The sequence below is a fragment of the Dendrobates tinctorius genome, unplaced genomic scaffold (genome assembly GCF_039654945.1).
Source record: "Dendrobates tinctorius isolate UK_male_01 unplaced genomic scaffold, ASM3965494v1 ptg000344l, whole genome shotgun sequence".
NCBI classification, from domain to species: domain Eukaryota; kingdom Metazoa; phylum Chordata; class Amphibia; order Anura; family Dendrobatidae; genus Dendrobates; species Dendrobates tinctorius.
Window position 1 is genome coordinate 359,566 of NW_027362010.1, and position 144,179 is coordinate 503,744.

Here is a 144,179-nt window from a genome sequence, read left to right on the forward strand (position 1 = left end):
ACCTCACTAAGCAGAGGCTACCCCAAACAGTCAACTGGACAGATGACTGTGAGGCGGCTTTCCAAGCTTTGAAAGCAGCCCTGTGCAACTCTCCAGTGTTGAGAGCAGTCGACAGCAGTCGCCCGTTTCTGGTACAGACCGATGCCAGCGAGTTTGGCCTTGGTGCTGTGCTTAGCCAGGTCGACTCGGGGGACCAAGAGCACCCCGTGTTGTACCTGAGCCGGAAACTTTTGCCGAGGGAAGTGGCATACTCGACCATCGAGAAGGAGTGTCTGGCCATGGTGTGGGCACTGCAGCGTTTGCAGCCCTACCTGTACGGGCGCGCCTTCACGGTGGTAACTGACCACAACCCTCTGAGCTGGTTGCACACAGTGTCCGGAACCAATGGAAGATTGCTCCGCTGGAGCCTTGCCCTTCAACAGTACGATTTTACTGTAAAACACAGGAAGGGCAGTGAAAACGGCAATGCCGATGGGTTGTCCCGCCGGGGCGAACCCGCTGAGGTGCGCATGGCCGATTACCGAGAGGTAATGCCTCCTTAGCGCCCTCTTAAGGGGGAGGTGTGATGTACAATGTCTGCAAGATATGTTTTCTGTTGCAATGTGCTAACAAACCCTCCATTTTCTTTGAGAAGCTGCCTGCCAGTGTCTCAGTTACATTGCACACTACAGCAGCTTCCCTTCCCCCGAGTGCCATAAACCAATTTCCTGTAACCCCATTTGGCTTCTCTCAGCCTCAGCTGAAAGAGGAAAAAAAAGTGCGGGAAAGGAAAACTCTTTGTTTGAAATAAAGGTTAGAGGTAACCCTTTAAGTACCTGCCCTGCGAATACCGTACCAAGTAGAGATATGGAAATCATATTTTTGTAACCTGAGCGGTCCCAGCTTCGATACCGCGTATCTTTCGAAGTTCTACCCTGTCCAGAACATGAGATAGGATTTCCGCCCAAATGGACGGTCATATCGCATAGATGTTTGATGTTTTCTTGATAGGCTTATTACGCTGGGAAACATGATACCACTGATGAGTCCATACCAGCTTCTCCCATAAAGTTATAGCTAATCTAAGTTTTGTAGCCAAAACATAACTTGGATAAGAGAGGTGGGATCAACCCAGAATGCACCTCTCTGTGATGTCACATAGGAAAGTCTATAAGGCATTCCCTGGCAGAACCAGCTCAGAACAGCTGCAGAGTCTGGGCTGACAAGAACTCAGATGAGTGGAGACGCGCAGCTCCGCCTCCACCCCCCATAAAGCCACATGGGATGCCTAACAACAATATGGAACTGTGAGTGTAATCTCTTTGTTTTCTCCACTTTTATTTTATATCTGTACTGTACATATTTTATGTCTCAATTTTATAGCAACTTTTATCTGTAATCACTGTCCTCTTTCGGAAAATAAATGAAATAATTATTTAGATCTGTCTCCATGCTCTAAGAATCGAACTCTAACCGTGACTGGTGGCAGCGCGTTGTGCACGGCTATTGCGGCTTGCTGGCAGTCCAGAAGGGTCTTATATTGCTGAATAAGGGTCTGCGGCCACAGCATTGATAATTCCCTTACTGCAGAAGCCTAATTGCCGGTTCACAACAGGCAGCCCGTCCGGCGACCAATTATCCTAGGTGCAGTTCCCTGACTGACCTGAGGGTAAGGGGGGCGCCGGAGAGCTGCGAGTTCCAAAGTGGAACTGAGAAAGTGGGATATACATAAATCCCCGCAGTACTTGGAAGATTGATAGCAGTAGTGGGGCATCCAAATTAAACTCCCCCTGCGGCAAATTGTAGAGCGAGAGTAGCTTGCTGGATATTTTGGTCACATGGTGCCAGTGGTGGGATAACTAAGATAAGCCCCAACTGTGCCTGTGATAGCCGTATGCCGGCATTTTGTCTCGTCCCTCCGTCCGCTGATACACCCGTGTCAGTGGTGGGACTGTGACATGCTGGTGACACAGGGTCCGCTGTCCGTCGCGTTTTGGTGGCAGCGGGACCCCCGTTAGTCGCCTCCGTAAGTGGACGAACGGCCGTGGGCTGTTCATCACAGGGGGCGCTGCAGGGGGGTTCTCGGAGCGTGAGGATGGGGTCGGTGCATGGGGGGGCGTGGCAGCTCGGGAAAGCGGGACAGGCAGTCAAAAGCGGGAATGTCCCGCCATATCCGGGACGCTTGGGAGCTATGTGTTCATTATTTCTGCGGACTCGTGGTGATTCCGCTGCCATAGGATTGCATTGAGACGCTGACATGTGGCTGTGCCCACCATGCGTAAAGTGAGCGCTCCATGTGCGGATGGTGCCCAGAGTCCGGAGGAGGGGAGACTGTCCGCCAGGCCCCTGGGTGCCATATACCTGTAAAAAGCAGACTTAAAATAAAGAATCGGGCTATACTCACCCTCTGACGGCCCGCGAAGCCCTCCCACCTGTCCGCCACGCTGCCGGCATCTTCCGGTCCCAGGGATGCATTGGGCGAGTCACCGGCGCCTGACCGCGACGTCATCTCAGGTGATTCTCGCAATGCATCCCTGGGACCGGAGCTTGCCGGCAGCGTGGCTGAGGGCCGGGGGCGGCCGGGAGCTGAGTATATCCCTATTTGTTTAATTATTTGTAACATTCTATCTGTTACTATGAATGTCGCACAGGCCGCCTCAGTAGTAAGAAGCTGCTCGCACTCGTCCAGCGCTGCGCTTGTGACCAACCTGTCAGTCACTTTTCTAAGCGAGGCTTCAAATCGCAAACTAAAAGCGCTATCAAAACGCTTGTGTTTTGCGGGATAACGCATGCGAATTCCACATGCGTTTAACCCTTGGCAGGGACTTGCGGACATTTCTGCAGCATTTCTGTGACGTGGGTACATAGCCTAAATATTTCTACCCAGAAAATAGAGGCTTCCTGTCTCCAGTCCTATTGTGTATTATTAAATTCGATCTGAAATAAACAAAGGAACATGTGGCTGGAAAACTCTGCTTCCTGCATGAGCCGCAGACCATGATCTCACATTACACAAAGCTGAAGGGAGGGGCAAGTGGATAGTCCAACAGGCGAAAGGGGGGTGGGGGGGCCGCAGCTCCAAGCGGAGAATGCACCATGTCATGCTTGCCATGCCTCTTATGTCCACCATGTCTGTTTTGCCTCATGACCCTGGAGCAGTGTGCACACTCACCTCATGTCTGCTATCCTGCTTGTTCCCTAGAGCAGTGTGCACACTCACCTCATGTCTGCTGAGCTGCGGGATGCCTGCGTTTCTGCTTTGCCTTCTGTGATCTTCTCGTCATGTCTGAAACCTTGATCATGTGACCTTTCCTAGGATCCTGCACTGTCTGGTTCTGCAATCATCTCATCATGTCTGAAACCTTGATCATGTGATGTTTCCTAGGATCCTGCACTGTCTGGTTCTGCAATCATATCGTCATGTCTGAAGCCCTGATCATGTGACCGCGCTCTGTGATCCTGGAGCATCTGAACTAGGAAGTTCTCCCCTGGTCCTGACCCGGAAGAGGAGGTGCTGTGCCCTATATTAGACCGCTCCTTCCTTTGCTCAGGGCCTGAGTATTGTGTTGCTTCCCTGCATGGCTGCTTGGTCTGTGGGGCACTCCCTCTATTCTGTGCCCTTGCACTCTGCCCTGTTGTGCGTCTCTGCACACGCTCCGTGCTCGTACTCCATCTCTTGTCCCGTGCCTTGTCTTATGTTTGTCTGTTGTGCCATGTTCGTCCTTATCCTGCTTGGACTTGTAGTCCTTCTGTTATTCTCTGCCTTGCCTGTTTTCGCTATGCCTTGTTCCGTACCTTGCCTTGCTCTGCCTTGTTCCTCCCTATGGTCTTTGCTTGCTCTGCCTTGTTCCTCCCTATGGTCTTTGCTTGCTCTGCCTCGCTCTCTCCTATGGTGCTCTGTAGTACTCCCTGGCACACGCACTGTGAAGATCTAGAGTTGTGGGTGTTAGTAATCACCTAGGCAGGTTAACGATGCAACAAATTTAATTTGTATCCATACAAGCATTTCGGTAAGTCCAGATAGATGACCCCAATGTAATGCCCCCAGTCCACGGGATCAGCAACAAGTCAGTAAAAATAGTCCATGGGATAATTCCTAGGGGAATATAGATCTCACGACCAAAGCCCGAGAAAACTTAGTTCCAAGTTCGATAGTCCATTCATGGGTTCCAGGAGCGGCCTTAACTCTGCTCCTTTCGCTTCAGATCCCCAGACACAACTGCTCTCCCCCATCAAGTCTCTCAACTCTTCTCCCAACCCCCTAACCAATGTACATTGAATTCACAGCCAGTGAAGTCTCCGGCCAGTCTGGAGTGGTGTGAACCCAAGTGGCCCCCCTGCCGAGAGAAAGAAAGGCACATATTCCCCCACCAGATAAGGTCATTGCATGTAAATACAACATAAACTGAGGTAACTAGTCATCTGTGCTGGGAAAGTATATTAGATCCTCACACGCACCATCCCTCCTTTCTTTCCTTTCGTGCTCTTTTCCATGTCTAGTCCCAAGGTTCTCCCTTGGCCCGGCTCTGGGCTCCGGCCTACGCTCCACTGCTAGCTCTGTTCTTGCTCTGTTCTTGATTCCGTGTTTCTGCCTTTGCTTCCGTTCCTTGTTCTGTACTCTGCTTAAGCTCTGCCTTGTTTCTCGTCTTGTCTTCCATTGCTCTGTTTCTTCGTATGCTCTTTGCATGCGCCTGACCTTCCTAGCCTCCTGTTTGTGCCTCAGCCGTGCCCGCCCTAGCCGTGCCCGCCTGCTTGTGCCTCAGCCGTGCTCATCGGTCAGTGACAGCTGTGTCGCCTGCCATGCCTCAGTCGCGTTTGCTGGAGTCTTGCCCGTCTGTCAGTGCCGAAGCCCGATCAGCTAGCCAGTGCCCCAGCCGTGCTCCCTTGCACTTCACGCTGTTTCCGCACTGTGCTCTGCGTGCTCTCTAAAGCACGCGCAGGCCCTCGCCTGCCCATGGCATACCTCCCAGTGCTTCTGTAAAAGTACGCGCAGGCTTTGCCATGTCCCCTGTCATGCCCTCTTGCACGCACAGGCCCTAACCCTGTCCTGGAACCCTGTCCCTGGCGTGCCTCTCTGCACGCGCAGGACTCTGCCTCGCCTGTCCCTGGCGTGCCTCTCTGCACGCGCAGGACTCTGCCTCGCCTGTCCCTGGCGTGCCTCTCTGCACGCGCAGGACTCTGCCTCGCCTGTCCCTGGCGAGCCTCTCTGCACGCGCAGGACTCTGCCTCGCCTGACCCTGGAGTGCCTCTCTGCACGCGCAGGACTCTGCCTCGCCTGACCCTGGAGTGCCTCTCTGCACGCGCAGGACTCTGCCTCGCCTGACCCTGACGTGCCTCTCTGCACACGCAGGACTCTGCCTCGCCTGACCCTGGCGTGCCTCTCTGCACGCGCAGGACTCTGCTTCGCCTGACCCTGGTGTGCCTCTCTGCACGCACAGGACTCTGCCTCGCCTGACCCTGGTGTGCCTCTTTGCACGCGCAGGACTCTGCTTTGTTACCTTGTGCCTTGGCGTGTCTCTACACACGCACTCTGTCTTACCTTGTGCTTTGGCGTGTCTCTACACACGCACCCTGTCTTACCTTGTGCCTTGGCGTGTCTCTACACACGCACCCTGTCTCGTTTTGTGAACCCTGGCATGTCCCCTACACACGCACCTTGCCTTGAACTCTGGCGTGTCCCCTACACACGCACCTAGCCTTGGACCTTGGCGTGTTCCCTAACACGCACCATGCCTGGATATCTGACGTGCCTCTTTGCCTGCCGGATGCCTGGAACCTGCCGATCGTTGCCAGAGATCGTAAGATGGATGACTGCGGCCTGATGTCCGGAGCTGATGTCCGCAGCCTGATGCCTTGATCATGTCGATCGTTGCCAGCGGTCCGGAGTCCGATGCCATTGTGCCTTTACCTGTACCTAGGCGTGCCACCTGGCACGTACTATGCTATGAACCTTGGCGTGCCCACGCGTGCACCTTGCACGTTTTGCTTGTTTTCATGTTTGCACTGAATGTGATCCTGAAGATCTTAATGAAGATACCTTGCACTTACCTCTTGTCTTGTTTCCTGCCTGTCCCTGGTCGTCAGACACTCCCATAGTGTCCCCCTGAGCCGGCCGTCTGGTCCCAGCAGTCGTGGTGGCTCACCCCCTTGGTCTTGCCCCTGTCACTTCCTGTACAGGGGGTGGGTTCTCACTAGGTCAGCTCGCCCTAGGTGGGTGGGTGCCACGACCCAGAGGGTCCACTCTAAAAAGGAAAATGGGCTCAGCAGAAGCTGAGTCCGTCACACAGCATGAGAAGCTCAGTGTTACACTGCAAAAACCTAATGGGGGTGAGGAAACATGACATTCACAAACCAAGGAGATGTAGCAGGCAGCTCTGGACAGATGCTTCAGTTATTTACACAGTATCTCATATTTTCCTGATATCTCCCCCTTTTGGACTGTGCTACCGAGGAAGGACTTTTCGGTACTCCTCCATGCACACCTCTGCGGGCTCGCCCCGCCGGGATAACCCGTCAGCATTGCCATTCTCGCTGCCCTTTTTGTGTTTAACGGTAAAGTTGTACTGCTGGAGGGCAAGGCTCCAGTGTAGCAACCGTTCCTTGGCACCACACACTGTTTGCAGCCAACCCAGGGGGTTGTGGTCGGTCACCATGGTGAAGGTGCGCCCGTATAGGTAGGGCTGCAAACGTTGCAGGGCCGAAACCATAGCAAGGCACTCCTCTATGGTGGAATAGGCCACTTCCTTCGGCAGAAGCTTCTGGCTCAGGTACAACATGGGATGATTTTGGTTCCCCTAGTCAACTTGGCTGAGCACATCACCGAGGCCAAACTCGCTGTCATCGGTCTGCACTAAGAACAGCCGACTGCTGTCGACTGCCTTTAGCACAGGAGAGATGCTCAGGGCTGTTTTCACAGCCCTAAAGCAACCTCACAGTCATTTGGACAATCAACTGTTTGGGGTAGCTTTTTCCTTTTAAGGTCCGTCAAGGGCTTTGCCAGGCTACTATAGCTTTGTACAAAGCGCCTATAGTACCCTGCAGTGCCCAAGAAATACATCACCTGCTTCTTGGTCCTGGGGGTGGGCCAGGACGCGATAGCGCCACTTTCCCTGGCTCTTGGCTCATAGAACCCCTGCCTACCCGGTGCCCCAGGTAATGGACCTCGCCAGCGTTGGACTGGCCCACCGGAGAACCGGAGGATTCTCCGGTGGGCCCTGGCATTTGGTGGGCCCTGGCACCTGCTGGCATAAAGGGCCAGCAGTTGCCTAGGGCCCCCCACTGTTCCAGGGGCCCCAGCCAGTGATGTGTGGGCCCTGTGCCAGCAGAGCAGCAGCGGGTGACAGGATGCAGGAGCCCCTGTCCCCGCTACTAAAGAGAAATGAATATTCACTGCTTCCCACACCCACATGGGCGTGGGAAACAGTGAATATCATTTCATGGTCTCCACTCCCCCAGAGGCCCGGCCCCCCCAGCACAGGAAGCTGCTATGCGGCCGTAAATCAGGGCGCCGCCCTCAACTGACCCAGAGCCCATGCCAGGGAGGATGATGAGCACGGCATGACGGCACAATGATCCCTGCCAGCTGGGCATCCACAGCCTCTACTTGTAAGTTTCCAGCTCCTACAGCTGCGCACTTACCCAGGAGATGGTGCGCGCGGAGTGCTGAAGTCCTTGCCTCCCACCAGCCTGAACCCTCGGGGAGAGGGGCCATTGAGAGTGACAGTGTGTGCCGTGGTCTTGTGCACCGGACCTGCCTGCTCACCGCTCAGTGCCTGCTGCCCGGAGTGCTGCTCACCCGCCGCTGGCGTCACGTGGGAGGGTCCGGAGCCCGAATGCAGACTTGGGCCGTTGCTAGGTGACGGCGGCCGCGTTCCCTTCTTGCAGAGGTGGTCGGGATGTGGGGTCCCTATGTGACTCACCACCCCATGCTGACGCGTGAGTCACTTACGGCCCAGACTGATCCCCACCATTGTTAGCAAGTGCATATGATCCAGCCATAAATCAAATATGGGACCCAGGGGCCACATTTAGGCACCATTTTAAGCTACTTTTTGGTGTTACCCTGAGAATGTAAAAGATTGGCACTAAAATGTACAAATCATCATCACCATCTATCTATCTCTATCTATCTATCTCTATATCTATCTATCTATCTATCCCATATCTATCTCTATCTATCTATCTCTATATCTATCTATCCCATATCTATCTCTATCTATCTATCTCTATATCTATCTATCCCATATCTATCTATCTCTATATCTACCTCCATCTATCTATCTATTTATCTCTCTATCTATCTATCTATCTATCCCATATCTACCTCTATATCTGTTTATCTATCTCTATATCTATCTATCTATCTCTCTATATCTATATATCTATCTATCCCATATCTATTCCATATCTATCTATCTATCTATTATCTCTATATCTATCTCTCTATATACATCTCTCTATCTGTCTATCTCTCTATCTATCTCTATTCTATCTATCTATCTATCTCTATATCTATCTCTCTATATCTGTCTCTATCTCTATATCTATCTATCATTCTCTTTCTATCTATCTATCTCTATATCTATCTATCTATCTCTATATCTATCTATCTATCTATCTATCTATCTATCTATCTCTATATCTATCTATCTATCTATCTATCTATCTATCTATCTATCTCTATATCTATCTATCTATCTCTATATCTATCTATCTATCTCTATATCTATCTATCTATCTATCTATCTATCTCTATATCTATCTATCTATCTATCTCTATATCTATCTATCTCTATATCTATCTATCTATCTATCTATCTATCTATCTCTATATCTCTCTCTATATCTCTATCTTTCTGTATATCTATCTATCTATCTATCTATCTATCTATATATATATCTATATATATAGCATTATACCCTATGAGGGGGCTGCATTATATTCTATGAGGGGTCTACATTATATTCTATGAGGGGGCTGCTTTATATTCTATGAGGGGGCTACCCCAACTCCTGCTACATAATTAAGACGTGTACTACCTTATATTATACCCTGATATTAGAGTGTTTTACCGCACAGTTGGTGGTCTTGTATTTATCTCTGTGTAGCTACATAGTGGGCCCCAAGAATGATTTTCTCTGGTGGGCCCAAGGTGTTCCAGTCCAACGCTGGACCTCGCTCATGCCCATCTGGCACTTTCCTGGCTTGATGGTCAGGCCCGCCTAGTGGATGCGCCCAAGCACCTGATGGAGATGCTGAAGGTGATCCTCCCAGGTGGAACTTAAGATGGCAATGTCATCCAGGTATGCCACAGCGCACCTCTTCAGTCCCTGGAGCAGGTGGTTGACCATCCGCTGGAATGTGGCAGAGGCATTCTTCATGCCAAAAGGCATGACTGTGGACTCATATAGTCCAAAGGGGGTGATAGAGGGAGACTTCTCCTGGACCTCGGGGCTCGGGAATCTGCCAATATCCCCAACTCAGATCCATAATGGATAGATGTGCGCGCCAGGTAACCGCTCAAGCAGTTCCTAGATGCGTGGCATTGGGTGCGCATCAGATGCTGTTATGGCGTTGAGCCCCCTTGTAGTCCACACAGAAGCGGGTGGTCCGATTCTTCTTTGGCACCAGGACTACAGGTGAGGCCCACGCACTCTTGGACCGCTTAATCATCCCCAGATGCAACATCTCGTTGATCTCCTGGCACATGATGTGCTGCACCTCGTCTGAGATCCGATAGTGTGTCCGCCGTAGTGGGGCATGATTCACGGTGTCCACCTCGTGTACCGCTACCTCAGTCCTTCCAGATCTGTTGGTAAACATGGACCGGAAGGGTTCCAGCGTGGCTCGCAACTGCAACCGCTGGTGTGCAGATAGCAAGGCGCTTACCTCCACGTCCTCTCTGGACCCGCCAGCCGTAGCTTGGGCCAGCATGTTCAAGAGGGGATCTTCCTCCTCGTCCTCGGGCAGGTTGCAGACAGGTAGGATGCAAGCTCCACGTTCTTGATGAGCTTTCATCATATTGATGTGAAAGGCCTTCCGCCTACCCCGAGCGTGGTCAAGAGTGACCATGTAGGTGACTGGGTTGAGCTGTTGATGTACGATGTATAGGCCTTCCCAAGCCGCATGAAGATTATCCTTTGGTACGGGGACCAGCACCCACACCTTCTGACCCACCTGGTAGGTCCGCTCCCGGGCGTTCTGGTCATACCAGTGCTCCTGGTCCGACTGAGCCTGCGCCATGTTGTCATGCACTATCTGCGTCAAGGTCTGCATCTTGTCACGGAAGCGAATGACATACTCCACGATGGACACTTCTGAAGGGCTCAGCTCTTCTTCCCAGGATTCCCTTACCAACCCAAGGAGTCCCCGGACTCGCCTGCCGTACAGGAGCTCGAAGGGGGAAAACACCGTGGAGGCCTGTGGAACCTCTCGGTAAGCGAACAGCAGGTTTAGTCGGTGCTCATTTTGGTGGAGTCGGTATAAAATGGACCGACACCTAAAATATATAATAAATTAGGTACAGTAATTCAATGCAGGATGTGCTGAATATTTTTTCATAGGAATTTGGGAAAGTTATGAAATGTCCTATAAATGGCTGTTCTATTCCTGATCTAAGGCGACATTCACACACAGCGTTTTTCCTGTGTTTTTGAGGATATGTTTTTCAGCTGCAAAAGCCGATCAGTTTTTTAATAAACCGCATCACCTGAAAGGTTTTTGAGCTCATAGATAATGTTTTCAATATCAAAAGCAGATTAGAAATCTGCTCTATCTATCCATTTATCCATATCTGTCTATCCATATCTTATCTGTACCAAAAAGAAAGAAAGCCGGATAGCACACAGACTGACACTTCCTGCCAGGCAAAGGAGGAGGAAAGAGCGTCTCAGACATCATTAATAAGATATTTTGTGTAACAATGACAGCAGATATGTCTAACAGACGGCTCCTCCAGCTTGTTGTGAAGGACGGTGTACCATTATCACTATTGGCACGACCAGCTTTTACAGCTCTTAATGGAGAAATGGCCGCAAACTTGGTGTTTCTCTGGAAAGAGAAAGTATTAGAAAATTAGTGATTGAAGAAGCCCTTAACCAAAAGGAAGATCTTAAAAATACTCTCAAGAGACGCTTCATGTTTCTTACACTGGACGCCTGCACACGTCACAGAGTGAACGATTTTGCCATCAATGTTCGATATGTTTGTGACAACAAAAATTGTTACCGAGACACTGGCAGTAAAAGATACTAAAGCTCCTCACAGCAGCCGGTTTCTCCAGGCCTTAGTGGAAAAAGTTCCGCAAGATTACGAACTCAAAAAAGAACAGGTTCTTGCTATTGTAACGGACAATGCTTCACACATAAGTACAATTACACTGATGAGTGAGAATAATGAACAACAGCTAGAGGAACATTCAGGATTCAGTATGAGATGGAAGGCCACAGTGCTGTTCATGTAACTGAGGAACAAACAGATATTACTACAGAAGAACAGAACATTATACTGTAGAAATAGATGATCTTGTTGAAGCTGCTTCAAACCTCTTTCCTATTCATCACATGCGCTGTGTTGTGCACACGCTGCAGCTGGCAATAAGAGATAGTCTACAAGAGGGACATGCTGGAACTCTGATTGGAAAAGTGAGGAAATTGGTTATTGCCACCAGAACCCCTAAAATTGATTCCATCTTGAAGAGACGTGCTGGGAAAGGGCAATAGTTGATCAACTAAAACGTTTCTTATAGATATGGCGAACCCTCAGGGAACCCTAAATGAAGGTCAATGGACACAGGTGGCTGAATTGAAGGAATTGCTTAATCACCCATTTACTGTGACTAAAAAATTACAAGCTGAGGATTTAACTCCTGGCATTTTCATAAGGGAGTGGAAGAACTTGCTATTTTGCTGTTTAATCGCAGATGGCATTTCTGCTTCAATGAAACGGAGAGAGACACAGCTATTGGAAAATAAAATTTTTCTGGCAGCTGTTTATGTGGACCCAAGTCATCGTATATTGCTTGATGATCAACAGCTTACTAAAGGAAAATAAGCTCTGACTGAGGTAGCAGTTAGGATGAGTGGCCTACAGGAGGACTGCCAGGTGCAAGAGGACTTGGATCCTGACAGCGCTACTGCTGCCATATCTTCATCCTCATCAGATGAGGAGTTTGACTTTGACAAGTATTTGGATGACATGGAGAAGGCAAAGCGTTGCCGCAAGGAAAAAGACTTCACTCCGTCTCCTATAGCAGCAGATTGACCATATTTCAGCAAAATGTTTCACTTGCTCTCAAAGAAAAAGAAAAATTCAACCGTTCATCAAAACTGACTGTGCAGGAGGCAATTCCTTTATACCCGGAAATTGCTAGAGATGTTCCCATGTGGTTACGGCTTTGCCTCCAACCCAAGTTAGTGTAGAGGGGTTGTTCTCTGGCCTTAAAATTATTAGGTCAGATGTGAGGTCATCTATGAAGGAGGATCTGATTGAGGCGATACTATTCCTCAGAACAAATTCATAAACTGCACAAATGTTATTTAGTATGTTTTTGTTGAAAACTGTTTTTTGCCACTTACATAGTTCATTACATAGTGTTATATATACAGTCATGGCCAAAAGTTTTGAGAATGACACAAATATTAATTTTTACAAAGTCTACTGCTTCATTTTTTCTAATGGCAATTTGCATATACTCCAGAATGTTATAAAGAGTGATCAGCTTAACAGCAATTACTTGCAAAGTCAATATTTGCCTAGAAAATGAACTTTATCCCCCAAAACACATTTCAACATCATTGCAGCCCTGCCTTAAAAGGACCAGCTAACATCGTTTCAGTGATTGCTCCATTAACACAGGTGTGGGTGTTGATGAGGACAGGGCTGGAGATCAATCTGTCATGATTAAGTAAGAATGACACCACTGGACACTTTAAAAGGAGGCTGGTGCTTGGCATCATTGTTTCTCTTCTGTTAACCATGGTTATCTCTAAAGAAACACGTGCAGCCATCATTGCACTGCACAAAAATGGCCTAACAGGGAAGAGTATCGCAGCTAGAAAGATTGCACCTTAGTCAACAATCTATCGCATCATCAAGAACTTCAAGGAGAGAGGTTCCCTTGTTGCCAAAATGGCTCCAGGGCGCCCAAGAAAGACCAGCAAGCGCCAGGACCATCTCTTAAAAGTGTTTCATCTGCGGGATCGGGCTACCAGCAGTGCAGAGCTTGCTCAGGAATGGCAGCAGGCAGGTGTGAGTGCATCTGCACGCACTGTGAGGCGGAGACTCTTGGAGCAAGGCCTGGTCTCAAGGAGGGCAGCAAAGAAGCTACTTCTCTCCAGGAAAAACATCATGGACAGACTGATATTCTGCAAGAGGTACAGGGAGTGGACTGCTGAGGACTGGGGTAAAGTCATTTTCTCTGATGAATCCCCTTTTCGATTGTTTGGGACATCTGGAAAACGGCTTATTCGGAGAAGACCAGGTGAGCGCTACCACCAGTCTTGTCTCATGCCAACTGTCAAGCATCCTGAAACCATTCATGTGTGGGGTTGCTTCTCAGCCAAGGGAATGGGCTCTCTCTCAGTATTGCCTAAAAACACAGCCATGAATAAAGAATGGTACCAGAATGTCCTCCAAGAGCAACTTCTCCCAACCGTCCAAGAGCAGTTTGGCGATCAACAATGCCTTTTTCAACACGATGGAGCACCTTGCCATAAAGCAAAGGTGATAACTAAATGGCTCAGGGAACAAAACAGAGATTTTGGGACAATGGCCTGGAAACTCCCCAGATCTTAATCCCATTGAGAACTTGTGGTCAATCATCAAGAGACGGGTGGACAAACAAAAACCTTCAAATTCAGACAAAATGAAAGCATTGATTTTGCAAGAATGGACTGCTATCAGTCAGGATTTGATCCAGAAGTTGATTGAGAGCATGCCAGGGAGAATTGCTGAGGTCCTGAAGAAGAACGGTCAACACTGCAAATATTGACTTGCTGCATTAACTCATTCTGTCAATATAACCTTCTGTTACTCATAATATGATTGCAATTATATTTCTGTATGTGATAAAAACATCTGACAAACAAATAAAAACCAGAGGGCAGCAGATCATGTGAAAATATAATATTTGTGTCATTCTCAAAACTTTTGGCCATGACTGTATATACACTCACTGGCCACTTTATTAGGTACACCATGCTAGTAAGGGGTTGGACCCCCTTTTGCCTTCAGAACTGCCTCAATTCTTCGTGGCAGAGATTCAACAAGGTGCTGGAAGCATTCCTCAGAGATTTTGGACCATATTGACATGATGGCATCACACAGTTGGCGCAGATTTGTCAGCTGCACATCCCTGATGCGAATCTCCCGTTCCACCACATCCCAAAGATGCTCTATTGGATTGAGATCTGGTGACTGAGGAGGCCATTTGAGTACAGTGAACTCATTGTCATGTTCAAGAAACCAATCTGAGATGATTCGAGCTTTATGACATGGCGCATTATCCTGCTGAAAGTAGCCATCAGATGTTGGGTACATTGTGGTCATAAAGGGATGGACATGGTCAGCAACAATACTCAGGTAGGCTGTGGCGTTGCAACGATGCTCAATTGGTACCAAGGGGCCCAAAGAGTGCCCAGAAAAAATTCCCCACACCATGACACCACCACCACCAGCCTGAACCGTTGATACAAGGCAGGATGGATCCATGCTTTCATGTTGTTTACGCCAAATTCTGACCCTACCATACGAATGTCGCAGCAGAAATCGAGACTCATCAGACCAGGCAACGTTTTTCCAATCTTCTACTGTCCAATTTCGATGAGCTTGTGCAAATTGTAGCCTCAGTTTCCTGTTCTTAGCTGAGAGGAGTGGTACCCGGTGTGGTCTTCTGCTGCTGTAGCCCATCTGCCTCAAAGTTCGACGCACTGTGCGTTCAGAGATGCTCTTCTGCCTACCTTGGTTGTAACGGGTGGCAATTTGAGTCACTGTTGCCTTTCTATCAGCTCGAACCAGTCTGCCCATTCTCCTCTGACCTCTGGCATCAACATGGCATTTCCGGCCACAGAACTGCCGCTCACTGGATTTTTTTTCTTTTTCGGACCATTCTCTGTAAACCCTAGAGATGGTTGTGCGTGAAAATCCCAGTAGATCAGCAGTTTCTGAAATTCTCAGACCAGCCCTTCTGGCACCAACAATCATGCCACGTTCAAAGGCACTCAAATCACCTTTCTTCCCCATACTGATGCTCGGTTTGAACTGCAGGAGATTGTCTTGACCATGTCTACATGCCTAAATGCACTGAGTTGCCGCCATGTGATTGGCTGATTAGAAATTAAGTCTTAACACACAGTTGGACAGGTGTACCTAATAAAGTGGCCAGTGAGTGTATATGTGATCGATATTACATAGTGTATTACATATTTACAATTTATTACAGTTTTTTGTGTTCTAAAGTTGTATTCCAATAGATATTCTGTTCTATTTAAATATCTTGATTATTGGATCATAAAAATGATTTAATGTCTGTTGTTCACATTTTACTACAATACATTTTTTACTTAAATATAAGCAATGTATGTGGGAGTCGGAGTCGATGTAAGGGAAATTGAGGAGTCGGAGTCGCAGGTTTGGCTTACCGACTCCACAGCCCTGCCGCTCCTAGTCGCGTCCTTGGGTCTCAACCAGCATTTTTAGCATCTGTTTGAGGGTACCGTTGAAGCACTCACACAAACCATTGGTTTGGGAGTGATACGTGCTCAATACCAGAGGCTTCACCTCCATTTTCTTACAGAGAGCCTCCATTAGGCGGGACATAAATTGAGTCCCCTGGTCAGTAAGCATCTCCCTTGAAAATCCTACTCGTGAAAATATGGCCAACAGGGCTTTGGCCACCTTATCTGTCCTAGTTGAGGACAGAGCCACTGCCTCCGGGTACCGGGTAGCATAGTCTACCCACATTAAGGATGAAACACTTTCCAGAGCTTCTGGGTGTGGCCAGTGGTCCCACAATTTCCACTGCAATCCTCTGGAAAGATTCCTCTATCACTGATAAAGAGATCAGGGGAGACAGGTGATACAGAGCGGCAGAAGTTTGTTACATCTGTCCCCATCTTGGGCCAATAGAAGTGTTGAGACAGCCGGGCCTTAATTTTATTGATCCCCAAGTGTCCAGCGAGTGGAATCTCATGGACCATCCGCAACAACTCACCCTTAAATTGGTACGGGACGACCAGCTGTCTTTCCCTCAACCACTCCTTTTGGGATTTACCGGGAACTGTCTCCCGGTACAACCTTCCTCGTTCCCAGAACATCCTCTCCTTATCAGTCACGGAGGTGGGTGTCTCTGTGAGGTTTCTCAAGGTCTCTAGGCTAGCATTTGAGTGCAGAGCAGTCTGGAACTCTTGGCTGGATTAAGGGACCTGCTCTGGGTCCGTCTCTGGTTCAGTCATCCCTCTGACTGAGGAGGGTACAGAAGGCAGGGCGTTACCTGCATTCTGGGCACTCCGACTGCGGGTAACAGTGGCTACGTAGGCTGCCTCCCCGGGGATTACCACAGTCCCATTAGCCTGCCCAGCTATGGGTTCTACCTCCCTATCCACCCAGAACACCTCAGGAGCAGTGCTAAATATGGGGCAGCTACCTTCCTCTGTGGCACTGGTCAGTTGCACGGCATCACCTTCTTCATGGTTCCTGTGCCTTTCCCTATTTCCCTTAGCACTGTTGCTTGCTCCTGTTATGGTTTCCTCAGCCATCTCAAACTGCCCTAAGGTCACCAATGACCTATTAACCGCCAACGTTAAGAGACACTACTCTGTCCTCCTCCTCCTGGACCTGTCCTCTGCCTTCTACACTACTCTGTCCTCCTCCTCCTGAACCTGCCCTCTGCCTTTATCACCGTGGACCATTCCCTATTACTACAGACCCTGTCATCTCTTGGCATGACTGACTTGGCACTATCTTGGATCGCGTCATACCTAACAGACCAGACATTCCTCGTCTCCCACTCGCACACCACCACCTCACCCCCAATCTGTTGGAGTCCCGCAAGGTTCAGTCCTAGGACCCCTGCTCGTCTCCCTCTACACCTTCGGCCTGGGACAGCTCATAGAATCTCACGGCTTTCAGTATCACCTTTATGCTGATGACAGATCTACATCTCTGGACGAGATATCACCTCCCTACTAACCAGAGTCCCTCAATGTCTGTCTGCTATTTCATCCTTCTTCTCCGCTAGATTTCTAAAACTTAATATGGACAAAACAGAATTCATCATCTTTTCCCCATCTCACTCGACCCTCCCAACAGACCTATCAATTAAAGTAAATGGCTGCCCACTCTCCCCAGTCCCACAAGCTCTCTGCCTCAGGCTAATCCTTGACAATGATCTCTGCTATAAACCACATATCCAAGCCCTTTCCACTTCCTGCTGACTTCAACTCATAAACATTTCACGGATTTGTACATTCCTTAAACAAGAATCTGCAAAAACCCTAGTCCATGCCCTCATCATCTCCCGCCTTGACTACTGCAAACTCCTGCTCTGTGGCCTCTCCTCTAACACTCTCGCACCCATCCAATCTATTCTAAACTCTGTTGCCTGACTAATCCAACTGTCCCCCTGCTATTCCCCGGCCTCTCCCCTCTGCCAATCCCTGCACTGGCTCCCCATTACCCAAAGACTCCAGTTCAAAAACCTAACCATGGCATACAAAGCCATCCACAACCTGAGTCCTCCGTACACCTGTGACCTCGTCTCCCGTTACTTACCTCCACACAACCTCACCAGATCTCCTTCTCTACTCCCCTCTCCTCTTCCCACAATCACGTACAAGATTTCTCCTGCGCTTCCCTCTACTCTGGAACTCTCTACCACAACATATCAGACTCTCGCCTACCATGGAAACCTTCAAAAAGAACCTGAAAACTGACCTCTTCTGACAAGCCTACAACCTGCAGTAACCACCAGTCGTGATTTGCATGTAAGATTACTGAACTCGTTTTTCATTATGTACACCCCTCCTCACACGTAAAGCGCCATGGAATAAGTGGCGCTATAATAATAAATAATAATAATAATAATAACCCTTTGTTCCGCCACTACCAGGGTCTCCCAAATCCCCCAGAACACTTTGCTGCCACTCCCTTCCTTGGCCGCTGCAAACCTGGGTTGCCCAGGGAGATCCCCGAAATGTGGACGAACTGGTGGACCTAGTGGAAGGGTTCCAGGTGGTTGAGAAGTCTGTAAGAAAGCCAGGGGGTGGTGCATCCCCATACTGGGTTACCTAGAGAGAACCTGAGCCCCAAAAGAGGAGTGGTAAAGCCACCACTGTTTGCAGTCCTAGATCCCAAGGGGTCACTGAGGGGTTGTCAAAGGCCACGGATAAAGATTTGCTTTGCTGGAGATGTGGTCCTGGACATATAGCTGCCTTGTCCTCCAAAGAGACGGACTGTAGCCTAGGGAGGCGCTGCTCCCACTATGCCTACCCCACCTGCAGTGTGGACTATCAGCCCGGTATGGTACAGTAAAGGGTGTTTTACTGGATGGAAGATATGTTTCTCCTAGCAGATTAATGTTTGGCCGGGTTTTTCCTTAAAGACGGGACCTGTGATGATGTCAGGGTCACGTGATCAGCCCATGTGATGTCTACCTCACTGCTGGGAGGGGTTAGGCCCTATGTAATGGAGGTTGGTGATTGCCACAGGGAGTGTGTTTCTGGAAGCTTCAGGAAGCTTGTATATAGGATTCCTGTGCTGCAGGACTGTAGCAGCAAGACTCGGAAGAACCCCGGGAATGGCACCTGGCGAATGCCGCAGGACCTGGCAGCCGCTTAGTTACGCCCGTCCCGTGTAAGGTGCGAGTCTGGGACCAGTGGTTCTCCAAGCTGGAGTATGGGTTTGATTTCCCTCATGTTTTGTTAAGCTGCTGGTTACTGAGTGACATTAAAACCTCTGAAATTGGACTTTAAGCCTGTGTGTTGCCTCGTTACTGCCGCCCAGCTATCGCCTACCAGAGCGAATCCCTACAATTGGTGGAGAATGCGGGCACAAGCAGTGAGGCCAGGCTGTTTTGATTTTTGATCGGTACCCCAGCCTATGTCCTGGGTGAAATGAGTGGCAGAGACCCAGGCGGGGAACTTTCCAGAAATGGAGGCCACGGTAAAAACGCTCATAGAGGCCATGCGACAGCAACAGGAGGCCATGCGGCAGCAGCAACAGGAGGCCATGCGACAGCAGGCTATGCAGCAGCAGCAGGAAACCAATCAGCTGTTGATACAACATATCACCACAGCACAAGCAAAAGGAGCTGACCGTGGAATCCAGGATATTCGGAAAGCGGTTTGTACAGCGATTCCTAAAATGGAAGAACCGGACGATGTGGAGGTGTATCTGGAGATGTTCGAAGGAGTCGCTGAGAGAGAGAGAAGCTCCCCCAGGACCATTGGGCAGGTGTCATCGCTCCGTTTCTGACCCCAGGACCGTTGAAAGCATATCTCGACCTACCCCCAGAGCAAAGGGCGGGCTACGCGGTCGTCAAGGGTGAGATACTGGCACGCCTTGGGGTAAATGTGTTAGTTCGGGCCCAGCGGGTACACCAGTGGGAGTTTACCCACTCCAAGCCAGCCCGGTCCCAGTATTACGATCTTTTGCACCTGTTACAAAAGTGGTAGCAGCTTGAGGTGTTGTCCCCCACGGCCATTCTGGACCGCATAGTGACTGATAGATTTTGGAGGGCTTTGCCCCACTCCCTCCAGACCTGGGACGGACAGGCATCCCCTACTGATGCCATGCAGATGATAGACCTCATAGAAAGGTATGGGGCTACCAAGGAGTTACAGGGAGGGACCCCCCGAAAGGTAACAGGAAGGTTCCCTAAGTCCCCGCCCCTGGGTCGGCGAGCGAAGCCCAGGAAGGCTGCTCAGGACTTATCTGGGGAAGTAAGGAGCCCCATAATCTGCTGGCGGTGCCAGGAACCAGGTCATATGAGAGCTGAATGCCCCCACCTGTGGCCCTATTGGACTCAGGGAATCTGGTAACCCTGGTACGAGCCAGCTGGATACACACAAGCGAGTATACGGGTCGGAAAATTGGGGTGTTGTGTATACATGGAGACTTAAAAGACTAACCCACCGCACTAGTCGTAATCAGCACGCCAGCAGGGAGGCGGTGTCACGAGGTGGGGGTGGTGACTAATTTACATTATGAAGTGATAATTGGAAGAGACTTTCCGTTGTTTTTTGTTCTGTGGCCGTCTGTGGTACCATTCACTGAGAAACTGCTGGTACCAGAGGCAACCAGGTTACATTCTCCAGAAGGGGGCCCTGAACCTGGTGGCCCAGAGGAAGAAGTGCTGGCGGTAGGAATAACCTTCCCTTTAGGGGAGGAAGGGGAGAATTCTCCCCTAGAAGGATTAGCTGGAGAGGTGGACAACTTGCCGCCGGGACCTGAGTTGTCAGACTTGAATGTATCAGGTTACAATTTTGGTACAGCGCAACTCCGAGACCTTACTTTAGCCCGGGCCAGAGAAAATGTACTGTTTGTCAATGGGGAACCCCAACAACCTGGGGTAGATACGGTGTTTCCACGCTTTGAGTTGAACCAGGAATTTCTGTACCGAGTGGAGAAATTACGGGGGGAAATGGTAGAACAATTACTAGTACCTCAGACGTATCGCAGGCTGGTAATGGATTTAGTGCATGCGCATGTACTTGGGGGGCATTTGGGCCAAAAGAAGACCCTCGACCGAATCTTGCAACGATTTTACTGGCCAGGGGTTCATGAAGAAGTTAAACAGTACTGTAGCTCCTGTCCAGTATGCCAGGTAACCAGTCCCCAGCCTCACTTTCGGAGCCCTTTGGTGCCTTTGCCAATTATAGAGGTGCCCTTCGAGAGAGTGGCCATGGACCTGGTGGAGCCTCTCAATAAGTCGGCAAGGGGACACCAACACATTCTGGTAGTTCTAGATTATGCTACCCGATATCCTGAGGCCATTCCTCTGCGCCACACATCAGTTAAGCTTATAGCAAAGGAACTCATGGGTATGTTTTCACGGGTGGGAATTCCGCCAGAGATTTTAACAGACCAGGGATCCCCCTTTATGTCAAAAATTATGAAGGAACTCTGCCGGTTGTTAAATGTTAAACAGTTGCGTACCTCGGTCTATCATCCCCAAACAGATGGTCTCGTAGAAAGGTTCAATAAGACCCTGAAGAGCATGTTAAAAAAGGCAGTTTCCAAAGATGGGAAGGACTGGGATCTGTTATTGCCATATTTGTTATTTGCAGTGCGGGAGGTACCTCAGGCATCTACGGGGTTCTCGCTCTTTGAACTATTGTACGGCAGACATCCACGGGGCTTACTAGATATAGCCAAAGAGGCCTGGGAGAACCAACCTACTCCCCACAAAAGTGTGATAGAACATGTTGCAAAAATGCAAGAGAGAATGGAGACAGTCCTACCCTTGGTCCGGGAACATATGGAGGCAGCACAACGGTCAGAGTCGGGTCTATAACCGGGAGGCTCGGGTAAGAACCTTTAGCCCTGGGGATCGGGTGTTGGTGCTTGTGCCTACCGTAGATAGCAAATTTCTCGCGAGGTGGCAGGGACCCTACGAGATCATGGACCAGGTGGGGCCAATAGACTACAAGGTACACCAGCCAGGACGGAGAAAGCCAGAACAAGTTTACCATATTAATTTGCTTAAACCCTGGAAAGATAGAGAGCACCTTGGTGGGGATAGTCCGCTGCCAGCATTTCAGATGGAAAAGGCTCCCTTACCTCGGGGCGAGGCAGGAGAAGCCCAACCCGCGGTCAAAATTGCAGATCCTTTGTCTCCTAAACAGGTTCAGGCGGTCCGGGAGTTCATCAGCCGAAATACAGATGTTTTTTCGAAGCTCCCGGGATGCACCTCCCTAATCCAACATTACATTGTCACAGAGCCACAGGCCAAGGTCCAACTAAAGCCATATCGAGTGCCTGAGACCCGGCGACAAGCCATCTCGGAAGAGGTAAAAATGATACTACAGTTAGGGGTCATAGAAGAGTCTCAGAGTGAGTGGGCCAGCCCAATAGTCCTAATACCCAAGCCTGATGGGTCTCTAAGATTCTGTAATGATTTTAGAAAACTCAATGACAATTCAAAGTTTGACGCCTACCCCATGCCCCGGGTTGACGAGTTGATAGAGCGCTTTGGGCAAGCACGGTATTTTACAACTCTGGACCTCACAAAAGGTTATTGGCAGGTACCCTTAACAGAGGCGGCGAAGGGAAAAACGGCGTTTATAACACCTGAGGGGCTGTTCCAGTATAAGGTGTTGCCCTTTGGGTTGCATGGCGCACCAGCAACGTTCCAGCGGTTAATGGATATTGTTCTCTGTCCCCATCGCCGCTATGCCTCAGCCTATCTAGACGATATCATTGTGTACAGCACCGACTGGGAAAGCCACTTAGCAAAAGTACAGGCAGTGATAGACTCTCTGCGACAAGCAGGGCTAACTGCCAACCAAAAGAAGTGTTCCATAGGGTTGGAGGAAGCCCGGTACTTGGGTTATGTCATTGGGAGGGGAGTTCTCAAGCCCCAAGTGAACAAGGTCGAGGCAATTCAGAACTGGCCCCGTCCCCTCAAAACAAAGCAGGTAAAGGCCTTTTTGGGTTTGGTAAATATTACAGGCGATTCATTCCCAACTTTGCAACCCTGTCCGCGCCTTTAACAGATTGTTTAAAAGGGAAAAAAATCTGTGATGGTCCACTGGAATGATCAGTTAGTGGAGGCCTTTACAAAATTAAAAGGGGCACTGTGTGGTACACCAGTCCTGATCACTCCAAATTTCAAAAAAGAGTTTGTGGTGCAGACTGATGCCTCTGAGATAGGCCTCGGTGCCGTGCTGTCTCAGGAAGTTAACGGGGAAGAGCATCCCGTTAGTTTCCTAAGCCGGAAACTTACCCCAGCTGAAACCCGGTACAGTATTGTGGAGAGAGAGTGCCTGGCCATCAAGTGGGCACCTGAATCGTGGCGCTACTATTTGCTGGGGAGAACATTTCGGTTGGTGACAGATCATTCCCCTCTTACGTGGATGAGTCATGCTAAAGAGAGGAATGCCCGAGTCACCGGGTGGTTCCTGTCCCTGCAAAACATAGCGCAGGCAGACTACAGGGGAATGCAGATGCCCTGTCCAGAGGTCACTATGTCATGTGCCCACCCCCCTAGGGATGAACATAGCGGGGAGGTATGTGGTACAGTAAAGGGTGTTTTACTGGATGGGAGATATGTTTCTCCTAGCAGATTAATGTTTGGCCGGGTTTTTCCTTAAAGACCGGACCTGCGATGATGTCAGGGTCACGTGATCAGCCCATGTGATGTCAAACCTCACTGCTGGGAGGGGTTAGGCCCTATGTAATGGAGGTTGGTGATTGCCACAGGGAGTGTGTTTCTGGAAGCTACAGGAAACTTGTATATAGGATTCCCGTGCTGCAGGACTGTAGCAGCAAGACTCGGAAGAACCCCGGGAATGGCACCTGGCGGATGCCGCAGGACCTGGCAGCCGCTTAGTTACGCCCGTCCCGTGCAAGGGGTGAGTCTGGGACCAGTGGTTCTCCAAGCTGGAGTATGAGTTTTATTTCCCTTATGTTTTGTTAAGCTCCTGGTTACTGAGTGACATTAAAACCTCTGAAATTGGATTTTATGCCTGTGTGTTGCCTCGTTACTGCCACCCAGCTATTGCCTACCAGAGCGAATCCCTACACCGGCCACACTTCCCCATCAGTTGATCCCGGGGAAACACGTGGGTGTACGTTGTTTCCAAAGGGATGAAAAAAGCCTATCCCGTCGCCAGAGTGTCGGTTAAAACAAGTCGGGAAATGGAGTTCCATGAGGTTGGGGTGGTCAAAGGTTTGCTGCACTCTGTGATAATCGTGAGGGACTTCAGCCTTATCTGGGACTTGTGGGGAAAGGCGGAGATATCAAAGGACGCAAACAGGAGCCAGCCCATCCCTGTCGAATCCCCATCATAGTTGGAGATGCATAAGCTCCCCTTGTGTGTCCTGGCTGGTGACGAGGATGAGATGATGACCAGTGAGACCGAAATTCCTGTACTGGGGGTTTCTGGGGTGAATTTTTAAGACTGCCCAAATGCAGGACTTGACTTTGAAAAATGTACTGAAAAAACATTACTGTGATAAATGGAGTTGCCCAAGACCTGGGGGCTGACACCAGGTTCCCGTACTTTGCGGTCAATGGGGAGTTGCTATATCGGATCACTAAGCAGAGAGGGAAAGTTTTAGAGCACCTGTTAGTCTCGGGACCCTATAGACGAAGGGTACTAGATCTGGCTCATGTCTTGGGGGGCACCTAGGTGTAGATAAGACCCAAGAACGGGTCCTTCACAGAGGTTTTACTGGCCTGGGTGTCACAGGGAGATTGTTAATTTCTGCTGATCTTGCCCTACCTGTCAGCTAACTACCCCCCCGTATCCCACTTCCATAGTCGCCTAGTTTCGTTACCCATAATCAAGGTCCCGTTTGACCAGATTGCCATGGACCTGGTCAGGCCCGTTGTTAATTCCGGCAGGGGTCTTCTGCCCGGCGTATAGCACAAGAGCTAGTCCATAGTTTCTCCCAGATGCATCTGCTGAAGGAGATCCTGACGGACCAGGGGACACCGTTTATGTACAACGTTGTGAGGAACTGAAATACTTTCCCAGCACAGATGACTAGTTACCTCAAGTTATGTTGTATTTACATGCAATGACCTTATCTGGTGGGGGAATATGTGCCTTTCTTTCTCTCGGCAGGGGGGCCACTTGGGTTCACACCACTGCAGACTGGCCGGAGACTTCACTGGCTGTGAATTCATTGTACATTGGTTAAGGGGTTGGGCGTAGAGTTGAGAGACTTGATGGGGGAGAGCAGTTGTGTCTGGGGATCTGAAGCGAAAAGAGCAGAGTTAAGGCCGCTCCTGGAACCCATGAATGGACTATCGAACTTGGAACTAAGTTCTCGGGCTTCGGTCGTGAGATCTATATTCCCCTAGGAATTATCCCATGGACTATTTTTACTGACTTGTTGCTGATCCCGTGGACTGGGGGCATTACATTGGGGTCATCTACCCGGACTTACTGAAATGCTTGTATGGATACAAATAAAACTTGTTGCATCGTTAACCTGCCTAGGTGATTACTAACACCCACAACTCTAGATCTTCACAAGTGGTGGCAGCAGTGGGATCACCTATCTCTGAACAGCGTAACAGAGAAAGTTACTGATGGTGACTTGGCAGAAGAGATGGCAGACTCCATCTACAAGAGACTCAAGTAGGAGCAGCTGAGAGCCCTGTGCTCTGGGAGAGAGCTGGAGTGGTCGATGGCGGACAACCGGATGGCCCTAATTCAACGCTTGGATGAGTGGGATCGAGAACACCCACAGGAGGAGATCAGTCCAGATGTAGAAGATGACAGCCCAGTGGAGGGACAACAGCCGCGGGCAATCATTCCGATGGCAGAGGATCGATTGACCGAGTTGGGGCGGGTGCTGGCTGCACTAGGAGAGCGGGCCACAGAAAGAGAACGGGCGGCTGTGATAAGCAAATATCTGGATGTCCATGTAGCCGTAACCCCACCACCCTCTACGCAGATGACAGTGGATAACGGGAGAGAGGGACCCGCATCTTTGAGGTACCGGGACATACCACAGTTTAATGAAGACACCACGGGTATTGATGACCATCTTCGATTATTTGCGATCCTCTGCCTGCTTCATGAGGTGTCCATTGAGTACTGGCCAAGATTTTTGAGTGTTGGCCTGACCGGGAAAGCCAGAGAAGCTTTTAATAACTTGTCTTCTGGGGATCAGAGGTGTTACGCTACCATTCGCAGTGCATTACTGGAGAGGTATGCCGTCACACCTGAAACCTACCGGAGGAAGTTTCGGGAGACTGAAAAGCCCAATGCACATACGCACCGGGAGTTTGCCAACACATTACGTACAGCATGTGCTCGGTGGATCGAAGGACTGGGAGCTCGGGAAACTGAACATGTCTTGGATATATTCATGCGGGAGCAATTTATGTCCAAGCTCCCACGTGACATAAAGGAATGGGTGGCAGATAGAAAACCACGGAGTCTGGAGGAGGCTGCAAGATTGGCTGATGATTGGTCTGCCAATCGTCCAGGGTGGTGTGGGAGAACAGCTCCGGCAAGTCGGGAACAGGGGCTTCCCGAGAGGCCAGTGAGACCCATGGTCCAGCGAGAGGAGGAACTGCGAGGATTTCATACTCTACAAAGAGGGGGAGGTCTCCAAAAACCCCAAGTACGGCCAGCATCAGGGCGAGGGGGATTAAGCTGCCATAGCTGTGGACGCATGGGACACTTCGCCAGGGAATGCCGGGCCCATTCGGGTCCACATCATCAGCATTTCCAACCTGTGAACAGTGTACTGCAATGGGACTGGAATGCTGTGAGCGAGAAAAGGGGGGGAGGTCCCCCAAAACCCCAAGTACGGCCCACATCAGGGCGAGGTGTATTAAGCTGCCATAACTGCGGACGCAGGGGACACTTCGCCAGGGAATGCCGGGCACATTCGAGTCCACGTAGCTGGAGGAGAATCTCTGAACATTCGGACAGCCCGACTACATTTAGACTGGGGACACAGCAAGGGAATGGTGGATGTGGGGGTAGTGCGACACCTACCTGTGGATGTGTTGCTGGGCAACAACTTAGGGGCAGGGTTGGTGTGCCACTGGACCAGTGTCGCAACCCGAAGCCAAGGACTCATTCCCGCTGCATCAGAAGACCTCGACATGCCGAATAACCTCCCACCAGTGTGGGAGAGACCACGGCAATGCTGATAGACTATCGAGACAGACTGAGGAAGCCACGAACTCTGGTAATTGTCGTCAGAAGAAGGATAGTCAATTTCATGAATTGGAGCCCAATACTTGCCGTGCTGGAAAAGTGGGGGAGGAATGTGAGGAACTGAAATACTTTCCCAGCACAGATGACTAGTTACCTCAAGTTATGTTGTATTTACATGCAATGACCTTATCTGGTGGGGGAATATGTGCCTTTCTTTCTCTCGGCAGGGGGGCCACTTGGGTTCACACCACTGCAGACTGGCCGGAGACTTCACTGGCTGTGAATTCATTGTACATTGGTTAAGGGGTTGGGCGTAGAGTTGACAGACTTGATGGGGGAGAGCAGTTGTGTCTGGGGATCTGAAGCGAAAAGAGCAGAGTTAAGGCCGCTCCTGGAACCCATGAATGGACTATCGAACTTGGAACTAAGTTCTCGGGCTTCGGTCGTGAGATCTATATTCCCCTAGGAATTATCCCATGGACTATTTTTACTGACTTGTTGCTGATCCCGTGGACTGGGGGCATTACATTGGGGTCATCTACCCGGACTTACTGAAATGCTTGTATGGATACAAATAAAACTTGTTGCATCGTTAACCTGCCTAGGTGATTACTAACACCCACAACTCTAGATCTTCACAAACGTAATGAGGGAATTGTGCAAGGCCCTCCAGATTACCCAACTTAGGACATTGTTGTACCATCCGCAGACAGAAGGCCTGGTGGAGAGGTCCAATAAGACCTTGAAGTCCATGCTGAAGAAAGTCGTGGAGAAAGCTGGCCGAGATTGAGATTGCCTCATACCATACCTACTGTTCTTCATCAGGGAAGTCCCACAGACCTCAATGGGGTTCTCACCATTCAAGCTGTTATCGAGACTTCTAATGTTACAAAGGAGACTTGGGAAGCAGAAGTTACACCCCACCGAAGCGTCATCGAGCATGTGACGCAAATGCAGGACCGAATCGCAAGGGTGATGCCAATTGTGAAGGAGAGTCTCCTCCAAGCACAAGAAGCCCAGGCGAGGTCTACAACCAGGCCGCAAGGCTGAGACAGTTTAGCCCTGGGGACCGGGTGCTTGTGTTGATCCCCACAGTGAAAAGGAAATTCCTGGCCAAGTGGCAAGGGTCATACGAGGTGGTCGAGAAGATGAGTGATGTCAACTCTATGGTCCGCCAACCAGGGAGAAGGAAGCCATACCAAGTGTACCACATCAACCTGCTGAAACCGTGGCAAGACAGGGATCCGGTATAAGCAACGTACCTAGAGGCCCATCCTAAAGCCAAACTCGAGGATGTCACAGTGGCACAGACACTCAAACAAAATAGGAAGCACACTGTAGCGCCATAGCATGCAAGCATGAACTATGAAAAATGAATTGCATTACTGCATTAGAAATATGAAAAATTGAGAAAGCTTAGCACATAAAATGGCCAATAAATGTGTATCTGGAAGCCACGGTAAGGCATTTCTCGTTTTCCAGGACCCCTGTTGAGCCTGTGTGTCATCAAGGAGTCAAAGAACGGTTGGTCCAGCCCTATTGTCCTGGTGCGGAAGCCAAATGGAGAGTGGCGCTTCTGTAACGATTACAGGAAGTTCAAGGAGGTGTCCAAGTTCAATGCTTATCCAGTGCCCCGGGTGGATGAGCTCAGTGAGAGGCTGGGGTCAGCCAGGTGCATCACCAACCTGGACACAGCTAGCGAAAGGGTACTGGCATATTCTCATGCCTCCAAATGCCAAGGACAAGATGGCCTTCTCTACACTGTTCGGACTACAAGGAGCCTCAACTACCTTCCAGAGGGCTATGGACTGGATACTAGTCCCACGCAAGAAGTACGCCGCCGCTTACTTGGACGACATCGTGATCTTCAGCTCAGACTGCTCCGAATGTGAGACTACCGTACATTCCTCATGTGTCACGTACATCCTCCGAGTGTCACGTACATCCTCCGTGTGTCACGTACATCCCTCGTGTGTCACGTACATCCCTCGTGTGTCACGTACATCCCTCATGTGTCACGTACATCCTCCGTGTGTCACGTACATCCTCCATGTGTCACGTACATCCTCCATGTGTCACGTACATCCCTCATGTGTCACGTACATCCTCCGTGTGTCACGTACATCCTCCATGTGTCACGTACATCCTCCGTGTGTCACGTACATATCCTGTGTGTCACGTACATCCCTCGTGTGTCACGTACATCCTCCGTGTGTCACGTACATCCTCCATGTGTCACGTACATCCTCCATGTGTCACGTACATCCTCCGTGTGTCACGTACATCCTCCATGTGTCACGTACATCCTCCGTGTGTCACGTACATCCTCCGTGTGTCACATACATCCTCCGTGTGTCACGTAATCCACGCACATCCCCCGTGCGTCACGCACATCCCCCGTGCGTCACGTACATCCTCTGTGTGTCACGTACATCCTCCGTGTGTCACGTACATCCTCCGTGTATCACGTACATCCTCCATGTGTCACGTACATCCTCCGTGTATCACGTACATCCTCCATGTGTCATGTACATCCTCCGTGTGTCACGTACATCCTCCGTGTGTCACGTACATCCTCCGTGTCACGTACATCCTACGTGTGTCACGTACATCCTCCGTGTGACACGTACATCCCTCATGTGTCACGTACATCCTCCGTGTGTCACGTACATATCCTGTGTGTCACATACATCCTCCATGTGTCACGTACATCCTCCATGTGTCACGTACATCCTCCGTGTGTTGTGTACATCCCCCGTGTCACGTACATCCTCCATGTGTCACGTACATCCTCCGTGTGTCACATACATCCTCCGTGTGTCACGTACATCCTCCGTGTGTCATGTACATCCTCTGTGTGTGTTGTGTACATCCTCCGTGTGTCACGTACATCCCCCGTGTCACGTACATCCTCCATGTGTCACGTACATCCTCCATGTGTCACGTACATCCTCCGTGTGTCACGTACATCCTCCGTAAGTCACGTAATCCTCCGTATGTCACGTACATCCCTCATGTGTCACGTACATCCTCCGTGTGTCACGTACATCCTCCATGTGTCACGTACATCCTCCATGTGTCACGTACATCCTCCATGTGTCACGTACATCCTCCATGTGTCACGTACATCCTCCGTGTGTCACGTACATCCTCCGTGTGTCATGTACATCCTCTGTGTGTGTTGTGTACATCCTCTGTGTGTCACGTACATCCCCCGTGTCACGTACATCCTCCATGTGTCACGTACATCCTCCATGTGTCACGTACATCCTCCGTGTGTCACGTACATCCTCCGTAAGTCACGTAATCCTCCGTATGTCACGTACATCCCTCATGTGTCACGTACATCCTCCGTGTGTCACGTACATCCTCCATGTGTCACGTACATCCTCCGTGTGTCACGTACATAGCCTGTGTGTCACGTACATCCCTCGTGTGTCACGTACATCCTCCGTGTGTCACGTACATCCTCCATGTGTCACGTACATCCTCCATGTGTCACGTACATCCTCCGTGTGTCACGTACATCCTCCATGTGTCACGTACATCCTCCATGTGTCACGTACATCCTCCGTGTGTCACGTACATCCTCCGTGTGTCACGTACATCCTCCGTGTGTCACGTACATCCTCCATGTGTCACGTACATCCCTCGTGTGTCACATACATATCCTGTGTGTCACTTACATCTCCTGTGTACTCTCTGGGATCTTTGTTGCCCTTAGTGACCAATCACAGATCAGCTTTCATGTCACCAGAGCTGTGGAGATAATGATATCTATGCTGTGATTGGTTGCTGTGAGGACAGTGCCTCCATGGAAGGTGCTGATAAAGGCCTCTGCCCGGGGTGCAGACAGCGAAGCTGCCTCCTACTGAGCATGTGCGACCGAAATGGAACACACATATCCATAGCAACTAGAAGGGCCGAAGCCTCTGATGTCCTTCAGGAGAGATGTCCAGAGCAGCGGGGTCTGTAGCCGGCCACGTGTGGGGTCGTACTCCGTGTCATACACGCATGTGTCTGTAGTCGGCCGCGTGTGGGGTCGTACCCGTGTCACGCGCACGTGTCTGTAGCCGGCCACGAGTGGGGTCGTGCTCCGTGTCACACGCATGTGTCTGTAGCCGGCCACGTGTGGGGTCGTACTCCGTGTCATACACGCACGTGTCTGTAGTCGGCCGCGTGTGGGGTCGTACTCCGTGTCACACGCACGTGTCTGTAGCCGGCCACGTGTGGGGTCGTGCTCCGTGTCACACGCATGTGTCTGTAGCCGGCCACGTGTGGGGTCGTACACCGTGTCATACACGCACGTGTCTGTAGTCGGCCGCGTGTGGGGTTGTACTCCGTGTCACACGCACGTGTCTGTAGCCGGCCACGTGTGGGGTCGTACTCCGTGTCACACGCATGTGTCTGTAGCCGGCCACGTGTGGGGTCGTACTCCGTGTCATACACGCACGTGTCTGTAGTCGGCCGCGTGTGGGGTCGTACTCCGTGTCACACGCACGTGTCTGTAGCCGGCCGCGTGTGGGGTCGTACTCCGTGTCACACGCATGTGTCTGTAGCCGGCCACGTGTGGGGTCGTGCTCCGTGTCACACGCATGTGTCTGTAGCCGGCCACATGTGGGGTCGTACTCCGTGTCATACACGCACGTGTCTGTAGTCGGCCGCGTGTGGGGTCGTACTCCGTGTCACACGCATGTGTCTGTAGCCGGCCACGTGTGGGGTCGTGCTCCGTGTCACACGCACGTGTCTGTAGCCGGCCACGTGTGGGGTCGTGCTCCGTGTCACACGCATGTGTCTGTAGCCGGCCACGTGTGGGGTCGTACTCCGTGTCATACACGCACGTGTCTGTAGTCGACCGCGTGTGGGGTCGTACTCCGTGTCACACGCACGTGTCTGTAGCCGGCCACGTGTGGGGTCATACTCCGTGTCATACGCATGTGTCTGTAGCCGACCACGTGTGGGGTTGTGCTCCGTGTCACACATGTGTCTGTAGTCGGCCGCGTGTGGGGTCGTACTCCGTGTCACACGCATGTGTCTGTAGCCGGCCACGTGTGGGGTCGTGCTCCGTGTCACACGCACGTGTCTGTAGCCGGCCACGTGTGGGGTCGTGCTCCGTGTCACACGCATGTGTCTGTAGCCGGCCACGTGTGGGGTCGTACTCCGTGTCATACACGCACGTGTCTGTAGTCGGCCGCGTGTGGGGTCGTACTCCGTGTCACACGCACGTGTCTGTAACCGGCCACGTGTGGGGTCGTACTCCGTGTCACACGCATGTGTCTGTAGCTGGCCACGTGTGGGGTCGTACTCCGTGTCATACACGCACGTGTCTGTAGTCGGCCGCGTGTGGGGTCGTACTCCGTGTCACACGCACGTGTCTGTAGCCGGCCGCATGTGGGGTCGTACTCCGTGTCACACGCATGTGTCTGTAGCCGGCCACGTGTGGGGTCGTGCTCCGTGTCACATGCATGTGTCTGTAGCCGGCCACGTGTGGGGTCGTGCTCCGTGTCATACACGCACGTGTCTGTAGTCGGCCGCGTGTGGGGTCGTACTCCGTGTCACACGCATGTGTCTGTAGCCGGCCACGTGTGGGGTCGTGCTCCGTGTCACACGCACGTGTCTGTAGCCGGCCACATGTGGGGTCGTGCTCTGTGTCACACGCATGTGTCTGTAGCCGGCCACGTGTGGGGTCGTACTCCGTGTCATACACGCACGTGTCTGTAGTCGGCCGCGTGTGGGGTCGTACTCCGTGTCACACGCACGTGTCTGTAGCCGGCCACGTGTGGGGTCATACTCCGTGTCACACGCATGTGTCTGTAGCCGACCACGTGTGGGGTTGTGCTCCGTGTCACACATGTGTCTGTAGTCGGCCGCGTGTGGGGTCGTACTCCGTGTCACACGCATGTGTCTGTAGCCGGCCACGTGTGGGGTCGTGCTCCGTGTCACACGCACGTGTCTGTAGCCGGCCACGTGTGGGGTCGTGCTCCGTGTCACACGCATGTGTCTGTAGCCGGCCACGTGTGGGGTCGTACTCCGTGTCATACACGCACGTGTCTGTAGTCGGCCGCGTGTGGGGTCGTACTCCGTGTCACACGCACGTGTCTGTAGCTGGCCACCTGTGGGGTCATACTCCGTGTCACACGCATGTGTCTGTAGCTGACCACGTGTGGGGTTGTGCTCCGTGTCACACATGTGTCTGCAGTCGGCCACGTGTGGGGTCGAACTCCGTGTCACACGCACGTGTCTGTAGCCGGCCACGTGTGGGGTCGTACTCCGTGTCACACGCACGTGTCTGTAGCTGGCCACGTGTGGGGTCGTACTCCGTGTCATACACGCCCGTGTCTGTAGTCGGCCGCGTGTGGGGTCGTACTCCGTGTCACACGCATGTGTCTGTAGATGGCCACGTGTGGGGTCGTGCTCCGTGTCACACCCATGTGTCTGTAGCCGACCACGTGTGGGGTCGTACTCCGTGTCACACGCATGTGTCTGTAGTCGGCCACGTGTAAGGTCATGCTCCGTGTCATGCACACGTGTATGTAGCCAGCCACGTGTGGGGTCATACTCCGTGTCTGTAGTCGGCCACGTGTGGGGTCTAACTCCGTGTCACGCGCATGTGTCTGTAGTCTGCCACGTGTGGGGTCATACTCCGTGTCTCACGCATGTGTCTGTAGCCGACCACGTGTGGGGTTGTGCTCCGTGTCACACATGTGTCTGCAGTCGGTCACGTGTGGGGTCGAACTCCGTGTCACGCGCACGTGTCTGTAGCTGGCCACGTGTGGGGTCGTACTCCGTGTCATACACACACGTGTCTGTAGCCGGCCGCGTGTGGGGTCATACTCCGTGTCACACGTATGTGTCTGTAGCCGGCCACGTGTGGGGTCGTACTCCGTGTCACACGTATGTGTCTGTAGCCGGCCACGTGTGGGGTCGTACTCCGTGTCACACGTATGTGTCTGTAGCCGGCCACGTGTGGGGTCGTACTCCGTGTCACACGTATGTGTCTGTAGCCGGCCACGTGTGGGGTCGTACTCCGTGTCACACGTATGTGTCTGTAGCCGGCCACGTGTGGGCTCGTGCTCCGTGTCACACGCACGTGTCTGTAGCCGGCCACGTGTGGGGTCGTGCTCCGTGTCACACGCATGTGTCTGTAGCCGGCCACGTGTGGGGTCGTACTCCGTGTCATACACGCACGTGTCTGTAGTCGGCCGCGTGTGGGGTCGTACTCCGTGTCACACGCACGTGTCTGTAGCCGGCCACGTGTGGGGTCATACTCCGTGTCACACGCATGTGTCTGTAGCCAACCACGTGTGAGGTTGTGCTCCATGTCACACATGTGTCTGCAGTCGGCCACGTGTGGGGTCGAACTCCATGTCACGCGCACGTGTCTGTAGCCGGCCACGTGTGGGGTCATACTCCGTGTCACACGCATGTGTCTGTAGCCGGCCACGTGTGAGGTCGTACTCCGTGTCATACACGCACGTGTCTGTAGTCGGCCGCGTGTGGGGTCGTACTCAGTGTCACACGCATGTGTCTGTAGCCGGCCACGTGTGGGGTCGTTCTCCGTGTCACACCCATGTGTCTGTAGCCGGCCACGTGTGGGGTCGTAGTCCGTGTCACACGCATGTGTCTGTAGTCGGCCACGTGTAAGGTCATGCTCCGTGTCATGCACACGTGTATGTAGCCAGCCACGTGTGGGGTCATACTCCGTGTCTGTAGTCGGCCACGTGTGGGGTCTAACTCCGTGTCACGCGCATGTGTCTGTAGTCTGCCACGTGTGGGGTCATACTCCGTGTCACACGCATGTGTCTGTAGCCGACCACATGTGGGGTTGTGCTCCGTGTCACACATGTGTCTGCAGTCGGTCTCGTGTGGGGTCAAACTCCGTGTCACGCGCACGTGTCTGTAGCCGGCCACGTGTGGGGTCGTACTCCGTGTCATACACGCACGTGTCTGTAGCCGGCCGCGTGTGGGGTCGTACTCCGTGTCACACGTATGTGTCTGTAGCCGGCCACGTGTGGGGTCGTACTCCGTGTCACACGTATGTGTCTGTAGCCGGCCACGTGTGGGGTCGTACTCCGTGTCACACGCACGTGTCTGTAGCCGGCCACGTGTGGGGTCATACTCCGTGTCACACGCATCTGTCTGTAGCCGGCCACGTGTGGGGTCGTACTCCATGTCACACGCATGTGTCTGTAGCCGGCCACGTGTGGGGTCGTACTCCGTGTCACACGCATGTGTCTGTAGCCGGCCACGTGTGGGGTCATACTCCGTGTCACACGTATGTGTCTGTAGCCGGCCACGTGTGGGGTCGTACTCCGTGTCACACGCACGTGTCTGTAGCCGGCCACGTGTGGGGTCATACTCCGTGTCACGCGCACGTGTCTGTAGCCGGCCACGAGTGGGGTCGTACTCCGTGTCACACGCACGTGTCTGTAGCCGGCCACGTGTGGGGTCGTACCCGTGTCACGCGCACGTGTCTGTAGCCGGCCACGAGTGGGGTCGTACTCCGTGTCACACGCACGTGTCTGTAGCCGGCCACGTGTGGGGTCGTACCCGTGTCACGCGCACGTGTCTGTAGCCGGCCACGTGTGGGGTCGTACTCCGTGTCATACACGCACGTGTCTGTAGTCGGCCGCGTGTGGGGTCGTACCCGTGTCACGCGCACGTGTCTGTAGCCGGCCACGAGTGGGGTCGTACTCCGTGTCACACGCACGTGTCTGTAGCCGGCCACGTGTGGGGTCGTGCTCCGTGTCACACGCATGTGTCACACGCGTGTGTCACGTACTCCGTGTCACACGCATGTGTCTGTAGTCGGCCACGTGTAAGGTCATGCTCCATGTCATGCACACGTGTATGTAGCCAGCCACGTGTGGGGTCATACTCCGTGTCATGCACACGTGTATGTAGCCAGCCACGTGTGGGGTCATACTCCGTGTCTGTAGTCGGCCACGTGTGGGGTCTAACTCCGTGTCACGCGCATGTGTCTGTAGTCTGCCACGTGTGGGGTCATACTCCGTGTCACACGCATGTGTCTGTAGCCAACCACGTGTGGGGTTGTGCTCCATGTCACACGCACGTGTCTGTAGCCGGCCACGTGTGGGGTCGTACTCCGTGTCACACGCACGTGTCTGTAGCCGGCCACGTGTGGGGTCGTACTCCGTGTCACACGTATGTGTCTGTAGCCGGCCACGTGTGGGGTCTAACTCCGTGTCACGCGCATGTGTCTGTAGTCTGCCACGTGTGGGGTTGTGCTCCGTGTCACACATGTGTCTGTAGTCGGCCACGTGTGGGGTCGAACTCCGTGTCACGCGCACGTGTCTGTAGCCGACCACGTGTGGGGTTGTGCTCCGTGTCACGCGCATGTGTCTGTAGTCGGTCACGTGTGGGGTCATGCTCCGTGTCACATTCATGTGTCTGTAGCCGGCCACGTGTGGAGTTGTGCTCCGTGTCACACACATGTGTCTGTAGCCGACCACGTGTGGGGTTGTGCTCCGTGTCACACGCATGTGTCTGTAGTCGGCCACGTGTGGGGTTGTGCGCCATGTCACACGTATGTGTCTGTAGTCGGCCACGTGTGGGGTTGTGCGCCATGTCACACGTATGTGTCTGTATCCGGCCACGTGTGGGGTCTGTGGTGTAATGACCACTGTGTCCACTAGGGGGCGCTGTGTGGATGTCCCAAGGGAGAGGATGAGTGGCAGAATCCTGAAGGATAGTTATGTATCTCAAAGTGGGTGGCTTTGAGATGGAGACTTGTGTATGTGTGATCAGCAAGGACATTGCTGAGGTGTTTCTAAGTATAAGGGAGAAGCCTTCAGGCAGCTGGAGAGATGGGCGGGTTCTGGTTACCTACAAACCCACCCAGGGGTGTGTCTGATAACACCTATAGTAAAAGGCTATGTGAGTGTGTGAGGGACCTGTGATGAGGTCATAGCCATGTGACCCGGTGGGTGTGGCCACGGACCATATAAGGTGGCCAGGGTAGGTCACAAGGTGTGAATGCTGGGACCTGATTGGTCCAGTTTGGAAGGTCCCGTGAGGAGAAGGATCTCCTGGCTGACAGCCTGTGTGTGTAATGGCGGCCAGCGTCTGAGAGCTCCCTGAGGAGTGAGTGGATGTCTGCAGTCTGGAGAAACAGCCATATGGGAACCCTGACGTGGGTGAGATAACCCTGGGGCTGAATAGCCTGTGTAATGGTCGCTATGCTGTAATGTGAAGCTATATAATGGACGCTGCGCTGTTGTATATGGCTGCTGTGGTTTATGATGGGGAATAAACCTCCCGGACTGATATGGTTTTATGGAAATCCTGTACTGGATGTGATTTATTTGCTGCCTCTACCTTGTGCCAGTCATTACACTGGCTACTAGAGTTGAGCAATACCGTCCGATACTTCAAAGTATCGGATCGGAATGGATCGGCCGATCTTTAAAAAAAGTATCAGTATCGCCGATTCCGATACCGGAAGTCCCATTCAAGTCTATGGGACTTCCGGTATCGGAATAAGAAAAACCCTGTTTTTGCCTTGTACAGCCTCTCTGGGGTCTGTACGGGCCTTTCGGGGGGCTGTGCCGGCCTGCCAGGGGGTCTGTGCAGGCTCCGGGGGGCTGTGCCGGCCTGCCGGTGGTCTGTGCAGGCTCCGGTGGGCTGTGCCGGCCTGCCGGGGGGCTGTGCCGGCCTGCCGGGGGGCTGTGCCGGCCTGCCGGTGGTCTGTGCAGGCATCGTCCGATGGGACTACAAGTCCCATCGGGCGATGCCTGCTACCATGACAGTGATTGACACATTAGCCAATGATGGGACAGTAGTAGTCCCATCATCCGGCTAATGTGTTGAATGTAAAAAAAAAAAAAAAAAAATTACATGCTACATACATGCTACATACATACAACATGCATACTACATACATACTACATGCTACATACATACCACATATATACTACATACATACAATACATTCATACAATACATACATAGACATACAGTACATATAACATAGAGTAACATACTTACCAATACTTGTCACATTGTTCCCCGAAGCCATTGTCTTTTCCGGAATAAATATTAACATAACAAACCACAAAAATACTCACCCACGATCCGAAGCAGTCCACGAGTGTGTCCCACGATGATCTTGGGTAGAGAACTGCAGCATCAGCTGATGCTGCCGTTCTCTACGGGCTGTAGGAATCCAATGACGGAAGGTAGGTATCCTTCCGCACTGTATTCCTCCGCCACTTAAAAAAAAAAAAGTCCCTAGTCTCACTTTATGCCATTGCTGCGTGGGAAATTCCCACACAGCAATGGCATAAAGTGAGACTAGGGACTTTTTTTTTTTTAAGTGGCGGAGGAATACAATGCGGAAGGATACCTACCTTCCGTCATTGGATTCCTACAGCCCGTAGAGAACGGCAGCATCAGCTGATGCTGCAGTTCTCTACCCAAGATCATCGTGGGACACACTCGTGGACTGCTTCGGATCGTGGGTGAGTATTTTTGTGGTTTGTTATGTTAATATTTATTCCGGAAAAGACAATGGCTTCGGGGAACAATGTGACAAGTATTGGTAAGTATGTTACTCTATGTTATATGTACTGTATGTCTATGTATGTATTGTATGAATGTATTGTATGTATGTAGTATATATGTGGTATGTATGTAGTATGTATGTAGCATGCAGTATGTATGTAGTATGTATGTATGTAGCATGTAGTATGTATGTAGTATATATGTGGTATGTATGTAGCATGCATGTAGTATGTATGTAGCATGCATGTAGCATATATGTAGTATGTAGCATGCATGTAGTATGTATGTAGTATTTTTTTTTTTTTTTTTTTTTAACATTTAACACATTAGCCGGATGATGGGACTACTACTGTCCCATCATTGGCTAATGTGTCAATCACTGTCATGGTAGCAGGCATCGCCAGATGGGACTTGTAGTCCCATCGGACGATGCTTGCACAGACCCCCGGACATCAGCACAGCCCCCCGGCAGGCCGGTACAGACCCCCACAGGGTGCACAGACCACCGGCAGGCCGGCACAGCCCCCCGGCAGGCCGGTACAGACCCCCACAGGGTGCACAGACCACCGGCAGGCCGGCACAGCCCCCCGGCAGGCCGGTACAGACCCCCACAGGGTGCACAGACCACCGGCAGGCCGGCACAGCCCCCCGGCAGGCCGGTACAGACCCCGGGCAGTCCACACAGCCCCCGACAGGCCGGCAGAGACCCCCGGAAGGCCCGAAATGACGGCGCATCATGATGCGCACACACTGCGCATCATGATGACGTCAGGCTGTCAATCAACTTTGAACTTCCGATGCCGACTTCCGATATTGAAAAAATATCGGAAGTCGGTATCGGAATTCCGATACAGCAAGTATCGGCCGACACCCGATACTTGCGGTATCGGAATGCTCAACACTACTGGCTACCCATCCACTCCAGAATCCAGTATAAACTTATTACCCTCACCCACAAAGCCCTCCATGGCTCAGCACCACCCTACATCTCCTCCCTTGTTTCAGTATACCACCCTACCCGCGCCCTCCGCTCTGCTGATGACCTGAGGTTAGTATCCTCAATAGTCAGAACCTCCCACTCCCGTCTCCAAGACTTTACACGTGCCGCGCCAATTCTTTGGAATGCACTTCCCAGGTCAATACGATTAGTCCCCAATCCCCACAATTTTAAGCGTGTCCTGAAAACGCATTTATTCAGACTGGCCTATCGCCTCAACACATTAACCTAACCTATCCCTGTGTGGCAGAGCCAAAAGTTTTACCATAACCAGGTTCCCCGCATCATGTTCCCACATGCTTTATGCCTCCATTAGCCCTCTGTGTCTGTACTGTTACACACTTAACACTATGGCTGGTCCATACAATCAGCGCAACTGTTACCACCCACCTTTCGTGTCTCCCTCTTTCCTCATAGACTGTAAGCTTGCGAGCAGGGCCCTCATTCCTCTTGGTATCTGTTATGATCTATGTGATTATTGTTATGCTGTAATGTCTATTGTCTGTACAAATCCCCTCTGAAATGTAAAGTGCTGCGGAATATGTCGGCGCTATAGAAATAAAATTATTATTACTATTATTATTGCTGTCAAGCGAGTGTCCCCCAACCATGAATGACAGAGCTACCTCACAGGTCGTACTCCGTGTCACGCGCACGTGTCTGCATATGAGGAGGGGCAGCAGTAGCGTCAGTATGACATCCAGCAGCAGCTCCTCCGTCCTCAGCGATGGCAGCAGTGGCTGATAACAGCGAGAGTTGCTGTAATCAGTGATGGGCGGCTGATGGAGGCCGGTGCTGGGAAATGTCTCCAAGTCACCTTATAATTGGCTGCGGGAATATTACTCTCAGTGCTCATCTATGGCAGCATTAACCTCCGCAGTCTCTGGGTCCCGGCGATACCAGACGCCTTCCCCTACAATCAGTATCAGCACAATCCTTCCCCATAATCAGAGGAGGCGACAGAGATAATGACATGTCAGAGGAAGGGGATCTGATCTAGTATCATCATCATGGGGTCAGACATGGCAGAGGGGTGGTCGGGGATCTGCGGGGGCTCCGCTGGGTGTAAATGCATGGAAAGACCCCACAAAGACAGAGTCTGAACCGAGCTCTGTGCACTGTGTATATACCGCTATTACCGTCAATGCTGTATACTGCTGTATGGGTGCTGGATAGTAAACTATATAGCGGTGTGATCTCTGTGTAGTACACTATATAGCGGTGTGATCTCTGTGTAGTACACTATATAGCGGTGTGATCTCTGTGTAGTACACTATATAGCGGTGTGTTCTCTGTGTAGTACACTATATAGCGGTGTGATCTCTGTGTAGTACACTATATAGCGGTGTGTTCTCTGTGTAGTACACTATATAGCGGTGTGTTCTCTGTGTAGTACACTATATAGCGGTGTGTTCTCTGTGTAGTACACTATATAGCGGTGTGTTCTCTGTGTAGCACACTATATAGCGGTGTGTTCTCTGTGTAGCACACTATATAGCGGTGTGTTCTCTGTGTAGTACACTATATAGCGGTGTGTTCTCTGTGTAGTACACTATATAGCGGTGTGATCTCTGTGTAGTACACTATATAGCGGTGTGTTCTCTGTGTAGTACACTATATAGCGGTGTGTTCTCTGTGTAGTACACTATATAGCGGTGTGTTCTCTGTGTAGTACACTATATAGCGGTGTGTTCTCTGTGTAGCACACTATATAGCGGTGTGTTCTCTGTGTAGCACACTATATAGCGGTGTGTTCTCTGTGTAGTACACTATATAGCGGTGTGTTGTCTGTGTAGTACACTATATAGAGGTGTGTTCTCTGTGTAGTACACTATATAGCGTTGTGATCTCTGTGTAGTACACTATATAGCGGTGTGATCTCTGTGTAGTACACTATATAGCGGTGTGATCTCTGTGTAGTACACTATATAGCGGTGTGATCTCTGTGTAGTACACTATATAGCGGTGTGATCTCTGTGTAGTACACTATATAGCGGTGTGATCTCTGTGTAGTACACTATATAGCGGTGTGATCTCTGTGTAGTACACTATATAGCGGTGTGTTCTCTGTGTAGTACACTATATAGCGGTGTGTTCTCTGTGTAGTACACTATATAGCGGTGTGATCTCTGTGTAGTACACTATACAGCGGTGTGTTCTCTGTGTAGTACACTATATAGCGGTGTGTTCTCTGTGTAGCACACTATATAGCGGTGTGTTCTCTGTGTAGCACACTATATAGCGGTGTGTTCTCTGTGTAGTACACTATATAGCGGTGTGTTCTCTGTGTAGTACACTATATAGCGGTGTGTTCTCTGTGTAGTACACTATATAGCGGTGTGTTCTCTGTGTAGTACACTATATAGCGGTGTGTTCTCTGTGTAGCACACTATATAGCGGTGTGATCTCTGTGTAGTACACTATATAGCGGTGTGTTGTCTGTGTAGTACACTATATAGCGGTGTGTTCTCTGTGTAGTACACTATATAGCGGTGTGTTCTCTGTGTAGTACACTATATAGCGGTGTGTTCTCTGTGTAGTACACTATATAGCGGTGTGTTCTCTGTGTAGTACACTATATAGCGGTGTGTTCTCTGTGTAGTACACTATATAGCGGTGTGTTCTCTGTGTAGTACACTATATAGCGGTGTGTTCTCTGTGTAGTACACTATATAGCGGTGTGTTCTCTGTGTAGTACACTATATAGCGGTGTGATCTCTGTGTAGTACACTATATAGCGGTGTGATCTCTGTGTAGTACACTATATAGCGGTGTGATCTCTGTGTAGTACACTATATAGCGGTGTGTTCTCTGTGTAGTACACTATATAGCGGTGTGTTCTCTGTGTAGTACACTATATAGCGGTGTGTTCTCTGTGTAGCACACTATATAGCGGTGTGTTCTCTGTGTAGTACACTATATAGCGGTGTGTTCTCTGTGTAGTACACTATATAGCGGTGTGTTCTCTGTGTAGTACACTATATAGCGGTGTGATCTCTGTGTAGTACACTATATAGCGGTGTGTTCTCTGTGTAGTACACTATATAGCGGTGTGATCTCTGTGTAGCACACTATATAGCGGTGTGTTGTCTGTGTAGTACACTATATAGCGGTGTGTTGTCTGTGTAGTACACTATATAGCGGTGTGTTCTCTGTGTAGTACACTATATAGCGGTGTGTTCTCTGTGTAGCACACTATATAGCGGTGTGTTCTCTGTGTAGCACACTATATAGCGGTGTGTTCTCTGTGTAGTACACTATATAGCGGTGTGTTCTCTGTGTAGCACACTATATAGCGGTGTGTTCTCTGTGTAGCACACTATATAGCGGTGTGTTCTCTGTGTAGTACACTATATAGCGGTGTGTTCTCTGTGTAGTACACTATATAGCGGTGTGTTCTCTGTGTAGTACACTATATAGCGGTGTGTTCTCTGTGTAGCACACTATATAGCGGTGTGATCTCTGTGTAGTACACTATATAGCGGTGTGTTCTCTGTGTAGTACACTATATAGCGGTGTGTTCTCTGTGTAGTACACTATATAGCGGTGTGTTCTCTGTGTAGTACACTATATAGCGGTATGTTCTCTGTGTAGTACACTATATAGCGGTGTGATCTCTGTGTAGTACACTATATAGCGGTGTGTTCTCTGTGTAGTACACTATATAGCGGTGTGATCTCTGTGTAGCACACTATATAGCGGTGTGTTCTCTGTGTAGTACACTATATAGCGGTGTGTTGTCTGTGTAGTACACTATATAGCGGTGTGTTCTCTGTGTAGTACACTATATAGCGGTGTGTTCTCTGTGTAGTACACTATATAGCGGTGTGTTCTCTGTGTAGCACACTATATAGCGGTATGTTCTCTGTGTAGTACACTATATAGCGGTGTGTTCTCTGTGTAGTACACTATATAGCGGTGTGATCTTTGTGTAGTACACTATATAGCGGTGTGTTCTCTGTGTAGTACACTATATAGCGGTGTGATCTCTGTGTAGCACACTATATAGCGGTGTGTTCTCTGTGTAGTACACTATATAGCGGTGTGATCTCTGTGTAGTACACTATATAGCGGTGTGTTCTCTGTGTAGTACACTATATAGCGGTGTGATCTCTGTGTAGCACACTATATAGCGGTGTGTTCTCTGTGTAGCACACTATATAGCGGTGTGTTGTCTGTGTAGTACACTATATAGCGGTGTGATCTCTGTGTAGTACACTATATAGCGGTGTGTTGTCTGTGTAGTACACTATATAGCGGTGTGATCTCTGTGTAGCACACTATATAGCGGTGTGATCTCTGTGTAGCACACTATATAGCGGTGTGATCTCTGTGTAGCACACTATATAGCGGTGTGTTCTCTGTGTAGTACACTATATAGCGGTGTGTTGTCTGTGTAGTACACTATATAGCGGTGTGTTCTCTGTGTAGTACACTATATAGCGGTGTGTTCTCTGTGTAGTACACTATATAGCGGTGTGTTCTCTGTGTAGTACACTATATAGCGGTGTGTTCTCTGTGTAGTACACTATATAGCGGTGTGATCTTTGTGTAGTACACTATATAGCGGTGTGTTCTCTGTGTAGTACACTATATAGCGGTGTGATCTCTGTGTAGCACACTATATAGCGGTGTGTTCTCTGTGTAGTACACTATATAGCGGTGTGATCTCTGTGTAGTACACTATATAGCGGTGTGTTCTCTGTGTAGTACACTATATAGCGGTGTGATCTCTGTGTAGCACACTATATAGCGGTGTGTTCTCTGTGAAGCACACTATATAGCGGTGTGTTGTCTGTGTAGTACACTATATAGCGGTGTGATCTCTGTGTAGTACACTATATAGCGGTGTGTTGTCTGTGTAGTACACTATATAGCGGTGTGATCTCTGTGTAGCACACTATATAGCGGTGTGATCTCTGTGTAGCACACTATATAGCGGTGTGATCTCTGTGTAGTACACTATATAGCGGTGTGTTCTCTGTGTAGTACACTATATAGCGGTGTGTTGTCTGTGTAGTACACTATATAGCGGTGTGTTCTCTGTGTAGTACACTATATAGCGGTGTGTTGTCTGTGTAGCACACTATATAGCGGTGTGTTCTCTGTGTAGCACACTATATAGCGGTGTGATCTCTGTGTAGTACACTATATAGCGGTGTGATCTCTGTGTAGCACACTATATAGCGGTGTGATCTCTGTGTAGTACACTATATAGCGGTGTGTTCTCTGTGTAGTACACTATATAGCGGTGTGATCTCTGTGTAGTACACTATATAGCGGTGTGTTCTCTGTGTAGTACACTATATAGCGGTGTGTTGTCTGTGTAGTACACTATATAGCGGTGTGTTGTCTGTGTAGTACACTATATAGCGGTGTGTTCTCTGTGTAGTACACTATATAGCGGTGTGTTGTCTGTGTAGTACACTATATAGCGGTGTGATCTCTGTGTAGTACACTATATAGCGGTGTGTTGTCTGTGTAGCACACTATATAGCGGTGTGTTGTCTGTGTAGTACACTATATAGCGGTGTGTTCTCTGTGTAGTACACTATATAGCGGTGTGTTCTCTGTGTAGTACACTATATAGTGGTGTGTTGTCTGTGTAGTACACTATATAGCGGTGTGTTCTCTGTGTAGTACACTATATAGCGGTGTGTTGTCTGTGTAGTACACTATATAGCGGTGTGATCTCTGTGTAGTACACTATATAGCGGTGTGTTCTCTGTGTAGCACACTATATAGCGGTGTGTTGTCTGTGTAGTACACTATATAGCGGTGTGATCTCTGTGTAGCACACTATATAGCGGTGTGTTGTCTGTGTAGCACACTATATAGCGGTGTGTTCTCTGTGTAGTACACTATATAGCGGTGTGTTCTCTGTGTAGCACACTATATAGCGGTGTGTTCTCTGTGTAGTACACTATATAGCGGTGTGTTGTCTGTGTAGTACACTATATAGCGGTGTGTTCTCTGTGTAGCACACTATATAGCGGTGTGTTGTCTGTGTAGCACACTATATAGCGGTGTGTTGTCTGTGTAGTACACTATATAGCGGTGTGTTGTCTGTGTAGTACACTATATAGCGGTGTGATCTCTGTGTAGTACACTATATAGCGGTGTGTTCTCTGTGTAGCACACTATATAGCGGTGTGTTGTCTGTGTAGTACACTATATAGCGGTGTGATCTCTGTGTAGCACACTATATAGCGGTGTGTTGTCTGTGTAGTACACTATATAGCGGTGTGTTCTCTGTGTAGCACACTATATAGCGGTGTGATCTCTGTGTAGCACACTATATAGCGGTGTGTTCTCTGTGTAGTACACTATATAGCGGTGTGTTCTCTGTGTAGCACACTATATAGCGGTGTGTTGTCTGTGTAGTACACTATATAGCGGTGTGATCTCTGTGTAGTACACTATATAGCGGTGTGTTGTCTGTGTAGTACACTATATAGCGGTGTGATCTCTGTGTAGCACACTATATAGCGGTGTGTTGTCTGTGTAGTACACTATATAGCGGTGTGTTCTCTGTGTAGCACACTATATAGCGGTGTGATCTCTGTGTAGCACACTATATAGCGGTGTGTTCTCTGTGTAGTACACTATATAGCGGTGTGTTCTCTGTGTAGCACACTATATAGCGGTGTGTTGTCTGTGTAGTACACTATATAGCGGTGTGATCTCTGTGTAGTACACTATATAGCGGTGTGTTGTCTGTGTAGTACACTATATAGCGGTGTGATCTCTGTGTAGCACACTATATAGCGGTGTGTTCTCTGTGTAGTACACTATATAGCGGTGTGTTCTCTGTGTAGCACACTATATAGCGGTGTGTTGTCTGTGTAGCACACTATATAGCGGTGTGTTGTCTGTGTAGTACACTATATAGCGGTGTGTTGTCTGTGTAGCACACTATATAGCGGTGTGTTGTCTGTGTAGTACACTATATAGCGGTGTGTTCTCTGTGTAGTACACTATATAGCGGTGTGTTCTCTGTGTAGCACACTATATAGCGGTGTGTTCTCTGTGTAGCACACTATATAGCGGTGTGTTGTCTGTGTAGCACACTATATAGCGGTGTGTTGTCTGTGTAGCACACTATATAGCGGTGTGTTGTCTGTGTAGCACACTATATAGCGGTGTGTTCTCTGTGTAGTACACTATATAGCGGTGTGTTCTCTGTGTAGTACACTATATAGCGGTGTGTTGTCTGTGTAGCACACTATATAGCGGTGTGTTGTCTGTGTAGTACACTATATAGCGGTGTGTTGTCTGTGTAGCACACTATATAGCGGTGTGTTGTCTGTGTAGCACACTATATAGCGGTGTGTTCTCTGTGTAGTACACTATATAGCGGTGTGTTCTCTGTGTAGCACACTATATAGCGGTGTGTTGTCTGTGTAGCACACTATATAGCGGTGTGTTGTCTGTGTAGCACACTATATAGCGGTGTGTTGTCTGTGTAGCACACTATATAGCGGTGTGTTGTCTGTGTAGTACACTATATAGCGGTGTGTTGTCTGTGTAGCACACTATATAGCGGTGTGTTGTCTGTGTAGCACACTATATAGCGGTGTGTTCTCTGTGTAGTACACTATATAGCGGTGTGTTCTCTGTGTAGCACACTATATAGCGGTGTGTTGTCTGTGTAGCACACTATATAGCGGTGTGTTGTCTGTGTAGCACACTATATAGCGGTGTGTTGTCTGTGTAGCACACTATATAGCGGTGTGTTGTCTGTGTAGCACACTATATAGCGGTGTGTTGTCTGTGTAGCACACTATATAGCGGTGTGTTGTCTGTGTAGCACACTATATAGCGGTGTGTTGTCTGTGTAGCACACTATATAGCGGTGTGTTCTCTGTGTAGTACACTATATAGCGGTGTGTTCTCTGTGTAGCACACTATATAGCGGTGTGTTGTCTGTGTAGCACACTATATAGCGGTGTGTTGTCTGTGTAGCACACTATATAGCGGTGTGTTGTCTGTGTAGCACACTATATAGCGGTGTGTTGTCTGTGTAGTACACTATATAGCGGTGTGTTCTCTGTGTAGTACACTATATAGCGGTGTGATCTCTGTGTAGTACACTATATAGCGGTGTGTTGTCTGTGTAGCACACTATATAGCGGTGTGTTGTCTGTGTAGCACACTATATAGCGGTGTGTTGTCTGTGTAGCACACTATATAGCGGTGTGTTGTCTGTGTAGCACACTATATAGCGGTGTGATCTCTGTGTAGCACACTATATAGCGGTGTGTTCTCTGTGTAGTACACTATATAGCGGTGTGTTGTCTGTGTAGCACACTATATAGCGGTGTTTTGTCTGTGTAGCACGCTATATAGCGGTGTGTTGCGCACTTGGTGTCCTGTTCGCACCCACAGCGGTAGCAGTCGCACGGTCCCACTACAGACATGATAGGGTCTGGTGCGGTGAGGAGACAGGACTGGCGACCCCCTTCTACGCTTCTTCCGTCTTCTCACGTGTCTCCTAATAAATGTTAATGAGCGCGGTGATTGTGGCCGCTCCGGGCGCTGGTGGGCTCGCTATGGATGTGCTCGGCGGCGCTGCTGCCGCAGGTGGAGGTCAGTCTCGTGGTCGTCACAGTTTTGCACGCTCCATTATGTGTCATTTTCTTCTGGGAAAAAACATTCATCGCCGTAAATTACATCCAATTTACTGCACATATTACAGGCGGTCACCGAGCGCCGGAGATGTCAGCGCGGCTCCCACCGGAGGATCAGCGGCGAGTGGCGGCTATTTATCCCAGTAATTGTGTTGTGCATTATGTGTGCGCCAGAACGAGCAGAAATAATGAGATCTGTGACTATGAAATGATCCCGGAGGACGGAGCCATCCACATCATCTGCCTGCTCCCCATCTCATGTATTATCAGTCTATTATCCATTTATCCCGCTCTCTCTTCCTGCGCGCTCACATACTGCGCCGCTCTCTCGTCCTGCGCGCTCACATACTGCGCCGCTCTCTCGTCCTGCGCGCTCACATACTGCGCCGCTCTCTCGTCCTGCGCGCTCACATACTGCGCCGCTCTCTCGTCCGGCGCGCTCACATACTGCGCCGCTCTCTCTTCCTGCGTGCTCACATACTGCGCCGCTCTCTCGTCCTGCGCGCTCACATACTGCGCCGCTCTCTCGTCCTGCGCGCTCACATACTGCGCCGCTCTCTCGTCCTGCGCGCTCTCGTCCTGCGCGCTCTCACATACTGCGCCGCTCTCTCATCCTGCGCGCTCACATACTGCGCCGCTCTCTCATCCTGCGCGCTCACATACTGCGCCGCTCTCTCGTCCTGCGCGCTCTCACATACTGCGCCGCTCTCTCGTCCTGCGCGCGCTCACATACTGCGCCGCTCTCTCGTCCTGCGCGCGCTCACATACTGCGCCGCTCTCTCGTCCTGCGCGCGCTCACATACTGCGCCGCTCTCTCGTCCTGCGCGCTCTCTCGCCCTGCGCGCTCTCTCGCCCTGCGCGCTCTCACATACTGCGCCGCTCTCTCGTCCTGCGCGCGCTCACATACTGCGCCGCTCTCTTGCACTCTCGCATGCTCACTCTTGCTCTCATACTGCGCCACTCTCTCTGAAGAGATGTGAGTCTCCTGAAGTGAGTGTCCCTCACTGCTGAGTACTTGGAGCAGTGTAGCAGGAAGTGGGTCTCATCCTCCAGGGCCTCCTGGTCACAGTGTTGGCACAGTCTTTCCTCCCTGGGCTTGTAGCTCTGCCTGTGTCGGCCGGATTCGATGGCCAGACTGTGGGCACTGAGTCTATACCGGCTCAGGATCTTGCGGTCTCTGGGGTCCGGGAGTTTCTCCAGGTATGGGGCCAGTCTGTAGTCTCTGTAGACTCTGGTACATGGTCAGTTTCTGTGAGCTGATGATGTCGTTCTTCCAGTCACTTACGTACCTCTCCTGGCCTTCGTCTACCATCTTCCTGATTCCGGGTTTTGTCAGGTTGCTGTGATTGGTGTTCTGGTCAGGTTGGGTTTGGGTGGGCTGTTCCGAGGGTCCTGGTTTATTCGGAGATCAGACTGCTACTATGTAGGTGAGCCCGGAATGACAGTGCCCTCTTCATGAAGCGATAAGATCGCGGTCTCCAGGGAGCACTGAGGGTACGGTCACAGGAGGTTGTGTGATTTAAGATTAGAATAGATAACTCTCCGGGTCCGGATGGCATACACCCACGAGCACTAAGAGAACTAAGTCATGTAACAGACAAGCCATTATTTCTTATATTTATGGGCTCTATAGCGACGGGGTCTGTTCCACAGGACTGGCGCATAGCAAATGTGGTACCAGTATTCAAAAAGGCTCTAAAAGTGACCTGGAGATTATAGGCCAGTAAGGCTATGTGCACACGTAGTTGGAAGTGCTGCAGATTTTTCCGCGTGGATTTTGAAAAATCCGCAGGTCAAAATACCTGCTGTTAGCCTGCAGTTTAGCCCTGCGGTTTCACACCTCATATGGAGAAGGTGTGAAACCGCAGCGGAATCCGCACAAAGAATTGACATGCTGCGGATTGTAACCCGCAGCAAAGCCACGCGAAAAAATCTGCAGCATGTGCACAGCGTTTTTCAGTTTACCATTGAAAACAATGGTACTGGACCCGCAGAGCCTGAAACACTGCGGATCCATAGCAGAATCCGCACCGTGTGCACATGGCCTAAGTCTAACCTCTATTGTTGCTGAGATATGTGAAGGGTATCTGAGGGATGTTATTCTGGATGATCTGAGAATAAGGCTACTTTCACACATCAGATTTTCGGCGTCAGGCGCGATCCGGCGTCGTGCCGGAACGCCGGATCCGGCAAATGTTTCGTAAAACCGGATGTGACGGATCCGGTTTTCTGCCGGATCCGTCTTTTTCTTGACAGACAAAACCGGATCCGTCTCATCCGGTTCATCCGCTTTTCTATCCGTTTTTCGACGGATTACGCCGGATCCGGTTTTTAAAATTGACCCTTGTGGCCTTCCGAACGGGATTGGCTACTGGAAAACTATATATAGCATGTTCCTACAGCCCTTCTTTGACAGGTTGTAGAGGAGAAAGTGCAGGTTGGAGAGAAGAGCAAGTTACTGGCGAAGATGGATGTTGTCATTGGAAATATTTTGAAGAATTTGGCGGATTTTACAGCGGAGGCAAATCGTTTGAGGGTGATTGTTCTGGAGAAGGAGAGAGCGAGACAGCAGCGCATCAGGCATCGTAGACGACGTTTGTGGATCCACCCCATCACAGCCAAGAGAATGACGCGTGGGGTCTATTCTACACTCTGCATGGACCTTCGACGAAACCCGGATAAATTTTTTGGATATGTTAGGATGAAAATGGATAATTTTGATTACTTGGTGGAGCGCATTGCACACCTCATAAGAAAAGCGGACACCTATTGCCGCTTCTCTGTTTCACCCGCAGAGCGTCTGATGGTGACTTTAAGGTAAGCCACATTTACTGGATGTGATCGCATCAGAGCACACTTTCACTGCAATCTTGTTGGTAGTAGTTTGTATCTCCAAGTGTTATAGCTGAGTTTTGGTATGTAATGCTGTGATTTTAAACTAATTTATTGTTTTTTAATTCCCCACAGATTTCTTGCAACTGGAGAATCCCTTTCGTCACTGCATTTCCAGTACAGACTCGGGATTTCCACCATATCTGGAATGGTGAAGTACACATGCCGTGCACTGTGGGACTCCTTAGCTGAAGAGTTTTTACCAGAGCCCACAACAGAGAGGTGGATTGAAATTGCTGACAAGTTTCAACAGATATGTCAGTTTCCCAACTGCTTGGGCGCTGTGGACGGGAAACATATCCGCATTGTAAAGCCAGCTGGATCGGGATCGGAATATTTCAATTACAAGAAATATTTTTCCATTGTCCTCATGGCCATCGCTGACGCGGAATACAAATTTATTGCGGTTGATATTGGGGCCTATGGCCGCTCCAATGACTCTCAAGTTTTCAAACTGTCTGCCATGGGGCGTAAACTGTATGGAAACACCTTCCAGTTCCCACCACCTAGACCGCCGCCGCCAACATCTGGTCCACCTATGCCATTTGTCTGTGTAGGGGATGAAGCCTTCCAGCTGTCAGAACACCTTTTGAAACCGTACTCTAGCAGAGGATTGACAAGACCAAAACGCATTTTTAATTACCGCCTCACAAGAGCAAGAAGAATGGTTGAATGTACCTTTGGTATTCTGACAGCCAAATGGCGGGTCCTATTGACTGCGATCAACCTCAAGACAGAAACTGTGGACGAGGTGATCAAAGCGTGCGTGGTACTCCACAATTTTGTTATCTGCAAGGAACCCATTTCCATTGAGGACACCTCTGAAGAAACCACCTTGCAAGATTACCAGGACATTACCACTAGAAGTTCTGTGACAGTTTCAGTAATGAGGGACAATTTTGCCCTATACTTTATGTCACCTCAAGGCAGAGTACACTGGCAGGATGACAGAGTGTGAAAGATTTGTGCCCTAAACTTGTGTACCTTCTGGACCAACAGTATATACCTTTGCCAACCAAAGTTGGCTATCTTGTCATGGTCTTACTATTTTTACCTTTAGGCCACAGGTGTGTACCTGGTTGTGTTTTATGCACTTGCTGGAGAGCAGCGTGGCATGAATGCATTACATGCATCTGCTGGGCAGGAGAGAGCGTTTCCATGCGCTCCACAACAGACCTGAAAAAGGTGTGGTTTGGCGAAGATCTTGCTTCTGAATGCATGGTTTGCAGAAGTGTCTTCACCTCCAGAATGCTGGAGTTGATCTGCTGATAGCCTGCGGAGATTTGCTCTGACAAGACTTTTAGATAGTTCTGGAAAGATGCATTCAGATGCAAGAACTCTTGCGCATAAGTCTTTTCCTGACCCCTCTGCCGCTGCCGCCCAGTACCCGCAGGTGTACTAGAGGTGGCAGGGGCAGAAGGGTGGGGTAAAGGGAAAGCGATCTCCTCACCAGCAGCTTCATGTAATGTAGGCGGCCACGATGCTCCTGTGCTGGTGGATGGGACAGATGGGTCGAATGTGTGGGAAGGCTGGGAAGGTGCAGATGTACCGGGGCGGTCGGAGTGTCCCTCGGTGCCGGTCTCCTCAGGGATCGCCTCAGAAGGGTCCAATCGTGCAGGCTCCCGAGTGCTGCTCACCGTGCTGTGGAATAAAGAGAAAAAAAAACAATTAAAATACTGACATGGTATGGCCCTGGCTGAAAAAAAAATTTACATATAACATTTTTTTTTTCACATGTGGTGTGTAATATTTACCTTCTGGTGAGCATTGTTTCCCGGAGGAACGACAGGGCTTGTGCGTACTTGTACTTGCTCCTGCGTCCTCCAGATCCACTCGGGGCCCGCATCTCTTTATTGAACTCCTTCTTGAAACGATCCCTCACAGACCGCCACCGATTCACAATTCTGTCCCCTGAAACGAGAAAGGAGTGGTTAGTATACAACATCAGTGTTTCCCAAACTCCAGTCCTCATGGTCCCCAGGGGTCATGTTTTCAGGATTTCCAAAGTAAATAGAAATCCTGAACACATGATCCGTGGGGACCACGAGGACTGGAGTTCGGGAAACACTGGTTTAAATCAAGCAACCGGTACTGTATATACTTACGCTCTTTAATCTGGGCCCGAGCTTCGAGGTCCTCCCAGCGGCCCACAAGGAGCGAACAGATTTCCTCCCAGAGTCGTCGGGTAACGATCAGGTCAGCGTGGCGGCGGTCAGCCATATTCCAGAGCGGCTCCCTTTCTCTGACGAGATCGATGAGGTGGTCCACATCAATCCCTCCATCCTCACCGTCAGAGTCGGGAGCACGCTGTGAAGGCTGTTAAAGAAAAAGACAAAAATAACATAATTAGCCTCCACAAAAGAAATGAAATAAAAAGTGCAAAAAAACAAAGCAAAAATATTTATACTTACACGCTGGTGACCGCCGCGTTGCTGTCGCCGACGACCCTGGGAGGCACTGCGAGGACCTCTTGGCCGAGCACCAGATTGGGAAGACTAGAGAAGAAAACAAAAAATGTTCTGTCTTTGGATGTAGGCATTTGTTTGCTGTGTGTGGTCTGCAGAACATTGTTTTCTATGTGTTGTGTGTAGTGTGATGTTGTGTTTCTGCGTTTGATGCCAAAAACTTACCAATTGTGAGCCCACTCCAGGTGTCTGTCCACCCCTTCCTTCTTCTTCTGGGAGCTCCTCTTCAGCTTGTGATTCCTGTTTTGAAATAAAAGGCAATGAATAGACATATATTACAGAGATGATGGATTTTGGAAATAAAAACTTACCGTCAAACGCTGACGATGCGAGGGAGGGCTCCCAGAAGAAGATGTGCTGTCCTCCTGGTGGCCACACTCCATGGCTGTGGGTGGTGTTCCAGCTGCTGCCATTGCTGCTGCTGCTGCATCTATTGGGCGGCTGTTGAATAAAGAGAAACAAAGGGCCAATGAATATCTTGATATTCCATGGCCCTAGTTTGGAGGAATGGGTTATTTGATAATTACCGTCTCTCATCTGCTGCTGGCCTCCCCTCCTCAGCATGTTCCATTTGCTGCTCCATTTGGGGTGGTGCTGATAGTGCTGCAGATGTCTGCTGCCTTCTCCTGCTCCTGGTTCTTGGCTTGGGTGGCATGTTGGGTGTGGCTGAGGGTCCCACTGTCTTGCTTTTATATATGTCTTGTGGGCAGAGCTACTGAGCATGCTCAGACCAAAAAAACGGATCCGGCCGCCGGATACGGCTTTCGCCGGATCCGGCGCATTGCGGCGCTCATAGGCTTTCATTGTGTGAAAAAGCCGGACGCGCCGGATCCGGCGTGTCCGGCTTTTTCGCCGGAGACAAAAAACGTTACAGTAGCCGTTTTTTCCAGACGCCGGATCGCGACACATTGCCGGATCCGGCGAAAACCGGATGAAACGCATGGCCATCCGGCGCAAATGCAAGTCAATGGGGGGGAAACCGGATCCGGCATTGCATTTCGCCGGATCCGGTTTCTGTCAAAAGCGCCGGATCGCGCCTGACGGCGAAAACCTGATGTGTGAAAGAGGCCTAACTGTTTAACGCCATATCAGCATGGGTTTATGAGGAATCGCTCCTGTCACACCAATCTAATCAGCTTTTATGAAGAGGTAAGCTATAGACTGGGCCAAGGTGAGTCATTGGACGTGGTAGATCTGGATTTTTCCAAAGCGTTTGATCCCGTGCCACACAAGAGGTTGGTACACAGAATGAGAATGCTGGGTCTGGGGAAATGTGTGTAAATGGGTAAGTAACTGGCTGAGTGTTAGAAAGCAGAGGGGGGTTATAAATGGTATATTCTCTAACTGGGTCGCTGTGACCAGTGGGTACCGCAGGGGTCGGTGTTGGGACCTCTTCTCTTCAACATATTTATTAACGATCTGGTAGAAGGTTTGCACAGTAAAATATCGATATTTGCAGGTGATACAAAACTATGTAAAGCAGTCAATACAAGAGAAGATAGTATTCTGCTACAGATGGATCTGGATAAGTTGGAAACTTGGGCCAAAAGGTGGCAGATGGGGTGTAACAATGATAAATGTAAGGTTATACACATGGGAAGAAGGAATCAATATCACCATTACACACTGAACGGGAAACCACTGGGTAAATCTGACATGGAGAAGGCCTTGGGGATCCTAGTTAATGATAAACTTACCTGGAGCAGCCAGTACCAGGCAGCGGCTGCCAAGGCAAACAGGAGCATGGGGTGCACTAAAAGAGGTCTGGATACACATGATGAGAGCATTATACTGCCTCTGTACAAATCCCTGGTTAGGCCACACATGGAGTTCTGTGTACAGTTTTGGGCACTGGTGCTCAGGAAGGATATAATGGAACTAGAGCGGGTACAAAGGAGGGCAACAAATTAATAAAGGGGATGGGGGAACTACAATACCCAGAGAGATTAGAAAAAAGACGACTGAGGGGCGATCTAATAACCATGTATAAGTATATAAGGGGACAATACAAATATCTCTCCGAGGATCTGTTTATACCAAGGAAGGTGACGTTCACAAGGGGGTATTCTCTGCGTCTGGAGGAGAGAAGGATTCTCCACCAACATAGAAGAGGATTCTTTACTGTTCAGGCAGTGAGAATCTGGAATTCCCTGCCTGAGGAGGTGGCGATGGTGAACTCAGTCGAGGGGTTCAAGAGAGGCCTGGATGTCTTCCTGGAGCGTAACAATATTGTATCTGACAGTGATTGTTAGGTTCTTTAGAAGGACGGAGATCTGGGGATTTATTCTGATGGAATATTCTGGACGGACACGGGGCTTTTTACAGCCTTGCTAACTATGTTACTATGTTCTCTCATTGCAGAGGTTCTTGGTGTAGGAGCTTTTGCCTCCTATTCCTCAAAAAGATCATAACTAGAAACAGAGGTACATCTTCCTGTGCGTTGTAATGGTGATGTGGCTCTGAATGAGGTTGTGCAGGGTGTAGATGTGGTCAGTAGTGCGGTGGTTTGGCATGAACCCTCTTGGTGAGGAAACTGAGGATCCTCTTGTTCAGGATGCTGTTGAACAGTTTTCCCAGGTTGCTGCTGACACACATTCCTCTGTAGTTGGCTGGGTCGTACCTGTCCCCATTCTTGTGGATGGTGTGATGAGGCCTTTGTTCCAGGGGTGTGGAATACAATTGTCTGAAAGACAATAAAAACCTGTTGCATTTGAGCATGGGCCCTACAGGCTTTGCACACACACACAGACCCTTGTGTATGCTCTGTCTAAAATCAATGGCCCCCCTGATTTGGATAACACTGGCACACGTGCAAGACCCCTTGTGTCTCTGTAAGGGGAGGCCAGGACTGTAGTTGTGGCCAGAGAGACTGAAGCATGTGTCCTGACCTTCCTTCACAGAAAACTGTATTCCACTTCTCAGCGTACCTGCGTCTCCAGTTTCAGGTCCCCCGGGCACTTCCCAGGCGATGAAGGACTCTCTTCCAGGCGACCCCCCCTGTTATGGAGACACAGTCCAGGATAACTTGAACATTCTCTTTACCTAATGTTTCACACATCCACAGTTGGCACATCATGGAATTCACTTGTTTCCTCATCTTTCCCTTCTTCGCTGACGCTTCTGTGTGGCACACGTCCGGCCCGGACCGTCCTAGACTGCTCCCCAGATCCTCCCTGACCTAACCTTGCCATGATGACAATTCCTTCTGCTTGTTTCGCCCCAGACTCCAAATCATCAGTCACCAGGTTTGGTTGCCTCTGGTAAAGCATCTGGCCCACCTGTACCGTTCCCTTCGACGCTCCAGCTTCCTTCATCCAACAGAATCCTGCCCTAAAGGCATCCGCCCAGGCGATGAGTCGCCACATCTTCCCTTCCCTGTTCTGGCCTACAGCTGATATGATGCACAGTGGCCGTGGATGACGTGGGCTGCAGCGATTTATCGTTACATGGCTGCCAAGCTGTCCGGGCCTATAGCCCATGTGGACACTTCGTGCACCCTGGCCCTGTCTGACCTAACTTCACAAACTGCTGTCTTACCACCTGGCAACCCCTCCTACACTTAACCCTCTATAACCATAGTATAAACTATACCTACAGTGCACACTAGTATGTTCCCATCTAGTGGTTCCCACAAGTACTATAGTTACCCTTACTAATGAAGAACTGCAAACACCATAATGCCCCCCTCTATTATCCGAAGGGTACACTTCACTTTCCCTAAACTGTACATGAGCATTAGTAAACATTATTACATACAGTATTACACTAAAGGAACACAACATAATATCGAATGGTAAAACAAGTATGAGTGTGGCAGTATCATAAATGTGAGCGGTAATGCATATTACTATGAAGCAGTAACGAGAATATTAATCACAGACATTGCCAATATGTAAACATCAACACATTGAGAACAATTAGAATTACCTCCTTGCTTCCCTTCCTCTAATTCACCCCCTACATCTACCCCAAAAGCTCTCCTTAAAGAGGTGTTACACAACAGAAAATGGAGCCAAAACCCCGGATTATCGAAACTGGACCTCCTTTGAACCCAACCACGAGTACCTCTCTGGGAACCACTGAATATAACAATGGTAAGTAGCCCATTGTGTTACTAATCATTCAGTGTTACCTAGAGGGATCCTGGACAGGTCATTGGTGGTCTGAACAAGACGATCTCTGGTGAGCCTTTACCAGTTGAGTTTTGTGTGTATAATTTGTAGTTATTTTGTCTTAATGTGTCTTTAGATGTATAACTGACAACTGAATGAACATTCCCCTTCCTCCTCTTGGCAGGGACGCCGGCGTGATCATTTTACCCCATTGCTGGGACTTCTGTCCAGCACATTTTCCGCTGTCATGGATTTCCTCTACACATTGTGTCCGACAGAGATGTCCAGTTCACATCCAGATTCTGGAGACCTAGGTGCAAACATCTAGTCGTGGTGCTGGACTTCTCTTCTGTATTCCACCCTCAATCCAGTGGACAGGTAGAGAGAGTCAACCAGGTATTCCAGAAGAGGCCGACACAGGAAGGGGAATTCCTTGATGTTGACAATGAAGATGGGGGATCTTGCAGAAGACTCACTTACCCTGGGCAGAATTCTCTTACAACAATCATGTAAGAGCTTGACCCAATCGTCCTGTGGCATTTCACGAACACACATCATGACGATTGGGTCAAGCTGTTACCCTGGGCAGAATTCTCTTACAACAATCAATGTAAGTGAGTCTTCTGCAAGATCCCCCATCTTCATTGTCAACATCCAGGAATTCCCCTTCCCGTGTCGGCCTCTTCTGGAATACCAACAGCCGATGCTTTCGCCAACAATTTCTCTAAGATGTGGGAGGAAACCAAATCCTCTGTAGAGAAATCATTGGAAGATATGAAGAGGCATGCTGACAAAAGGCGCTTGGATCCACCTTGTTATCGTCCAGGAGATAAGGTGGGGCTATCTTTTAAGTACATTCTGATTAAGAACCCATGCTACAAGTTGGTTCCTCGCGTCATCGCTACCTTTTGAAGTCATCAAGCGAATTAATGCCATATCTTATAATGAGGCTGGCAGCTTAAACTTATAAATCCCCAATTAATTCAATGTGTCCCTCCTGAAGCTGGTCATCTTGAGTCCTTCTTCAAGGATCCAGGTGCTACCCCTGCTCCCATGACTCTTCTACTCCATCCCTGCTTCCGTACATCCCTTGGGGGGGTTCAGCTGCTGCGGCTCCTGGGTCTGTCCTGGAATAGTACCTGGCGTCCACCTGGGACCAAGTCTAACCTCACCATCAGGGGCTCTAGTGAAGAACCAGGGGGTCGCTTAGGCCCCTCCAGGCTCTCCCCAGACCTTGGCAAAGTGGTTCCACAACCACGTGTGGATTGAGCGACAGACGTCTTGTAAAATTGTTCTGATGAATCGTCCGGAGTGTTTGTGTCTGAGTTGTGTAAACTCAAGAGAAGAAATGTCATGATGTCATATGAGTTGGAGTTCTTGATCAGCCTATATACCCAGACTATAGTATAAGAGGTAAGACTTATCTAATTGTCAAGCTGTGCCCCCTACAAGACACTGAATGGGAACTCCTTGTGGAGAAGTCAGAAGGCGACCGCAAGCTCTGATCTGGGCATCGCCACCTCTTGTGTCCTGGACGTAACATGCTTGAATCAGAGGAGGTGAATGAACACTTTCTAGAAAAGTAACTTCTTGTCCCATGACATGTTATTAACAAGTGGAAGTGATTGCATTTGCCATTGGTAATATAGTCATCAACTTATTCCCACTAACAAGCAAATTGGTGGTAAGAAAAGAGTCTTCATATGACTCCCGGCATTGACATTGTAGTCATGAGAGCTGGCACCTGTAAGGAAGTAAGCAACCTCGGAGGTACCACCAATGTCTCTGCATGTGATATAGGCGGAATGCAGAACAGAAGGAATGGGAGAAGGGTATCTGCAATTTGGAAGGATGCCTGAAACATAAGAGCGAGCATTAGCCGGCCAGGATGTGGTCAGACGTAGCCGAGCATCTTAAAGAGTGAACATAAATGAGAAGAAACCAAAAAACTAAGCCTGAACTGTATGTAAGATTGTATGAAAAGCCCCTAGACCCATGTAGTCTGCGTAAAACCTGCACCCTCTTCAGCACCCCACCCCATACAGGACCGATGGGATCGACCTGCAGAAATTGTGGCCAACATATCCCCCCTGGAGTTAGGTATTGCGTGTCCTGTAGGTCTCACGCCTAGGAGTAACCCCCAAGGTGCCTCTGCTCCCCATAATGACCCCAAGTCATGCACACGTTCTACCTCCTAGGATAGACTATTCGCCCCAGGTGTGGCCGATAGAGCTCCCGCATCCTTGGAAAGCCCCCTAACATAAAATACGGTGCAGAGTGTCCCGGAGGCGTAGTCTGCCACACCGAGTGACCTGGTCTCTGTCATCTTACAGAATGGATGATCCCTAACATATGGGAATCACTTGTATGAGGCCAGGGCAGGACCCAGATGATAGGAAGCCATCAGATTCAGGCCGGGAGTCTACAGAGGAGGTGACGCCGGACGGTGCGGTGACGCTGCCGACACTTACCATGTCCAGGTCTGTAATGGCGTAGCCTGCTACACTCCTCCCTACATGGGAGGTTAATGTCTGTCTTCCTAGGAAGTCTCCCTTGGTTCGGCCATTAAGAATATTCAGTCCTGAACGTCTGCATCGGCTCAGGAGCTTTTTGCCACGTTTGTTGCCTGTACTGTCATCGCTGTTTCTCTCTGTGAGTGCGGAGTCTTGGCCGTCAGTCTCTGCTCCAATATGTAGATGTCTCCAGGGGCGTATCTACCACAGTCAGATCGCTCGCCACTGCGACCGGGCCCGGCAGGTCAGACCATGTGATCTCCCAACCATGCCCAGTCTCGCGGGACAGTCCCATTTTTGACGCCGCCACACCCCCCCATGCCCCTTATCCTCGCCCTCCCAGATAGACGCATCGCAGCCCCCCCACAGCCTGCAAGGACGTCCTAGGCTGTTCTCTTCTGTGCGCACAGGACCTGCGATGAGGTCACAGGAGGGGAGGAGTCAGGGGTCACATGATCAGGAGCCTCAGTGTCTGCAGGACTCTGCTGTGCTGGTTGTCATGGTGCTGGATGAGGGGAAGTTTCTGTGTGGGGTCAGGAGGGGTTTACAGGGTGGATGTAGCGGAGCCGTGTGTGTACAAGGTGTACGGAGCGGAGCCGTGTGTTCGAGGTGTACGGAGCGGAGCCGTGCGTGTACGAGGTGTACGGAGCGGAGCCGCACGTGTACGAGGTGTGCGGAGCGGAGCCGCGCGTGTACGGGGTGTGCGGAGCGGAGCCGCGCGTGTACGGGGTGTGCGGAGCGGAGCCGCGCGTGTACGGGGTGTGCGGAGCGGAGCCACGCGTGTACGGGGTGTGCGGAGCGGAGCCGCGCGTGTACGGAGCGGAGCCGCGCGTGTACGAGGTGTAGGGAGAGGAGCCGCGCGTGTACGAGGTGTGCAGAGCGGAGCCGTGTGTGTGGTGTGCAGAGCGGAGCTGTGTGTGTGTATGGGGTGTGCAGAGCGGAGCTGTGTGTGTGTATGGGGTGTGCAGAGCGGAGCTGTGTGTGTATGGGGTGTGCAGAGCGGAGCTGTGTGTGTATGGGGTGTGCAGAGCGGAGCTGTGTGTGTATGGGGTGTGCAGAGCGGTGCTGTGTGTGTGTATGGGGTGTGCAGAGCGGCGCTGTGTGTGTATGGGGTGTGCAGAGCGGCGCTGTGTGTGTATGGGGTGTGCAGAGCGGCGTGTGTATGAAGTGGACGGAGTGGAGATGTGCGTGTATTTTGGCATGGGGGGGCCCCATTTGAAAGTTCACACCGGGGCCCATAACTTTGTAGTTACGCCACTGGATGTCTCCATCCGTGGTCAGAAAGTATTTTTCTCTCCCAGTTCGTGCATTGAGGTCTCCAAAGATGAGAACTTTGCCCAGGGACTGATAATGGGCGGTGGTATATAGGTGGCGCAGGCATAGATATCAGACGAAGAGGATGGAGCGGCTGATTCTGGTCCATTCGTGGCTGTCTCCTCTCTTCACCGGTTTGATGTCCTGGTGGAGTAGGGTGACTCTGGTGGTACATAGGTAACGTAGACATCAGACTGAGCGGTGAAGATGGAGCCGATGATTCTGGTCCATTCGTGGCTGTCCCCTCTCTTCACCGGTTTGATGTCCTGGTGGAGTAGGGTGACTCTGGTGGTACATAGGTAACGTAGACATCAGACTGAGCGGTGAAGATGGAGCCGATGATTCTGGTCCATTCGTGGCTGTCTCCTCTCTTCACCGGTTTGATGTCCTGGTGGAGTAGGGTGACTCTGGTGGTACATAGGTAACGTAGACATCAGACTGAGCGGTGAAGATGGAGCCGATGATTCTGGTCCATTCGTGGCTGTCCCCTCTCTTCACCGGTTTGATGTCCTGGTGGAGCTCCTCTTTATACCAGATCACTGTTCCTCCTGAGCTCCGGCCGTTTGATGCTTTTATTTTCCAGGGCAGACACTGATTTCCCTGTGTCCGATGGGCACCAGGGATTCGTGTTCAGCTCTGGTCTCTGTTTCTAGGTGGATCTGACTGTCTGTATTTCTCAATCTCTGTATAACTGTAAGGAGGAGGACTGGACCGTGGGCACCTGTCCTGTGCCGGGTCTGGAACTGTCGGGCTGTCTCCTCTGTTGTCCGGGGGAAGGAGTAAGAGACCGGACAGACCTTTTCACTCGGAAGCAGGGGGTGTGACTAAGCGTCAACAGCCTCAGCGCGGAAGCAGGCAGTCTTGGCGGGAGCAGGCAGTGCGCAGTACAGAGAGGTGTGCACCGGGACTCCGCCGGCCCGCGTCCTGGTACTGCCGCCGTCCCCAGCGGGGATTACAGATGGAGAAGTGCAGTGTGTCCGGTAACTGGCAGAGAGTGACCGTGAGTACAGCACACGTGCCACATAGAGAGCACCGGGGGCTGGCTAGACGTGTGCGGCGGCCTTGTGTATTCCGACCACATATGCTCATGGACTAGGGGCTCAGCGGAAGGTGCCGGAGACCGATGCCACCAGGAGGCGCACCGCCGTTACCCGCTGAATCTTCCTGGGCAAGCACCGCGCCCGTAGCTGTTGGCGCTACCCGTCCCCAAGTGCTCCCTGCAGACTGAGGAGAGCTGCCGTCACTCTGTTCATTAACCCCGCGTGTCCTTTACAATTGGACTGCTATTCCCCCGCTTAACCCTTTATCTCCCTGCGAGGAGTTAACCCCCTGTTCAATTAGAGGTAGAAATTGTTAACCGTTGCTCTGCCTTCTGTCTGTCCTGCTCACATAACGTCGGAGCCATTGTGTGTCATCCACAGGCCGAGGTGTTCAGTCTCTAGAACACTATGAACCTCCAGACTGACCCCAAATCTGCAGGTTATTAGCGATCTGGGACCTGCAAAGAGTCACAACAGAAAAATCTGCCTAAAATCATCTGGAACATTCCACACAGTCCTCCTTAACCAACCAGATATCACAATATTGGCGAAAACAGAAAACTGTCACATGGTTATTATACACCGCAGATGCCACAAAGGAGCCCAAAAGTCACAATGTACTGCAAACAAAAGACACAAAGCCAAAACTGACCCCAGAGACACGTATCTTCTACTCAAAACACCGCCAGAGCTGCACTCGCTATTCTGCTGTTACATCACGTCTTATCCTCCAACTCTTTTATTTTACAAAATTATCAAAATTACACTCAGAAACAAACCACAATACATAAACTAAAGAAAACCAACATAGACAGACATAAAATGTGCAAAACATGCGCAAACAACTGAAAGTCCAAATCTTTTCCTTGTCCCCCACTGAGCTCGGCAGCTTAGGGTCCCCCAGCAGGAATCCACTGAAAAGAGAATACAAAGAAACATAAACCCCTCTCCCCACTCTCACTCCATTCACCCCCATTCACACCTCACCGATTTTACTAGTTTACTATTTACAATTTTACTATTTACAAAAACCAAACGAAAATAACCCTTTCCTGGCCCTCCGCCTTGAAAAAAACAAGAACTCTGCCACTTTGGCCGACAAACCTTACCTCCTATTACACAGCAAAGATTTTTTTTTTTTTTCCCTCTCCCACACATGGCAACAAGTTCGCAGCCTTTTTTCCCACCACCTTGCACCGCAGGTCCTACAAGTTTGTAGCCTTGTCACTGCAAAATCTGGTCCACGAAAGTTTATGGCCTTTTGATTCCACACGAAAACTATTTCCAGGGTCCGCAGAGTCTACTTCTCCTGCCCTGCTCCTTTGCTCCTTCATGTTGCTCTTGGCATCCGGTCATCCATCCACCACCCCCCATGCACCCCCCTCCCAACCTGACTACACCCCATCCACACATTCTAACTAAAAAAACAAAAAAAAGTGTGTTATATGTTTTTCCTTTTACCAAAGCACAACCAAAAGACATTTTCCAAAACTCTCAATACCATCCCATCTACTTACGCATTAATATACAAACTAAACACAGCATTTACATACCCAAGGCCCAAGTTTGGCACCTGTAAGCCCAATATCCATTATATGTCCTGTTTTTAAAACAAAAAGCTAAGGTGGCATGCACCAGCCCACCACCAGGAAAACGGGGTTCTAGAGGCTCCATCCCTCACTAACACATTCATCCTATCCCTCAAGAACTAAGACTGTCCCTACTTCTGTCCCTAAAAAAAAAGAAACCTGTCCCTATCTGTCCCTTCCTGCCCCTACTCTACCTAACTTATCATAACTAACTCTCTATCTGTCCCTCAGTGCCTGTCCCTCCCTGTCCCTATCTGCCCCTACTTCTGTCCCTAACACACCCAGTGAAACTTATGCTATCCCTACCCTCATTCACACGGAGCTAGCTCTCCCTTGAGTGCGTTTTTAAAAGGAGAGGCCTCTCCAAAGCCAAGAGGCCTTCCTCACACCCAACCTTTCGAACTCCAAAGAACGGACCTTCACCAGGTCACCCAAGATGTTTCCTACCACCTCATCCCTTGGGAGGGTTTTTTTCCGCGTCGTAACTAGGCACCGTGCATTCCAAGTGTGGAACCTAACCGCTGCACTGACTAGGAATAAAGTGCACGGGTCCCGGCCACCCAGGGATCTGAACGCTCCATAGGCCCATTCAGCGTAGGAGAGGGACGCCAGCCGCGGCCAACGTATGGAGGCACCCACCCTGTTGTAAACCTCTGCATTAAAGGGACAATGAAGCAGGAAGTGCTCCATGCTTTCCAGCACGTCGCCACACTCCTCACGAGGGCAACCCCGATCATCGGATTTCCTGCACTTCAAGTTGTCCCTTACATACAGCCTCCCGTGGAAGCAACGCCAGGTCAAGTCCCAAAACTTCATGGGGATCCGCTTAGAATTTAAAAGCCCCAGCCCGACCTCCAGATCCCGGCCTGGGCAATCCTTAAGGGCCAGGGGCTTCTGGAAATGGGTCAACAGGACCCTCCTGTCAAGGCACTGCCTCGACATGGTCCTGATTTCCCACATTCCCAGACCCCACCGGCGGATCACCTTCAGAACCGGGGTAGCATAAGCCGGGAGATGCCCATGAGGTGTGCGTAGGTCCTTCACCCGCCCTCCTGTCTCCCATTCCTGGAAGAAAGGCCAAAGCCAACCCTTGCAGGAGACTACCCACGGAGGAGCCCTCTCTAGCCAGAGGTTGGAGATGTTAGTCTTAAGAAAGGTGTTTACTAGAAACACCACCGGGTTGACCATACCCAACCCGCCTAGTCTCCTCGTACGGTATGTAACCTCCCTCTTGATTAGGTTAAGCCTATTCCCCCATAACAATTGGAAGAACAGGCTATAGACCCGCGTCCAGAGAGGTTCCGGCAAGATGCACACACTGCCCAGGTATATCAATAAAGGTAGCAGATAGCCTTTAGCCAGGGCAACCCTTTCCCTCAGGGTTAAAGACCAACCCTTCCATTGGTCCACCTTTTGGGCGGCGATCTTAAGTCTGCCCTCCCAATTTTGCTGGGGGTAGTCCCCGGGGCCAAATTCGATGCCTAGAATTTTGGCGGTGGCCTGGGGCCCTGGAAGGGTGTCCGGGAGATCAAAACTAGGATCTCCCCCTCCCAGCCAGAGACTTTCACACTTATCCCGGTTGATCATGGACCCGGATGCCTCCGAGTAGCGCACTACCTCCGACATGACCCAGTCCGCCTCCCCTCTCGAGGATACGAACAGGGAAACATCATCGGCGTACGCCACCACCCTCAGAGAGGAGCCAGAGCCCGCCCGGTCCATCCCGACTCCCGCCAACAGTCCACGATCTACCCTCCTTAAGAAGGGATCGATCGCGAACACGTATAAAAGCGGGCTCAGCGGACAGCCCTGACGGACCCCAGAACCCACCTCAAAAGGACGACCTGACCAACCATTCACCAGCGGAAAAGTCTCAGCCCCTTGGTACAAGATCTCTAACCATTTTACAAACCTCCCAGGCAGACCATACCTCAAAAGGACGGACCAGAGGTACTCGTGGTTGACCCGGTCAAAGGCCTTCGCTTGATCTAATGACAGCAAGTACCCCTTCCAGTGACCTGCCCTACCCTGCTCCACTGCCTCTCGGACACCGAGCACAGCACTAAAAGTACTGCGGCCTGGAACAGAGCAATGCTGGGCCCCTGAAAGGAGCCGGGGTGCAAACTTCACCAGCCGATTAAACAGCACCTTGGCCAGAACCTTCCGGTCCGTATCGAGAAGCGCTATGGGACGCCAGTTCTCGATTCGGGACGGATCCTTACCCTTTGACAGAATAATGAGGGCTGACTTCCTCATTGAGCCGGGAAGAGTGCCCGAGGAGAGACACTCATTAAAGACCCCTGTCAAGAGGGGGACCAAGGAGTCCCTAAAAGTCTTATAGAACTCAGATGTTAAGCCATCCGGACCTGGCGATTTCTTGATCCGAAGCCCATCAATGGCCAGTCTCACTTCCTCTTCCCTGATTTCTTCTGCCAAAACACCAAGAGAGGGGTCACCCCCTGGCTCAGGGATGGCTTCAGCCAGGAAAGCCGACATCCTGTCCCGATCCAGATCCTTCTTTTCCAAGAGGTGTGAGTAGAAGGATCTGACTACCTCCAGGATCCCTGATTTGGATCTGTTCAGGGACCCCGTACTGTCAATCAGTCCTGTCACCATCTTACAATTCACTGACATCTTACAGTTTCTGTAAGGGTCGGGCGAGCGGTACTTCCCGAAGTCCCTCTCAAAAACCAAGGATGTGTGCCTATCATACTGACACCTCTTGAGCAAAGATTTCACTCTGGAGATTTCCTCTCGGTCACCTCCAGTCGAGACAAGCTGCTCGAGTTTCCTCCCCAGAGCCCGGTACAAGCGGTGCCTGTTCAGACTCCTGAGGCTCGAGAGCTGACGGAAGAACCCCGCCACCCGCTTTTTGAAGATCTCCCACCACTCTGACTTACTACTACAGAGATCCAACAGTGGTACCTGGCTCTGAAGAAAATCCTCGAAGGATTGTCTCACCTCCGCTTCTTCCAGCAGGGACGAATTGAGCTTCCACAGCCCTCTTCCCATCCGAGGAGTCTCTGCAACATTCAGAGAAAAGAAAATTAGACAGTAATCGGAGAACTCCACCTCAACGGCGGACACAGCAGAAAAGATGGCGTCCTCCTTCAAAAAAAACCTGTCTATTCTAGACCTACAGCTACCCCTATGGTAGGTGAAACCTCCGTGACCTGGGGTGTGCCGGATGTGGGCATCCACCAGGCGAGCTTCACTGGCTATGCTATTCAACGCGACGCTATCATAAGCCAGGCGATCTCCGGGACCCCCCCGGTCACGGGACCTCGTAATGGTGTTGAAGTCCCCACCGAAGACCACCTGTCGGCTCGTAAAAAGAAAGGGCTTGATCCTCAGGAAGAGACATTTGCGGTCCCACTTGGACTGCGGGCCGTAGATGTTGATGAGCCGGAGCTCTTGTCCCCTCATGAAGACATCTAGGATCAGGCACCTCCCCATTTCCAACTCAGTAACCCGTCGGCATTCAACTGCTGCAGTCTTAAAAAGGACTGCCACCCCGCTATACGGCTCGGCCGCAAGAGACCAGTATGAGGGCCCGCACCTCCACTCCCTCCGTGCTTTATAGATGGCCCCCATGTCTGTTAGTCTGGTCTCTTGCAAAAATAAAATTTCTGCCTCAATCCGGGAGAAAAAATCAAAGGCCGTGAAGCGAGCCGCATCTGACTTAATGCTGGCGACATTAATAGACGCCAGCGTCAACGGGGCGAGTTCAGCCATCATGGGTGATCGAGTTGGATGGCCAATTTCTTCCCTACCCCGCTATTACCTCCTCCTGGGGAGGGGTCAGACACCTTCCTTTTCAGGGAAGCTCCCGACGTGTCCATCCCACCCCCCGCGGTGTCCTCGCCCCCGGGTTCCAGGTCTGTCCCCCCCTCAGGAGGAGCAATGCCCCCTGAGGGACGGACTCCGCCATCCCCTGAAGGACCCTCCGGTGTTGCCCCCGGCCCAGTACCCTCGTCTTGCGGTTCATCATCTGAACCCCCGAGGGCGCTGAACCGGTTGGAGAGTCTGATCAGAGGGGGGTCAGCAGGCCCTTCCGTATGCACCCTTGTGGTCGGGGGCGGGGGGGACTTTGAAGGCTTGTCAGCCTTCCTCCCCACCGCTTTGCGCTTGGCACGCCTGGTTTTGCCACCTGGTGCTGTAGGCTGCTCTTGGACATCCTCATCAACACTTTCATACTGTGAGGACCCGTCCGAGTCAGCCGCTTTCTCCTCTCTCTCCATCCTCCTGATCTCCTCACTCACCGCACTCTCCCCCAGGGCCTCAGAGGCTTTGGCCACGGGCCTGGAGGGAGGAGCAGGCATCACCCCGGTTGCCCGAGGCTCCACCTGTCCCTTACCTCCCTGGCGCTTTTCCTGCCTCCGCTGGTACGCGGGGCCCCTTGCAGCATTGCCCTTCCTCACTGGCCCCTCAGCCCTTCCCCCTTCGCCACCACCTGCCACAGCAGAAGCAGCGCCACCGGGGGTTGCCCCCCCGCGGTCTCCCCCCACCGGGCCTGTGGCGGCATTAGAGAAAGAGCGAGGGCAGCGGCTGAGAGGGTGACCCAGGTCACCACACAGGTGGCACCGAATGTCTTTGCACAAGGCAGCCAGGTGACCTACCCCACCACACAACGCGCACTTCTGCACCTTGCAGTTGGCGCTGAAGTGGGTGGGGTCGCCGCACTTGTGGCAGACCTTCGGTTGCCCCTGGTAGAAGACCAGGATCCTGTCCCTTCCCAGGAACGCCGAGGAAGGGATGTGGGTGACCGTGCCGCCGGAAACCTTCAATTTGACCATGAAGGTCCAGCCCCCCGACCAGAAGCCAAACTCGTCCCTGTTCTTTTTTGGGACCTCGGTGACCTCCCCGTAACGGGAAAGCCACGTCATGATGTCCACGCCTGCGAGTGACTCGTTACATGTAACCACGGTCACTCGCTTGACGGAATTTTGGCGAGACACCGCTTGAGCCACGAAGTCTCGCCATCCGGGCTCTTCTCGCACCAGCTCGTAGTTTGACCAGAAGAGCTCAAGCCCCTCTGGCCGCACGAAGCTGACGTCGAAGAAGCGGGACGCCGAAGGATGTATCAGGGCAAAGATGTCATTCGCCCCAAAGCCCAACTTAAGGAGGAGCTCCACCACCCTGCTCCTAGGTGAACAAGCTTCACTGCCCCCCCACCTAAGACGGACCACATTCCTTCTTGGCGGCCCCTGCCCGGCTGTGGGGAGAGACCAAACAGTCCCTCCCTCCCTTTGATTTTGGAAGGCTGCTAGGCCATGTCTCTCTATCCAGAAAGACAGGTCCACTGTCCTCCCCTCTACCATGATCGATCTTTCTCCCCTTTGGAGGGCCTCCAGGAAACGGCGGTGCAAACCGCCGTCCCCGGAGCCCGGAGGCGAGGAGACCCCCCCGGAACCACCCCGACCCCCAGCCGCGACCCCCGCATAATTACGTTGGGGCCTCGCGGCTGGGGGGGCAGACGGGCCAGCCCTCCCACCACTACCACCACTTGTGCCAGCACCCTCATTCACTCTCCCGTTCACTCTTTTATTATTTCCACTCGCTCCGGCACTCACTCCAGCATTTACTGCCACATTCACACTCGCACTCACTCCCTCATCCATATCGCTCACATCACCATTTATGTCCTCAAACAGCTCTTCAAAAATATCTCCTATCTCACTCCCACTCTCACTTCCAGATAGACCACTATTTACATTAGCAGACTTGGTGTTGCAGTACCCCTGCCTGCCTGCTGGGGGCCCTGACTGGCCAGTGCTCTGCTCCTTGGAGCTGCTGGCACTGCTCCAACTCTTGTCCAAGAGTGCCGCTGCCCCTTTAAATACCTCCGAGCAGAGCGCACTCAGTACGCCCTGCCCGAGCCTGGGAGCAGCAGCAGCAGCTCCTGGGTTCTCTGGCTCCACTTTTTTTTCTTTTTGCGGTGTCTTTGCACTGAGGACAGGGACGGCCACTGCCACCGCACCCTGCCCTCTGCTGTTCGCCCCCGCCGGCTTCCCAAGGAGCGCCAGAGCCCCCGCACCACCAGATGGAGGTAAGCAGGCTGGGGACCCCGACAAATCCCTACCGACTTTTGGGGGCACTATGCTGCTTGAGGGGGTAGGCGGGACAGGAGGCAGTGGGCCCGCCAAGGCCACGCCCCCCCCGCCGGCCGCAGCCACCCCGGGCAGAGCAGTGACCCCTTGCGAGGCCACGCCCTCCCCAGGTGACGCGGGCACAGCGGGCGGGACAGCGGCCGAGGAGGACACGCCCCCTCCGCATGCCGCAGCCTTTGCAGGCTGGGCAACACTCGGGGAGGCCACGCCCCCCTCACGGACTGTCACTGCGCCCCTGAACCCACCACTTGATGTTGGCAGGGCTGGCCACTCCCCCTCGTCGCCCAGCGGCGGCGGTGCCCCCAGCACGGACCCCTTTTTGGGTCTACGCGCCGGGGACCCCGCTCTTGCCACGGGCGCCGTCAGAGGAGCTACCAGCCCCTTGCATTTTTTTAGCTGCTGCTTCACAGCAGCCTCCACGCCCTTTCTAGGTCTCTGGACCCCCATAAGTGGACCAGACTTAACGGACCCGTGCGTGGGGGATCCAGAGACCCCAGCACTCACCGCCGGAGGTGCGGTCCTGGCTGTACCCGTGCTGAGCGCCAGGCCAGCCCCCCCTGCCACCGGGGACTGAGCCCGGACACCACTACTGCCAATACCGCCAGCGGCTGTTACACCACTGGCACCAGCACCGACCTCCATGTCGCTGCCTGAACCCTCACCACCAGATGTGACGGTAAGGTCCAGGCACACATCACTCTCCCCGCGCCCCCGCTGCGGACCCACCACAGGGCCCGAGCCGGGGTGGGCAGCGGGTTCCATACAGCGGGACAGAGGGGCCCCGGAAAGAGGGACAAACATAAGTTTGTCAGCCACGGTGTTTTTTGGCTTGCGCTTGTTTTTTTTCTTTTTCCTCTTTCCGGTTGCCTCGTCCTCAGGGCAGACCTCATCCCCAAAGAGCAGTGTGCCAAACCGCTCTGGGGACTCGATCTGCCTCACCTGTTGTAGGACGAAGCAGCCCCCTCACTACTACTGTCCCCACTCCCACCAGCCTCCCCCTCGCCCCCACTTTCCTCCGAGTAACTGGAGTCCGGTGGGAGAGCCACTTGCTCAGGGGCCACCCCGCTGCATGTTACCTGGGTGTTGTTGCTCACCAGGCCTTCAGGTGGGGCAGGCGTAGATGTTCCGCCATCCTCCTCCTCTTGGCCCTCCACCTGGCCGGGGCCTCCCGACCCCCCCAGGAGACCCTCCGGTCATGGCTCTAAACCGGTCATTGTTTTTCAGTTTCTCTGCAAAGGGGCCGCTCCCACTCAGGATAGCCGCCCGTATCTCCTCCAAGGCCCTGATAGCCCCCTTCAGCCTCTCCACCGTGGCGGAGACCTCAGCTCGTCTCGAGGCGGGGAGCCGGTTCTTAGCCACCGCTCGTGCTCCCCTTCACTCCTCCCGGAGTTTTCTCAGCTGTTTGGCGGCCTCCTCATATTCGCAGAGGTGCGCATGGATGCGGGAGGCGTAGATGGTGGATGGCTCTCCCTCAGCTCTGGAGCCCCAGATGTTGGGGGGCTCTGCCACTGCACCTCTGCTCTGGGCCGCCACTCCTCCGGGAGGAGGAGCCGCCACGGTACCAGCTTCGGGGGGCCCGGTGTCCCGGGGCTCCTGGGTCCTGCGACCCCCTCTCTCCTGGCTCCGTCTCTTCCCCATCTCCCTGGGACTGGCTGGCTGCACCCTGGCCTCCGGATGGTGCTGAGGCCCCCCACCCCCAGCTGGCTTGCCGGGGGATGGGAGCCAGGGGCACAGCCCCGGCGCTCAGTCCCAGGGAAAGTCCTCTTTCCTGGGAAGGGGGCAGATGGAAAGTCCTTGCAGGAAAAAACCTCCCTTCCCAGGAGCTTAGCAAGGCCCTAGCCTGCAGATGCTCAGCACAGATGCTCCTCCTTTTCCTGGGCGTGCTCTATCCTCCAACTCTTTTATTTTACAAAATTATCAAAATTACACTCAGAAACAAACCACAATACATAAACTAAAGAAAACCAACATAGACAGACATAAAATGTGCAAAACATGCGCAAACAACTGAAAGTCCAAATCCTTTCCTTGTCCCCCACTGAGCTCGGCAGCTTAGGGTCCCCCAGCAGGAATCCACTGAAAAGAGAATACAAAGAAACATAAACCCCTCTCCCCACTCTCACCCCCATTCACCCCCATTCACACCTCTCCGATTTTACTGGTTTACTATTTACAATTTTACTATTTACAAAAACCAAACGAAAATAACCCTTTCCTGGCCCTCCGCCTTGAAAAAAAACAAGAACTCTGCCACTTTGGCCGACAAACCTTACCTCCTATTACACAGCAAAGATTTTTTTTTTTTTTTCCCTCTCCCACACATGGCAACAAGTTCGCAGCCTTTTTTCCCACCACCTTGCACCGCAGGTCCTACAAGTTTGTAGCCTTGTCACTGCAAAATCTGGTCCACGAAAGTTTATGGCCTTTTGATTCCACACGAAAACTATTTCCAGGGTCCGCAGAGTCTACTTCTCCTGCCCTGCTCCTTTGCTCCTTCATGTTGCTCTTGGCATCCGGTCATCCATCCACCACCCCCCATGCACCCCCCTCCCAACCTGACTACACCCCATCCACACATTCTAACTAAAAAAACAAAAAAAAGTGTGTTATATGTTTTTCCTTTTACCAAAGCACAACCAAAAGACATTTTCCAAAACTCTCAATACCATCCCATCTACTTACGCATTAATATACAAACTAAACACAGCATTTACATACCCAAGGCCCAAGTTTGGCACCTGTAAGCCCAATATCCATTATATGTCCTGTTTTTAAAACAAAAAGCTAAGGTGGCATGCACCAGCCCACCACCAGGAAAAGGGGTTCTAGAGGCTCCATCCCTCACTAACACATTCATCCTATCCCTCAAGAACTAAGACTGTCCCTACTTCTGTCCCTAAAAAAAGAAACCTGTCCCTATCTGTCCCTACCTGCCCCTACTCTACCTAACTTATCATAACTAACTCTCTATCTGTCCCTCAGTGCCTGTCCCTCCCTGTCCCTATCTGCCCCTACTTCTGTCCCTAACACACGAAGTGAAACTTATGCTATCCCTACCCTCATTCACACGGAGCTAGCTCTCCCTTGAGTGTGTTTTTAAAAGGAGAGGATTCTCCAAAGCCAAGAGGCCTTCCTCACACCCAACCTTTCGAACTCCAAAGAACGGACCTTCACCAGGTCACCCAAGATGTTTCCTACCACCTCATCCCTTGGGAGGGTTTTTTTCCGCGTCGTAACTAGGCACCGTGCATTCCAAGTGTGGAACCTAACCGCTGCACTGACTAGGAATAAAGTGCACGGGTCCCGGCCACCCAGGGATCTGAACGCTCCATAGGCCCATTCAGCGTAGGAGAGGGACGCCAGCCGCGGCCAACGTATGGAGGCACCCACCCTGTTGTAAACCTCTGCATTAAAGGGACAATGAAGCAGGAAGTGCTCCATGCTTTCCAGCACGTCGCCACACTCCTCACGAGGGCAACCCCGGTCATCGGAGTTCCTGCACTTCAAGTTGTCCCTTACATACAGCCTCCCGTGGAAGCAACGCCAGGTCAAGTCCCAAAACTTCATGGGGATCCGCTTAGAATTTAAAAGCCCCAGCCCGACCTCCAGATCCCGGCCTGGGCAATCCTTAAGGGCCAGGGGCTTCTGGAAATGGGTCAACAGGACCCTCCTGTCAAGGCACTGCCTCGACATGGTCCTGATTTCCCACATTCCCAGACCCCACCGGCGGATCACCTTCAGAACCGGGGTAGCGTAAGCCGGGAGATGCCCATGAGGTGTGCGTAGGTCCTTCACCCGCCCTCCTGTCTCCCATTCCTGGAAGAAAGGCCAAAGCCAACCCTTGCAGGAGACTACCCACGGAGGAGCCCTCTCTAGCCAGAGGTTGGAGATGTTAGTCTTAAGAAAGGTGTTTACTAGAAACACCACCGGGTTGACCATACCCAACCCGCCTAGTCTCCTCGTACGGTATGTAACCTCCCTCTTGATTAGGTTAAGCCTATTCCCCCATAACAATTGGAAGAACAGGCTATAGACCCGCGTCCAGAGAGGTTCCGGCAAGATGCACACACTGCCCAGGTATATCAATAAAGGTAGCAGATAGCCTTTAGCCAGGGCAACCCTTTCCCTCAGGGTTAAAGACCAACCCTTCCATTGGTCCACCTTTTGGGCGGCGATCTTAAGTCTGCCCTCCCAATTTTGCTGGGGGTAGTCCCCGGGGCCAAATTCGATGCCTAGAATTTTGGCGGTGGCCTGGGGCCCTGGAAGGGTGTCCGGGAGATCAAAACTAGGATCTCCCCCTCCCAGCCAGAGACTTTCACACTTATCCCGGTTGATCATGGACCCGGATGCCTCCGAGTAGCGCACTACCTCCGACATGACCCAGTCCGCCTCCCCTCTCGAGGATACGAACAGGGAAACATCATCGGCGTACGCCACCACCCTCAGAGAGGAGCCAGAGCCCGCCCGGTCCATCCCGACTCCCGCCAGCGGTCCACGATCTACCCTCCTTAAGAAGGGATCGATCGCGAACACGTATAAAAGCGGGCTCAGCGGACAGCCCTGACGGACCCCAGAACCCACCTCAAAAGGACGACCTGACCAACCATTCACCAGCGGAAAAGTCTCAGCCCCTTGGTACAAGATCTCTAACCATTTTACAAACCTCCCAGGCAGACCATACCTCAAAAGGACGGACCAGAGGTACTCGTGGTTGACCCGGTCAAAGGCTTTCGCTTGATCTAATGACAGCAAGTACCCCTTCCAGTGACCTGCCCTACCCTGCTCCACTGCCTCTCGGACACCGAGCACAGCACTAAAAGTACTGCGGCCTGGAACAGAGCAATGCTGGGCCCCTGAAAGGAGCCGGGGTGCAAACTTCACCAGCCGATTAAACAGCACCTTGGCCAGAACCTTCCGGTCCGTATCGAGAAGCGCTATGGGACGCCAGTTCTCGATTCGGGACGGATCCTTACCCTTTGACAGAATAATGAGGGCTGACTTCCTCATTGAGCCGGGAAGAGTGCCCGAGGAGAGACACTCATTAAAGACCCCTGTCAAGAGGGGGACCAAGGAGTCCCTAAAAGTCTTATAGAACTCAGATGTTAAGCCATCCGGACCTGGCGATTTCTTGAGCCGAAGCCCATCAATGGCCAGTCTCACTTCCTCTTCCCTGATTTCTTCTGCCAAAACACCAAGAGAGGGGTCACCCCCTGGCTCAGGGATGGCTTCAGCCAGGAAAGCCGACATCCTGTCCCGATCCAGATCCTTCTTTTCCAAGAGGTGTGAGTAGAAGGATCTGACTACCTCCAGGATCCCTGATTTGGATCTGTTCAGGGACCCCGTACTGTCGATCAGTCCTGTCACCATCTTACAATTCACTGACATCTTATAGTTTCTGTAAGGGTCGGGCGAGCGGTACTTCCCGAAGTCCCTCTCAAAAACCAAGGATGTGTGCCTATCATACTGACACCTCTTGAGCAAAGATTTCACTCTGGAGATTTCCTCTCGGTCACCTCCAGTCGAGACAAGCTGCTCGAGTTTCCTCCCCAGAGCCCGGTACAAGCGGTGCCTGTTCAGACTCCTGAGGCTCGAGAGCTGACGGAAGAACCCCGCCACCCGCTTTTTGAAGATCTCCCACCACTCTGACTTACTACTACAGAGATCCAACAGCGGTACCTGGCTCTGAAGAAAATCCTCGAAGGATTGTCTCACCTCCGCTTCTTCCAGCAGGGACGAATTGAGCTTCCACAGCCCTCTTCCCATCCGAGGAGTCTCTGCAACATTCAGAGAAAAGAAAATTAGACAGTGATCGGAGAACTCCACCTCAACGGCGGACACAGCAGAAAAGATGGCGTCCTCCTTCAAAAAAAACCTGTCTATTCTAGACCTACAGCTACCCCTATGGTAGGTGAAACCTCCGTGACGTGGGGTGTGCCGGATGTGGGCATCCACCAGGCGAGCTTCACTGGCTATGCTATTCAACGCGACGCTATCATAAGCCAGGCGATCTCCGGGACCCCCCCGGTCACGGGACCTCGTAATGGTGTTGAAGTCCCCACCGAAGACCACCTATCGGCTCGTAAAAAGAAAGGGCTTGATCCTCAGGAAGAGACATTTGCGGTCCCACTTGGACTGCGGGCCGTAGATGTTGATGAGCCTGAGCTCTTGTCCCCTCATGAAGACATCTAGGATCAGGCACCTCCCCATTTCCAACTCAGTAACCCGTCGGCATTCAACTGCTGCAGTCTTAAAAAGGACTGCCACCCCGCTATACGGCTCGGCCGCAAGAGACCAGTATGAGGGCCCGCACCTCCACTCCCTCCGTGCTTTATAGATGGCCCCCATGTCTGTTAGTCTGGTCTCTTGCAAGAATAAAATTTCTGCCTCAATCCGGGAGAAAAAATCAAAGGCCGTGAAGCGAGCCGCATCTGACTTAATGCTGGCGACATTAATAGACGCCAGCGTCAACGGGGCGAGTTCAGCCATCATGGGTGATCGAGTTGGATGGCCAATTTCTTCCCTAACCCGCTATTACCTCCTCCTGGGGAGGGGTCAGACACCTTCCTTTTCAGGGAAGCTCCCGACGTGTCCATCCCACCCCCCCCGGTGTCCTCGCCCCCGGGTTCCAGGTCTGTCCCCCCCTCAGGAGGAGCAATGCCCCCTGAGGGACGGACTCCGCCATCCCCTGAAGGACCCTCCGGTGTTGCCCCCGGCCCATTACACTCGTCTTGCGGTTCATCATCTGAACCCCCGAGGGCGCTGAACCGGTTGGAGAGTCTGATCAGAGGGGGGTCAGCAGGCCCTTCCGTATGCACCCTTGTGGTCGGGGGCGGGGGGGACTTTGAAGGCTTGTCAGCCTTCCTCCCCACCGCTTTGCGCTTGGCACGCCTGGTTTTGCCACCTGGTGCTGTAGGCTGCTCTTGGACATCCTCATCAACACTTTCATACTGTGAGGACCCGTCCGAGTCAGTCGCTTTCTCCTCTCTCTCCATCCTCCTGATCTCCTCACTCACCGCACTCTCCCCCAGGGCCTCAGAGGCTTTGGCCACGGGCCTGGAAGGAGGAGCAGGCATCACCCCGGTTGCCCGAGGCTCCACCTGTCCCTTACCTCCCTGGCGCTTTTCCTGCCTCCGCTGGTACGCGGGGCCCCTTGCAGCATTGCCCTTCCTCACTGGCCCCTCAGCCCTTCCCCCTTCGCCACCACCTGCCACAGCATAAGCAGTGCCACCGGGGGTTGCCCCCCCGCGGTCTCCCCCCACCGGGCCTGTGGCGGCATTAGAGAAAGAGTGAGGGCAGCGGCTGAGAGGGTGACCCAGGTCACCACACAGGTGGCACCGAATGTCTTTGCACAAGGCAGCCAGGTGACCTACCCCACCACACAACGCGCACTTCTGCACCTTGCAGTTGGCGCTGAAGTGAGTGGGGTCGCCGCACTTGTGGCAGACCTTCGGTTGCCCCTGGTAGAAGACCAGGATCCTGTCCCTTCCCAGGAACGCCGAGGAAGGGATGTGGGTGACCGTGCCGCCGGAAACCTTCAATTTGACCATGAAGGTCCAGCCCCCCGACCAGATGCCAAACTCGTCCCTGTTCTTTTTTGGGACCTCGGTGACCTCCCCGTAACGGGAAAGCCACGTCATGATGTCCACGCCTGCGAGTGACTCGTTACATGTAACCACGGTCACTCGCTTGACGGAATTTTGGCGAGACACTGCTTGAGCCACGAAGTCTCGCCATCCGGGCTCTTCTCGCACCAGCTCGTAGTTTGACCAGAAGAGCTCAAGCCCCTCTGGCCGCACGAAGCTGACGTCGAAGAAGCGGGACGCCGAAGGGTGTATCAGGGCAAAGATGTCATTCGCCCCAAAGCCCATCTTAAGGAGGAGCTCCACCACCTTGCTCCTAGGTGGACAAGCTTCACTGCCCCCCCACCTAAGACGGACCACATTCCTTCTTGGCGGCCCCTGCCCGGCTGTGGGGAGAGACCAAACAGTCCCTCCCTCCCTTTGATTTTGGAAGGCTGCTAGGCCATGTCTCTCTATCCAGAAAGACAGGTCCACTGTCCTCCCCTCTACCATGATCGATCTTTCTCCCCTTTGGAGGGCCTCCAGGAAACGGCGGTGCAAACCGCCGTCCCCGGAGCCCGGAGGCGAGGAGACCCCCCGGAACCACCCCGACCCCCAGCCGCGGCCCCCGCATAATTACGTTGGGGCCTCGCGGCTGGGGGGGCAGACGGGCCAGCCCTCCCACCACTACCACCACTTGTGCCAGCACCCTCATTCATTCTCCCGTTCACTCTTTTATTATTTCCACTCGCTCCGGCACTCACTCCAGCATTTACTGCCACATTCACACTCGCACTCACTCCCTCATCCATATCGCTCACATCACCATTTATGTCCTCAAACAGCTCTTCAAAAATATCTCCTATCTCACTCCCACTCTCACTTCCAGATAGACCACTATTTACATTAGCAGACTTGGTGTTGCAGTACCCCTGCCTGCCTGCTGGGGGCCCTGACTGGCCAGTGCTCTGCTCCTTGGAGCTGCTGGCACTGCTCCAACTCTTGTCCAGGAGTGCCGCTGCCCCTTTAAATACCTCCGAGCAGAGCGCACTCAGTACGCCCTGCCCGAGCCTGGGAGCAGCAGCAGCTCCTGGGTTCTCTGGCTCCACTTTTTTTTCTTTTTGCGGTGTCTTTGCACTGAGGACAGGGACAGCCACTGCCACCGCACCCTGCCCTCTGCTGTTCGCCCCCGCCGGCTTCCCAAGGAGCGCCAGAGCCCCCGCACCACCAGATGGAGGTAAGCGGGCTGGGGACCCCGACAACTCCCTACCGACTTTTGGGGGCACTATGCTGCTTGAGGGGGTAGGCGGGACAGGAGGCAGTGGGCCCGCCAAGGCCACGACCCCCCGCCGGCCGCAGCCACCCCGGGCAGAGCAGTGACCCCTTGCGAGGCTACGCCCTCCCCAGGTGACGCGGGCACAGCGGGCGGGACAGCGGCCGAGGAGGACACGCCCCCCCCGCATGCCGCAGCCTTTGCAGGCTGGGCAACACTCGGGGAGGCCACGCCCCCCTCACGGACTGTCACTGCGCCCCTGAACCCACCACTTGATGTTGGCAGGGCTGGCCACTCCCCCTCGTCGCCCAGCGGCGGCGGTGCCCCCAGCACGGACCCCTTTTTGGGTCTACGCGCCGGGGACCCCGCTCTTGCCACGGGCGCCATCAGAGGAGCTACCAGCCCCTTGCATTTTTTTAGCTGCTGTTTCACAGCAGCCTCCACGCCCTTTCTAGGTCTCTGGACCCCCATAAGTGGACCAGACTTAACGGACCCGTGCGTGGGGGATCCAGAGACCCCAGCACTCACCGCCGGAGGTGCGGTCCTGGCTGTACCCGTGCTGAGCGCCAGGCCAGCCCCCCCTGCCACCGGGGACTGAGCCCGGACACCACTACTGCCAATACCGCCAGCGGCTGTTACACCACTGGCACCAGCACCGACCTCCATGTCGCTGCCTGAACCCTCACCGCCACCACCAGATGTGACGGTAAGGTCCAGGCACACATCACTCTGCCCGCGCCCCCGCTGCGGACCCACCACAGGGCCCGAGCCGGGGTGGGCAGCGGGTTCCATACAGCGGGACAGAGGGGCCCCGGAAAGAGGGACAAACATAAGTTTGTCAGCCACGGTGTTTTTTGGCTTGCGCTTGTTTTTTTTATTTTTCCTCTTTCCGGTTGCCCCGTCCTCTGGGCAGACCTCATCCCCAAAGAGCAGTGTGCCAAACCGCTCTGGGGACTCGATCTGCCTCACCTGCTGTAGGACGAGGCAGCCCCCCTCACTACTACTGTCCCCACTCCCACCAGCCTCCCCCTCGCCCCCACTTTCCTCCGAGTAACTGGAGTCCGGTGGGAGAGCCACTTGCTCAGGGGCCACCCCGCTGCATGTTACCTGAGTGTTGTTGCTCACCAGGCCTTCAGGTGGGGCAGGCGTAGATGTTCCGCCATCCTCCTCCTCCTCCTCTTGGCCCTCCACCTGGCAGGGGCCTCCCGACCCCCCTGGAGACCCTCCGGTCATGGCTCTAAACCGGTCATCGTTTTTCAGTTTCTCTGCAAAGGGGCCGCTCTCACTCAGGATAGCCGCCCGTACCTCCTCCAAGGCCCTGACAGCCCCCTTCAGCCTCTCCACCGTGGCGGAGACCTCAGCTCGTCTCGAGGCGGGGAGCCGGTTCTTAGCCACCGCTCGTGCTCCCCTTAACTCCTCCCGGAGTTTTTTCAGCTGTTTGGCGGCCTCCTCTTATTCGCAGAGGTGCGCATGGATGCGGGAGGCGTAGATGGTAGATGGCTCTCCCTCAGCTCTGGAGCCCCAGATGTTGGGGGGCTCTGCCACTGCACCTCTGCTCTGGGCCGCCACTCCTCCGGGAGGAGGAGCCGCCACGGTACCAGCTTCGGGGGGCCCGGTGTCCCGGGGCTCCTGGGTCCTGCGACCCCCTCTCTCCTGGCTCCGTCTCTTCCCCATCTCCCTGGGACTGGCTGGCTGCACCCTGGCCTCCGGATGGTGCTGAGGCCCCCCACCCCCAGCTGGCTTGCCGGAGGGTGGGAGCCAGGGGCACAGCCCCGGCGCTCAGTCCCAGGGAAAGTCCTCTTTCCTGGGAAGGGGGCAGATGGAAAGTCCTTGCAGGAAAAAACCTCCCTTCCCAGGAGCTTAGCAAGGCCCTAGCCTGCAGATGCTCAGCACAGATGCTCCTCCTTTTCCTGGGCGTGCTCTATCCTCCAGTCACCCCCAGAGCTGCACTCACTATTCTGCTGTTACATCACGTCTTATCCTCCAACTCTTTTATTTTACAAAATTATCAAAATTACACTCAGAAACAAACCACAATACATAAACTAAAGAAAACCAACATAGACAGACACAAAATGTGCAAAACATGCGCAAACAACTGAAAGTCCAAATCCTTTCCTTGTCCCCCACTGAGCTCGGCAGCTTAGGGTCCCCCAGCAGGAATCCACTTAAAAGAGAATACAAAGAAACATAAACCCCTCTCCCCACTCTCACTCCATTCACCCCCATTCACCCCCATTCACACCTCACCGATTTTACTAGTTTACTATTTACAATTTTACTATTTACAAAAACCAAACGAAAATAACCCTTTCCTGGCCCTCCGCCTTGAAAAAAACAAGAACTCTGCCACTTTGGCCGACAAACCTTACCTCCTATTACACAGCAAAGATTTTTTTTTTTTTTTCCTTTTTCCCTTTTTTTTCCCTCTCCCACACATGGCAACAAGTTCGCAGCCTTTTTTCCCACCACCTTGCACCGCAGGTCCTACAAGTTTGTAGCCTTGTCACTGCAAAATCTGGTCCACGAAAGTTTATGGCCTTTTGATTCCACACGAAAACTATTTCCAGGGTCCGCAGAGTCTACTTCTCCTGCCCTGCTCCTTTGCTCCTTCATGTTGCTCTTGGCATCCGGTCATCCATCCACCACCCCCCATGCACCCCCCTCCCAACCTGACTACACCCCATCCACACATTCTAACTAAAAAAACAAAAAAAACGTGTGTTATATGTTTTTCCTTTTACCAAAGCACAACCAAAAGACATTTTCCAAAACTCTCAATACCATCCCATCTACTTCCGCATTAATATACAAACTAAACACAGCATTTACATACCCAAGGCCCAAGTTTGGCACCTGTAAGCCCAATATCCATTATATGTCCTGTTTTTAAAACAAAAAGCTATGGTGGCATGCACCAGCCCACCACCAGGAAAACGGGGTTCTAGAGGCTCCATCCCTCACTAACACATTCATCCTATCCCTCAAGAACTAAGACTGTCCCTACTTCTGTCCCTAAAAAAAGAAACCTGTCCCTACCTGCCCCTACTCTACCTAACTTATCATAACTAACTCTCTATCTGTCCCTCAGTGCCTGTCCCTCCCTGTCCCTATCTGCCCCTACTTCTGTCCCTAACACACCCAGTGAAACTTATGCTATCCCTACCCTCATTCACACGGAGCTAGCTCTCCCTTGAGTGCGTTTTTAAAAGGAGAGGCCTCTCCAAAGCCAAGAGGCCTTCCTCACACCCAACCTTTCGAACTCCAAAGAACGGACCTTCACCAGGTCACCCAAGATGTTTCCTACCACCTCATCCCTTGGGAGGGTTTTTTTCCGCGTCGTAACTAGGCACCGTGCATTCCAAGTGTGGAACCTAACCGCTGCACTGACTAGGAATAAAGTGCACGGGTCCCGGCCACCCAGGGATCTGAACGCTCCATAGGCCCATTCAGCGTAGGAGAGGGACGCCAGCCGCGGCCAACGTATGGAGGCACCCACCCTGTTGTAAACCTCTGCATTAAAGGGACAATGAAGCAGGAAGTGCTCCATGCTTTCCAGCACGTCGCCACACTCCTCACGAGGGCAACCCCGGTCATCGGCGTTCCTGCACTTCAAGTTGTCCCTTACATACAGCCTCCCGTGGAAGCAACGCCAGGTCAAGTCCCAAAACTTCATGGGGATCCGCTTAGAATTTAAAAGCCCCAGCCCGACCTCCAGATCCCGGCCTGGGCAATCCTTAAGGGCCAGGGGCTTCTGGAAATGGGTCAACAGGACCCTCCTGTCAAGGCACTGCCTCGACATGGTCCTGATTTCCCACATTCCCAGACCCCACCGGCAGATCACCTTCAGAACCGGGGTAGCATAAGCCGGGAGATGCCCATGAGGTGTGCGTAGGTCCTTCACCCGCCCTCCTGTCTCCCATTCCTGGAAGAAAGGCCAAAGCCAACCATTGCAGGAGACTACCCACGGAGGAGCCCTCTCTAGCCAGAGGTTGGAGATGTTAGTCTTAAGAAAGGTGTTTACTAGAAACACCACCGGGTTGACCATACCCAACCCGCCTAGTCTCCTCGTACGGTATGTAACCTCCCTCTTGATTAGGTTAAGCCTATTCCCCCATAACAATTGGATACGAACAGGGAAACATCATCGGCGTACGCCACCACCCTCAGAGAGGAGCCAGAGCCCGCCCGGTCCATCCCGACTCCCGCCAACGGTCCACGATCTACCCTCCTTAAGAAGGGATCGATCGCGAACACGTATAAAAGCGGGCTCAGCGGACAGCCCTGACGGACCCCAGAACCCACCTCAAAAGGATGACCTGACCAACCATTCACCAGCGGAAAAGTCTCAGCCCCTTGGTTCAAGATCTCTAACCATTTTACAAACCTCCCAGGCAGACCATACCTCAAAAGGACGGACCAGAGGTACTCGTGGTTGACCCGGTCAAAGGCTTTCGCTTGATCTAATGACAGCAAGTACCCCTTCCAGTGACCTGCCCTACCCTGCTCCACTGCCTCTCGGACACCGAGCACAGCACTAAAAGTACTGCGGCCTGGAACAGAGCAATGCTGGGCCCCTGAAAGGAGCCGGTGTGCAAACTTCACCAGCCGATTAAACAGCACCTTGGCCAGAACCTTCCGGTCCGTATCGAGAAGCGCTATGGGACGCCAGTTCTCGATTCGGGACGGATCCTTACCCTTTGACAGAATAATGAGGGCTGACTTCCTCATTGAGCCGGGAAGAGTGCCCGAGGAGAGACACTCATTAAAGACCCCTGTCAAGAGGGGGACCAAGGAGTCCCTAAAAGTCTTATAGAACTCAGATGTTAAGCCATCCGGACCTGGCGATTTCTTGAGCCGAAGCCCATCAATGGCCAGTCTCACTTCCTCTTCCCTGATTTCTTCTGCCAAAACACCAAGAGAGGGGTCACCCCCTGGCTCAGGGATGGCTTCAGCCAGGAAAGCCGACATCCTGTCCCGATCCAGATCCTTCTTTTCCAAGAGGTGTGAGTAGAAGGATCTGACTACCTCCAGGATCCCTGATTTGGATCTGTTCAGGGACCCCGTACTGTCGATCAGTCCTGTCACCATCTTACAATTCACTGACATCTTACAGTTTCTGTAAGGGTCGGGCGAGCGGTACTTCCCGAAGTCCCTCTCAAAAACCAAGGATGTGTGCCTATCATACTGACACCTCTTGAGCAAAGATTTCACTCTGGAGATTTCCTCTCGGTCACCTCCAGTCGAGACAAGCTGCTCGAGTTTCCTCCCCAGAGCCTGGTACAAGCGGTGCCTGTTCAGACTCCTGAGGCTCGAGAGCTGACGGAAGAACCCCGCCACCCGCTTTTTGAAGATCTCCCACCACTCTGACTTACTACTACAGAGATCCAACAGCGGTACCTGGCTCTGAAGAAAATCCTCGAAGGATTGTCTCACCTCCGCTTCTTCCAGCAGGGACGAATTGAGCTTCCACAGCCCTCTTCCCATCCGAGGAGTCTCTGCAACATTCAGAGAAAAGAAAATTAGACAGTGATCGGAGAACTCCACCTCAACGGCGGACACAGCAGAAAAGATGGCGTCCTCCTTCAAAAAAAACCTGTCTATTCTAGACCTACAGCTACCCCTATGGTAGGTGAAACCTCCGTGACCTGGGGTGTGCCGGATGTGGGCATCCACAGGCGAGCTTCACTGGCTATGCTATTCAACGCGACGCTATCATAAGCCAGGCGATCTCCGGGACCCCCCCGGTCACGGGACCTCGTAATGGTGTTGAAGTCCCCACCGAAGACCACCTGTCGGCTCGTAAAAAGAAAGGGCTTGATCCTCAGGAAGAGACATTTGCGGTCCCACTTGGACTGCGGGCCGTAGATGTTGATGAGCCGGAGCTCTTGTCCCCTCATGAAGACATCTAGGATCAGGCACCTCCCCATTTCCAACTCAGTAACCCGTCGGCATTCAACTGCTGCAGTCTTAAAAAGGACTGCCACCCCGCTATACGGCTCGGCCGCAAGAGACCAGTATGAGGGCCCGCACCTCCACTCCCTCCGTGCTTTATAGATGGCCCCCATGTCTGTTAGTCTGGTCTCTTGCAAGAATAAAATTTCTGCCTCAATCCGGGAGAAAAAATCAAAGGCCGTGAAGCGAGCCGCATCTGACTTAATGCTGGCGACATTAATAGACGCCAGCGTCAACGGGGCGAGTTCAGCCATCATGGGTGATCGAGTTGGATGGCCAATTTCTTCCCTACCCCGCTATTACCTCCTCCTGGGGAGGGGTCAGACACCTTCCTTTTCAGGGAAGCTCCCGACGTGTCCATCCCACCCCCCCCGGTGTCCTCGCCCCCGGGTTCCAGGTCTGTCCCCCCCTCAGGAGGAGCAATGCCCCCTGAGGGACGGACTCCGCCATCCCCTGAAGGACCCTCCGGTGTTGCCCCCGGCCCAGTACCCTCGTCTTGCGGTTCATCATCTGAACCCCCGAGGGCGCTGAACCGGTTGGAGAGTCTGATCAGAGGGGGGTCAGCGGTCCCTTCCGTATGCACCCTTGTGGTCGGGGGTGGGGGGGACTTTGAAGGCTTGTCAGCCTTCCTCCCCACCGCTTTGCGCTTGGCACGCCTGGTTTTGCCACCTGGTGCTGTAGGCTGCTCTTGGACATCCTCATCAACACTTTCATACTGAGAGGAATTGTCCGAGTCAGCCGCTTTCTCCTCTCTCTCCATCCTCCTGATCTCCTCACTCACCGTACTTTCCCCCAGGGCCTCAGAGGCTTTGGCCACGGGCCTGGAGGGAGGAGCAGGCATCACCCCGGTTGCCCGAGGCTCCACCTGTCCCTTACCTCCCTGGTGTTTTTCCTGCCTCCGCTGGTACGCGGGGCCCCTTGCAGCATTGCCCTTCCTCACTGGCCCCTCAGCCCTTCCCCCTTCGCCACCACCTGCCACAGCAGAAGCAGCGCCACCGGGGGTTGCCCCCCCGCGGTCTCCCCCCACCGGGCCTGTGGCGGCATTAGAGAAAGAGCGAGGGCAGCGGCTGAGAGGGTGACCCAGGTCACCACACAGGTGGCACCGAATGTCTTTGCACAAGGCAGCCAGGTGACCTACCCCACCACACAACGCGCACTTCTGCACCTTGCAGTTGGCGCTGAAGTGAGTGGGGTCGCCGCACTTGTGGCAGACCTTCGGTTGCCCCTGGTAGAAGACCAGGATCCTGTCCCTTCCCAGGAACGCCGAGGAAGGGATGTGGGTGACCGTGCCACCGGAAACCTTCAATTTGACCATGAAGGTCCAGCCCCCCGACCAGATGCCAAACTCGTCCCTGTTCTTTTTTGGGACCTCGGTGACCTCCCCGTAACGGGAAAGCCACGTCATGATGTCCACGCCTGCGAGTGACTCGTTACATGTAACCACGGTCACTCGCTTGACGGAATTTTGGCGAGACACCGCTTGAGCCACGAAGTCTCGCCATCCGGGCTCTTCTCGCACCAGCTCGTAGTTTGACCAGAAGAGCTCAAGCCCCTCTGGCCGCACGAAGCTGACGTCGAAGAAGCGGGACGCCGAAGGGTGTATCAGGGCAAAGACGTCATTCGCCCCGAAGCCCATCTTAAGGAGGAGCTCCACCACCTTGCTCCTAGGTGGACAAGCTTCACTGCCCCCCCACCTAAGACGGACCACATTCCTTCTTGGCGGCCCCTGCCCGGCTGTGGGGAGAGACCAAACAGTCCCTCCCTCCCTTTGATTTTGGAAGGCTGCTAGGCCATGTCTCTCTATCCAGAAGGACAGGTCCACTGTCCTCCCCTCTACCATGATCGATCTTTCTCCCCTTTGGAGGGCCTCCAGGAAACGGCGGTGCAAACCGCCGTCCCCGGAGCCCGGAGGCGAGGAGACCCCCCCGGAACCACCCCGACCCCCAGCCGCGACCCCCGCATAATTATGTTGGGGCCTCGCGGCTGGGGGGGCAGACGGGCCAGCCCTCCCACCGCTACCACCACTTGTGCCAGCACCCTCATTCATTCTCCCGTTCACTCTTTTATTATTTCCACTCGCTCCGGCACTCACTCCAGCATTTACTGCCACATTCACACTCGCACTCACTCCCTCATCCATATCGCTCACATCACCATTTATGTCCTCAAACAACTCTTCAAAAATATCTCCTATCTCACTCCCACTTCCAGATAGACCACTATTTACATTAGCAGACTTGGTGTTGCAGTACCCCTGCCTGCCTGCTGGGGGCCCTGACTGGCCAGTGCTCTGCTCCTTGGAGCTGCTGGCACTGCTCCAACTCTTGTCCAGGAGTGCCGCTGCCCCTTTAAATACCTCCGAGCAGAGCGCACTCAGTACGCCCTGCCCGAGCCTGGGAGCAGTAGCAGCTCCTGGGTTCTCTGGCTCCACTTTTTTTCCTTTTTGCGGTGTCTTTGCACTGAGGACAGGGACGGCCACTGCCACCGCACCCTGCCCTCTGCTGTTCGCCCCCGCCGGCTTCCCAAGGAGCGCCAGAGCCCCCGCACCACCAGATGGAGGTAAGCGGGCTGGGGACCCCGACAACTCCCTACCGACTTTTGGGGGCACTATGCTGCTTGAGGGGGTAGGCAGGACAGGAGGCAGTGGGCCCGCCAAGGCCACGCCCCCCCCGCCGGCCGCAGCCACCCCGGGCAGAGCAGTGACCCCTTGCGAGGCCACGCCCTCCCCAGGTGACGCGGGCACAGCGGGCGGGACAGCGGCCGAGGAGGACACGCCCCCCCCGCATGCCGCAGCCTTTGCAGGCTGGGCAACACTCGGGGAGGCCACGCCCCCCTCACGGACTGTCACTGCGCCCCTGAACCCACCACTTGATGTTGGCAGGGCTGGCCACTCCCCCTCGTCGCCCAGCGGCGGCGGTGCCCCCAGCACGGACCCCTTTTTGGGTCTACGCGCCGGGGACCCCGCTCTTGCCACGGGCGCCGTCAGAGGAGCTACCAGCCCCTTGCATTTTTTTAGCTGCTGCTTCACAGCAGCCTCCACGCCCTTTCTAGGTCTCTGGACCCCCATAAGTGGACCAGACTTAACGGACCCGTGCGTGGGGGATCCAGAGACCCCAGCACTCACAGCCAGAGGTGCGGTCCTGGCTGTACCCGTGCTGAGCGCCAGGCCAGCCCCCCCTGCCACCGGGGACTGAGCCCGGACACCACTACTGCCAATACCGCCAGCGGCTGTTACACCACTGGCACCAGCACCGACCTCCATGTCGCTGCCTGAACCCTCACCGCCACCACCAGATGTGACGGTAAGGTCCAGGCACACATCACTCTCCCCGCGCCCCCGCTGCGGACCCACCACAGGGCCCGAGCCGGGGTGGGCAGCGGGTTCCATACAGCGGGACAGAGGGGCCCCGGAAAGAGGGACAAACATAAGTTTGTCAGCCACGGTGTTTTTTGGCTTGCGCTTGTTTTTTTTCTTTTTCCTCCTTCCGGTTGCCCCGTCCTCTGGGCAGACCTCATCCCCAAAGAGCAGTGTGCCAAACCGCTCTGGGGACTCGATCTGCCTCACCTGTTGTAGGACGAGGCAGCCCCCCTCACTACTACTGTCCCCACTCCCACCAGCCTCCCCCTCGCCCCCACTTTCCTCCGAGTAACTGGAGTCCGGTGGGAGAGCCACTTGCTCAGGGGCAACCCCGCTGCATGTTACCTGGGTGTTGTTGCTCACCAGGCCTTCAGGTGGGGCAGGCGTAGATGTTCCGCCATCCTTCTCCTCCTCCTCTTGGCCCTCCACCTGGGAGGGGCCTCCCGACCCCCCTGGAGACACTCCGGTCATGGCTCTAAACCGGTCATCGTTTTTCAGTTTCTCTGCAAAGGGGCCGCTCCCACTCAGGATAGCCGCCCGTATCTCCTCCAAGGCCCTGATAGCCCCCTTCAACCTCTCCACCGTGGCAGAGACCTCAGCTCGTCTCGAGGCGGGGAGCCGGTTCTTAGCCACCGCTCGTGCTCCCCTTCACTCCTCCCGGAGTTTTCTCAGCTGTTTGGCGGCCTCCTCATATTCGCAGAGGTGCGCATGGATGCGGGAGGCGTAGATGGTAGATGGCTCTCCCTCAGCTCTGGAGCCCCAGATGTTGGGGGGCTCTGCCACTGCACCTCTGCTCTGGGCCGCCACTCCTCCGGGAAGAGGAGCCGCCACGGTACCAGCTTCGGGGGGCCCGGTGTCCCGGGGCTCCTGGGTCCTGCGACCCCCTCTCTCCTGGCTCCGTCTCTTCCCCATCTCCCTGGGACTGGCTGGCTGCACCCTGGCCTCCGGATGGTGCTGAGGCCCCCCACCCCCAGCTGGCTTGCCGGAGGGTGGGAGCCAGGGGAACAGCCCCGGCGCTCAGTCCCAGGGAAAGTCCTCTTTCCTGGGAAGGGGGCAGATGGAAAGTCCTTGCAGGAAAAAACCTCCCTTCCCAGGAGCTTAGCAAGGCCCTAGCCTGCAGATGCTCAGCACAGATGCTCCTCCTTTTCCTGGGCGTGCTCTATCCTCCAGTCACCCCCAGAGCTGCACTCACTATTCTGCTGTTACATCACGTCTTATCCTCCAACTCTTTTATTTTACAAAATTATCAAAATTACACTCAGAAACAAACCACAATACATAAACTAAAGAAAACCAACATAGACAGACATAAAATGTGCAAAACATGCGCAAACAACTGAAAGTCCAAATCCTTTCCTTGTCCCCCACTGAGCTCGGCAGCTTAGGGTCCCCCAGCAGGAATCCACTTAAAAGAGAATACAAAGAAACATAAACCCCTCTCCCCACTCTCACTCCATTCACCCCCATTCACCCCCATTCACACCTCACCGATTTTACTAGTTTACTATTTACAATTTTACTATTTACAAAAACCAAACGAAAATAACCCTTTCCTGGCCCTCCGCCTTGAAAAAAAACAAGAACTCTGCCACTTTGGCCGACAAACCTTACCTCCTATTACACAGCAAAGATTTTTTTTTTTTTTTTCCTCTCCCACACATGGCAACAAGTTCGCAGCCTTTTTTTCCCACCACCTTGCACCGCAGGTCCTACAAGTTTGTAGCCTTGTCACTGCAAAATCTGGTCCACGAAAGTTTATGGCCTTTTGATTCCACACGAAAATTATTTCCAGGGTCCGCAGAGTCTACTTCTCCTGCCCTGCTCCTCTGCTCCTTCATGTTGCTCTTGGCATCCGGTCATCCATCCACCACCCCCCATGCACCCCCCTCCCAACCTGACTACACCCCATCCACACATTCTAACTAAAAAAACAAAAAAAACGTGTGTTATATGTTTTTCCTTTTACCAAAGCACAACCAAAAGACATTTTCCAAAACTCTCAATACCATCCCATCTACTTACGCATTAATATACAAACTAAACACAGCATTTACATACCCAAGGCCCAAGTTTGGCACCTGTAAGCCCAATATCCATTATATGTCCTGTTTTTAAAACAAAAAGCTAAGGTGGCATGCACCAGCCCACCACCAGGAAAACGGGGTTCTAGAGGCTCCATCCCTCACTAACACATTCATCCTATCCCTCAAGAACTAAGACTGTCCCTACTTCTGTCCCTAAAAAAAGAAACCTGTCCCTATCTGTCCCTACCTGCCCCTACTCTACCTAACTTATCATAACTAACTCTCTATCTGTCCCTCAGTGCCTGTCCCTCCCTGTCCCTATCTGCCCCTACTTCTGTCCCTAACACACCCAGTGAAACTTATGCTATCCCTACCCTCATTCACACGGAGCTAGCTCTCCCTTGAGTGCGTTTTTAAAAGGAGAGGCCTCTCCAAAGCCAAGAGGCCTTCCTCACACCCAACCTTTCGAACTCCAAAGAACGGACCTTCACCAGGTCACCCAAGATGTTTCCTACCACCTCATCCCTTGGGAGGGTTTTTTTCCGCGTCGTAACTAGGCACCGTGCATTCCAAGTGTGGAACCTAACCGCTGCACTGACTAGGAATAAAGTGCACGGGTCCCGGCCACCCAGGGATCTGAACGCTCCATAGGCCCATTCAGTGTAGGAGAGGGACGCCAGCCGCGGCCAACGTATGGAGGCACCCACCCTGTTGTAAACCTCTGCATTAAAGGGACAATGAAGCAGGAAGTGCTCCATGCTTTCCAGCACGTCGCCACACTCCTCACGAGGGCAACCCCGGTCATCGGAGTTCCTGCACTTCAAGTTGTCCCTTACATACAGCCTCCCGTGGAAGCAACGCCAGGTCAAGTCCCAAAACTTCATGGGGATCCGCTTAGAATTTAAAAGCCCCAGCCCGACCTCCAGATCCCGGCCTGGGCAATCCTTAAGGGCCAGGGGCTTCTGGAAATGGGTCAACAGGACCCTCCTGTCAAGGCACTGCCTCGACATGGTCCTGATTTCCCACATTCCCAGACCCCACCGGCGGATCACCTTCAGAACCGGGGTAGCGTAAGCCGGAAGATGCCCATGAGGTGTGCGTAGGTCCTTCACCCGCCCTCCTGTCTCCCATTCCTGGAAGAAAGGCCAAAGCCAACCCTTGCAGGAGACTACCCACGGAGGAGCCCTCTCTAGCCAGAGGTTGGAGATGTTAGTCTTAAGAAAGGTGTTTACTAGAAACACCACCGGGTTGACCATACCCAACCCGCCTAGTCTCCTCGTACGGTATGTAACCTCCCTCTTGATTAGGTTAAGCCTATTCCCCCATAACAATTGGAAGAACAGGCTATAGACCCGCATCCAGAGAGGTTCCGGCAAGATGCACACACTGCCCAGGTATATCAATAAAGGTAGCAGATAGCCTTTAGCCAGGGCAACCCTTTCCCTCAGGGTTAAAGACCAACCCTTCCATTGGTCCACCTTTTGGGCGGCGATCTTAAGTCTGCCCTCCCAATTTTGCTGGGGGTAGTCCCCGGGGCCAAATTCGATGCCTAGAATTTTGGCGGTGGCCTGGGGCCCTGGAAGGGTGTCCGGGAGATCAAAACTAGGATCTCCCCCTCCCAGCCAGAGACTTTCACACTTATCCCGGTTGATCATGGACCCGGATGCCTCCGAGTAGCGCACTACCTCCGACATGACCCAGTCCGCCTCCCCTCTCGAGGATACGAACAGGGAAACATCATCGGCGTACGCCACCACCCTCAGAGAGGAGCCAGAGCCCGCCCGGTCCATCCCGACTCCCACCAACGGTCCACGATCTACCCTCCTTAAGAAGGGATCGATCGCGAACACGTATAAAAGCGGGCTCAGCGGACAGCCCTGACGGACCCCAGAACCCACCTCAAAAGGACGACCTGACCAACCATTCACCAGCGGAAAAGTCTCAGCCCCTTGGTACAAGATCTCTAACCATTTTACAAACCTCCCAGGCAGACCATACCTCAAAAGGACGGACCAGAGGTACTCGTGGTTGACCCGGTCAAAGGCTTTCGCTTGATCTAATGACAGCAAGTACCCCTTCCAGTGACCTGCCCTACCCTGCTCCACTGCCTCTCGGACACCGAGCACAGCACTAAAAGTACTGCGGCCTGGAACAGAGCAATGCTGGGCCCCTGAAAGGAGCCGGGGTGCAAACTTCACCAGCCGATTAAACAGCACCTTGGCCAGAACCTTCCGGTCCGTATCGAGAAGCGCTATGGGACGCCAGTTCTCGATTCGGGACGGATCCTTACCCTTTGACAGAATAATGAGGGCTGACTTCCTCATTGAGCCGGGAAGAGTGCCCGAGGAGAGACACTCATTAAAGACCCCTGTCAAGAGGGGGACCAAGGAGTCCCTAAAAGTCTTATAGAACTCAGATGTTAAGCCATCCGGACCTGGCGATTTCTTGAGCCGAAGCCCATCAATGGCCAGTCTCACTTCCTCTTCCCTGATTTCTTCTGCCAAAACACCAAGAGAGGGGTCACCCCCTGGCTCAGGGATGGCTTCAGCCAGGAAAGCCGACATCCTGTCCCGATCCAGATCCTTCTTTTCCAAGAGGTGTGAGTAGAAGGATCTGACCACCTCCAGGATCCCTGATTTGGATCTGTTCAGGGACCCCGTACTGTCGATCAGTCCTGTCACCATCTTACAATTCACTGACATCTTACAGTTTCTGTAAGGGTCGGGCGAGCGGTACTTCCCAAAGTCCCTCTCAAAAACCAAAGATGTGTGCCTGTCATACTGACACCTCTTGAGCAAAGATTTCACTCTGGAGATTTCCTCTCGGTCACCTCCAGTCGAGACAAGCTGCTCGAGTTTCCTCCCCAGAGCCTGGTACAAGCGGTGCCTGTTCAGACTCCTGAGGCTCGAGAGCTGACGGAAGAACCCCGCCACCCGCTTTTTGAAGATCTCCCACCACTCTGACTTACTACTACAGAGATCCAACAGCGGTACCTGGCTCTGAAGAAAATCCTCGAAGGATTGTCTCACCTCCGCTTCTTCCAGCAGGGACGAATTGAGCTTCCACAGCCCTCTTCCCATCCGAGGAGTCTCTGCAACATTCAGAGAAAAGAAAATTAGACAGTGATCGGAGAACTCCACCTCAACGGCGGACACAGCAGAAAAGATGGCGTCCTCCTTCAAAAAAAACCTGTCTATTCTAGACCTACAGCTACCCCTATGGTAGGTGAAACCTCCGTGACCTGGGGTGTGCCGGATGTGGGCATCCACCAGGCGAGCTTCACTGGCTATGCTATTCAACGCGACGCTATCATAAGCCAGGCGATCTCCGGGACCCCCCCGGTCACGGGACCTCGTAATGGTGTTGAAGTCCCCACCGAAGACCACCTGTCGGCTCGTAAAAAGAAAGGGCTTGATCCTCAGGAAGAGACATTTGCGGTCCCACTTGGACTGCGGGCCGTAGATGTTGATGAGCCGGAGCTCTTGTCCCCTCATGAAGACATCTAGGATCAGGCACCTCCCCATTTCCAACTCAGTAACCCGTCGGCATTCAACTGCTGCAGTCTTAAAAAGGACTGCCACCCCGCTATACGGCTCGGCCGCAAGAGACCAGTATGAGGGCCCGCACCTCCACTCCCTCCGTGCTTTATAGATGGCCCCCATGTCTGTTAGTCTGGTCTCTTGCAAGAATAAAATTTCTGCCTCAATCCGGGAGAAAAAATCAAAGGCCGTGAAGCGAGCCGCATCTGACTTAATGCTGGCGACATTAATAGACGCCAGCGTCAACGGGGCGAGTTCAGCCATCATGGGTGATCGAGTTGGATGGCCAATTTCTTCCCTACCCCGCTATTACCTCCTCCTGGGGAGGGGTCAGACACCTTCCTTTTCAGGGAAGCTCCCGACGTGTCCATCCCACCCCCCCCGGTGTCCTCGCCCCCGGGTTCCAGGTCTGTCCCCCCCTCAGGAGGAGCAATGCCCCCTGAGGGACGGACTCCGCCATCCCCCGAAGGACCCTCCGGTGTTACCCCCGGCCCAGTACCCTCGTCTTGCGGTTCATCATCTGAACCCCCGAGGGCGCTGAACCGGTTGGAGAGTCTGATCAGAGGGGGGTCAGCGGGCCCTTCCGTATGCACCCTTGTGGTCGGGGGCGGGGGGGACTTTGAAGGCTTGTCAGCCTTCCTCCCCACCGCTTTGCGCTTGGCACGCCTGGTTTTGCCACCTGGTGCTGTAGGCTGCTCTTGGACATCCTCATCAACACTTTCATACTGAGAGGAATTGTCCGAGTCAGCCGCTTTCTCCTCTCTCTCCATCCTCCTGATCTCCTCACTCACCGCACTCTCCCCCAGGGCCTCAGAGGCTTTGGCCACGGGCCTGGAGGGAGGAGCAGGCATCACCCCGGTTGCCCGAGGCTCCACCTGTCCCTTACCTCCCTGGCGTTTTTCCTGCCTCCGCTGGTACGCGGGGCCCCTTGCAGCATTGCCCTTCCTCACTGGCCCCTCAGCCCTTCCCCCTTCGCCACCACCTGCCACAGCAGAAGCAGCGCCACCGGGGGTTGCCCCCCCGCGGTCTCCCCCCACCGGGCCTGTGGCGGCATTAGAGAAAGAGCGAGGGCAGCGGCTGAGAGGGTGACCCAGGTCACCACACAGGTGGCACCGAATGTCTTTGCACAAGGCAGCCAGGTGACCTACCCCACCACACAACGCGCACTTCTGCACCTTGCAGTTGGCGCTGAAGTGAGTGGGGTCGCCGCACTTGTGGCAGACCTTCGGTTGCCCCTGGTAGAAGACCAGGATCCTGTCCCTTCCCAGGAACGCCGAGGAAGGGATGTGGGTGACCGTGCCGCCGGAAACCTTCAATTTGACCATGAAGGTCCAGCCCCCCGACCAGATGCCAAACTCGTCCCTGTTCTTTTTTGGGACCTCGGTGACCTCCCCGTAACGGGAAAGCCACGTCATGATGTCCACGCCTGCGAGTGACTCGTTACATGTAACCACGGTCACTCGCTTGACGGAATTTTGGCGAGACACCGCTTGAGCCACGAAGTCTCGCCATCCGGGCTCTTCTCGCACCAGCTCGTAGTTTGACCAGAAGAGCTCAAGCCCCTCTGGCCGCACGAAGCTGACGTCGAAGAAGCGGGACGCCGAAGGGTGTATCAGGGCAAAGATGTCATTCGCCCCGAAGCCCATCTTAAGGAGGAGCTCCACCACCTTGCTCCTAGGTGGACAAGCTTCACTGCCCCCCCACCTAAGACGGACCACATTCCTTCTTGGCGGCCCCTGCCCGGCTGTGGGGAGAGACCAAACAGTCCCTCCCTCCCTTTGATTTTGGAAGGCTGCTAGGCCATGTCTCTCTATCCAGAAAGACAGGTCCACTGTCCTCCCCTCTACCATGATCGATCTTTCTCCCCTTTGGAGGGCCTCCAGGAAACGGCGGTGCAAACCGCCGTCCCCGGAGCCCGGAGGCGAGGAGACCCCCCCGGAACCACCCCGACCCCCAGCCGCGACCCCCGCATAATTATGTTGGGGCCTCGCGGCTGGGGGGGCAGACGGGCCAGCCCTCCCACCACTACCACCACTTGTGCCAGCACCCTCATTCATTCTCCCGTTCACTCTTTTATTATTTCCACTCGCTCCGGCACTCACTCCAGCATTTACTGCCACATTCACACTCGCACTCACTCCCTCATCCATATCGCTCACATCACCATTTATGTCCTCAAACAACTCTTCAAAAATATCTCCTATCTCACTCCCACTTCCAGATAGACCACTATTTACATTAGCAGACTTGGTGTTGCAGTACCCCTGCCTGCCTGCTGGGGGCCCTGACTGGCCAGTGCTCTGCTCCTTGGAGCTGCTGGCACTGCTCCAACTCTTGTCCAGGAGTGCCGCTGCCCCTTTAAATACCTCCGAGCAGAGCGCACTCAGTACGCCCTGCCCGAGCCTGGGAGCAGCAGCAGCTCCTGGGTTCTCTGGCTCCACTTTTTTTCCTTTTTGCGGTGTCTTTGCACTGAGGACAGGGACGGCCACTGCCACCGCACCCTGCCCTCTGCTGTTCGCCCCCGCCGGCTTCCCAAGGAGCGCCAGAGCCCCCGCACCACCAGATGGAGGTAAGCGGGCTGGGGACCCCGACAACTCCCTACCGACTTTTGGGGGCACTATGCTGCTTGAGGGGGTAGGCAGGACAGGAGGCAGTGGGCCCGCCAAGGCCACGCCCCCCCCGCCGGCCGCAGCCACCCCGGGCAGAGCAGTGACCCCTTGCGAGGCCACGCCCTCCCCAGGTGACGCGGGCGGGACAGCGGCCGAGGAGGACACGCCCCCCCCGCATGCCGCAGCCTTTGCAGGCTGGGCAACACTCGGGGAGGCCACGCCCCCCTCACGGACTGTCACTGCGCCCCTGAACCCACCACTTGATGTTGGCAGGGCTGGCCACTCCCCCTCGTCGCCCAGCGGCGGCGGTGCCCCCAGCACGGACCCCTTTTTGGGTCTACGCGCCGGGGACCCCGCTCTTGCCACGGGCGCCCTCAGAGGAGCTACCAGCCCCTTGCATTTTTTTAGCTGCTGCTTCACAGCAGCCTCCACGCCCTTTCTAGGTCTCTGGACCCCCATAAGTGGACCAGACTTAACGGACCCGTGCGTGGGGGATCCAGAGACCCCAGCACTCACAGCCAGAGGTGCGGTCCTGGCTGTACCCGTGCTGAGCGCCAGGCCAGCCCCCCCTGCCACCGGGGACTGAGCCCGGACACCACTACTGCCAATACCGCCAGCGGCTGTTACACCACTGGCACCAGCACCGACCTCCATGTCGCTGCCTGAACCCTCACCGCCACCACCAGATGTGACGGTAAGGTCCAGGCACACATCACTCTCCCCGCGCCCCCGCTGCGGACCCACCACAGGGCCCGAGCCGGGGTGGGCAGCGGGTTCCATACAGCGGGACAGAGGGGCCCCGGAAAGAGGGACAAACATAAGTTTGTCAGCCACGGTGTTTTTTGGCTTGCGCTTGTTTTTTTTCTTTTTCCTCCTTCCGGTTGCCCCGTCCTCTGGGCAGACCTCATCCCCAAAGAGCAGTGTGCCAAACCGCTCTGGGGACTCGATCTGCCTCACCTGTTGTAGGACGAGGCAGCCCCCCTCACTACTACTGTCCCCACTCCCACCAGCCTCCCCCTCGCCCCCACTTTCCTCCGAGTAACTGGAGTCCGGTGGGAGAGCCACTTGCTCAGGGGCAACCCCGCTGCATGTTACCTGGGTGTTGTTGCTCACCAGGCCTTCAGGTGGGGCAGGCGTAGATGTTCCGCCATCCTCCTCCTCCTCCTCTTGGCCCTCCACCTGGCAGGGGCCTCCCGACCCCCCAGGAGACCCTCCGGTCATGGCTCTAAACCGGTCATCGTTTTTCAGTTTCTCTGCAAAGGGGCCGCTCCCACTCAGGATAGCCGCCCGTATCTCCTCCAAGGCCCTGATAGCCCCCTTCAACCTCTCCACCGTGGCGGAGACCTCAGCTCGTCTCGAGGCGGGGAGCCGGTTCTTAGCCACCGCTCGTGCTCCCCTTCACTCCTCCCGGAGTTTTCTCAGCTGTTTGGCGGCCTCCTCATATTCGCAGAGGTGCGCATGGATGCGGGAGGCGTAGATGGTAGATGGCTCTCCCTCAGCTCTGGAGCCCCAGATGTTGGGGGGCTCTGCCACTGCACCTCTGCTCTGGGCCGCCACTCCTCCGGGAAGAGGAGCCGCCACGGTACCAGCTTCGGGGGGCCCGGTGTCCCGGGGCTCCTGGGTCCTGCGACCCCCTCTCTCCTGGCTCCGTCTCTTCCCCATCTCCCTGGGACTGGCTGGCTGCACCCTGGCCTCCGGATGGTGCTGAGGCCCCCCACCCCCAGCTGGCTTGCCGGAGGATGGGAGCCAGGGGCACAGCCCCGGCGCTCAGTCCCAGGGAAAGTCCTCTTTCCTGGGAAGGGGGCAGATGGAAAGTCCTTGCAGGAAAAAACCTCCCTTCCCAGGAGCTTAGCAAGGCCCTAGCCTGCAGATGCTCAGCACAGATGCTCCTCCTTTTCCTGGGCGTGCTCTATCCTCCAGTCACCCCCAGAGCTGCACTCACTATTCTGCTGTTACATCACGTCTTATCCTCCAGTCACCTCAAGAGCTGCGGTCACTATTCTGCTGTTACATCGTGTCTTATTCTCCAGTCACCTCCAGAGCTGCAGTCACTATTCTGCTGTTACATTTTGTTTTATCCTCCAGTCACCTCCAGAGCTGCAGTCACTATTCTGCTGTTACATTGTGTCTTATCCTCCAGTCACCTCCAGAGCTGCACTCATTATGCTGATTGTAAGTGCTCTCATGTCCCTCACTATTGGGGGGGCCCTTTTTTTCCTCCTGTTCATGAACAGATCGCATTCAGGGGTTGGGATCTCTGTGATCACTTGCTCTGTTGTGGTCCCAGTGGCTTTTCGCAGATTCTGCTGTTGGCGCCTTCTAGTACAGGACTCTTGTCTCCAGCAGGTGGCGGCAGAGGCTGTGTCATTGGGTATAGGCAGGCGGCTTTGGATCTGTCCCTGCACTCTGCTCCTCTGGAGGAGGGGGTCCAGTGGTCCCAGTGCCTCCTGCTGCAGGGACTGACCTCTTACAAGTGCTGAATGCCTCCGCCAGAAGCCGTACTGCGGCCGGGGACCGATGCCAGGGGGCCAATACTGCGGCCGGGCACCGATGCCAGGGGGCCAATACTGTGGCCGGGGACCGATACAAAGGGACAAATACTGCGACCGGGGACCGATACAAAGGGACCAATACTGCGGCCGGGGACCGATACAAAGGGACAAAAACTGCAACCGGGGACCGATACAAAGGGACCAATACTGCGGCCGGGGACCGATACAAAGGGACCAATACTGCGGCCGGGGACCGATACAAAGGGACCAATACTGCGGCCGGGGACCGATACAAAGGGACAAATACTGCAACCGGGGACCGATACAAAGGGACCAATACTGCGGCCAGGGACCGATACAAAGGGACAAAAACTGCGGCCGGGGACCGATACAAAGGGACCAATACTGCGGCCGGGGACCGATGCCAGGGGACCAATACTGCGGCCGGGGACCGATACAAAGGGACCAATACTGCGGCCGGGGACCGATACAAAGGGACAAATACTGCGGCCGGGGACCGATACAAAGGGACCAATACTGCGGCCGGGGACCGATGCCAGGGGACCAATACTGCGGCCGGGGACCGATACAAAGGGACCAATACTGCGGCCGGGGACCGATACAAAGGGACAAATACTGCGGCCGGGGACCGATACAAAGGGACCAATACTGCGGCCGGGGACCGATACAAAGGGACCAATACTGCGGCCGGGGACCGATACAAAGGGACCAATACTGCGGCCGGGGACCGATGCCAGGGGACCAATACTGCGGCCGGGGACCGATGCCAGGGGACCAATACTGCGGCCGGGGACCGATACAAAGGGACAAATACTGCGGCCGGGGACCGATACAAAGGGACCAATACTGCGGCCGGGGACCGATACAAAGGGACCAATACTGCGGCCGGGGACCGATGCCAGGGGACCAATACTGCGGCCGGGGACAGATATCGGGACCAATACTGCGGCCGGGGACCGATGCCAGGGGGCCGATACTGCGGCCGGGGACAGATATCGGGACCAATACTGCGGCCGGGGACCGATGCCAGGGGACCAATACTGCGGCCGGGGACAGATATCGGGACCAATACTGCGGCCGGGGACCGATGCCAGGGGACCAATACTGCGGCCGGGGACCGATGCCAGGGGGCCGATACTGCAGCCGGGGACAGATATCGGGACCAATACTGCGGCCGGGGACCGATGCCAGGGGACCAATACTGCGGCCGGGGACAGATATCGGGACCAATACTGCGGCCGGGGACCGATGCCAGGGGACCAATACTGCGGCCGGGGACAGATATCGGGACCAATACTGCGGCCGGGGACCGATGCCAGGGGACCGATACTGCGGCCGGGGACAGATATCGTGACCTATACTGCGGCCAGGGACCGATGCCAGGGGACCAATACTGCGGCTGGCGACAGATATCGGGACCAACACTGCGGCCGGGGACCGATGCCAGGGGACCAATACTGCGGCCGTGGACCGATGCCAGGGGACCGATACTGCGGCCGGGGACAGATATCGAGACCAATACTGCGGCCGGGGACCGATGCCAGGGGACCAATACTGCGGCTGGGGACAGATATCGGGACCAATACTGCGGCCGGGGACCGATGCCAGGGGACCAATACTGTGGCTGGGGACAGATATCGGGACCAATACTGCGGCCGGGGACCGATGCCAGGGGACCGATACTGCGGCCGGGGACCGATGCCAGGGGGCCGATACTGCGGCCGGGGACAGATATCGGGACCAATACTGCGGCCGGGGACCGATGCCAGGGGACCAATACTGCGGCTGGGGACCGATGCCAGGGGACCAATACTGCGGCTGGGGACCGATGCCAGGGGACCGATACTGCGGCCGGGGACAGATATCGGGACCAATACTGCGGCCGGGGACCGATGCCAGGGGACCAATACTGCGGCTGGGGACAGATATCGGGACCAATACTGCGGCCGGGGACCGATGCCAGGGGACCAATACTGCGGCCGGGGACCGATGCCAGGGGACCAATACTGCGGCCGGGGACCGATGCCAGGGGACCGATACTGCGGCCGGGGACAGATATCGGGACCAATACTGCGGCCGGGGACAGATATCGGGACCAATACTGCGGCCGGGGACAGATATCGGGACCAATACTGCGGCCGGGGACAGATATCGGGACCAATACTGCGGCCGGGGACAGATATCGGGACCGATACTGCGGCCGGGGACAGATATCGGGACCAATACTGCGGCCGGGGACCGATGCCAGGGGACCAATACTGCGGCCGGGGACAGATATCGGGACCAATACTGCGGCCGGGGACTGATGCCAGGGGGCCGATACTGCGGCCGGGGACAGATATCGGGACCAATACTGCGGCCGGGGACCGATGCCAGGGGACCGATACTGCGGCCGGGGACAGATATCGGGACCAATACTGCGGCCGGGGACCGATGCCAGGGGACCGATACTGCGGCTGGGGACAGATATCGGGACCAATACTGCGGCCGGGGACCGATGCCAGGGGACCAATACTGCGGCTAGGGACAGATATCGGGACCAATACTGCGGCCGGGGACCGATGCCAGGGGACCAATACTGCGGCCGGGGACTGGGGAACCAATACGGTATCGGGGGAACCAATGCCACGACCGGGGACCAGGTGCTAATGTGGCGGAGTAGATGCATATGTGGTTTTAACCCCAGCTTTCCTGCATCTTGGCTGCTTTCCACCAGTCTCTCACACGGCTTCTGGGTGACCTTATGCCGCTCCTGGGACACATATGTCAGCAGTTCTTCTTTGTCTGATGGCTTGTGACTCTCCATCTTCCTCTTGATTACATTCCAGAGGTTCTCAGTGGGGTTCAGGTCTGGAGATTGGGCGGCCATGACAGTGATTGGATGTGGTGGTCCTTCATCCACACATTGATGACCTAGCTGTATGGCATGGCGCATTGTCCTCAAAGTTGGGGAACATTGCCTGAGCAGAAGGAATCCGCTGTTTTTCCAGGATGACCTTGTATGCGGCTTGATTCATGCGTCCTTCACAAAGATTAACCTGCCCAATTCCAGCCTTGCTGAAGCCTCCCCAGATCATCACCGATCCGCCATAAATTTCACAGTGGGTGCCAGATACTGTGGCTTGTACGCCTCTCCAGGTCTCCGTCTAACCATTAGATGACCAGGTGTTGGGCAAAGCTGAAAATTAGACTCATCAGAGAAGATTACCTTACTCCAGTCCTCTATGGTCCAATCGTTATGGTCTTTGGTAAACTTCAGCCTGGCTCTCCTTTGCTGCTCATTGATGAAAGGCTTTTTTCTAGCTTTACATGACTTGAACCCGGCCTCTAGGAACCTGTTACGAACTGTTCTTGCCGTGCACTTCACTCCAGCTGCCATTTGCCGTTCCTTTTGTAGGTCTCTTGATGTCATCCTGCGGTTGCTGAGTGACATTCAAATAAGATGACGGTCATCCCGGTCAGTGGAGAGTCGTTTTCGACCTCTGCCGGTCTGTAGCTTTGTTGTCCTCATATCTGCTGCTTGACCTTGTTGTAATGGACTGCTGTCTTAGCAATTGTAAGGATGGAGGCAACATGACGCTCACTGTATCCCTCTGCTAGTAAAGCCAGAATTGAGCCCTTCTTTTCCTCACCAAGACTTTTTCTTTTCAACTCCTTTGGCATGGTTAAAAGTTATTTTTTCATTCCTATCACTTTTGGGATATTAATAGCACTTGTTTTGCCGTCCAGCTAGTCATATTGCAGGAGGATTGTGAACACCACAGCAGGGATTTTATACTTTCCTTCGTTAGATAAGATTTGGTTCAGGTGATCACCTGATCAGAAGCACATTAAGTAGAATGAGGTGGACTCTGGATGGAATTCAGCTGACTCTGGAATGGAATGGCTGTCAGATATGGAGAGAAGAGGATTCTTATAAAACTGTGTAGTGGGCTCTTGATTTTTGCCAGACTTGTATATGGGGACCAGGATGGATATACACAGAAACTATATACAGAGCTCCTGTGTATAATGTCACTGGTGATCATCACTGTATTACCTGAACACTATATACAGAGCTCCTGTGTATAATGTCACTGGTGATCCCTGTATTACCTGTACACTATACACTATATACAGAGCTCCTGTGTATAATGTCACTGGTAATCACTGTTGTCATGAACTCATTTTCTGCTCCACCAGTTGAGAGTTCCCCTTCCGTTCTCCCTCTGGTGGTGACAGAAGGTAGTGCGGTTGGTTTAAGTGGTAGTGATCTGCCACCTGATGAGGAAGATAACAATTGGATCTCTGGAGTATCAGACTGGATATAAGACAGCCGACGCCCTATCCTGGTGCTGGTGATTCAGTCTGCTTCTCAGGTCCTGGACTTCAGCTCTCTTCCAGTCTTCTCAAGTTAAGTTTGTTTTTTGCTAATGTTCACACTTGTGCTTGTTGGTCAATTCAGTTTTTTGTGTAATCAGCCTGCCCCTGCTGGGGCTACGCTGAAATTCCACTCCTATTAATCAGTATTCGCCAATCTGCTTTTTGTCCCTTATTAGATTGGCCTCTTTTTTGCTCTGTCTCAGAATATTTCAGAGTGCTGATATAGGTTTAGAAGTCTAGTGACTGCAGGGTTAATTTTGCTATCAGAAGTGTTGGACAATATATTTGTAGGTTTTTTTTTTGGCAGATTGCAGACAGTGTCTTTCCTTTTCTGTCCTTTTTAGTTAGCCAGGCCCCATCGTTTGCTCAGCCTATTTTCCTGCCTGTGTTTGTGCTTTCATCTTGTTTCACCATCAATACATGTGGGGGGCAGTCTTTCCTTTGGGGTCTGCTCTGGGGCAGTTAGTTTTCCTCTTTTCCTGCTTTAGGCTTATGTAGTTCTCCGGTTGTGACGAGGCATCTAGGACCAACGTAGGAACGCTCCACGATTGCTGCTTGTTGTGTGGGTAAGATCAGGGATCTGCAATCTGCATGGTTTCCAACTTCTCTGGTTTTCTGAGACTTGGCTTGTTGTCTTTTTTCCACCTCGGTTTCCCATTCATAACACACTGTATTACCTGTACACTATATACAGAGCTCCTGTGTATAATGTCACTGGTGATCACTGTATTACCTGTACACTGACACAATATACAGAGCTCCTGTGTATAATGTCCCTGGTGATCACTGTATTACCTGTACACTGGCACTATATACAGTGCTCCTGTGTATAATGTCACTGGTCATCACTGTATTACTTGTACACTATATACAGACCTCCTATGTATAATGTCACTGGTGATACCTGTATGACCTGTACACTATACACTATATACAGAGCTCCTGTGTATAATGTCACTGGTGATCCCTGTATTACCTGTACACTATACACTATATACAGAGCTCCTGAGTATAATGTCACTGGTGATCACTGTACTACCTGTACACTGACACTATGTACAACGCTCCTGTGTATAATGTCACTGGTGATCCCTGTATTACCTGTACACTATACACTATACACTATATACAGAGCTCCTGTGTGTAATGTCACTGGTGATCACTGTATTACCTGTACACTGACACTATATACAGAGCTCCTGTGTGTAATGTCACTGGTGATCACTGTATTACCTGTACACTATACACTATATACAGAGCTCCTGTGTAATGTCACTGGTGTTCACTGTAATAGCTGTACACTATATACAGAGCTCCTGTGTATAATGTCACTGGTGATCCCTGTATTACCTGTACACTATACACTATATACAGAGCTCCTGTGTATAATGTCACTGGTGATCACTGTATTACCTGTACACTATATACAGAGCTCCTATGTATAATGTCACTGGTGATCACTATTACCTGTACACTATACACTATATACAGAGCTCCTGTGTATAATGTCACTGGTGATCACTGTATTACCTGTACACTATATACAGAGCTCCTGTGTGTAATGTCACTGGTGATCCCTGTATTACCTGTACACTATATACAGAGCTCCTGTGTATAATGTCACTGGTGATCCCTGTATTACCTGTACACTATACACTATATACAGAGCTCCTGTGTATAATGTCACTGGTGATCACTGTATTACCTGTACACTAAATACAGAGCTCCTATGTATAATGTCACTGGTGATCACTATTACCTGTACACTATACACTATATACAGAGCTCCTGTGTATAATGTCACTGGTGATCACTGTATTACCTGTACACTGACACTATATACAGAGCTCCTGTGTATAATGTCACTGGTGATCATGTATTACCTATACACTATATACAGAGCTCCTGTGTATAATGTCACTGGTGATCACTGTATTACCTGTAAACCATACACTATATACTGAGCTCCTATGTATAATGTCATTGGTGATCACTGTATTACCTGTACACTGACACTATATACAGAGCTGTTATGAATGAGTCACCGTAGGAGGCAAAAACAGAAATACAAGCTAAGTCCAGAAAACCAGAGAAGTTGGCAACTATCAGATTGCAGACCCCTGAACCTATCAACACAACTAGCAGTAGCCGTGGGGGGTTCCTACGATGCCCTAGACCCCTTGATCACAGCCGGAGAATTAAATAGGCTTAAAGAAAGAAAGGGGAAATCTAAACTGCCCCAGAGCAGGCCCCAAAGCAATAGGCAGCCCCCAACATATAATGACGGTGAAGCAAGATGAAAACACTAACACAGACAGAAAGACAGACTGAGCAAAGACGGGGCCCAAAACTACCTAGATAGGAAAGGACAGGAAGGCTGCTGTCTGCAATCTGCCAAAACCCTATCAAAGACATAAGCCAACAAGCTAATAAGAAAAAGGCCCTGAAGCAGCTAGGCTTCAAAAACTAAATCAGCACTCAGGTATTTTCAGAAGACAGAGCTAAAGGAATTCAGCACACCCCAGCAGGGAATGGCAGAAATCCAGAAAAACAAAGCAAAACAAAGTCAAAGCACCAAAGCAAAAAGCCGAGCAGCAAACTTAGCTTAAGAGGAGCAGGAATTCAGACTGGTCTCCAAGGATCCCACAGAGAAATCACCCGCAGGGCAGAAGGGCGTCGGCAGCCTTATATCCAGTCAGTAACTCCACTCAGCCAGTCGTCATCATCATCAGCCTCAGGTGTTTGATAATCAGGCTCACTACCTTTCCTTACCAGAAGAGGGAGTTCCTCGGGCCTCAGTAGTGAAGGGGAAAATGAACTCACAACTGTACCTCCCCCTTGAGGAGGGGTCACCGAACCCTCAACTACGCCACCAGGGCGATCAGGGTGAGCCCGATGAAAGGCACGCACCAATCTTTTGGCATGAATATCAGAGGCAGAGACCCAGGAATTATCCTCCTGACCATAACCCTTCCACTTAACCAAATACTGGAGTCTCCGTCTAGCTAGACGGGAATCCAGTATTTTCTCTACCTCATATTCCATGTGACCTTCAACCAATACAGGGTCTGGAGGTGCCACCCCCGGAACAACAGGTTCAACAAACCTCTTCAACAAGGACTTATGGAACACATTATGGATTTTAAATGTGACAGGAAGAGCCAAACGAAAAGAGACCGGATTAATAATCTCCAAAATCTTGTAAGGTCCAATAAATCTAGGCTTAAACTTAGGAGAAGCCACCTTCATAGCAATATTTTTTGATGATAACCACACCATATCACCAATCTTAAACTGGGGACCAATGGTCCTATGTCGATTGGAAAACCGCTGGGCCTTTTCCTGGGAGAGAGATAACTTATCCACCACTTGGTCCCAGATCTGGTGCATTCTCTCCACCACAGTGTCAACACCTGGGCAGGCAGAGGGCTCCACCTGCCCTGAAGAGAATCGAGGATGAAACCCAAAGTTACAAAAAAAAGGTGACATCAAAGTGGCAGAACTAGCTCTATTATTTAAAGCAAATTCGGCCAAGGGCAAAAATGAAACCCAATCATCCTGATCAGCAGAAATAAAACATCTCAAATACGACTCCAAGGTCTGGTTTGTTCTCTCTGTCTGCCCATTGGTCTGAGGGTGAAAAGCAGAGGAGAAGGACAACTGAATGCCCAGCCTGGAACAGAAAGTTCTCCAAAATCTAGACACAAACTGGACTCCTCTGTCAGATACAATGTTCTCAGGAATCCCGTGCAAATGAACCACCTGTTGTAAAAACAGGGGCACCAACTCAGAGGAAGACGGCAACTTAGGGAGTGGTACAAGATGAACCATCTTAGAGAACCTATCACAAATCACCTAAATAACAGTCATCCTTTGAGAGACCGGCATATCAGAGATGAAATCCATTGAAATATGGGTCCATGGCCTCTTGGGGACAGGCAAAGGCATCAACAACCCACTAGAGCGAGAACACGATTTAGACCGGGAGCACGTCCCACAGGACTGCACAAAATTCCTGACATCACGAGACAAGGATTGCCACCAAAAAAACCGACTCACCAGATCTCTAGTACCAAAAATACCTGGATGACCAGCCAAAGCAGAGCAATGAACTTCAGACATCACTCTCTTCTTCCACTGGTCAGGAACATACAACTTTCCACTGGGACAACGCTCAGGTTTGTCCTCCTGGAACTCTTCCAGAGCACGTCTCAAATCGGGCAAGGTGGCAGAAAGAACTACCCCTTCGCCTAAGATGGTAGCAGGCTTGGTCACCACAGGAGAATAAGCAAAGAAGCTCCTAGAGAGGGCGTCTGCCTTGACATTCTTCGTTCCAGGAAGAAAAACCACAAAATCAAAACGTGTAAAAAACAAGGCCCACCTAGCCTGTCTAGGGTTCAAGCGCTTAGCCGACTCTAGGTAAATCAAATTCTTGTGGTCAGTGAGGACCACGACTTGATGCTTAGCTCCCTCCAACCAATGTCTCCACTCCTCAAATGCCCATTTCATGGCCAACAGTTCCCTATTCCCCACATCATAGTTACGTTCAGATGGAGAGAACTTTCGGGAAAAGAAAGCACAGGGATTCATTTTAGATGTTACAGGATCCTTTTGGGACAAAACAGCTCCTGCACCAATCTCAGAAGCATCCACCTCTACCTGGAATGGAAGTGAGACATCAGGTTGCCGCAAAACCGGGGCGGAGGTGAATCTTCGCTTCAGCTCCTGAAAGGAAGAAACAGCCTCCGGAGACCAATTCAGCACATCAGCACCCTTCTTAGTCAAATCAGTCAATGGCTTGGCAATACTAGAAAATTTTGCTATAAATTTCCGATAAAAATTAGCAAAACCCAAAAACTTCTGGAGGGCCTTCAAAGAAGTGGGCTGAACCCAATCGTAAATGGCCTGTACCTTGGCCGGGTCCATTTCAATAGTTGACGGGGACAAAATAAATCCCAAAAAAGAAATCCTCTGTACTCCAAAAAGGCATTTAGATCCTTTGACATACAGGGAATTCTCCCTCAAGATCCGGAACACAGTCCGAATATGTTCCACATGAGAATCCCAATCCTTGGAGAAGATCAAAATATCATCCAGATAGATAATCAAAAATTTATCCACAAAATCTCGGAAAATATCGTTCATGAAGCACTGGAAGACAGAAGGGGCATTAGTGAGCCCAAAAGGCATCACCAGGTACTCAAAATGTCCCTCCGGAGTATTAAACGCCGTCTTCCATTCATCCCCATGCTTCATGCGAATAAGATTATACGCCCCCCTGAGGTCAAGCTTGGTAAACCAGCAAGCACCTTTAACTCTGGAGAATAGATCAGAAATCAGGGGTAACGGATACTGATATTTAACAGTAATTTTGTCGAGGGCACGATAATCAATACAAGGCCTTAATGAACCATCCTTTTTGGCTACAAAAAAAAAAGGCACCTAAGGGTGACGAGGATGGTCTAATATGACCCTTCTCCAATGCCTCCTTAATATAGGATCACATAGCCTCGTGCTCGGGTACAGATAAATTGAAGAGCCGACCCTTGGGAAATTTACACCCCGGGCTCAGTTCAATAGCACAGTCATAACTCCTATGAGGAGGCAGAGACGCAGACTCATTCTCACTAAATACATCATAAAAGTCCGCCAAATGGTCAGGGACATCATGCGACTGAGGAGAGGTGGAAAACACCGGAGCCTCACTAAAGGCACACCGACAGCCCCAACTCACCACAGACACAGATTTCCAATCAAAACTGGATTATGAATTTGTAACCAGGGAAACCCCAGAACAATAGTATCATGCAGATTATGCAACACCAAAAATCTGCAATTTTCTTGATGGTCTGGGGCGACCCGCATTACCACCTGGGTCCAAAACTGAGGTTTATTTTTAGCCAAAGGAGTAGCATCAATCCCCCTCAAAGGGATAGGCGTCTGCAGAGGTGTCATTGGAAATCCACAACGTTTAGCAAAATCCAAGTCCATTAGGTTTAGAGCTGCTCCCGAATCCACAAAAGCCTTGGCGGAAAATGTGGAGAGGGAGCAGATCAGAGTAATAGCCAGAAGAAACTTAGGTTGAACACCCCCAACAGAAAACGTGTGTGCAAGGCGTTTCTCTCGTTTAGGACAGACAGAAATAATATGCGAGGCAACTCCACAGAAAAAACACAGCTTATTACGCCTTCTGAACTCCTGACGCTGCTCTCTGGAAAAAACTCTATCACATTGCATAGGTTCAGACACCTGTTCAACAGGTGGCAACACCTCTCGTGCAGCTTTGCGTTCGCGCAAACGCCGATCAACCTGAATGGCTAATGACATAGAATCGTCAAGACCAGAGGGAACAGGAAATCCCACCATAGTATCTTTTACGGCTTCTGACAACCCCTTCCGAAAGAGAGCTGCCAAGGCATTATCATTCCAGGTAGTAAGGACCGCCCACTTTCGGAATTTTTGACAGTACAATTCTGCAGAATCACGACCCTGGTTCAATGCCAGCAGGGTCATTTCAGCCTGATCAATCGCATTAGGTTCATCATACAACATCCCCAAGGCCTGAAAAAATGCGTTCACATTAGTCAGAATAGGATCATCTGGTTTCAAAGAAAACGCCCAATCCTGGGGATCGCCACGCAGCAAAGAGATGACAATTTTAACCTGCTGCGCGGAGCTCCCTGACGAGTTAGGCTTCAAGGCAAAAAATAATTTACAATTATTTTTGAAATTCAAAAATTTAGACTGATCCCCAAAAAATACATCAGGTGTAGGAATCTTAGGTTCAGCAGCATGTGAATGAGCAAGGTAGGCGGAAATTCCCCGCACTTCCGCAGCGGTCTGCTCCACACGATCAGACAATTGCTTTATCTCCATTGAGAGAAAAAAAAATTCTACCTACGGCCTCAGAGATATAGAGGAAAAAATATACACACTTTTTTTTTTTTTTTAACAATTCTTTCCTGCTATTGAGTACCCTAGGATCTGCGGTATGGCGGGTGATTCTGTTATGAATGAGTCACCGTAGGAGGCAAAAACAGAAATACAAGCTAAGTCCAGAAAACCAGAGAAGTTGGCAACTATCAGATTGCAGACCCCTGAACCTATCAACACAACTAGCAGTAGCCGTGGGGGGTTCCTACGATGCCCTAGACCCCTTGATCACAGCCGGAGAATTAAATAGGCCTAAAAAAAGAAAGGGGAAATCTAAACTGCCCCAGAGCAGACCACAAAGCAATAGGCAGCCCCCAACATATAATGACGGTGAAGCAAGATGAAAACACTAACACAGACAGAAAGACAGACTGAGCAACGACGGGGCCCAAAACTACCTAGATAGGAAAGGACAGGAAGGCTGCTGTCTGCAATCTGCCAAAACCCTATCAAAGACATAAGCCAACAAGCTGATATGAAAAAGGCCCTGAAGCAGCTAGGCTTCAAAAACTAAATCAGCACTCAGGTATTTTCAGAAGACAGAGCTAAAGGAATTCAGCACACCCCAGCAGGGAATGGCAGAAATCCAGAAAAACAAAGCAAAACAAAGTCAAAGCACCAAAGCAAAAAGCCGAGCAGCAAACTTAGCTTAAGAGGAGCAGGAATTCAGACTGGTCTCCAAGGATCCCACAGAGAAATCACCCGCAGGGCAGAAGGGCGTCGGCAGCCTTATATCCAGTCAGTAACTCCACTCAGCCAGTCATCATCATCAGCCTCAGGTGTTTGATAATCAGGCTCACTACCTTTCTTTACCAGAAGAGGGAGTTCCTCGGGCCTCAGTAGTGAAGGGGAAAATGAACTCACAACACAGAGCTCCTGTGTGTAATGTCACTGGTGATCCCTGTATTACCTGTACACTATATACAGAGCTCCTGTGTAGAATGTCACTGTATTACCTGTACACTGACACTATATACAGAGCTCCTGTGTATAATGGCACTGGTGATAACTGTATTTCCTGTACACTATACACTATATACAGAGCTCCTGTGTATAATGTCACTGGTGATCACTGTATTACCTGTACACTATATACTATATACAGAGCTCCTGTGTATAATGTCACTGGTGATCACTGTATTATCTGTACACTGACACTATATACAGAGCTCTTGTGTGTAACGTCACTGGTGGTATTAACAGGGTTGTTGGTATTGTGGTTTGTATTCATGATCTGTATTGTAGTATTCGGTCACTGTGTGGTGGTAATTTGTGGTCTAGTCACAGTGTTGCGGTATTTATCCACTGTATGTCGTATTATTTGGTCACTATATGGTCTGGTCATGGTGTGACGTATTTATTCTCCTTGTACAGTGGGTACAGAAAATATTCATACCTCTCTGCGGGGAGGTCTCTGTGTAGGCTGTGGGTAGGGTCATCAGTGGAGGGTCATCAGTGGGGGCTGTGGGGAGGGTCGTTAGTGGAGGCTGTGGGGAGGGTCATCGGTGACGCTGCGGGGAGGGTCATCGGTGGAGGCTGCGGAGAGGGTCATCGGTGGAGGCTGCGGAGAGGGTCATCAATGGGGTCCGGGAAGCTTTATTAGATGGTGACCCGTGTCACTCTGCCTTTACTCCTGAGAACATGGAGGAGCCCACCACAGGGAGTGAGGCCTTGCGGGGGTCCGGAGTGGCAGCCTGTAACACATCGTCACCCCCAGAGATCTGCTCGTCTCACCCCGGCGTCGTCCTCTGCTGTACATTTGCTATGTCTGTTCTTGCTGACAACCCATATGCCCGCCATTACTCTTGCTCGGGTTGTCAGGCAGCTTTCCTGCCGCCGATGTGTTACAATGTGACAATTCCTGACATATTTGACGTCTGATGTCGATGCAGTCACATGACTCTGGCGCCATTTCTCCGTGACGAGCGACATGACCGGCGCCCGCTGCTCTGAACCCTTCTGTGAACCCCTCGCGCTCCACCTTGTGTCACTGTGGATCTAACAGAAATGTTCCCACAGCTTCATCCGAGAACGACACATCTGCCCCACGTCCCAGCCGAAGAGCGGAAGGCGCAGCCCCTCACAGGCACGGGGCTCGCCGGGCGGCGGCTGCACCTGACCCTGACATCTCCGAACATTCCAGAATCGGGGAGCAAAGCGTGGGAAACTCCACGAAAGGAGACGGAGGCCCAGAATCCTCTGCTGCGAGCGTCCCCGATCACAGGATTCATGAGAACCACAGAGCACACATCTGACAGAAAGCATGATGGGAAATCTGAGAGACGAGTAAAGTGCACACGTTGCAGAAAATTTCTGCTCAAAAACCTGAATCCCTTCCCAGAAACCGCACCTAGTTTTTGCGCGGTTTTGATGCAGTTTTTTCCGCAGCGCTTTCAAACCGCATGGAAGAAGCCAAAACCGTGGAAAAATCCGCAAAATTAATTAGCATGCTGCGTTTTTTACCGCAATGCGTTTTTTTCGCGGTAAAAAACGCATCAATGTGCACAAAAAGCGCAAAATGCATAGAAATGACTGGGAAGCTTATTTTTAGCGGTTTTATAGTAAAAACCGCTAAAAAAACGCTGTGTGTGAACACAGCCTCAAAGAAAAGATACGGGTGTACTAATTATACAAATATAAATCTGAGCATTGGTGACATTGTGCATTAGTATTCAGCCCCTGAGTCAGTACTTTGTAGGACCACCTTCCACTCCAGTTACTGCTGCAGTCTCTTGGGCTCTGTCTCTCCACCTTTCTCTGCAGTCTTTTGGGGTCTGTCTCTCTCCCCCTTTCTCTGCAGTCTTTTGGGGTCTGTCTCTCTCCCATCTTTCTCTGCAGTCTCTTGGGGTCTGTCTCTCCACCTTTCTCTGCAGTCTTTTGGGGTCTGTCTCTCCACCTTTCTCTGCAGTCTTTTGGGGTCTGTCTCTCCACCTTTCTCTGCAGTCTCTTGGGGTCTGTCTCTCCACCTTTCTCTGCAGTCTCTTGGGGTCTGTCTCTCTCCCCCTTTCTCTGCAGTCTTTTGGGGTCTGTCTCTCCACCTTTCTCTGCAGACTTTTGGGGTCTGTCTCTCCACCTTTCCCTGCAGTCTCTTGGGGTCTGTCTCTCCACCTTTCTCTGCAGTCTTTTGGGGTCTGTCTCTCCACCTTTCTCTGCAGTCTTTTGGGGTCTGTCTCTCCACCTTTCTCTGCAGTCTCTTGGGGTCTGTCTCTCCACCTTTCCCTGCAGTCTCTTGGGGTCTGTCTCTCCACCTTTCTCTGCAGTCTTTTGGGGTCTGTCTCTCCACCTTTCTCTGCAGTCTCTTGGGGTCTGTCTCTCCACCTTTCTCTGCAGTCTCTTGGGGTCTGTCTCTACACCTTTCTCTGCAGTCTTTTGGGGTCTGTCTCTACACCTTTCTCTGCAGTCTTTTGGGGTCTGTCTCCACCTTTCTCTGCTGTCTTTTGGGGTATGTCTCTCCACCTTTCTCTGCAGTCTCTTGGGGTCTGTCTCTCCACCTTTCCCTGCAGTCTTTTGGGGTCTGTCTCCACCTTTCTCTGCTGTCTTTTGGGGTCTGTCTCTCCACCTTTCTCTGTAGTCTTTTGGGGTCTGTCTCTCCACCTTTCCCTGCAGTCTCTTGGGGTCTGTCTCTCCACCTTTCCCTGCAGTCTCTTGGGGTCTGTCTCTCCACCTTTCCCTGCAGTCTCTTGTGGTCTGTCTCTCCACCTTTCCCTGCAGTCTCTTGGGGTCTGTCTCTCCACCTTTCCCTGCAGTCTCTTGGGGTCTGTCTCTCCACCTTTCCCTGCAGTCTCTTGGGGTCTGTCTCTCCACCTTTACCTGCAGTCTCTTGGGGTCTGTCTCTCCACCTTTCTCTGCAGTCTCTTGGGGTCTGTCTCTCCACCTTTCTCTGTAGTCTCTTGGGGCCTGTCTCTCCACCTTTCCCTGCAGTCTCTTGTGGTCTGTCTCTCCACCTTTCCCTGCAGTCTCTTGGGGTCTGTCTCTCCACCTTTCCCTGCAGTCTCTTGGGGTCTGTCTCTCCACCTTTACCTGCAGTCTCTTGGGGTCTGTCTCTCCACCTTTCTCTGCAGTCTCTTGGGGTCTGTCTCTCCACCTTTCTCTGTAGTCTCTTGGGGCCTGTCTCTCCACCTTTCCCTGCAGTCTCTTGTGGTCTGTCTCTCCACCTTTCCCTGCAGTCTTTTGGAGTCTGTCTCCACCTTTCTCTGCAGTCTCTTGGGGTCTGTCTCTCCACCTTTCTCTGCAGTCTCTTGGGGTCTGTCTCTCCACCTTTCTCTGTAGTCTCTTGGGGCCTGTCTCTCCACCTTTCCCTGCAGTCTCTTGTGGTCTGTCTCTCCACCTTTCCCTGCAGTCTTTTGGAGTCTGTCTCCACCTTTCTCTGCAGTCTCTTGGGGTCTGTCTCTCCACCTTTCCCTGCAGTCTCTTGGGGTCTGTCTCTCCACCTTTCCCTGCAGTCTCTTGGGGTCTGTCTCTCCACCTTTCCCTGTAGTCTCTTGGGGTCTGTCTCTCCACCTTTCCCTGCAGTCTCTTGGGGTCTGTCTCTCCACCTTTCTCTGCAGTCTTTTGGGGTCTGTCTCCACCTTTCTCTGCAGTCTCTTGGGGTCTGTCTCTCCACCTTTCCCTGCAGTCTTTTGGAGTCTGTCTCTCCACCTTTCTCTGCAGTCTCTTGGGGTCTGTCTCTCCACCTTTCTCTGCAGTCTTTTGGGGTCTGTCTCTCCACCTTTCCCTGCAGTCTTTTGGAGTCTGTCTCTCCACCTTTCCCTGCAGTCTCTTGGGGTCTGTCTCTCCACCTTTCCCTGCAGTCTCTTGGGGTCTGTCTCTCCACCTTTCTCTGCAGTCTTTTGGGGTCTGTCTCTCCACCTTTCTCTGCAGTCTTTTGGGGTCTGTCTCTCCACCTTTCTCTGCAGTCTCTTGGGGTCTGTCTCTCCACCTTTCTCTGCAGTCTCTTGGGGTCTGTCTCTCCACCTTTCTCTGCAGTCTCTTGGGGTCTGTCTCTCCACCTTTCCCTGCAGTCTCTTGGGGTCTGTCTCTCCACCTTTCTCTGCAGTCTCTTGGGGTCTGTCTCTCCACCTTTCTCTGCAGTCTTTTGGGGTCTGTCTCTCCACCTTTCTCTGCAGTCTCTTGGGGTCTGTCTCTCCACCTTTCTCTGCAGTCTTTTGGGGTCTGTCTCTCCACCTTTCTCTGTAGTCTCTTGGGGTCTGTCTCTCCACCTTTCCCTGCAGTCTCTTGTGGTCTGTCTCTCCACCTTTCCCTGCAGTCTTGCCACAGATTCTCTGGGATTTGGGTCTGGACGGTGACTGCACCCCTCACACACAGGAATGTGCTCTGATCTGAACCCTCCGTTGTGGCTCTGGCAGGATGTTGAGGGTCGTTGTCCTGCTGGAAGGTGAACCTGCCCCCCCCCCCCCCCCCCCCCCGGTCTCACGTCTTTAGCATTTAGCCCACAATGTTTGGTCTCATCTGGGCAGAGCCCCTCCCTCCACACACTCGCTGTGTCCCCTACATGGGACTTCCTATGGCTTCCACAATGCCTTTCTACTTGCTCCTCTTCCATAAAGGCCATATTAGTGGAGCACACGACTACTAGTTGTCCTGTGGACAGATTCCCCCCGAGCTGTGGATCTCCGCAGCTCCTCCAGTGACCATGGGCCTCTCGGCGGCTTCTCTCCTTAGTGCTCTCCTTGCTTGGGAGGTCAGGTTAGGTGGACGGCCATGTCTTGGGAGGTTTGCCGTTGGGCCATGCTCCCTCCATGTTTTGATTAAAGTTTGATGCTCCGTGAGATGTTCAGAGCTTGGGCTATTTTCTATAACCTAACCCTGCTTTCCTCTTATCCACCACTTTATCCCTGACTTGTCTGGTGGGCTTCTTGGTTTCCATGATGCTGGTTGAGCTCTAATGTTCTCACACAAACCTCTGAGGCCTTCACAGAACAGCTGTCCTTATACTGAGGAGAAATCACACCGGGGGGACGCAGTGTACTAATGATGTGACTTCTGGGGGCGATCGGTCACTCAGGATGTTATTTAGGGGCATCAGACTACAGGGGGGCTGAATACTAATGCACAATCATCAGATTTATATTAGTACAATAATTAGTAAACCCCGTATCATTTCCTTTACTCGCCACAAATACTTGTTACTTTGTGTCACAGAAAATCCCAATAAAATTGTCATGCTCCTGGGTTGGATTCCTTGACCTTGTGTTTTGTGGTTGGCTTCTCTTTTGGTGGAGCGATAGGAGACACCCCTTTTCTCTGGGTGTTTGGGTTTTTTTCTGGCTGCACTCTACTAGTTTAACACAGGTGTTTTCCTTTGTCCACCTTTCGGGTGCAGCTTTATAATCTGGCATTTCCTACTTGTTCTAGATACATTCAGATGTTCTCACATTGTACTGATGTTGGGTCTTAGTCTGTGAGATTCCATCTATGGGTTTTCGCTTTGTTGTTTCTTTGCTGTACGTTGCCCCATCTTCTGTTTATCTTTAGTAAGTCGGCTGTGTGTTATCAGAACTCGCTTTATTCTCTGGTTTCTGGTTCTTTACTTTACTCACTCTGAGATCTTTCCTTTGTCCAGCACACTTCTCTTCTTGTAGGTAATTCACACTCTGCTCTCCGATTCTTTAGGAGGAATGTGAAGTTACCTATTTTTCCTAGTGAGCAGCTACATGGTCAGAGCTATACTAGAAGCTGTTAGGGGCGTTCAGGGTGAGCCGCCATCGAGTGGGGGCGCCATTGTGTTATCTTAGGGTGCCAACCTCTGCCGTCAGGTAGAGACAGACCAGGGTCACAGTAGGGCTTTGGCCAGTCTGATCGTGGATCTGTCAGGTTATGGTTTTTGTCCCTTGGTTTTAGTACGCTACCCGTGTGCACGCGCTTGTGCAGTCATAATAAAAATAGATTTAAGTTTGTGGGTGTAACGTGAAAAAAATGTGGAAAAGTTCATGGGGTATGAAGACTATTCAAGCCACATTGAGATGTACTCAGCCCTATATAAGGCTGCTTAGGACAGGACTCATCTCTATGGGTGTGTGTTCAGTCAGTGGATGGACAGCGAGGGGTTACATCTGCTGCGTGCAGCCCTCCGCATACAGTGTAATGCAGAACATCTGTCGCTGATCTCCGCGATCCAAGAGGTCGTGGGAAACTTTATATATCCGAGAAGAACATCCTCCGTGTCTAATGTCGCCACCCGGACTAAGAACCGCAGCCGCTTGGCCGAACGCCGCCGCTCTGATGTATCCGGCACAACCGGCTCAGAAATCAGAGGAAAACGAGCGACACGGCGCAAAGCCAAAAGGCACCGCGGAGCGGGCGGAGCCTGAGAACGAAACATGAACGTTCCGGGAAGAGAAACTAATGTCAGAACACAGCTGTATCTAATGGCGCATGTACAGCTGGTATAACCTGGGCATATAAGTATATATGCACAGCCGGTATAACCTGGGTATATAATTATATATGTAAAGCTGGTATAACCTGAGCATCTCCTGTATATAATTATACATGTACTGCTGGTATAACCTGGGTATATAAGTCTACATGTACAGCTGGTATAACCTGGGTATATAAGTCTACATGTACAGCCGATATATCCTGGGTATAGAAGTCTACATGTACAGCCGGTATAACCTGGGTACATAAGTATATATGTACAGCCGGAATAACCTGGGTATATAATTATATGTGTACAGCTGGTATAACCTGGGTATATAAGTATATACAGCTGTGGCCAAAAGTATTGACACCCCTGCAATTCTGTCAGATAATACTCGGTTTCTTCCTGAAAATGATTGCAAACACAAATTCTTTGGTATTATCTTCATTTAATTTGTCTTAAATGAAAAAACACAAAAAGAATTGTCCTAAAGCCAAATTGGATATAATTCCACACCAAACATAACAAAGAGGGTGGACAAAAGTATTGGCACTGTTGGAAAAATCCTGTGATGCTTCTCTAATTTGTGTAATTAGCAGCACCTGTAACTTACCTGTGGCACCTAACAGGTGTTGGCAATAACTAAATCACACTTGCAGCCAGGTGACATGGATTAAAGTTGACTCCACCTCTGTCCTGTGTCCTTGTGTGCACCACATTGAGCATGGAGAAAAGAAAGAACAAAGAACTGTCTGAGGACTTGAGAAACCAAATTGTGAGGAAGCATGAGCAATCTCAAGGCTACAAGTCCATCTCCAAAGACCTGAATGTTCCTGTGTCTACCGTGCGCAGTGTCATCAAGAAGTGTAAAGCCCATGGCACTGTGGCTAACCTCCCTAGATGTGGACGGAAAAGAAAAATTGACAAGAGATTTCAACGCAAGATTGTGCGGATGTTGGATAAAGAACCTCCACTAACATCCAAACAAGTTCAAGCTGCCCTGCAGTCCGAGGGTACAACAGTGTCAACCCGTACTATCCGTCGGCATCTGAATGAAAAGGGACCGTATGGTAGGAGACCCAGGAAGACCCCACTTCTTACCCCGAGACATAAAAAAGCCAGGCTGGAGTTTGCCAAAACTTACCTGAAAAAGGCTAAAACGTTTTGGAAGAATGTTCTCTGGTCAGATGAGACATAAGTAGAGCTTTTAGGGCAAAGGCATCAACATAGAGTTTACAGGAGAAAAAAGAGGCATTCACAGAAAAGAACACGGTCCCTACAGTCAAACATGGCGGAGGTTCCCTGATGTTTTGGGGTTGCTTTGCTGCCTCTGGCACTGGACTGCTTGACCGTGTGCATGGCATTATGAAGTCTGAAGACTACCAACAAATCTTGCAGCATAATGTAGGGCCCAGTGTGAGAAAGCTGGGTCTCCCTCAGAGGTCATGGGTCTTCCAGCAGGACAATGACCCAAAACACACTTCAAAAAGCACTAGAAAATGGTTTGAGAGAAAGCACTGGAGACTTCTAAGGTGGCCAGCAATGAGTCCAGACCTGAATCCCATAGAACACCTGTGGAGAGATCTAAAAATGGCAGTTTGGAGAAGGCACCCTTCACATATCAGGGACCTGGAGCAGTTTGCCAAAGAAGAATGGTCTAAAATCCCAGCAGAGCATTGTAAGAAACTCATTGATGGTTACCGGAAGCGGTTGGTCGCAGTTATTTTGGCTAAAGGTTGTGAAGCCAAGTATTAGGCTGAGGGTGCCAATACTTTTGTCCGGCCCATTTTTGGAGTTTTGTGTGAAATGATCAATGTTTTGCTTTTTGCTTCATTCTCTTTTGTGTTTTTTCATTTAAGACAAATTAAATGAAGATAATAATACCAAAGAATTTGTGTTTGCAATCATTTTCAGGAAGAAACAGTATTATCTGACAGAATTGCAGGGGTGTCAATACTTTTGGCCACAGCTGTATGTACAGCCGGTGTAAACTGGGTATATAATGATACTACCTGAAGAGCCCGGTGCTGCCCGGCATAGTAACTAACTGTGGCTAGTTATAACAAATTATAATTATTCTCCATCCCATAGTCCAGTGCCCATATACCTGTCACACATCCTCCATCCCATAGTCAACCATTATGACATCATAATGAGCGGCGGGGCTTGACACACACACACTTTTTCCCCCAGTGTGTAGATAGGAGCAAAATTGTTTGGTGAATTGGACCGCGCGGCGTTAAAATTTCACCTCACAACATAGCTTAGGACGCTATTGGGGTCCAGACGTGTGACTGTGCCAAATTTTGTGGCTGTAGCTGCGACGGTGCGGATGTCTATCCCGGACATACACACATACATACACACACTTGAGCTTTATATATTATATATGTACAGCCGGTATAACCTGGGCATCTCCTGTATATAATTATATATGTACAGCCGGTATAACCTGGGCATCTCCTGTATATAATTATATATGTACAGCCGGTATAACCTGGGCATCTCCTGTATATAATTATATATGTACAGCCGGTATAACCTGGACATCACCTGTATATAATTATATATGTACAGCCGGTATAACCTGGGCATCTCCTGTATATAATTATATATGTACAGCCGGTATAACCTGGGCATCTCCTGTATATAATTATATATGTACAGCTGGTATAACCTGGGCATCTCCTGTATATAATTATATATGTACAGCCGGTATAACCTGGGCATCTCCTGTATATAATTATATATGTACAGCCGGTATAACCTGGGCATCTCCTGTATATAATTATATATGTACAGCCGGTATAACCTGGGCATCTCCTGTATATAATTATATATGTACAGCTGGTATAACCTGGGCATCTCCTGTATATAATTATATATGTACAGCCGGTATAACCTGGGCATCTCCTGTATATAATTATATATGTACAGCCGGTATAACCTGGGCATCTCCTGTATATAATTATATATGTACAGCTGGTATAACCTGGACATCACCTGTATATAATTATATATGTACAGCCGGTATAACCTGGGCATCTCCTGTATATAATTATATATGTACAGCTGGTATAACCTGGACATCTCCTGTATATAATTATATATGTACAGCCGGTATAACCTGGGCATCTCCTGTATATAATTATATATGTACAGCCGGTATAACCTGGGCATCTCCTGTATATAATTATATATGTACAGCCGGTATAACCTGGGCATCTCCTGTATATAATTATATATGTACAGCCGGTATAACCTGGACATCACCTGTATATAATTATATATGTACAGCTGGTATAACCTGGGCATCTCCTGTATATAATTATATATGTACAGCCGGTATAACCTGGGCATCTCCTGTATATAATTATATATGTACAGCCGGTATAACCTGGGCATCTCCTGTATATAATTATATATGTACAGCCGGTATAACCTGGGCATCTCCTGTATATAATTATATATGTACAGCTGATATAATCTGGGCATCTCCTGTATATAATTATATATGTACAGCCGGTATAACCTGGGGATCTCCTGTATATAATTATATATGTACAGCCGGTATAACCTGGGCATCTCCTGTATATAATTATATATGTACAGCCGGTATAACCTGGGCATCTCCTGTATATAATTATATATGTACAGCCGGTATAACCTGGGCATCTCCTGTATATAATTATATATGTACAGCCGGTATAACCTGGGCATCTCCTGTATATAATTATATATGTACAGCTGATATAATCTGGGCATCTCCTGTATATAATTATATATGTACAGCCGGTATAACCTGGGGATCTCCTGTATATAATTATATATGTACAGCCGGTATAACCTGGGCATCTCCTGTATATAATTATATATGTACAGCTGGTATAACCTGGGCATCTCCTGTATATAATTATATATGTACAGCCGGTATAACCTGGGCATCTCCTGTATATAATTATATATATACAGCCGGTATAACCTGGGCATCTCCTGTATATAATTATATATGTACAGCTGGTATAACCTGGGCATCTCCTGTATATAATTATATATATACAGCCGGTATAACCTGGGCATCTCCTGTATATAATTATATATGTACAGCTGGTATAACCTGGGCATCTCCTGTATATAATTATATATATACAGCCGGTATAACCTGGGTATCTCCTGTATATAATTATATATGTACAGCTGGTATAGCCTGGGCATCTCCTGTATATAATTATATATGTACAGCCGATATAACCTGGGCATCTCCTGTATATAATTATATATGTGCAGCCGGTATAACCTGGGCATCTCCTGTATATAATTATATATGGGCAACCGGTATAACCTGGGCATCTCCTGTATATAATTATATATGTGCAGCCGGTATAACCTGGGCATCTCCTGTATAAAATTATATATGTACAGCCGGTATAACCTGGGCATCTCCTGTATATAACTATATATGTACAGCCGGTATAACCTGGGAATCTCCTGTATATAATTATATATGTACAGCCGATATAAACTGGGCATGTCCTGTATATAATTATATATGTACAGCCGATATAACCTGGGCATCTCCTGTATATAATTATATCTGTACAGCCGGTATAACCTGGGCATCTCCTGTATATAATTATATATGTACAGCTGGTATAACCTGGGCATCTCCTGTATATAATTATATATGTACAGCTGGTATAACCTGGGCATCTCCTGTATATAATTATATATGTACAGCCGGTATAACCTGGGCATCTCCTGTATATAATTATATATGTACAGCCGATATAACCTGGGCATCTCCTGTATATAATTATATATGTACAGCCGGTATAACCTGGGCATCTCCTGTATATAATTATATATGTACAGCCGGTATAACCTGGGTATCTCCTGTATATAATTATATATGTACAGCTGGTATAACCTGGGCATCTCCTGTATATAATTATATATGTACAGCTGGTATAACCTGGGTATCTCCTGTATATAATTATATATGTACAGCCGATATAACCTGGGCATCTCCTGTATATAGTGATATATGTACAGCTGGTATAACCTGGGCACCTCCTGTATATAATTATATATGTACAGCCGATATAACCTGGGCATCTCCTGTATATAATTATATATGTACAGCTGGTATAACCTGGGCACCTCCTGTATATAATTATATATGTACAGCCGATATAACCTGGGCATCTCCTGTATATAGTGATATATGTACAGCTGGTATAACCTGGGCACCTCCTGTATATAATTATATATGTACAGCCGATATAACCTGGGCATCTCCTGTATATAATTATATATGTACAGCCGGTATAACCTGGGTATCTCCTGTATATAATTATATATGTACAGCTGGTATAACCTGGGCATCTCCTGTATATATAATTATATATGTACAGCTGGTATAACCTAGGCATCTCCTGTATATAATTATATATGTACAGCTGGTATAACCTGGGTATCTCCTGTATATAATTATATATGTACAGCTGGTATAACCTGGGCATCTCCTGTATATATAATTATATATGTACAGCTGGTATAACCTAGGCATCTCCTGTATATAATTATATATGTACAGCTGGTATAACCTGGTCGCTCTCTTTTCTCTTCCTCTTCATTCACACTTGCAGTATTTGTAGCTTTTTTTGTCGATCACTGGGGGATTTCCGCATCTTTCTCCTGTTCTGATGAATGGGAAATTTCTACTGTGTTTTTCCTTATAACACAAAAGTATTTGCAGATTCGCATCAGAGATTTCTGCAGCAAATCCTGACTGTGTGCACAGAGCCCCAGAGCAGAATATTGGCTCCATGTCAGTGCACAGCGGCCATTGTACGAGGAGATGTGAAAGACCGTGCAGAGCGCAAGATATCGGAGGGAACGGAAAGCAGCAGCATCCCTGTCCTCCCACCGGACCATGACCCCAGAGTATGAGGAGGGAGGCCTCCACTGAAAGGGACCACCAAGTACAGAGCTTCTACTACTAGTCTTATCCTCCAACTCTTTTATTTTACAAAATTATCAAAATTACACTCAGAAACAAACCACAATACATAAACTAAAGAAAACCAACATAGACAGACATAAAATGTGCAAAACATGCGCAAACAACTGAAAGTCCAAATCCTTTCCTTGTCCTCCACTAAGCTCGGCAGCTTAGGGTCCCCCAGCAGGAATCCACTGAAAAGAGAATACAAAGAAACATAAACCCCTCTCCCCACTCTCACTCCATTCACCCCCATTCACCCCCATTCACACCTCACCGATTTTACTAGTTTACTATTTACAATTTTACTATTTACAAAAACCAAACGAAAATAACCCTTTCCTGGCCCTCCGCCTTGAAAAAAACAAGAACTCTGCCACTTTGGCCGACAAACCTTACCTCCTATTACACAGCAAAGATTTTTATTTTTTTTTTTTTTTTTTTTTTTCCTCTCCCACACATGGCAACAAGTTCGCAGCCTTTTTTTTCCCACCACCTTGCACCGCAGGTCCTACAAGTTTGTAGCCTTGTCACTGCAAAATCTGGTCCACGAAAGTTTATGGCCTTTTGATTCCACACAAAAATTATTTCCAGGGTCCGCAGAGTCTACTTCTCCTGCCCTGCTCCTCTGCTCCTTCATGTTGCTCTTGGCATCCGGTCATCCATCCACCACCCCCCATGCACCCCCCTCCCAACCTGACTACACCCCATCCACACATTCTAACTAAAAAAACAAAAAAAAACAAAAAAAACGTGTGTTATATGTTTTTCCTTTTACCAAAGCACAACCAAAAGACATTTTCCAAAACTCTCAATACCATCCCATCTACTTACGCATTAATATACAAACTAAACACAGCATTTACATACCCAAGGCCCAAGTTTGGCACCTGTAAGCCCAATATCCATTATATGTCCTGTTTTTAAAACAAAAAGCTAAGGTGGCATGCACCAGCCCACCACCAGGAAAACGGGGTTCTAGAGGCTCCATCCCTCACTAACACATTCATCCTATCCCTCAAGAACTAAGACTGTCCCTACTTCTGTCCCTAAAAAAAGAAACCTGTCCCTATCTGTCCCTACCTGCCCCTACTCTACCTAACTTATCATAACTAACTCTCTATCTGTCCCTCAGTGCCTGTCCCTCCCTGTCCCTATCTGCCCCTACTTCTGTCCCTAACACACCCAGTGAAACTTATGCTATCCCTACCCTCATTCACACGGAGCTAGCTCTCCCTTGAGTGCGTTTTTAAAAGGAGAGGCCTCTCCAAAGCCAAGAGGCCTTCCTCACACCCAACCTTTCGAACTCCAAAGAACGGACCTTCACCAGGTCACCCAAGATGTTTCCTACCACCTCATCCCTTGGGAGGGTTTTTTTCCGCGTCGTAACTAGGCACCGTGCATTCCAAGTGTGGAACCTAACCACTGCACTGACTAGGAATAAAGTGCACGGGTCCCGGCCACCCAGGGATCTGAACGCTCCATAGGCCCATTCAGCGTAGGAGAGGGACGCCAGCCGCGGCCAACGTATGGAGGCACCCACCCTGTTGTAAACCTCTGCATTAAAGGGACAATGAAGCAGGAAGTGCTCCATGCTTTCCAGCACGTCGCCACACTCCTCACGAGGGCAACCCCGGTCATCGGAGTTCCTGCACTTCAAGTTGTCCCTTACATACAGCCTCCCGTGGAAGCAACGCCAGGTCAAGTCCCAAAACTTCATGGGGATCCGCTTAGAATTTAAAAGCCCCAGCCCGACCTCCAGATCCCGGCCTGGGCAATCCTTAATGGCCAGGGGCTTCTGGAAATGGGTCAACAGGACCCTCCTGTCAAGGCACTGCCTCGACATGGTCCTGATTTCCCACATTCCCAGACCCCACCGGCGGATCACCTTCAGAACCGGGGTAGCGTAAGCCGGAAGATGCCCATGAGGTGTGCGTAGGTCCTTCACCCGCCCTCCTGTCTCCCATTCCTGGAAGAAAGGCCAAAGCCAACCCTTGCAGGAGACTACCCACGGAGGAGCCCTCTCTAGCCAGAGGTTAGAGATGTTAGTCTTAAGAAAGGTGTTTACTAGAAACACCACCGGGTTGACCATACCCAACCCGCCTAGTCTCCTCGTACGGTATGTAACCTCCCTCTTGATTAGGTTAAGCCTATTCCCCCATAACAATTGGAAGAACAGGCTATAGACCCGCGTCCAGAGAGGTTCCGGCAAGATGCACACACTGCCCAGGTATATCAATAAAGGTAGCAGATAGCCTTTAGCCAGGGCAACCCTTTCCCTCAGGGTTAAAGACCAACCCTTCCATTGGTCCACCTTTTGGGCGGCGATCTTAAGTCTGCCCTCCCAATTTTGCTGGGGGTAGTCCCCGGGGCCAAATTCGATGCCTAGAATTTTGGCGGTGGCCTGGGGCCCTGGAAGGGTGTCCGGGAGATCAAAACTAGGATCTCCCCCTCCCAGCCAGAGACTTTCACACTTATCCCGGTTGATCATGGACCCGGATGCCTCCGAGTAGCGCACTACCTCCGACATGACCCAGTCCGCCTCCCCTCTCGAGGATACGAACAGGGAAACATCATCGGCGTACGCCACCACCCTCAGAGAGGAGCCAGAGCCCGCCCGGTCCATCCCGACTCCCGCCAACGGTCCACGATCTACCCTCCTTAAGAAGGGATCGATCGCGAACACGTATAAAAGCGGGCTCAGCGGACAGCCCTGACGGACCCCAGAACCCACCTCAAAAGGACGACCTGACCAACCATTCACCAGCGGAAAAGTCTCAGCCCCTTGGTACAAGATCTCTAACCATTTTACAAACCTCCCAGGCAGACCATACCTCAAAAGGACGGACCAGAGGTACTCGTGGTTGACCCGGTCAAAGGCTTTCGCTTGATCTAATGACAGCAAGTACCCCTTCCAGTGACCTGCCCTACCCTGCTCCACTGCCTCTCGGACACCGAGCACAGCACTAAAAGTACTGCGGCCTGGAACAGAGCAATGCTGGGCCCCTGAAAGGAGCCGGGGTGCAAACTTCACCAGCCGATTAAACAGCACCTTGGCCAGAACCTTCCGGTCCGTATCGAGAAGCGCTATGGGACGCCAGTTCTCGATTCGGGACGGATCCTTACCCTTTGACAGAATAATGAGGGCTGACTTCCTCATTGAGCCGGGAAGAGTGCCCGAGGAGAGACACTCATTAAAGACCCCTGTCAAGAGGGGGACCAAGGAGTCCCTAAAAGTCTTATAGAACTCAGATGTTAAGCCATCCGGACCTGGCGATTTCTTGAGCCGAAGCCCATCAATGGCCAGTCTCACTTCCTCTTCCCTGATTTCTTCTGCCAAAACACCAAGAGTGGGGTCACCCCCTGGCTCAGGGATGGCTTCAGCCAGGAAAGCCGACATCCTGTCCCGATCCAGATCCTTCTTTTCCAAGAGGTGTGAGTAGAAGGATCTGACCACCTCCAGGATCCCTGATTTGGATCTGTTCAGGGACCCCGTACTGTCGATCAGTCCTGTCACCATCTTACAATTCACTGACATCTTACAGTTTCTGTAAGGGTCGGGCGAGCGGTACTTCCCGAAGTCCCTCTCAAAAACCAAAGATGTGTGCCTATCATACTGACACCTCTTGAGCAAAGATTTCACTCTGGAGATTTCCTCTCGGTCACCTCCAGTCGAGACAAGCTGCTCGAGTTTCCTCCCCAGAGCCTGGTACAAGCGGTGCCTGTTCAGACTCCTGAGGCTCGAGAGCTGACGGAAGAACCCCGCCACCCGCTTTTTGAAGATCTCCCACCACTCTGACTTACTACTACAGAGATCCAACAGCGGTACCTGGCTCTGAAGAAAATCCTCGAAGGATTGTCTCACCTCCGCTTCTTCCAGCAGGGACGAATTGAGCTTCCACAGCCCTCTTCCCATCCGAGGAGTCTCTGCAACATTCAGAGAAAAGAAAATTAGACAGTGATCGGAGAACTCCACCTCAACGGCGGACACAGCAGAAAAGATGGCGTCCTCCTTCAAAAAAAACCTGTCTATTCTAGACCTACAGCTACCCCTATGGTAGGTGAAACCTCCGTGACCTGGGGTGTGCCGGATGTGGGCATCCACCAGGCGAGCTTCACTGGCTATGCTATTCAACGCGACGCTATCATAAGCCAGGCGATCTCCGGGACCCCCCCGGTCACGGGACCTCGTAATGGTGTTGAAGTCCCCACCGAAGACCACCTGTCGGCTCGTAAAAAGAAAGGGCTTGATCCTCAGGAAGAGACATTTGCGGTCCCACTTGGACTGCGGGCCGTAGATGTTGATGAGCCGGAGCTCTTGTCCCCTCATGAAGACATCTAGGATCAGGCACCTCCCCATTTCCAACTCAGTAACCCGTCGGCATTCAACTGCTGCAGTCTTAAAAAGGACTGCCACCCCGCTATACGGCTCGGCCGCAAGAGACCAGTATGAGGGCCCGCACCTCCACTCCCTCCGTGATTTATAGATGGCCCCCATGTCTGTTAGTCTGGTCTCTTGCAAGAATAAAATTTCTGCCTCAATCCGGGAGAAAAAATCAAAGGCCGTGAAGCGAGCCGCATCTGACTTAATGCTGGCGACATTAATAGACGCCAGCGTCAACGGGGCGAGTTCAGCCATCATGGGTGATCGAGTTGGATGGCCAATTTCTTCCCTACCCCGCTATTACCTCCTCCTGGGGAGGGGTCAGACACCTTCCTTTTCAGGGAAGCTCCCGACGTGTCCATCCCACCCCCCCGGTGTCCTCGCCCCCGGGTTCCAGGTCTGTCCCCCCCTCAGGAGGAGCAATGCCCCCTGAGGGACGGACTCCGCCATCCCCCGAAGGACCCTCCGGTGTTACCCCCGGCCCAGTACCCTCGTCTTGCGGTTCATCAACTGAACCCCCGAGGGCGCTGAACCGGTTGGAGAGTCTGATCAGAGGGGGGTCAGCGGGCCCTTCCGTATGCACCCTTGTGGTCGGGGGCGGGGGGGACTTTGAAGGCTTGTCAGCCTTCCTCCCCACCGCTTTGCGCTTGGCACGCCTGGTTTTGCCACCTGGTGCTGTAGGCTGCTCTTGGACATCCTCATCAACACTTTCATACTGAGAGGAATTGTCCGAGTCAGCCGCTTTCTCCTCTCTCTCCATCCTCCTGATCTCCTCACTCACCGCACTCTCCCCCAGGGCCTCAGAGGCTTTGGCCACGGGCCTGGAGGGAGGAGCAGGCATCACCCCGGTTGCCCGAGGCTCCACCTGTCCCTTACCTCCCTGGCGTTTTTCCTGCCTCCGCTGGTACGCGGGGCCCCTTGCAGCATTGCCCTTCCTCACTGGCCCCTCAGCCCTTCCCCCTTCGCCACCACCTGCCACAGCAGAAGCAGCGCCACCGGGGGTTGCCCCCCCGCGGTCTCCCCCCACCGGGCCTGTGGCGGCATTAGAGAAAGAGCGAGGGCAGCGGCTGAGAGGGTGACCCAGGTCACCACACAGGTGGCACCGAATGTCTTTGCACAAGGCAGCCAGGTGACCTACCCCACCACACAACGCGCACTTCTGCACCTTGCAGTTGGCGCTGAAGTGAGTGGGGTCGCCGCACTTGTGGCAGACCTTCGGTTGCCCCTGGTAGAAGACCAGGATCCTGTCCCTTCCCAGGAACGCCGAGGAAGGGATGTGGGTGACCGTGCCGCCGGAAACCTTCAATTTGACCATGAAGGTCCAGCCCCCCGACCAGATGCCAAACTCGTCCCTGTTCTTTTTTGGGACCTCGGTGACCTCCCCGTAACGGGAAAGCCACGTCATGATGTCCACGCCTGCGAGTGACTCGTTACATGTAACCACGGTCACTCGCTTGACGGAATTTTGGCGAGACACCGCTTGAGCCACGAAGTCTCGCCATCCGGGCTCTTCTCGCACCAGCTCGTAGTTTGACCAGAAGAGCTCAAGCCCCTCTGGCCGCACGAAGCTGACGTCGAAGAAGCGGGACGCCGAAGGGTGTATCAGGGCAAAGATGTCATTCGCCCCGAAGCCCATCTTAAGGAGGAGCTCCACCACCTTGCTCCTAGGTGGACAGGCTTCACTGCCCCCCCACCTAAGACGGACCACATTCCTTCTTGGCGGCCCCTGCCCGGCTGTGGGGAGAGACCAAACAGTCCCTCCCTCCCTTTGATTTTGGAAGGCTGCTAGGCCATGTCTCTCTATCCAGAAAGACAGGTCCACTGTCCTCCCCTCTACCATGATCGATCTTTCTCCCCTTTGGAGGGCCTCCAGGAAACGGCGGTGCAAACCGCCGTCCCCGGAGCCCGGAGGCGAGGAGACCCCCCCGGAACCACCCCGACCCCCAGCCGCGACCCCCGCATAATTACGTTGGGGCCTCGCGGCTGGGGGGGCAGACGGGCCAGCCCTCCCACCACTACCACCACTTGTGCCAGCACCCTCATTCACTCTCCCGTTCACTCTTTTATTATTTCCACTCGCTCCGGCACTCACTCCAGCATTTACTGCCACATTCACACTCGCACTCACTCCCTCATCCATATCGCTCACATCACCATTTATGTCCTCAAACAGCTCTTCAAAAATATCTCCTATCTCACTCCCACTCTCACTTCCAGATAGACCACTATTTACATTAGCAGACTTGGTGTTGCAGTACCCCTGCCTGCCTGCTGGGGGCCCTGACTGGCCAGTGCTCTGCTCCTTGGAGCTGCTGGCACTGCTCCAACTCTTGTCCAGGAGTGCCGCTGCCCCTTTAAATACCTCCGAGCAGAGCGCACTCAGTACGCCCTGCCCGAGCCTGGGAGCAGCAGCAGCTCCTGGGTTCTCTGGCTCCACTTTTTTTTCTTTTTGTGGTGTCTTTGCACTGAGGACAGGGACGGCCACTGCCACCGCACCCTGCCCTCTGCTGTTCGCCCCCGCCGGCTTCCCAAGGAGCGCCAGAGCCCCCGCACCACCAGATGGAGGTAAGCGGGCTGGGGACCCCGACAACTCCCTACCGACTTTTGGGGGCACTATGCTGCTTGAGGGGGTAGGCGGGACAGGAGGCAGTGGGCCCGCCAAGGCCACGCCCCCCCCGCCGGCCGCAGCCACCCCGGGCAGAGCAGTGACCCCTTGCGAGGCCACGCCCTCCCCAGGTGACGCGGGCACAGCGGGCGGGACAGCGGCCGAGGAGGACACGCCCCCCCCGCATGCCGCAGCCTTTGCAGCCTGGGCAACACTCGGGGAGGCCACGCCCCCCTCACGGACTGTCACTGCGCCCCTGAACCCACCACTTGATGTTGGCAGGGCTGGCCACTCCCCCTCATCGCCCAGCGGCGGCGGTGCCCCCAGCACGGACCCCTTTTTGGGTCTACGCGCCGGGGATCCCGCTCTTGCCACGGGCGCCGTCAGAGGAGCTACCAGCCCCTTGCATTTTTTTAGCTGCTGCTTCACAGCAGCCTCCACGCCCTTTCTAGGTCTCTGGACCCCCATAAGTGGACCAGACTTAACGGACCCGTGCGTGGGGGATCCAGAGACCCCAGCACTCACCGCCGGAGGTGCGGTCCTGGCTGTACCCGTGCTGAGCGCCAGGCCAGCCCCCCCTGCCACCGGGGACTGAGCCCGGACACCACTACTGCCAATACCGCCAGCGGCTGTTACACCACTGGCACCAGCACCGACCTCCATGTCGCTGCCTGAACCCTCACCGCCACCACCAGATGTGACGGTAAGGTCCAGGCACACATCACTCTGCCCGCGCCCCCGCTGCGGACCCACCACAGGGCCCGAGCCGGGGTGGGCAGCGGGTTCCATACAGCGGGACAGAGGGACCCCGGAAAGAGGGACAAACATAAGTTTGTCAGCCACGGTGTTTTTTGGCTTGCGCTTGTTTTTTTTCTTTTTCCTCTTTCCGGTTGCCTCGTCCTCAGGGCAGACCTCATCCCCAAAGAGCAGTGTGCCAAACCGCTCTGGGGACTCGATCTGCCTCACCTGTTGTAGGACGAGGCAGCCCCCCTCACTACTACTGTCCCCACTCCCACCAGCCTCCCCCTCGCCCCCACTTTCCTCCGAGTAACTGGAGTCCGGTGGGAGAGCCACTTGCTCAGGGGCCACCCCGCTGCATGTTACCTGGGTGTTGTTGCTCACCAGGCCTTCAGGTGGGGCAGGCGTAGATGTTCCGCCATCCTCCTCCTCTTGGCCCTCCACCTGGCAGGGGCCTCCCGACCCCCCAGGAGACCCTCCGGTCATGGCTCTAAACCGGTCATCGTTTTTCAGTTTCTCTGCAAAGGGGCCGCTCCCACTCAGGAAAGCCGCCCGTATCTCCTCCAAGGCCCTGATAGCCCCCTTCAGCCTCTCCACCGTGGCGGAGACCTCAGCTCGTCTCGAGGCGGGGAGCCGGTTCTTAGCCACCGCTCGTGCTCCCCTTAACTCCTCCCGGAGTTTTCTCAGCTGTTTGGCGGCCTCCTCATATTCGCAGAGGTGCGCATGGATGCGGGAGGCGTAGATGGTGGATGGCTCTCCCTCAGCTCTGGAGCCCCAGATGTTGGGGGGCTCTGCCACTGCACCTCTGCTCTGGGCCGCCACTCCTCCGGGAGGAGGAGCCGCCACGGTACCAGCTTCGGGGGGCCCGGTGTCCCGGGGCTCCTGGGTCCTGCGACCCCCTCTCTCCTGGGTCCGTCTCTTCCCCATCTCCCTGGGACTGGCTGGCTGCACCCTGGCCTCTGGATGGTGCTGAGGCCCCCCACCCCCAGCTGGCTTGCCGGAGGGTGGGAGCCAGGGGCACAGCCCCGGCGCTCAGTCCCAGGGAAAGTCCTCTTTCCTGGGAAGGGGGCAGATGGAAAGTCCTTGCTGGAAAAAAACCTCCCTTCCCAGGAGCTTAGCAAGGCCCTAGCCTGCAGATGCTCAGCACAGATGCTCCTCCTCTTCCTGGGCGTGCTCTATCCTCCAGTCACCTCCAGAGCTGCAGTCACTATTCTGCTGTTACATCGTGTCTTATCCTACAGTCACCTCCAGAGCTGCAGTCACTATTCTGCTGTTACATCGTGTCTTATCCTCCAACTCTTTTATTTTACAAAATTATCAAAATTACACTCAGAAACAAACCACAATACATAAACTAAAGAAAACCAACATAGACAGACATAAAATGTGCAAAACATGCGCAAACAACTGAAAGTCCAAATCCTTTCCTTGTCCCCCACTGAGCTCGGCAGCTTAGGGTCCCCCAGCAGGAATCCACTTAAAAGAGAATACAAAGAAACATAAACCCCTCTCCCCACTCTCACTCCATTCACCCCCATTCACACCTCACCGATTTTACTAGTTTACTATTTACAATTTTACTATTTACAAAAACCAAACGAAAATAACCCTTTCCTGGCCCTCCGCCTTGAAAAAAACAAGAACTCTGCCACTTTGGCCGACAAACCTTACCTCCTATTACACAGCAAAGATTTTTTTTTTTTTTTCCCTCTCCCACACATGGCAACAAGTTCGCAGCCTTTTTTCCCACCACCTTGCACCGCAGGTCCTACAAGTTTGTAGCCTTGTCACTGCAAAATCTGGTCCACGAAAGTTTATGGCCTTTTGATTCCACACGAAAACTATTTCCAGGGTCCGCAGAGTCTACTTCTCCTGCCCTGCTCCTTTGCTCCTTCATGTTGCTCTTGGCATCCGGTCATCCATCCACCACCCCCCATGCACCCCCCTCCCAACCTGACTACACCCCATCCACACATTCTAACTAAAAAAAACAAAAAAAACGTGTGTTATATGTTTTTCCTTTTACCAAAGCACAACCAAAAGACATTTTCCAAAAACTCTCAATACCATCCCATCTACTTACGCATTAATATACAAACTAAACACAGCATTTACATACCCAAGGCCCAAGTTTGGCACCTGTAAGCCCAATATCCATTATATGTCCTGTTTTTAAAACAAAAAGCTAAGGTGGCATGCACCAGCCCACCACCAGGAAAACGGGGTTCTAGAGGCTCCATCCCTCACTAACACATTCATCCTATCCCTCAAGAACTAAGACTGTCCCTACTTCTGTCCCTAAAAAAAAGAAACCTGTCCCTATCTGTCCCTTCCTGCCCCTACTCTACCTAACTTATCATAACTAACTCTCTATCTGTCCCTCAGTGCCTGTCCCTCCCTGTCCCTATCTGCCCCTACTTCTGTCCCTAACACACCCAGTGAAACTTATGCTATCCCTACCCTCATTCACACGGAGCTAGCTCTCCCTTGAGTGCGTTTTTAAAAGGAGAGGCCTCTCCAAAGCCAAGAGGCCTTCCTCACACCCAACCTTTCGAACTCCAAAGAACGGACCTTCACCAGGTCACCCAAGATGTTTCCTACCACCTCATCCCTTGGGAGGGTTTTTTTCCGCGTCGTAACTAGGCACCGTGCATTCCAAGTGTGGAACCTAACCGCTGCACTGACTAGGAATAAAGTGCACGGGTCCCGGCCACCCAGGGATCTGAACGCTCCATAGGCCCATTCAGTGTAGGAGAGGGACGCCAGCCGCGGCCAACGTATGGAGGCACCCACCCTGTTGTAAACCTCTGCATTAAAGGGACAATGAAGCAGGAAGTGCTCCATGCTTTCCAGCACGTCGCCACACTCCTCACGAGGGCAACCCCGGTCATCGGAGTTCCTGCACTTCAAGTTGTCCCTTACATACAGCCTCCCGTGGAAGCAACGCCAGGTCAAGTCCCAAAACTTCATGGGGATCCGCTTAGAATTTAAAAGCCCCAGCCCGACCTCCAGATCCCGGCCTGGGCAATCCTTAAGGGCCAGGGGCTTCTGGAAATGGGTCAACAGGACCCTCCTGTCAAGGCACTGCCTCGACATGGTCCTGATTTCCCACATTCCCAGACCCCACCGGCGGATCACCTTCAGAACCGGGGTAGCGTAAGCCGGAAGATGCCCATGAGGTGTGCGTAGGTCCTTCACCCGCCCTCCTGTCTCCCATTCCTGGAAGAAAGGCCAAAGCCAACCCTTGCAGGAGACTACCCACGGAGGAGCCCTCTCTAGCCAGAGGTTGGAGATGTTAGTCTTAAGAAAGGTGTTTACTAGAAACACCACCGGGTTGACCATACCCAACCCGCCTAGTCTCCTCGTACGGTATGTAACCTCCCTCTTGATTAGGTTAAGCCTATTCCCCCATAACAATTGGAAGAACAGGCTATAGACCCGCGTCCAGAGAGGTTCCGGCAAGATGCACACACTGCCCAGGTATATCAATAAAGGTAGCAGATAGCCTTTAGCCAGGGCAACCCTTTCCCTCAGGGTTAAAGACCAACCCTTCCATTGGTCCACCTTTTGGGCGGCGATCTTAAGTCTGCCCTCCCAATTTTGCTGGGGGTAGTCCCCGGGGCCAAATTCGATGCCTAGAATTTTGGCGGTGGCCTGGGGCCCTGGAAGGGTGTCCGGGAGATCAAAACTAGGATCTCCCCCTCCCAGCCAGAGACTTTCACACTTATCCCGGTTGATCATGGACCCGGATGCCTCCGAGTAGCGCACTACCTCCGACATGACCCAGTCCGCCTCCCCTCTCGAGGATACGAACAGGGAAACATCATCGGCGTACGCCACCACCCTCAGAGAGGAGCCAGAGCCCGCCCGGTCCATCCCGACTCCCGCCAACGGTCCACGATCTACCCTCCTTAAGAAGGGATCGATCGCGAACACGTATAAAAGCGGGCTCAGCGGACAGCCCTGACGGACCCCAGAACCCACCTCAAAAGGACGACCTGACCAACCATTCACCAGCGGAAAAGTCTCAGCCCCTTGGTACAAGATCTCTAACCATTTTACAAACCTCCCAGGCAGACCATACCTCAAAAGGACGGACCAGAGGTACTCGTGGTTGACCCGGTCAAAGGCTTTCGCTTGATCTAATGACAGCAAGTACCCCTTCCAGTGACCTGCCCTACCCTGCTCCACTGCCTCTCGGACACCGAGCACAGCACTAAAAGTACTGCGGCCTGGAACAGAGCAATGCTGGGCCCCTGAAAGGAGCCGGGGTGCAAACTTCACCAGCTGATTAAACAGCACCTTGGCCAGAACCTTCCGGTCCGTATCGAGAAGCGCTATGGGACGCCAGTTCTCGATTCGGGATGGATCCTTACCCTTTGACAGAATAATGAGGGCTGACTTCCTCATTGAGCCGGGAAGAGTGCCCGAGGAGAGACACTCATTAAAGACCCCTGTCAAGAGGGGGACAAAGGAGTCCCTAAAAGTCTTATAGAACTCAGATGTTAAGCCATCCGGACCTGGCGATTTCTTGAGCCGAAGCCCATCAATGGCCAGTCTCACTTCCTCTTCCCTGATTTCTTCTGCCAAAACACCAAGAGAGGGGTCACCCCCTGGCTCAGGGATGGCTTCAGCCAGGAAAGCCGACATCCTGTCCCGATCCAGATCCTTCTTTTCCAAGAGGTGTGAGTAGAAGGATCTGACTACCTCCAGGATCCCTGATTTGGATCTGTTCAGGGACCCCGTACTGTCGATCAGTCCTGTCACCATCTTACAATTCACTGACATCTTACAGTTTCTGTAAGGGTCGGGCGAGCGGTACTTCCCGAAGTCCCTCTCAAAAACCAAGGATGTGTGCCTATCATACTGACACCTCTTGAGCAAAGATTTCACTCTGGAGATTTCCTCTCGGTCACCTCCAGTCGAGACAAGCTGCTCGAGTTTCCTCCCCAGAGCCTGGTACAAGCGGTGCCTGTTCAGACTCCTGAGGCTCGAGAGCTGACGGAAGAACCCCGCCACCCGCTTTTTGAAGATCTCCCACCACTCTGACTTACTACTACAGAGATCCAACAGCGGTACCTGGCTCTGAAGAAAATCCTCGAAGGATTGTCTCACCTCCGCTTCTTCCAGCAGGGACGAATTGAGCTTCCACAGCCCTCTTCCCATCCGAGGAGTCTCTGCAACATTCAGAGAAAAGAAAATTAGACAGTGATCGGAGAACTCCACCTCAACGGCAGACACAGCAGAAAAGATGGTGTCCTCCTTCAAAAAAAACCTGTCTATTCTAGACCTACAGCTACCCCTATGGTAGGTGAAACCTCCGTGACCTGGGGTGTGCCGGATGTGGGCATCCACCAGGCGAGCTTCACTGGCTATGCTATTCAACGCGACGCTATCATAAGCCAGGCGATCTCCGGGACCCCCCCCGGTCACGGGACCTCGTAATGGTGTTGAAGTCCCCACCGAAGACCACCTGTCGGCTCGTAAAAAGAAAGGGCTTGATCCTCAGGAAGAGACATTTGCGGTCCCACTTGGACTGCGGGCCGTAGATGTTGATGAGCCGGAGCTCTTGTCCCCTCATGAAGACATCTAGGATCAGGCACCTCCCCATTTCCAACTCAGTAACCCGTCGGCATTCAACTGCTGCAGTCTTAAAAAGGACTGCCACCCCGCTATATGGCTCGGCCGCAAGAGACCAGTATGAGGGCCCGCACCTCCACTCCCTCCGTGCTTTATAGATGGCCCCCATGTCTGTTAGTCTGGTCTCTTGCAAGAATAAAATTTCTGCCTCAATCCGGGAGAAAAAATCAAAGGCCGTGAAGCGAGCCGCATATGACTTAATGCTGGCGACATTAATAGACGCCAGCGTCAACGGGGCGAGTTCAGCCATCATGGGTGATCGAGTTGGATGGCCAATTTCTTCCCTACCCCGCTATTACCTCCTCCTGGGGAGGGGTCAGACACCTTCCTTTTCAGGGAAGCTCCCGACGTGTCCATCCCACCCCCCCGGTGTCCTCGCCCCCGGGTTCCAGGTCTGTCCCCCCCTCAGGAGGAGCAATGCCCCCTGAGGGACGGACTCCGCCATCCCCTGAAGGACCCTCCGGTGTTGCCCCCGGCCCAGTACCCTCGTCTTGCGGTTCATCATCTGAACCCCCGAGGGCGCTGAACCGGTTGGAGAGTCTGATCAGAGGGGGGTCAGCGGGCCCTTCCGTATGCACCCTTGTGGTCGGGGGTGGGGGGGACTTTGAAGGCTTGTCAGCCTTCCTCCCCACCGCTTTGCGCTTGGCACGCCTGGTTTTGCCACCTGGTGCTGTAGGCTGCTCTTGGACATCCTCATCAACACTTTCATACTGAGAGGAATTGTCCGAGTCAGCCGCTTTCTCCTCTCTCTCCATCCTCCTGATCTCCTCACTCACCGCACTCTCCCCCAGGGCCTCAGAGGCTTTGGCCACGGGCCTGGAGGGAGGAGCAGGCATCACCCCGGTTGCCCGAGGCTCCACCTGTCCCTTACCTCCCTGGCGTTTTTCCTGCCTCCGCTGGTACGCGGGGCCCCTTGCAGCATTGCCCTTCCTCACTGGCCCCTCAGCCCTTCCCCCTTCGCCACCACCTGCCACAGCAGAAGAAGCGCCACCGGGGGTTGCCCCCCCGCGGTCTCCCCCCACCGGGCCTGTGGCGGCATTAGAGAAAGAGCGAGGGCAGCGGCTGAGAGGGTGACCCAGGTCACCACACAGGTGGCACCGAATGTCTTTGCACAAGGCAGCCAGGTGACCTACCCCACCACACAACGCGCACTTCTGCACCTTGCAGTTGGCGCTGAAGTGAGTGGGGTCGCCGCACTTGTGGCAGACCTTCGGTTGCCCCTGGTAGAAGACCAGGATCCTGTCCCTTCCCAGGAACGCCGAGGAAGGGATGTGGGTGACCGTGCCGCCGGAAACCTTCAATTTGACCATGAAGGTCCAGCCCCCCGACCAGATGCCAAACTCGTCCCTGTTCTTTTTTGGGACCTCGGTGACCTCCCCGTAACGGGAAAGCCACGTCATGATGTCCACGCCTGCGAGTGACTCGTTACATGTAACCACGGTCACTCGCTTGACGGAATTTTGGCGAGACACCGCTTGAGCCACGAAGTCTCGCCATCCGGGCTCTTCTCGCACCAGCTCGTAGTTTGACCAGAAGAGCTCAAGCCCCTCTGGCCGCACGAAGCTGACGTCGAAGAAGCGGGACGCCGAAGGGTGTATCAGGGCAAAGATGTCATTCGCCTCGAAGCCCATCTTAAGGAGGAGCTCCACCACCTTGCTCCTAGGTGGACAAGCTTCACTGCCCCCCCACCTAAGACGGACCACATTCCTTCTTGGCGGCCCCTGCCCGGCTGTGGGGAGAGACCAAACAGTCCCTCCCTCCCTTTGATTTTGGAAGGCTGCTAGGCCATGTCTCTCTATCCAGAAAGACAGGTCCACTGTCCTCCCCTCTACCATGATCGATCTTTCTCCCCTTTGGAGGGCCTCCAGGAAACGGCGGTGCAAACCGCCGTCCCCGGAGCCCGGAGGCGAGGAGACCCCCCCGGAACCACCCCGACCCCCAGCCGCGACCCCCGCATAATTACGTTGGGGCCTCGCGGCTGGGGGGGCAGACGGGCCAGCCCTCCCACCACTACCACCACTTGTGCCAGCACCCTCATTCATTCTCCCGTTCACTCTTTTATTATTTCCACTCGCTCCGGCACTCACTCCAGCATTTACTGCCACATTCACACTCGCACTCACTCCCTCATCCATATCGCTCACATCACCATTTATGTCCTCAAACAGCTCTTCAAAAATATCTCCTATCTCACTCCCACTCTCACTTCCAGATAGACCACTATTTACATTAGCAGACTTGGTGTTGCAGTACCCCTGCCTGCCTGCTGGGGGCCCTGACTGGCCAGTGCTCTGCTCCTTGGAGCTGCTGGCACTGCTCCAACTCTTGTCCAAGAGTGCCGCTGCCCCTTTAAATACCTCCGAGCAGAGCGCACTCAGTACGCCCTGCCCGAGCCTGGGAGCAGCAGCAGCTCCTGGGTTCTCTGGCTCCACTTTTTTTTCTTTTTGCGGTGTGTTTGCACTGAGGACAGGGACGGCCACTGCCACCGCACCCTGCCCTCTGCTGTTCGCCCCCGCCGGCTTCCCAAGGAGCGCCAGAGCCCCCGCACCACTAGATGGAGGTAAGCGGGCTGGGGACCCCGACAACTCCCTACCGACTTTTGGGGGCACTATGCTGCTTGAGGGGGTAGGCGGGACAGGAGGCAGTGGGCCCGCCAAGGCCACGCCCCCCCGCCGGCCGCAGCCACCCCGGGCAGATCAGTGACCCCTTGCGAGGCCACGCCCTCCCCAGGTGACGCGGGCACAGCGGGCGGGACAGCGGCCGAGGAGGACACGCCCCCCCGCATGCCGCAGCCTTTGCAGGCTGGGCAACACTCGGGGAGGCCACGCCCCCCTCACGGACTGTCACTGCGCCCCTGAACCCACCACTTGATGTTGGCAGGGCTGGCCACTCCCCCTCATCGCCCAGCGGCGGCGGTGCCCCCAGCACGGACCCCTTTTTGGGTCTACGCGCCGGGGACCCCGCTCTTGCCACGGGCGCCGTCAGAGGAGCTACCAGCCCCTTGCATTTTTTTAGCTGCTGCTTCACAGCAGCCTCCACGCCCTTTCTAGGTCTCTGGACCCCCATAAGTGGACCAGACTTAACGGACCCGTGCGTGGGGGATCCAGAGACCCCAGCACTCAACGCCGGAGGTGCGGTCCTGGCTGTACCCGTGCTGAGCGCCAGGCCAGCCCCCCCTGCCACCGGGGACTGAGCCCGGACACCACTACTGCCAATACCGCCAGCGGCTGTTACACCACTGGCACCAGCACTGACCTCCATGTCGCTGCCTGAACCCTCACCGCCACCACCAGATGTGACGGTAAGGTCCAGGCACACATCACTCTGCCCGCGCCCCCGCTGCGGACCCACCACAGGGCCCGAGCCGGGGTGGGCAGCGGGTTCCATACAGCGGGACAGAGGGGCCCCGGAAAGAGGGACAAACATAAGTTTGTCAGCCACGGTGTTTTTTGGCTTGCGCTTGTTTTTTTTCTTTTTCCTCTTTCCGGTTGCCTCGTCCTCAGGGCAGACCTCATCCCCAAAGAGCAGTGTGCCAAACCGCTCTGGGGACTCGATCTGCCTCACCTGTTGTAGGACGAGGCAGCCCCCCTCACTACTACTGTCCCCACTCCCACCAGCCTCCCCCTCGCCCCCACTTTCCTCCGAGTAACTGGAGTCCGGTGGGAGAGCCACTTGCTCAGGGGCAACCCCGCTGCATGTTACCTGGGTGTTGTTGCTCACCAGGCCTTCAGGTGGGGCAGGCGTAGATGTTCCACCATCCTCCTCCTCCTCTTGGCCCTCCACCTGGCAGGGGCCTCCCGACCCCCCAGGAGACCCACCGGTCATGGCTCTAAACCGGTCATCGTTTTTCAGTTTCTCTGCAAAGGGGCCGCTCCCACTCAGGATAGCCGCCCGTATCTCCTCCAAGGCCCTGATAGCCCCCTTCAGCCTCTCCACCGTGGCGGAGACCTCAGCTCGTCTCGAGGCGGGGAGCCAGTTCTTAGCCACCGCTCGTGCTCCCCTTAACTCCTCCCGGAGATTTCTCAGCTGTTTGGCGGCCTCCTCATATTCGCAGAGGTGCGCATGGATGCGGGAGGCGTAGATGGTGGATGGCTCTCCCTCAGCTCTGGAGCCCCAGATGTTGGGGGGCTCTGCCACTGCACCTCTGCTCTGGGCCGCCACTCCTCCGGGAGGAGGAGCCGCCACGGTACCAGCTTCGGGGGGCCCGGTGTCCCGGGGCTCCTGGGTCCTGCGACCCCCTCTCTCCTGGCTCCGTCTCTTCCCCATCTCCCTGGGACTGGCTGGCTGCACCCTGGCCTCCGGATGGTGCTGAGGCCCCCCACCCCCAGCTGGCTTGCCGGAGGGTGGGAGCCAGGGGCACAGCCCCGGCGCTCAGTCCCAGGGAAAGTCCTCTTTCCTGGGAAGGGGGCAGATGGAAAGTCCTTGCAGGAAAAACCTCCCTTACCAGGAGCTTAGCAAGGCCCTAGCCTGCAGACGCTCAGCACAGATGCTCCTCCTCTTCCTCGGCGTGCTCTATCCTCCAGTCACCTCCAGAGCTGCCCTCACTATTCTGCTGTTACATCATGTCTTATCCTCCAGTCACCTCCAGAGCTGCCCTCACTATTCTGCTGTTACATCATGTCTTATCCTCCAGTCACCTCCGGAGCTGCGCTCACTATTCTGCTGTTACATCAGGTCTTATCCTCCAGTCACCGCCGGAGCTGCGCTCACTATTCTGCTGTTACATCATGTCTTATCCTCCTGTCACCTCCGGAGCTGCGCTCACTATTCTGCTGTTACATCATGTGTTATCCTCCGGAGCTTCGCTCACTATTCTGCTGGTGTTTTGGTATGGCTTTGTGCCCATACTCACTAGCTCTGCAGCATTATGGAGAAGTCGCAGTGTGTCCTGCATATTGTAAAGTTGAAGTCATTGTGTAAATACTTTTGCCCTTTATTGGCTTCGGCCTCTTTCACTCTTCCGTTTGTCTCCATCAGTCAATGTCTGCCATTTTCCTTGGCGGATCCGTTTTTTTCCCATTGACTTGCATTATCGGCGGATCTTGGCGGATGGTTATTCGTTGGATCTGTTTTTTTACGGATCCGCCAAGATTTTGGTGTCCGCAGACATGACCGGACGGACACTGCAACGTTTCTTGGTGGCCGGATCCGCATTTGTACACTGCGCATGCGCGGAAGCTTTGCTTTTGGTGGAAGTTTAACCCTAAATCCAGTTCTGGGGGCTGAAAAATCTCTTTCTCTCTTTCTCTCTTTCTCTCTGCCGGCTGTGTGAACCAGGCCTGAGCAGAGAGGTGAGAGCTGCAGCTTTCCGGCTCGGGCGGCCCCGTCATCAGGCGACATTTACCTAGGAATTACAGCAGGACCTGAGGGGACGCTGGAGACGGCTGAGGAAATCCCATTCACGGGAAGCGGTCACCAGTTTTTTGGCCGATCAACCAAAAATATAGTCTACTACTAGAGTGTGAGCCACACATTCCCCAACTACTTGTGAGACCCCCGACTTCCCATGCATCAACACGCCCCACTGCAGGCAAAGCCGAAAAGCCTTGGGGGTGTGCACACGTTGTGGATCCGCTGCAGTTCCGCAGGCGTTGTACAGTACAGTGCGAATCACTGGCATTTCAAAGCGACAGTGCACATGCTGCAGATTTTTCCGCGGTTTTAAATCCGCAGCATGTCAATTCTTTCTGCGGATTCCGCAGCGGTCAAATCGCAGGGGAAAACCGCTGGCAAATCCACAGGTCACTTTACCGGCTGTTTTACCTGCAAATCCGCACAGAAAAATCCGCAGCTCAATCTGCACTGTGTGCACTCACCCTTAGTGCGCATGCGCCGGATTTACTGTGTCCCAGAAGTAGTTCACCGGCGCATGCGTGAGACCTGTACGTGAACATCGCTATTCACAGAATGGGATGCGCACAGCACGCCGATTTTGGGTGAAGAGAGGGACCAGAACCAACGCCCATCGGACCAGACCGAGGATATTACCATACCGCGCGGGAGCAATATATGAGGCTTTTATGGGGGATTCATGGGGAGTGGGGGGGTCTCACAAGTACTCGGGGAATGTATGGCTCACACTGTATGAGATGATATTTTTAGTTGATCGGCCAAAAAACTGGTGACAGGTTCCCTTTAAGGTTTGTGTTACACATGCAGATGAGGTGGAAGTGCTCTGAGAGATCTGAAGACCTTCTTGTGGAGGTGTGAGCTGTGTCCATGTAATGAGTCATGAATCCAGGGGTCACATTCAGTCCTATTAGAGATTGAAACAGATTTATAAATTTGATCTCCCAGATTTTTCTTTCTCTGTCACTCTTAGGGTGTGTGCACACGCTGCGGATTCTGCTGCGGATTCTGCTGCAGATTTGGCCGCTGCGGGTCCGCAGCAGTTTTTGCTGTGGTGTCCAGTACCATTATTCCCTATGGGAAAAAAAAAACACAGTGCAGACGGTGAGGATTTTTCCGCGCGGTTTTGAAACCGCAGAAAGAATTGACATGTGAATTCTTTCTGCGGATTCCGCTGCGGTTTGCCATCTCCTCCATTGTGGAGATGAAAAACCGCAGGGAAAAACCGCAGAGCAATCCACAAGTAAAACCGCAGGTCTTTTGACCTGCACATTTACCTGCAGATTTTACAAAATCCGCACGGCCAAATCCGCACCCCATTCCACAGCGTGTGCACACAGCCTTAACATGACCTTTCAATATTAGGACTTTTAGATCAGCCAAGCTGTGTACAGCTCTAGAGAAGTGTATCCCTGCAGGCGTGTCCAGCTCTAGAGAAGTGTATCCCTGCAGGCGTGTCCAGCTCCAGAGAAGTGTATCCCTGCAGACGTGTCCAGCTCCAGAGAAGTGTATCCCTGCAGGTGTGTCCAGCTCTAGAGAAGCATATCCCTGCAGGCGTGTCCAGCTCCAGAGAAGCGTATCCCTACAGGCGTGTCCCGCTCCAGAGAAGCGTATCCCTGCAGGAGTGTCCAGCTCCAGAGAAGTGTATCCCTGCAGGCGTGTCCAGCTCCAGAGAAGTGTATCCCTGCAGGTGTGTCCAGCTGTAGAGAAGCGTATCCCTGCAGGCGTGTCCAGCTCCAGAGAAGCGTATCCCTACAGGCGTGTCCAGCTCCAGAGAAGCGTATCCCTGCAGGAGTGTCCAGCTCCAGAGAAGTGTATCCCTAAAGGTGTGTCCAGCTCTAGAGAAGCGTATCCCTGCAGGAGTGTCCAGCTCCAGAGAAGCGTATCCCTGCAGGAGTGTCCAGCTCCAGAGAAGCGTATCCCTGCAGGAGTGTCCAGCTCCAGAGAAGTGTATCCCTAA